General features: G+C 41.1%; 4 protein-coding genes and 1 long non-coding RNA gene across 7 annotated transcripts; 4 read left to right on the top strand and 1 right to left on the bottom strand.

Moving 5' to 3' along the window:
• Positions 1-3,498: 3,498 nt before the first annotated feature.
• On the top strand, positions 3,499-18,456 carry nt5dc3 (5'-nucleotidase domain containing 3). The gene is made up of 14 exons (XM_008411830.3): positions 3,499-3,899; positions 4,520-4,692; positions 5,258-5,332; positions 5,420-5,475; positions 6,389-6,479; positions 6,572-6,709; positions 8,314-8,374; positions 8,541-8,643; positions 11,593-11,694; positions 11,796-11,877; positions 12,550-12,636; positions 16,035-16,175; positions 16,271-16,335; positions 16,441-18,456. Exons 1-14 carry the CDS (start codon positions 3,617-3,619, stop codon positions 16,715-16,717), a joined length of 1,734 nt encoding a protein of 577 aa, XP_008410052.1. The 5' UTR covers positions 3,499-3,616; the 3' UTR covers positions 16,718-18,456.
• An 85-nt stretch (positions 18,457-18,541) lies between these two features.
• Positions 18,542-31,451, top strand: parietopsin. Its single transcript, XM_081607929.1, has 4 exons — positions 18,542-19,262; positions 19,583-19,909; positions 20,037-20,284; positions 29,554-31,451. The coding sequence occupies exons 1-4, from the start codon at positions 18,935-18,937 to the stop codon at positions 29,707-29,709; spliced, it is 1,059 nt and encodes a 352-aa protein (XP_081464055.1). The 5' UTR covers positions 18,542-18,934; the 3' UTR covers positions 29,710-31,451.
• LOC145551949 (uncharacterized) lies at positions 24,666-29,651 on the top strand. Its single transcript, XM_081607928.1, has one exon. The coding sequence runs from the start codon at positions 27,909-27,911 to the stop codon at positions 29,439-29,441; it is 1,533 nt and encodes a 510-aa protein (XP_081464054.1). The 5' UTR covers positions 24,666-27,908; the 3' UTR covers positions 29,442-29,651.
• A 745-nt stretch (positions 31,452-32,196) lies between the features above and the next one.
• On the bottom strand, positions 32,197-103,472 carry LOC103466333 (A-type voltage-gated potassium channel KCND2-like). Of its 2 annotated transcripts, XM_008411833.3 has the most exons (7): positions 103,061-103,472; positions 101,569-102,798; positions 42,524-42,686; positions 41,928-42,026; positions 39,301-39,399; positions 36,960-37,180; positions 32,197-33,513 (listed from the first exon to the last, which is right to left on the bottom strand). In XM_008411833.3, the coding sequence occupies exons 2-7, from the start codon at positions 102,678-102,680 to the stop codon at positions 33,339-33,341; spliced, it is 1,869 nt and encodes a 622-aa protein (XP_008410055.1). In that variant the 5' UTR covers positions 102,681-102,798; positions 103,061-103,472; the 3' UTR covers positions 32,197-33,338. The 2 variants fall into 2 exon arrangements, with proteins under 2 accessions (XP_008410055.1, XP_008410057.1); XM_008411835.3 differs by lacking the exon at positions 41,928-42,026 and having other exon boundaries at positions 103,061-103,469.
• On the top strand, positions 68,493-113,514 carry LOC145551948 (uncharacterized). 2 transcript variants are annotated; one of them, XR_014087843.1, is made up of 3 exons: positions 68,493-72,431; positions 111,952-112,029; positions 112,840-113,514. It is a non-coding gene; the product is annotated as an uncharacterized LOC145551948 (long non-coding RNA). The 2 variants fall into 2 exon arrangements; XR_014087844.1 differs by lacking the exon at positions 68,493-72,431 and adding an exon at positions 103,774-106,759.
• Positions 113,515-122,105: the final 8,591 nt, after the last annotated feature.

Here is a 122,105-nt window from a genome sequence, read left to right as displayed (position 1 = left end):
TGTGTGTGTGTGTGTGTGTGTGTGTGTGTGTGTGTGTGTGTGTGTGTGTGAATTATAATGCAACAATTAGGTGATAGCAGATATGCAAATATGAAAGATGACTTTGTCTTCTTTATAAAGATGGAAGCTTATGTGATCTGTACTAATGGGAATCTCCAAGGATTGCGTTGCTTGTTCTATAAAGTTTAGTGGTGCTCAGCGACTGACATAGAACTTATGCAGGATTTGGCTCTGGGCTCTACATTTTTGGTCTCAATGTTGGAGAATATACATGTAAATGCATGAATGAATCAGGATTTGTTTTAATTTAGGAGCATTACTTGCCTTATTCCACCAGATGGCAGTGTTTAGTTAGTAAGTAAATAATACGGTTGTCACCTCTAATGAAGAATGTTTATGATGAACAGATGTGCCAGATGTGTATATTGTCGTGTTTCATGCCCCAAGGGTGTATCTGATTATATGAGCATCACATTAGGCTGCACTTCTTAAAAAAACATATTTATCTGTGTGGCCTCTAAATGGATGTAATTAAAATACCAGATTTTATAATAAATCAGTATCATTTATAAATTGTCATTTCTGACTTAACACAATACTGATTTTCAGAACACGTGAAAATCTACTGAAAAGTGACTGTGTGTAATCATTTCAGAGCTTGACATTTTTCAGCAAATGCAAAACTCATTGCATTTGCTGCAATGAGTTTTGGATTTAAATGACCATGAAAGAAAATTATTCTGTCCTCTATTTCCATTTAAACATGTTCAGGATTGCACAGGAGAGTAATCTTTCCCAACAACACATACATTAAAAACTGCAGTGTTGGAAATACCATTCCATAAAATTGGTATACAGCTTTGTTAAAAAATAATTACCCCAGTTTGAGGTGTTCTTATCAGTCTAGGTGGGAATTAATTATGGACCAATCAAGCCCCAGATGATTTTAGACAGCAGGGTTGACATTGACATATCATGTTGATAAATGTATTCAAATGACATTATCAAATGTTAAAACTCTCAGATAGAAGGTGGAAAAGGAAAATAATAACCCATAATTGGATTTCTAAAAAATAATATTTGGGTGAAGATGAATGATTATTGTCTTTTTAGTTAATTTTCCGTACGTGAATAGGACACCTAACCCTGGGGTAATCCGAATCGAGGTAGGGTATGCCCTAAGTTGGTGGTCAGAAAATAAGCAGCTTTTGTTGGTCGGTCATGACAATTATCTGAAATCTATCGAAAAGGTAAAGCAGAAAGTAAAAGTTGCATATTTACACCTGCACAAAATTTATGTAGTTTATTAATATGACACTTTTGCCTTTGGATTGTTAGAAGAACCACCAGGACAAAACACAATGCACACTCCACAAAAAGGACATGTCTGCTCTTTGAAGCTATGTGCTTTCACTCAACATTGTAAGTCAGTCTATAACTAGCCACTTTAAAAAAAACTACAATAAAAAAAAAATCTTTGAGTTGTCAAAATCGTCACTGGAGATTTTGTCTTGTACTAGTTGAATAAAGCATTAAATGGTTTACTCATTGTTTTCACTATCCTGCTTTTATCAGCCTGTCCAGGGTCTTCCTAACTTCTTGACAATTAACTTTTGGAGATAGTTCCCTTCTCTCCACCAAACCCCCCCAAACATGCAAGGACTAAGCTAGTATAAAATACAGATGAATGACAGATGTAAGAATGTAAGGTGACAAAAGAACAAATTATATATTTAAACAAACTTTCAAAATACTTTAACTCAGGAGTAAATGTTTTGTGTAGTTTTAAGATGATTAAAATATAACTACCTATGTTTTCCATGCATATTTAGGCCCTTCATTAGGACTTTCACCTTACAGTAGGAAGATTGATGGTTGCAATCTGTGGGTTTCTGTTTTGATGTCACAGTACAGGACACAGAGTAAATTTGGGATCTTAAATTCCCAATAGTTATGTGTATTTATATAAACGTATCGTCAATTTACAATTAGCTAACTGATAATTGGCAAAAACCCATGAAATAATGATTTGAACTTCTCTGGACCAGGTCTCACCAGAGGCCTTCTTGCTGCTGAAGCAGTGCAAATAAACACACCATCATCCAGCCCACTTTTCTTTCTCATGAGTCTACACCTTTCACACCAAAGCAGTGATGTGTCAACTACAGATAAAAGTGGAAACAGTGATGTGCAGTGGGCTTTTTACGTTTTACTTATATGTTCAAATAGTGGTAGTAAAATAGTGTTCAAATAGTGGTAGTAAAGTACAGAAAAGTTCATGACATGAACACAGAAACTGTATTGTACACTACTGTATTAAACTACAATTCAAACAAAGCTTGTGTATTTTTCTATATCTGTATGTTTTCTAGGTTTCATTTTAGATTATCTCTTTTTAATTAATTCAGAGCGGGATTTGTTATATATATATATATATATATATATATATATATATATATATATATATATTTAAAAAAAAATTCCCTTCTCACCCTCCGCGGGTGGTCTGTTTCATCCTCTGAGCTCGGGTCCTCTACCAGAGGCCTGGGAGCTTGAGGGTTCTGCGCAGTATCTTGGCTGTGCCTAGAACTGCACATTTCTGGACTGAGATGTCTGATGTTGTTCCTGGGATCTGTTTGAGCCACTGCTCCAGTTTGGGGGTGACTGCCCCGAGGGCCCCGATGACCACAGGCACCACTGTGGTCTTCACCTTCCAGGTCTTTTCCAGTTCCTCCTGAGGCCCTGGTATTTCTCCAATTTCTCATGCTCCTTTTTCCTGATGTTGTAATCACTTGGTATTGCTACATCCACCACAACGGCTTTCCTCTGTTCTTTATCCACCACCACAATGTCCGGTTGGTTCGCCATTACCATCTTGTCTGTCTGGATCTGGAAGTCCCACAGGATCTTAGCTCGGTCATTCTCCACCACTTTTGGGGGTGTTCCCCACTTTGATCTCGGGGCTTCCAGTCCATATTCTGCACAGATGTTCCTGTACACTATGCCCGCCACTTGGTTATGTCGTTCCATGTACGCTTTCCCTGCCAGCATCTTGCACCCTGCTATTATGTGCTGGACTGTCTCAGGGGCCTCCTTGCACAACCTACACCTTGGGTCTTGTCTGGTGTGGTAGATCTGAGCCTCTATTGCTCTGGTGTTTAGGGCCTGTTCCTGGGCGGCCAGGATGAGAGCCTCATCAGTCCCATCCAACTATCGGCCAATATATATATATATATATATATATATATATATATATATATATATATATATATATATATATATATATATATATATATCTTACTTATATTGAACTTTTCCCAACCTAATATTTATTTTTACTTAATTGTCTAGAACGGTGCAACACTTTTGTAAGATTATCTAAAACATATCTGCGATTTTTTGCATCTAAAAATTATATATTTTTCTCTGTTTACCGAGCAGGCAGAATACCGGACGCATCGGCCTCTCATTGGCTGTGACCTTTAGAAACGCGGAAGTGACGTCAGAGTAACCACACAGGGACAGTTTCGGTATTTACAGAAGAGCCTGTCCCACATGCGGCCGACTGGGACTCCACGGCGCCCTCCGAACTGCTCGTCCCGCAGAGAACACCGCAATGGCGCCCCTGTCGCGGTCCCTTTCGTCTCTGGCGAAACACACGGAGTGTCTGCGGAGAGTCGGTGTCTTCCGTAGCTTCCTACCCAACCACCCGTTCCGGTGTGGCTGGTGGAAGAGGAATTTCAAGGCAGTTTCCTGCGGTGGAGCCGGTGTCCAGCCGCTGCTACAGCAGCCAGGAGCCAAAAACTGCGCAGCATCTGTGAGCAGCAGCTCCTCGGATGGTCAGGACGCCACAGAGAGGCTGTGGTCTGTTTACAGTGAGACTAAAAGACAGACAGAGGGTACGCTGCTCTAACATTAATATCTTAAATACAAAAATACTCTAGCTTTGTAACGCTGATCTAACCCTGGTGACAAATGTCTTACTATTATTATACAGCTGTTGTGAAAGTCTTTGTGAAGAGTATTTACATTACATCTGCTGTTATGAAGGCACATTATCACAAATATTAAGTGTTTGAGACAATGGCAAATTTTTTTGATAGTTTTTTTTATCTTCCATATATTTTTTAGGATTTGTAGACACTTTTTAATTGAGTTAAAATTTACGTAACATAATTTATTGGCCAATATTCGAAAAATAAAACATATCAACAAATAAAATTCAACGCACTAATGGGTGATGGATCATTTTTTGGCATTACCTTGCACTAAGGGCTGTCATACAATTCTTATAAATACATATTACTTATGATATTACAGTCAGAGGGCATAAATAAACTACTACACATTTCCTCCCATTCCAAAAAGAGGCATGTGGCCGTTTAGGAGCATTTTTGGATTTTGAACTAGAGAACAGATCATCCATTTTTACATTGTTGATGTCTGTTATAGTGCCTTGTCGTTCAATTTAATGAAATTAAAGGATTTTCCTTTTGACATCATTTATTTTCTCTCTTAGTAATATCCACCAGCGTCATTGATCCCGACACCATTTTTGCAAACAATGAGATGAGCCTACGAGACATCGAGATCTACGGCTTCGACTACGACTACACCCTGGCCTTCTACTCCAGCCACCTCCACACACTCATCTTTGACATAGCGCGGGACATTCTCATCAACAACCACCGGGTGAGGCGCCTTGTGGGGCTGACTGCAGAAAACAAAACTTTAAAGGAAATGTACAATAATCTACCACAGCCTGGAAAAGGATTTGATTAAAGTATTAAGACTCTGGAAACATTCTTCCCTATTGCATTCTCTAGATGACAAATATTTGAATTTCCTTTTTTTTGTCTTTTCAAAATATAAATAAAATCATAAAGTATAAATATTAAATTAACAGTAACCCTGTTTTGTGGGTTTTCTAAATTAATCTTGTTTTAAGGCTTAACCCAGGCTTCTCACTATCAGGAAAACATCTAATTGCCATTATTTTGCTAATTACAGTGATGTTGATTAAGAATAATCCATATTTTTTTAGCTCTTTTCTTTGTCATCCATGCAAAATTTGGAGCATAGCGTGTAATCAAATATTGCATCCAAGACGTTTTTTGTAATTGTGATGCTGCCACTGTGCTAATCAAATTGAAAGTATTGTGCAGCTCTAGTTTAGACCGGGCTGTCACCTCATCTGTTACCTGCATTAGCCTTGTGTTAACTACTGTTGTCACCTTGAATTTTGTATGATTATTAGTATCCAGAGGAATTGCGGAAGTATGAATATATTCCAGATTTCGCAGTAAGAGGGCTTCACTACGATGTCCAGAAGGTGAGAGGAAGTTCTCCTCTGTAAAACCGTAAGGATCGGCTAAGGATGGAGTTGCCGTGTTAAAATCATTGATCTGGTTTGCAACAGGCTCTCCTGATGAAGATAGATGCCTTTCATTACATCCAGTTGGGAACTGTTTACAGGTATTTTTCCTTCAGTGTAGAGGGAAATCTTAACATTTATTTGCTTAATGGTTTTAGGATAGGAAGTTTTTCTCATGTCACAAAGAGTCAAGGGTTAAGATTTTTAGCATATGCGTGTCTGTATAGGAAATAAAAATCTAAGCTATTACCTATCTTTTTTTTTTTTCCAGCAAAAGTTTTTGAATATAACGCTGAAACGATTAATCAGATTAATTGTGATGAATCGATGATTGAAATAATTGTCGACTAATTTAGCAATCGATTACTCCGGACTCAACAAAAAGGCCATTTGCTGAAAACACAACATTCTCAGAGCCATTAATTAAGCCCAAACTCAGCAAAAATATATATGTTTTGCGTCTAAGGTAAAATAAAACCCGTCTAAGCTAAAACTCCTCTAGTAGTTTTAACTTCATCCAGTTCAACATCCATACATCCATTGTCTTGCATGTTTCTCCCTAGTGGCGTCACGAGGCGTCTAGGTTCATATCTCTGATTAAACATTATGTAAAAAAAAAAAAATAAAATCCTAATAATACAATTATTAATATGTTCATCAACAGATTAGCCATACACTGTTAATGTTGCAGAAAGAGCTTAGCTTTTCACAAGTTGATGTTAGAAGCAATTTTTAGCTGCAGACGAATCCTTTGCTACAAATGATCAAGCGTACACTGAAAGAATGACACGGTATAGCATTTTAGGTAACAAAATGTTAATATAGTAAAAAAAAAGAGTTGAATTATTTGTTTATTTGCATATTTTATTGAATTTGAGATGTTGCATAGAAAGGCCAAAGTAGTTAAATGAAAAATCTACAGAATTTGCCTATTTCTTTATCTGATTAATCATCAAAATAATTGATAAAATAACAGATTACTAAAATTCTAATTTTTTTATTTTTTTTTTGCAGAGGTCTTCATCCAATGCCTGACGAGGAAGTCATTGCCATGTATGAAGGCTCCCATGTTCCTCTTGAGATTATGAGTGACTTTTATGGCAAGGTGAGGCTCATTTGCACACTTTCTAGCTCTCAGCTTAGCTGCCAAAGCCTCAAACGCACAGAGTGATGACGAACGCCTGTCCTGTCCTGCAGAGTACACACGGCCACACCATGAAGCAGTTCATGGACATATTCTCGCTGCCGGAGATGACACTCCTCTCTTGTGTCAACGACTTCTTCATGAGGCACAACATCGATTACGAGCCCGTCCATCTCTACAAAGACGTAAAGGTAAACGCGCCTCGTCTTTGTTGCATCGTTCTTCCTATCCGTGGTTAGGTTGCACCTGCTGGTGTCAGCTCGTAGTTAAAATCCTACTTTGCAGTTTCAAAACAATATCAGCATTTCTGTGTTTTTTTTTACTTTGCAGTGGTGTATTTTAGTGAAGTGAGATTAAAATGATTATGAACGTGGTTTCGTAATCATTTTATGGTTCTGTGCAGGGGTTGTGCACATGTTTATTCAGCCTTTATGAGGAAATTCTTTGATGGACCATCTTTCCATCAATTCCGGCTGCAAACGATGAGGGTTGTGCCTCCAGCTGCTTTGCACGCATTTCTTTATTTCGTCTTTGCAAAATAGCTAAATTCACTCAGCTGGGATGGATGGTATCTGTGAAAATAGATTTTCAAGTCTTGCCACCAACTCTGAGTTGGATCATAACATTTTTATCTCTAAAGTGAACATTGTGCTGCTTGTTTGGGGTTGTTGCCTGGCTTGAAGGTGAAAATCTTCAAGCCGGCTGCCTCTGACAGGCTTTCTTCCATTTTCTCTGAATTTATCTTTTCATCAAAGAAGGGAAAATCCGTCCGTCCGTTCATTTTCTGTACACCCTTGTCCCTGAGTGGGAAAATCTCATTGAATAATGCTGTCACTACCGTTTGCCTGTGTTGAGGTTGTGTTCGCTCAGTATCAGTTCTCCACCACAGATGGTGTTTGCATGTTGGTCAGTATTGGCTTACTGTGACACTCTTGCACATTTCTTTGACATTTATAAACATTATATGCTTTATCACACTATACTTTTGTGTTTGCCACAAATTCACAAAATGATTCTAAAACACATTTAGGTTTGTGATTGTAGTAAAAATATTTCTAAAGCTTTAGGGGTATAAATAGCTATCCCAGACTAATAGTGCTTGAGTGTTGCTGTGTTTACACTTTGCAGCTCTCTGCGACACTCCAGCCGTCCTGTGCCGTCTTAATTTTAGCACGGCTAAAAAGCAGCGTCTAATTTTAGACGAGCATTTTTGCCACCAGCCACACGGCTCTGCTACTTCACAGGAGGAACGGTGAGAAATCAGCGCCGTGTTTTCCCTCTGAGGCCTGCTGTCGTGCCGCTCCTGTCTGTTCTCAGTGACGCTAAAGCATTTTTTTGACAGATAGCTGTCATTAAAAGCTCCACAGACACACACACACACACACGCATGTGCTGCGTTTGAAGAATCCCTCTCATCTTTTCAAGGACGCCCTCCTTAATCTCTTTCTTCCCTGCCGCTTTATGATTCAGTTTTGACCTTTTGCGTTTTTGAAACTTTTTGCTCTTTTAAATTTTTTATTGCGTCAGCTAGTCTTTGAATGCGATGGAGGTTTTTTAGGTTTCCCCACAAGTGTATGTGTGGCTTTTACGGAGTCGTCAGTTCAAAAGTTTTCTCGCTGTGACAACAGAGCTCCGAAACTCCGGCTTTCTTCCCGTGTCATTCGTATTCAAGAAGGATTCTTCTCGCGCTTCAAGCCAACTGTTTATTTACAGAGCAAAGTTGCTGTCAGAGCTGAATGCTAATTGTGTGTCGCTGACTTTCTGGCTGAGTGCTGTTTGCTCTTCTTCCTCGCAGGAAGCTATCAGAGATGTCCATGTCAAGGGCATCATGTATCGAGCCGTGGAGGCGGATATCGGTAACATTCCTTAACACATTTCCTTTTGTCTGAGAAAATGATACTGCCTTATCTCAGAAGGCGCAAACACATCGTTTCAGCATTGAGAGGTCACGCTTTTTAAATAGAAAGCACAATAGATTGATAGTATTGACCCTCTTTTTTTCCATTTTTTTTTTTTTTCTAGGAAAATACATTTGCTACGGTGAGCAAAGCCATGCTGTGTTGAAGAAGCTGTCGGCGCATGGAAAGAAGATGTTTCTCATCACCAACAGCCCTTTTGATTTTGTGTGAGTAAAATTAAGCCATGTTTGTTCATGGCGAGTAATGTTTTGCAGTGTTCGTACATTGTTCCAAAAGCTACCCTGTTTTGGTGTGTTTTTGTATTTTATTGGGATTTTTTTGACTGGCGCTTAACTATGAAGTAGAATTGAATTAAAATCTGAAAAACTGTAACATTCACTTATTTTCCCGAGTTCCAATCTTCAATCTGATATTCCTGAAAAAAAAATTCAGTTAAATAAGTCACCTTCAAAAGTGACGTATTTAATCAATAGATGTGCATAATTTAATCCCAGTATAAAGGAGTTTGTTAGCAATCATTAATGAATAAATGACATCACAAAGAAGGAAAAACCGTCTGGAATAAAGACGTTTAAAGCTCAGTTAGGCCAATTTTTGTAGCATCTCACCGAACATTTTTCATTCCGCCATGCAGAAACGAAAAGAGAACGACACAACCGCAAGCCTTCCGATAAATACCCTTTCATTGATCAGACAGGCCAGGCGAGGAGAGCATTAATCAGAGAAGCAGCCAAGAGGGCCATGGTAACTCTGGAGGAGCTGCAGAGATCAAGAGCTCAGGTCAGAGAATCTGTGAAGAGGACAAATACTAGTTTTTTATTTTTCCCCTTGAAAATCTAGTATTTAAGGTGTGGCAAGAAGAAAGCCATAAAAATTCCCCTGAGCACCAGGTTACTAACTAGCCATGTAAAGGACACAAACATGTCGAAGAATGCGCTCTGGTCAGGTGAGACCAAAATGTAGGTTTTTTTTTTTGCTTGCATGCAAAATATAGAAAGCTAACACTTCACGTTACTCTTATGAAAAACGTCATCTCCATGCTGAGACATGGGGCATGACATCATCACAGAGCTGCGTCTCATCAGCAGGTAGAGGGAAGCTCAGAGTTGACAGATGAATGGATCTAAATACACATCAGTCTAGGAAGGAAAACTTGAACCGACAGCGCTCCAGACTCAAAAGGTCCAACGGGTTTGAATACTTTTGAGAGGCACTGTGTGCAGCGGGCCTCACACATCAGAGCGCCAACATTTACTATTCCGTACACTTTCGCATCGACCATGAAGTCCTTTGAAGTCAAAGCTGTTTGCACAAATTGAGCAGTTGGGAATTTGAGCTTCAAAAGATTATCTAAAGCCCAAAAGCAATGAAGCGATGTCCTTGTTTTAATATTAAGTCATCAAAGCAACAAGGAGGGCGACGAGTACACACACTGAAATTAGTTAATTCTTAAATATTTATTAATGGAGTGTTTTAAATTGCTATGTAAATGCAGGTTTTGATGAATGACGTTTAGAGCGCACGCCGAACACGTTTTCCACCGGGCGGTAGGGTCGGCGGTTCGCTCCAACATACGTCTCCAGGTGTCTTTGGAAAACGAGCTCAATCTGTAATTTGCCTCCGTCGCATCAACAATGTGGGAATTAGTTTGAAAAGCAGGGCACGTAAGTAAGAGGGAAAAACTGCTGCAGAGATGAGTGAAATGGGACTGCAAAGTGGCCAATTAGGACAAAAAAACCACACCAGAAAAGTGCAATGTAACTACAGTCATTTCTGTAAATGTATGTAGTTTGTGTCTAACTGCTGCATGTTCTCCAGGTTTTGTACAAACAGACGAAAACGCCCACACCGAGCCACAGAGAAGCAGCGTAGACGTCCGGTTGCTGATGTGCCACGGGGTAGAAATAGCTATCGATCAGGGAGGAAATATTGTCACCCCTCTATGCTCTGCTTTAAAGCTGGGCTGGCCCTAAATATTGATGTTTAAATTGATAAAAAATGTGCTCTTGTAAAAGCTGTGACACAGAGGTTCTGCCTTAGAAAATACTACGCTCTTCGTTCTCACGCCGCTGAATAAAATCTGTTTTGTCTTTGACTTTCTACCACGGCCATGCCAACTGTTTATGAAGGACTTTAGAAGCAGCATATACTTTACTAATACCCTACCGTATGGAAATAAGGTCAATGACCATCAGTGATATCTACCAGCAGCACAAAGTTATTTTATCCAGCGATGACTGAAATATTTCCAAATCTGAAGACTTAAAGCTTCAGTCTTCAAGTCTGTTTTAAAAAATTTGTCTTGTCTTTAGCTGTAGAAACCTCTTGTTGTATGTATAACAAAAACTGCATGTCTGGTATTGTGAACGCAGCTTGAAAGGTGAGTGGCAGCAGTGTTTGTGACGAGAAGCCAGCAGGAAGTGAAGGTCAGTTTTAGCCAGCAGCAAACTTCCTTCACAGAATAAATTTGTTCTCCTCCCTTCTGGTTTGAGGTAAAGACTGAATAGGGCAAAGTTCAGTAGGTATGGTGTCTTTTTGTTCTCAAGTGTAATAAATTAACTGAATCAACCAAACCCTCCTAGATTTATAGAGCAACAGTGAACACTGTTGTCTGATTTTATCGATTTCAAATAGATTTTTTTTGTTTCCCCTTTTTGTAGCTTAACTTGGTATTATTTTCTGGCAATATTTTTGTTAATTTGTCTTTTACTGACATATTTTTTCACTTCATGCCTTTTTATAGCAGATCCAGTTAGAAGTTGGGATCTCCACGTGCCTCAGTTATCTTTTGACTATCTCTGCATAATACCATCATGTCTCAGTCCATGGCTTTCAAAGAGATAAACTCAAACAGTCTTCTCTGTTTTTTCAGCCTTTCTTCTTCATGGTACCTTAAAATTACCCAACATTAAGGCACCAATAGAGAAGTAATAACAGTGTTGCAAAAGACGGCAGTGAACAAAACGTTGCTCCGGCACATCTAAGCAGCTATTTCCCGGTGTTTTGTTTTCATAGGTCGACGCGCCGTGATCGTGTATCTTTTAAAAAACTTACTGTTGCAACATTACCAGCACTGTGACCATGTACTGCTTCCTCCACCTCACATCTTGAGGCATCTATCGACTCTGAACCCAACCGATCCTTGTTCTCATCAGGGACCGTGGGATGAGCTTCATTGTGGGAAAAGACTGGAGAGACTTGTTTGACGTCGTTATTGTCCAGGCCGACAAACCGAGTTTCTTCAACGACAGGAGAAAGTACGTGTGTTTTCTCTGAGTGGCTTCTACTGTGTTCTCATAAATATGATTGTTCTGCTTGCTGTTGTTTAGACTATTGACAATCTGCACTTTTTCCACAGACCCTTCAGGCGAGTGACGGACAAAGGTGTGTTACTGTGGGACAGGATTCACAGGCTGGAGAAAGGGGAGATCTACAAGCAGGTACTGCATTTTATACAGTCTAAAAAAACTATTTTAGCTAACCGAGTGTTTGGTCAAATATGAACTGATACATAATTGTTTAACACTTTGTCAATAGACGAGTTCAACTGTTAAAATGGAGACTGTTGAAAAGAATAATTCTTATCCTGGGTTACTGTAAACTTAGATAGTTTCTAGTTTAATTTTGCATTAAAAATGTCTAATCTGATGAAACCTCGTTTTTAAACTCTTGGGAATCCACATCCATTTTTTTGTTTGCTACATGAACTATTCATATTTATTATTGAGTGAATGAAATAAACAACAAAATGTAAACATGGAAATGGAAATGCTAACAATTTGGCAGCTAGAAAGCAAATGTTTTCTTCTGTGAAAATAATCATTCTCTGCCCACTGACATTTGTATAAAGCACATCATAACTTTGCCATATTTCTATTCCATATTTGATATAGTGGTAGAGGTTCAGTGAAATCTGATGAGCTCGTTCTTTGGTTCTCACAGATCTCTGACCCAGTGTCTCGTTAAAACCGTCCAAATTCTCTCCCAAAAGCATTTGGGAAACAATCCAGCAGTTTTCTGTGTGAATTTCCTGCTGTGGCAATATTCAGGCAATATTCATTGATATAACAGTTTCACTGTTTTATTTGATTTTTTTTTTTTCTGCTCTGCAGGGAAACCTCTATGAGTTCCTCAGACTCACTGGCTGGAGGGGATCCAAAGTACTTTACTTTGGAGATCACATTTACAGTGACTTGGCAGTAAGCAGCATCCACACATATTTACTACCAATGGCTAATTTTATCTAGACACACTGTTGCTGTTTGGGATTTGAGCAAAAAGAGGAGTCTTGTTTTACCACAGAGAAGTGTGTAGTCCTCTAAGCTAAAAAGACAGATTCTGGCTGGCTAATCTTCCCAGTAGTCTACGGCCCATATTTACCATTTCAGTCAATTTCCCACAGTTCACAATAACATCCCTGCGGGAGTCTCGGCTTATCAGATGAGGTTCAGGAACGTTGCCGACACAAATGCAGGAGCAATCGGCTCGTTATCAGTGAAGACCAAAGAGGTTTATGAGGAGCAGCACAAGTTAACGTCGAATCTCAACCAAGCAGACCTGTTTAACCACAAGCTGGTAATTAGCTAACTACATGCACATGTTTGTGGTGTGCTGTTGTACACCACCACACCCAAAACACAATATAAACTTTTAACATCATCACCTGTTCAGGTACTTGGCTTGTGATCAGGGGGTTCAGGTCATCGGAGCGATGGAAATTCAGTCAGTAGACATTCGTCCTGCAACCAGTGGGTTGCCAGTTTGAATGGGTGAATGACTTTACTGTGCAACTAGGCCTGTCGCAATAAGTCAGTTACGTAATCGCATGATAGATTTAAAGAAACTCAATAATTTTCATTTGCTCGATTTATCGTTTTTCTCTTTTTAACAAAAACTGAATGATAAAAGTCTTCAGTCTGGTGTTTTGGTCTCAAAAACAACAGAAAGAAAGAAATTATCTTTTTTTTTAAATATAATTTTGTTTACAGAGACTTTATAATTTATTTTATTTGTTGTTTCTGTGGTTTTCTTTATTAATTCTAAATGTCTTCCAGTTGCATTGTTTAAAACGCTCATTAGAATTAAAATGTATTAATCTTTGAGAACGTGTTCTTGCATTTTTATGCAATTATTATTATTATTATTATTATTATTATATTACTTGAAGCGGCTCTCAAAACAACAATATTATCGTTTATCACAATAACGTCTGCGACAATTTATCGTCCAGCAACATGTGTTATCGCGACAGGCTTACAACTACGGGCCATTTGCTGTTTTTAAGACGTTTGATTTGGTTTGATGTCGGATGAAATTCCAGAAGGAATACCAAAAAACAAGAAAACCGCTAGTCCACACCGTGTTTTGGCATCCCACGTTACCCCTGGACTCTCTGATAGTGTTGGCGAAAAGAATGTTACTATGATAACATCACAGTAACAGATCACTGTACAAGATGGAAAATAAAATAGTAAAGCAAGAACACAAATAAAGGTTCAGTTCATGTGGGCGTTTTTTTTCTCGCTAGTTAGGTATTTTTGATGAATAATAGAGATAAAAAATAATCAGAGTGCTGAAATCTTTTGCAGAACCTAATTCCTGAGCCCTCTCAGAGTGCGTACACCAGCTTATTTTCAGGTCTAAAAGAGACGGAGTGCCTAGGTGGTTACTGATTTTCGGCAGAAGAAGAAGATAAGACTTGTCTGGGTCTTCCAAACATATTTGCAGCCCCTGGGAAAGAAAACAATGTGGACTCACTGCTGCAGCTGGTTAGGGTGTTTAATGTTTGTAGAGATATGAAACAAAGCTGTTTTGTTTGAGCTGAACATCGGGGCTTTGTAATGCTTTTCTAAAAAAAAAAACTGACATGACTGTGTTGTAGTTAATGACACATTTTTTCCAGATAATAAGAAAAATTGGAATCGTTTATCTTGTGGAAAAGGTAATGAAAACAAAACAGCACGACTTTTACTTGTAAGGCAATACCTTTTTCATCATTTCAAAACCTTTTCCCTCGTGTTGTTGGCCGTCGTGTTTTCCTTAAAGGAACTTTAAGTGAAGCACAGAAACGTTCCAACTTACAGTCGTGTTAAAACATCTTTTTTCAGCTGGTACAGAATTCGGGGTTCAGATGATGACAGTATGCATCGTTCACATAAACGTGCGAAATAAAAATGTCACGTTCCCATTTGCAAAGATAACCGCGTCCACTCCTGTCTTCCAAAATGTTTAACTGCATGTTTTGGAAATAAATATTAATTTTGACTAGAACTCCTTAGAAAAAGACATTCTGTATCTGACGTAATAAAGGTTTTATTATTATTTTATTACCAAAAGTACAAAGCTTTACTAACACTGGTCCTTATTCATTCTGCTCAAACTGAGACTCTAGCTCAGTGTTTGAAATGGATTAATGGGCACTAAAATGCATTATCTCCTGTTTATTTTATCTGCGCAAATTGTTAAATGTCAGAGCGCCAGTATCACTCCACTTTATTCAATTCTTATCTCTAAAAGCAGCTCGTTTGTCACTGCCAGGCCAACTTCTGCCAATATATTGTTTGGAATCGCAGAGTTTAAGTGCTTTGGAGATGTGTTTATAAATATGCATGATCAGCTGTGAAGAGTGATACTGAAAGAAGCAATTTACATCACTGGCATGAAGCCTGCTCAGTGGCCAGCAGCCATGAGTCAATTATGTTGTCGAGCTTGTTTAGAGCAATAGAAGTTGACATTTGTGGTTTATACTGACCACAGCTTACTGTCAGACCCCCCCTGGACGGAGGAGAAGGAGATAATGGCTGTAAACAGGCACGGTGGAGGAATGTCTTCAGGTTACGGCAGAGTTGATTCAATTACACAAATATGCTCTCCGACTCCATCTCGGGTATTTTTGAGTCACTCATCAGATCCCATACCAGCTGAAAATTGTCTATTGACATTTCTTTTAATGTTTACCTAAGCATTATGTCGCCACTTTACTGTTTTAACTACCGTATTTTCCGGACTGTAGAGCGCACCTCACTGTAAGCTGCACCTACAAAGTTAAAAAAAAGAAAGAAAAGGAAACATACATATATAAGCTGCACCGGGCTGTAAGTCGCTGGTATCTCCGCCCCTCTCGGTTTTCCACTGCGTCCTTAATAAATCTTCTATTGAGTACTCAGCCCTCCATCTCCAATGCCGAACCATGGATTCGTTCACGCCGAGTTTAGCGGCTGTGGATCTGTACTACCAGATCTTTAGCCCTCCACTTAAAAGCTGCATCATATGAGCTTCTTCGCCTGGTTTCCATGATGAGGGGGTATGAGTTTGAAAACATTTCTTCGTGGTGCCTGCCGCTAGCATGTGCTTGTTCTAAATGAAAAATCATGACTTTCTTCTTTGATTTCCAATGTTGACTTCCAATGATTCACTTCCTGATAAAGAGCCCCCTGGTGGTTGAAGAAAAATCCACAGAAAAGCCACACCGGGCTGTAAGCCGCATGGTTCAAAGTGTGGGCGGAAAGTAGCGGTTTATAGTCTGAAAAATACGGTAATTTCTTGCAATTAATTGGCATAGCTCACATGCTTTTGACTCAACTTTGATTTTCTTCAGGATTTAACTCTGAAACACGGCTGGAGGACAGGCGCCATCATCCCAGAGCTGCGGAAGGAGATAAAGATCATGAACACGCCGCAGTACGTCCACATGATGACCTGGTTGCAGGCTCTGACCGTACTGATCGAACAGATGCAGGTCAGACCGCCATTGCAAACATTCCATGTAATCTTCTTATGTCACTCCGTCTTAACTTCTTTCATTTTAATGTGCACGGGGTTTCGTCTGAACAGGCGCACCGGGATCCAGCGACCCAAGCTGTCGTCGAGGAGTGGATCAAAGAAAGAGAAAGCATGAAGTAATCCAAGATGGATTTGATCTGAAAAGATTTGGCTATAATCATCATTAACTCTGCTCCAGTAGAAGAGCCCATGTCTTGATTGTGTTTGTTTTTTCGTGGCAGGCCGCAGACGAAGGACATCTTCAACGCTCAGTTCGGCAGCCTCTTCCGCACCTACCACAATCCCACCTACTTCTCACGCCGACTCTCCCGCTTCGCCGACATCTACATGGCCTCTATCAGCTGCATGCTCAACTATGACCTCCAGCACACCTTTTTTCCTCGACGCACTCCTCTGCAGCACGAGGCGCCCTTTTGGCCGGAACAAAATTCTTCCGGGTTTGGGGTCTCTTCTTCTTCTCCTCCTCCTCTCACGCCACAGGACCGAAGCAGAGTCTGATCACACAGGGAAGTTTAAGAGTTAAAGACTGAACAGTCAGTCTCTTAACTTAATACTTTAAGAGGTGTATTTTAGTAGTAGTTTGTATTTTAAATGGGAATATATCTTTTTTTTTCTTTCTGTTTTTACCTCAACTGTGTTCCGGCTTATAGATCATGAGTTATCTTCATTTCCATGTCTAAGGCATCAGGCAAAATAATGCGAAAGAAGCAAAGCTTTTTATTAGCAAGCTTTGCAGCGATTGTACAAATCACACTTTTACATATAATCATTCCGTGTATTCAATTTTAACTGGCTGGATCAAATCAACTTTTTAAAGCTTTATATCATGTTATTCCCTCATGAAAAACAAAGCCGGAGGGTTGCTTTGACTCTTTCATGCATGTTTGGGAAATCTTTTAGTCTCCTGTGGCAGCCATTGTGGTACTCCCCCTCACATCTCCTCCAGACTAGCGGCAGCAGCAATTGGCAAACACCTGGTGGAACTCCTCATCTGCTGAGCTCATCAGACAAATTACTTCTCAGTGAAACGCTCAGAACGATGTCGAAGGCTTAATGGAGGTTTTTATGATGTCATGCTGAGGGTGGAGTGTGGGAAAGAGCAGGAGCTTAAAGAGACAGAGGCCCAATTCTAAAAGTTATTATAAGTCATGTTTGATAACTGCAGAATTCTAATAACAGCCGAAGGTAACATGGCTACTTGGTTGAGCTATAAAATTCCCCTATAGGTCTGGAGAATACATAATACTGTCATTCATGTCATCCTTTGAGATTAAAATAGTTTCCTAATCCTGGGGAGAAATTATGGGACAGTTTTGTTGGGTGAGGAGAAAATGTTCTTTTTCATCTATGTTTGCCAAGTTTTTTCTCTCCATTGTTTTTCTGTGTTGCTCATGATCAGCCACACTTCCATCTGCCTTCTGGCTACAGATGATGTGTGGAAGCAGGACTTTTTCAGAATATGTTATTTTAAATCAACTTATGATGGGAACTGAATCATTATTTAAGCTTTACGTTTTCAAGATTTTTCTTTTTTTTTTTTTTTGCTCTGAAATATATGTCCTTTAAAGTGTAACAGAAGTTCAAACTGTGGTTTGTTGTTTCTTTAAACGTGTTATTTATTTCAGTACTTTCAGATAATTGTCTTAAGAAGCACTGGATGTATTACTTTTTAAGCCAAGTGTGTGTGTGTGTGTGTGTGTGTGTGTGTGTGTGTGTGTGTGTGTGTGTGTGTGACTGAGAATGTGTTAGTATTTAATAGAATAGATGGATTTTACCTACCTTGAGCAATAGGGGGCAGTCACACATCGGCATTTGTGGTTTTGCCTTATTGTCTCTTACCTTCTCTGGTGAAATGGGAGTTTTTACGTTGACATTTTATTCTCCATTGCCTTAATCTGTTGCTCACATTACTACAGGACGTGTCGTTTTTGTATTAGGATGATATTATGCAGTATTTTTGGTTCATTTGATTTTGTGCACTTTGACAAATTAGGATCTTTTTTTATTATTATTGGTTTCGCCATTTTACACCAAATTCAGCCTGTGTGTTTCATTTTAGACGATTGGTAAATGATTATTGTTGTGGATGCTGCCGTTTCATAAAAGAATTAAAAAAAACAATCTGAGGTTATGACGATTTTACAAGCATAGGAAAAGTAAATCCTGACATAAAATCATGTCAAGCACTGATGCGTCATGTAAAAGGGATTCATGAAATAAACTTTTGGTGGCAATAACCTTTGCGTCGTAGTTTGTTGTGATTTGTTTGTAATTAATTTTATGTGTCATTCTATCATTAAAATGCTTCCTCTCCAAAGTTGGAGGGTTTTTTCTTTAAGCGTTTTAGTAATTACATTCAGCTTTGATTGTATGTGTTTGGCTCCACTCAAATATTTATATACTTTATATATTTGCTTATTTGTTTCTACAAATTAGAAGCTTTTAAGTTTTCAGGGGGGAAAAAAAGTGTTGAGGCCTGATTGCTGTTTATCAGACAGAACTTCCCAATTACAATTACAGCCCTGGGTTAAGGAGGTTTAATCCATGCAAATCGTGTTAGGAGTCAATTTCCCACATTGCTTTTTTTTTCCTTGGCTTTCTCAATCAGACAGGTGCACAATCTGAGATATCAGATGGAAACCAATAGGCAGCAGTAATCATAAACGATAAAACCTGCAGGATCACTTCAGAACCTCACAGGATCATTCGACCAGCATGGACCGGGACAGCAGCCCCCTCACAGCCACAGCCACAGTGACCGACGCTCCCGTCGTTTTCCCCAGGGTGGGCTACAGTATCCTCTCCTTCCTGATGTCCATCAACACGGTGTTTTCGGTTTTTAACAACGGCCTGGTGATAGCTGTGATGCTGAGGAACGCGTCTCTCCTGCAGCCCATGAACGTCTTGATCCTCAGCCTGGCGGTGTCCGACCTCATGATCGCCCTGTGCGGCTCGCTGGTCGCCACCGTCACAAACTACCAGGGCTCCTACTTTATCGGCCACGCCGCCTGCGTTTTCCAGGGATTTTCTGTGAATTACTTCTGTAAGGATGGGATTCTCAATGGGAAAAGGACAAAAAAACCATCTAAAATATCTGTGTGTGGATTTGGGGGGTAAACCTCCAGTTTATCACTTATTCAGTTCTTTATGAATTGCAAAATGAATCATTCTTTATTTCCCCCCCAACAGTTACATTTTGACATGCTACAACAATAAACATCAATGTATTGCATGGATTTGCTGAACATGAATTTTACTCCTGCCAATTAGCCTAGAAACTCTTCCATTGTCGTTTTGCATCCATGTTTCTCTCAATTTCGATTCTGAAATTTCGATTTTGTTTTTTTTTTCTTTTTTCCTTAGGCCTGGTGTCTCTCTGCACTCTGACCCTTCTCGCCTTCGAGCGCTACAACGTGGTTTGCCGCCCGAAAGCCGCTTTTAGGCTGAGCATGCGGCGAAGCGTACAGGGCCTGCTGTTCGTCTGGGTCTTCTGCTTGTTCTGGGCCGTCGCCCCGTTACTCGGCTGGAGCTCCTACAGTCCCGCAGGCGTCCAGACGTCCTGCTCTCTGGCGTGGGAGGAGAGGTCGTGGAGCAACTACAGCTACCTCATCCTGTACACGCTCCTCTGTTTCATCGTACCCGTCGCCATCATCGTCTACTGCTACTTCCACGTGCTAAAATCCCTGAGAAAGATGGACTTTTGTAGATTTCACACCACTTGGAATGCACTTTTAAATCACTGCTTGCTCCACTCAACTAAATTAAGACTTTAGGTGTTAAAACGGAGGCTTCAAATGTCGTTTTTTCCCCCCCCACCAGCTGAACAGGAGCCTGGAGCTACAAGGCGGCCGTAACAGGAAGAGTGAGAACGACCACGCCGTCACCATGGTCCTGGCGATGATAACGGCCTTCTTTGTTTGCTGGCTGCCCTACACGGCCTTGTCAGTGGTGGTAGTGGTGGATCCGGAGCTGCGCATCCCTCCGCTCATTGCCACTCTGCCCATGTACTTTGCAAAAACCAGCCCGGTGTACAACCCCATCATCTACTTCTTTTCCAACAAACAGGTAAACGGGTACAGTGTGCATCTGAGACGAGGGGGGGGGGGGGGGGGGGGAGGGAAAAAAATAGTTTTTTTTAAAAAATTGTCTACGCATTTTCCTGACAGCCCATCTCTCTCTCTCTCTGTGTGTGTGTGTGTGTGTGTGTGTGTGTTTACATCCACCAGTTCCGTGAGTGTGCTCTGGAGGTGTTGTCGTGCGGGCGTTATGTTCCCAGAGGGCCCGCCGGCGTCAGCAGCTTCCCTCTGAGCTCCTTGAACAGGGGGAGCTGTCTGTCTGTCTGTCTGTCTGTCTTCCAGGAGCAGGAGCGCCAGCACGCGCAGCAAGGTGTTGCCTCTGTGACTTCTCCGCAGCCAAAACAAACAAGGTGCCATTGTTGACAGCGATTGTTGGCGCCTCGTCAAGGACACGGAGTGGAGAACGGAGTGGTGGGGGGGAGGATGGGGGTTTGAAATTTACAGGGAAACTTTCCAAAATGTGCTAATGCAGCTGCAGCTCACTGAATAAAAGTGTTTTCTGAAAAGTTTGCTTATTCCGGGAATTCAGTCTGGAAAGTGAAACTCATACATGATTTTAAGTCTTATTTCTGGGAATGTTAAGGAATATGGTTCAAAGCTACAGTATGTAACTTTTACAAAAATGTTTTTTTTTTTTTTTTTTACACATATGCTCATGCTGTCACCATGTTGTGACAGTTGCAATATGAAATATAATCTGTGAAAATACTTGAGTTTCTCCAACTCCAGACTGAGCTGCTGTGACCATCCGCAAAAATGCACTGCTCCCGGTCAAAAACAACCAATCAGAGCCAAGGGAGAGAAACGACTTACCGTTCCAGGAAACTTGTTTATCCGCCATCATCGGTGATCATGCTAATTAGACTGAGCATTAGCAGCAGGCTCTGTTCTGGTGGGACAGTTGTGGCATAGCAGAGAGCAAGGGAGAGGGTGTTAGCATGATTGACAGCGCTAAAACCCTCCTCCTGGCTCTGATTGGTTGTTTATGAATCAGCAGTGTATTTGTCCACATGGCAGCAGGACCGTAAGGAGAAGACAGAGGAGCTCAATTTTTTCCCACACAGTATGTCAACTTTTTAAATAAAAGTTACTGCAGCTTTAAAGTGGTTGAAAACTCAAAATTCACTGTGTCAGAAAATGAAAATGAAAGGATATTCAGAGCAGAAATGTGTTCAGTACCATTTATGCATTCAGTACTTGGTTGGCGGAAACTGCTGACTTTACAGATGTTTCATGGCCTACGAGTTCAACAAAGCCACAAAACATCATTGCCAAATAGCCGTCTGTCCACAAAGTGCTGTGTCCAAGCAAATTAGCAAAAGCTTGAATGGAAGGAAAGAAAGGTGTGCCGTAGAAAGCCCGTTTCAGAGCCATCCCTCATGCAGGATGCATCTGATGCATTCATGTCATCTCATTCCTGAACCTGAGCAGCAATGACTTACACTGGATTAAGTGGAGAAAAAAAATCCCCCTTTTCAGATGAAAGTTGTTCATTTTTTTTCATTTGGACATTAAGCTTCTGCAGCAGGTGGGGATTTGAGGAACCACGTCGTCTGCTGATGTTGGTCCGAGGTTCTTCATCAAGACCAAAGTCAAGACATGTTAGAGCACTTCATGCCTCCCTCTCTCCGCTGCTGATTTCGTTCTCCAGGAGGACTCGGCACCTGCTTTAATGACAGAGGTATCATTGGGTTTGACTGGTCAGCAAACGCATCTGACGTAAACCTCAGCGATCAATGCAAACCAGATAAATGCCACCGCAGCAGAACTGACCCCTCCCCCCTCTCAATGCCACAAGGAATGGACGCAGCAATTCATGCAAAAAAGAGCAGTCAAGAAGTATTAATGGTGCAGTACAGTATTTTTTTTTTGTTATTCAAAATTTATTTTGTTGGCCTTACTAATTCAAATGTCTTAGAAAATGACTTCTATGTTTTAATCAGCTGTAAGGCACAAACCTAAACAAAAGCAAACGATTGAAATGCGCCCCTCTGCATGTAATCACTTTTAATTGTCAGTTTCACTTTTAAAGATACTGATTATGCACATATTTATCAAGGTTGCACATGCAACTGGAAACTGCTTTGCTTCATTTTTTTTTTGACTCTCTTTGTAGAACTACTCTTCCTTTGTCAGTTACATGAATCACATTACGCCACCGGGTGTTCTTGTTCTTCTTTGTCTATTTAATTCAACGACAGTCAGACTTCTCAGTGAAGACAATTTAATTTCTCCGATCTGTTTCAGATTTGTTTGGACACACGCTGCGTTGACAGGGGACACAAAAATGCTGAATCGAATGGTGGTGTGAGCAGTCGCTGTCTGTAATTTTCCATTTGTATGCATATTTAATGAGAGCAGACAAAGCAATCACGGCCAGACAGAGCAGACAAACGGGAATGAACCGAAACCTCCTTTGTCCCTAAAATGCAACGTACCTGGTTTCATTCCCTGTTTGAGGATGTCTCATTTAAAAATAAAAAAAATCACATTCTTAAGATTGTCCTGTGTGTAGCTCTGTCCAATAAACACACAAAGCCTCTGAAAGCCTCTCTTGATGATCTCAGAGCTATTAATGTAAGAATATATATATATAAACTAATAAAACAAAATGGATTAAAGTCAGCAGAAATCAGCCTCACCCTCTGATCAATACTTCCAGAAAGGTCCAGCACTGCATTTATGGTGATTAGAGGTATGGCTCAAATGTATACTAATACATGTGAGCCAAACAGCAGCAGCACAAAAACTTGCAGCCCTGCGTGTTGCTATAATTTCCATCGTAGGCAGTCGGTGTGCAAAAAAAAAAAAAAAAAAAAAAAGCAATTCACCTTTTCACTACAGATCATGTGAACAGAACTCAAACTTAGGGGGCGTTTACACGACAACGATCCAACAAAAACGGCACTTTTGTTCCGTTTTTGTTGGATCGTTTACACGATAACGTTCTGATTACGATCTGTGTTTACACAGTAACGGTGCACATCGAAAACGTGTAATGCTCTCGCTGCGCCTAGTTGGAGCTAGGTTCTTTGAAACTTTGAAAGTGCGCATGTGTTTAAAAAAAAGTTGTACTTGAAGGCATGTGGATTTCCGTGAGAGAACACGCATTGTGTGCGTCTGATTAGGGCGCATGCAGTTGGAAAAAGTGGGATAACTTTGCCGAAAAACCTTGTTTGAGCGTTCACGGTGTCTGTAGCGGCCCGGACTGGAAGCTGTTTATTGTTTTTACCTTGGAATGGCCAACAGTCTGTTATTCCTATATCAATTTGATAAAATAGGAGTTCCCGCACGTCCCATATCCGTGTCCTCTGTTACCTTTTTCAGCAGTTAAAACAGTTTTATCCGTCGCTAACAAGTCGTAACCTGTTTTTCCGAGCCGCCTTCAAACGCAACATGAACGCTGAGACGCTCGCGCTGGGTTTACACCTGTGAGGCAGCGAAGGAGACCTGCTGCTGCTGCGCAGGTGTGTGTGTGTGTGTGTGTGTGTGTTAGAATCATGGCAGCAAACCAGCAAAACGTAAATAACTTGGCACAGTTTTTCCCCCGAACTAACCGACTGAGTTGAGTAAAGCTGTTGGATGCAGGGGATGATAGCTAAAAGATGACTAGCTAATATCAATACAGCACGTTAAGCTTGTTAACAAGTAGCCTGTAGGCTACTGGTGTTGTTGTCTATGTTCAGCTACGTAGATTCATTTTGCCCCCCAAAATAAGTCGGTGCCCCTCCTGTTAAACTCGTCTGGAGCCGGGCTGGTCCTGGTCCGTAGTTCTCTAGATAAGAGCGCTGAACAAGCAGCCGTGTATTTTGCCACCTGGGCGGTGCGGAGCGGTGAAGAGACGCTGAGGGAACCGAATCTGATGGGGAAACAGTAACACCAGCATTGTGAGTAGTTTCTTCTTCTTCTGTGGATTGTAGGAAGCAGCTATGTTTTGCGTCATACTATGCATGAGCTGGTCTGGAACCCGTTTTCAATCTGTGCCGTTGTTAGAGAAAACATTCGGTGGTTTCGTGTAAACGCACACTACAAACGCAACAAAACTCTTCCGTTTTCCCCCGAAATCGTTGTCGTGTAAACGGGGCCTAAGGCCCCGTTTAATTAGAGTTAGAGTTAATTAGAGTTAGAGTTAGAGTTAGAGTTAATCAAGTCAAACACACGCCTCGCTTCGTCCAGGCGTCAGCAGTGTGAAGCGGCGGCGGAGTGACAGAGACGTCGTCTGTGGTGTTTCTGAGTCTGTTAATCAGTGATACTCTTTCGAATTTGTTGTGTTTTTAGACGGTTCAGAAACAAGGAGAAAGTCAGATTTCATTTGAAAGCCCAAAAATATCTAATTGTCTCAGACGTGGAATGACGAAACTGTCCGAAGATTAAACCGTCACCGAATAAGAAAGGAAAAAGTAGATCCTTGAGAAGTCTTAAAATAAGTCCTCTTTTATGGCATAATCCTAATCCAGGAATGCTTGGAAATCTCAATCTCTAATAGCTTTACGATTATTTCTTCTTCACTCTGTAATGATGATCAAGGCTAACAGTCCGTAACTTCTTAACTTGTGTTTCAGTGGCAAACTTTTCCAAAGGATAAAATAAGTCTAACAGAGGTTCATTTCTCCTAAACACTCTTGATAAAGACAAAGATGCAACATGATCAAGGCAGATATATATTTTCATAAATAATTAGCTTTTTTTTTTGCTATTAGAGTGATATTTAGACATTTTAAAACAGCTGGAGCTGTGATGAAAGAGGCTGGACAAACACAATAAGCAGGACTGTGGTATAAAATAAATAAAAAAATCTCTGAAGCAAAGCGGCATCTTGTTGTAACAGAGTCACCTCAACAATCGTGAGATGCTATCTACATGCAAAATCGATTCGGTGGGTAACCATGGTAACCTTTCAGAAGTGGCATCATTCATCTTTCCAAATAGGACATTTTTTTAAACAACGTGATCCGGCGACCTCCGTTAGAAGACTCAACACGGATCATTACCGGGCTTTTCAGCAGGATAACGATCCAAAACACGTGGCCAGAGCAACGCAGGCCCACTTCACCACACACAGGATCAGCTTAGCCTCTTAGAACTGAGAAACGCGGCAGCAGTTGTGGTGGGTGCTGCTTTTCATTGAGTTGGCGTAAGGAGATTTAGGTCAAACAGACTGACTATAACCTCTTTCAGTGTGAGAGAATTAGCTGCGCCGGATCTTCAGATCTCCAGAAACTTGAAGTGACTCTTTATTGGGAAGTGTTGGTTTAACGTTGTCAGTGTTGCTCCCCTCCTCCACTTCCTGCAGAAGGAGTTGGACTGAATTTATAATGAAGCTGCATCTTTTGACTCTCCACATATCATGTTTCGGTTTATGCTGTCGTGATGTTTCAGCGAGACGGAAACAAAATGAAAAGGCAATTTATTTTCCAAGAGTTTTGGTTTTTGTCCGCGGGTTCGTCAAGAGATTTCTCCCCGGCGTAACGTTCCGGATGGTCCGGACTGCATCTTATTGTGATAATCTAATCCCAGATTTATCACGGCCCATAAGCTTCCACATTTTGAAGCAAAGAGCATTTCACACCGCGTCTCCAAACAGGATTACAAAATATGCAACCGTAATCCTTGCTCCCACTCCTAACTCATCCATCTGGCATTGCCAGTGTCAGGCGTTCAACCTTCATTGGCTTCTGAATCAAATTAAACGGGCAGCCGATCATGTGCTCGTCACAGTGCTTCAGCAAAGGTTCTTACGCCCCTGGAACTTTTGGTAAACCTTTATTTGACGGGGTGTGCATAAGACTGACATGACGGTGCCATAAAAATGACACACCTGTAATCATGAAGGAGTCTTCATGAATGCTGACGACTGTTGTCATGAAGTGTCAGTTGTAAATAATGACACTTTCAATGCAAAGTGGTATTAAAAAAGTTGCATTAAAAGTCCATTAAAATGACCAACATTGGATAATTTGGTAAATAACATTTTTAATGCAAAGTTGTACTAAAGCTTGCATTAAAAGTGTCAAATTTGCACTGAAAGTTTCATTATTTATCGAATGGCACTTCATGACATTCACAAAGACTCCTTCATGTTCGCAGCAGGTGTTGCGTCATGTTTATGACAGTATTATGCACAACGTTACCAAACGTTTCCACATAACTTCCTCAAACTTAAGGCTGCTTTATTTGGATTGTATGAAATAGACTAAAACAAAAATAAAACCACATTTGTTTCTACTTTAGTAACATTGACTATCAATGTTAATAAATAAAGCATTAACATTGCTTTATGAATGTTAATAAAGCAATGTTATGGTAATACCTTGCATTATGGTGCCATAAGCCGTTGTTTTTAATTTTTCCACATGTAAAAAGCATGGTGGGCAGATGTTTTCAATTCTCTTTACTCTGACAATCAAAAATTAAATCCAGCCACGACCAATTGCTATTGGAGGTCACTCTGCTGCTAAATAGAGTCGCACTGTATGTAATTTTAGCTCAATATAAATCCAACTGTTCTGTGAAGTCCTCAGAGGTTTGTTAGAGAACATTAAAGAACAAACATCATGATAAATATTAGTCGAAATGTCCACAAATTGGGCCTCAACAGAATGTGGCAGGCAGAGACAATGGAGATTTCTGGGTGACACGCCAAATGTTTGGAGTGGCAGGAATCTAACACTGATCACCACCCTGAACGCCTCCTGGAGAAGCACGGTGGTGGAAGCATGATGTGGTGGGGAAGCTGTTATTTTCAGCGGGGACAGAGAAGCTGGCCAAAGTGGATGGGAAGATGGATGGAGCCAAACAGGGCAGCCCTGAAAGAAAACTTGGGTGGAGGTTGAAAAAGACTTGAGGGCAGGTTTACTTTCCAACTGGGCAACAACAAAGGACCAGGACTACAGTAAAATTATTTGGATCTAAGCAGAGGTGTTAGAATGAGCCAATCAAATTCCAGACATAAATTAAGTTAAAAAAAAGTCTTTGGTACTACTTATCACAGAAACTTTCCAGCTAACATCACTGAACTTCAGCTCCTCTGTAACGAAGAACAATTGTCACGCTCAGTCTACATGATAGAGAAATAAAGCTAAAGTTTTGCAATTACAGCAAGAAATGTGTCTATATGGCAATACCTCAAGTAGGCTGTATGAGAAAGCGTGGCGTATCCATCCCACCTCAACATTACTTTGTGTTGGTCTGTCACACATCGTCCCACGCAAATTCACTTGAGCATGTGATTTGTAATGTGGTAAACTTCAAGGGCTGTGAACCCTCTTCATACAAGGCCATGTATCCGCCTGATTGATTTTATGAAGTCATATATGTCAGGGATGAGACAATAGTGACATAACTGCTTTTCAATTAGCAGCCCGTCTCTTATTGCCCCCCGGTTGTCTCAGCTGTGAATACACTGCAGAGGTTTTAATGAATGTGAACAGCAAGGACTCCCAGGTGACCCACTGGTGCTGCGGAGTGATAATGAAAAGGGCGGGTACTTTGGAGGAACTCGTCCACGCCGCTGCTTCCCCCCCAGCAATTATTCATTCATCGGAGGTTTTGTGAAGCACGCTCGATGTTTGCTCAGTCAGCCAGCTGAGCATGTTGATTCTCTGAACTCGGAGATGAGAGGGGCGCCCACGTCTACAGGGGGCTCTGGGAACATCACCGTTTGGGAGGCCTACATTGACTTCGCCCTTGTGGTGACAAACAGTTTTGTTCTGCTAATCACCTCCGCTGTGGGAACAGCGGCGAACATCTTCGTGATCCTGGCGGTGTGTCGCCAGAAGTCGCTGCAAACGTCCGTCAACGCGCTGGTGGTGAACCTCGCTGTCGTGGACCTTCTGCGCTGCACCGTCGACTGCCCGGTTCTGCTGCACGTCATCGTGACCCTGCACCGCGGAGGGCATGTGGACCGTCTGATCTGTGACGCGCAAACGGCCTCCTTCTCCTTCAGCTGCTGCATCCAGCTGTCGACGCTGGGCTGCATAAGCGCGGAGAGGTACCAGGCGATTGCGAATCCCTTCAAAACAACTCAGCGAAAACGACGGATGATGGCACTGATTCCTCTTACGTGGCTCCTGGGAGTTTCACTGGCTGCCGTTTGTCAGGTGTTCTTGAAAGACTCACCTGTGTACGTAAGATGTAAAGAGGGCCAAAGAGGAACGTCCTCGACCTACGACACCGTTGGTCTCTACGTGCTGCTCCCTCTCTGGGTGTCCTGTTTCGGGGTGATCACTGGTTTCTACGCTCGCATTTTTGCTCTACTGAGATCACACAATCGCAAGATATTTGACGAAGGCACTTTGGTTCCTTCAAAAGTCTCAAAGGAAGACAAGCACACCCCTGCAGTGGAAAATGGGCAAGACAAATGTGAGAACAAGCAGATCCTGAGTACAAGCGTTGTTGAACCAAGTAGAGTTGGTAAAAATTCCCTCCTGACCTGTGAGGTCGCCCCACAAAGCGCCTCCATTAGTCCTGAGAGAAAAAACGGGTTTAAAATTACAGTAGAGATGAGTCACTTGGAGAAGGAGCAACTCCACCCTCTTGCAGCGCCAGGCGCACTGCAGACTGTGGAGAAAACGTTAAAAACGGAGCAAAGCAGAGCTGACAAAACAGAAGCAACAGCCTCAAATCAGGATATGCCTGCTCACAGAGAGACGCAGGAGAAGTCAAGAAGCCTTAACCGAGAGAATCAGACCGGAGAAAGCCCGAAACCTGAAAGTCCAGTCAAAGAGAACAGCCTCCTTATTGTACCATCTACTCAATTAGAGCTCCCTAAATCTACCTCTGTCTTATTGACTGGCCCGAAACAAGAAAACAGCACCGGAGGAGAAACACAGGCAGCGCCTACGCTAGATCAAGAGCCTCCACTGCCTCCTGTCCAAAGTAATGAAGCCGTAAACCAGGAGGTCCAGTTGGAGGGGGCTGTCTGCGTCATGCCTTCGAAGGCCAGCAAGGAGAGAGTGAGGAAACGAAAGGAAACTAAAATGGCCAAACGCGCCGGGTACATCATCATAACCTTCCTTTTGTTCTGGCTGCCGCTGATCACGACCATCTTGGTGAATTTTCTTGTCCACAAAAACAGAGAAATGCAGGTGAGTCCGTATGTGAGCTTCTTACAGGACGTTCAGAAGACATTACCGTGCAAAATATGAGAGCGAAAGGCACGCTTGAATCCTTCCATCAGAAGGAATATATGCATGCTCGAAACCCAGCAGAGCTCTCACACAAATGGTGCATCTGTTTGCTTTTCTTTTTTTCCCCCAGACGCCAGTCATTCAAGACATGGAGATTCTGTCGGTGTCCGTCTCCTGCATCACGTCCCTGAGCGACCCGATAATATACGCTGCAGTGAACCCGCAGTTTCGCTCAGAGTTTCACAAGCTAAGAAGCTGGGTTAAATCCAGATTCTATAGGAAGTGAGAGCATCTCTGACTTTTACACTCTGATAAAACTGGATGCACACATTTGGATTTATGGCGCCTTTAAAAGCGTGATTTAGTTCACATATGGTCAATTTACAGCAAAAAACACCAAAGTGTTTCATGAGGACGTTGGCTGATTGGCTAAACTGTGGAGTGAAAGAAGACATTAGATCATAAATGTGATTTATTTGCTAATTTTGGGATGAAAATACAAACGTGTGGACTATAATTACTGTTCAGGAGATTATGAAAGCTGCATTGGATTGTATTTAGGGGTATTGCATTAAAAGGAGACAAAATAAAAATTCACAACAGTTTTTATCCATCTTCTGAGAATTACTGCTTATGTTTCTTAACTTTACAAATAAACAACTCTGCGTTGGCTTGTCACAGAAAATCTAAATAAGACACATTGAAGTGTTATAGTTTCCAACTAGAGATGCATTCAGTGAATGAACCTGAGATCAGAGTCGTCAAATTTGTCCTTTCTGATAGAATTCATGGTTTTTGTCAGTAAGTGGTTAAACATAAAATAGATTTTATTTTGTCATATTCAATAATTGCACCGAAACTAATCACAATTTTCTGTAAGCACATCAGGAACTATTTTTTAAAAAGCCCAACTAGGGACAAGTGCTGCGAATTAGCTGTTGCTATTGCACCATGATGCAAACATGGGACTGCTGTTTTATTCAGTTTGTCTATGTCGATGTCTGTCCCTAGCAAATAAACTTTATAATAATTTTGGGTTTCATTAAAACCTGATGATGATGATGATACACTTTCGTCAAAAAAATCTCGTCATTCCTACGTTTACTCTTGAAAACATAGAACCTTCAAAGCAGTTTTTTTTTCCTTTCATGTTTAATATTCTCTAGAAAACAACATCTGCCAAATGAAAGAGCAGAAGGTCAGACCTTAAAGATCGGTATCGCCGAGTAGAAACGTCCAGTTGTAATATGACAAAATACGAAGAAGTTAGCGGTGGAGAAACAGTCTTTTAAAGGCAAAGTGTTACACATCTGATGTAATATAGTGACTGGTTAAAAAATAAAAACTACTCTAAGTCCCTTTTGTAAGGGGATTTATTTATTTATTTACACTAGGGTTATAGGAGGTCTTTTGTTTTACACGCCGCTGTGCTTTCTCCCATATTCCACCTGCTGGCTTCTCAGCGCTTGCTAAACGCTACAGAGTGGAGGCGTCGCATGCTGTGAGGAGCTGCTTAGACCGACATTCAGCTCAGCAGGGCGGCGCCACAGAGCTCCGCGTCAAACGATCACTGAGGTCAGGCTCATGTGTCTCCAGAGTCCCCGCTGCCAGAACCCACCGCTGGGCCAGCAGGTCCTCACATGTAGCAGCTCCTCCTCATGATCCACTCTTTGTAAAACACACACACGCGCGCACACACACCTGAAGTAAACACGGAGATGGTTAAATTATATTATAGTTTTTAGCCCTCTAGTGCAAAATGGATGATAAAATAGGAATTTCACAAATTATTGTGAAGGACAGATAAATACAGACATACATATTTGTGTTAAACAACAGTAGTAAAAATATTCCAGGATCCTTCAATGTAATGAAATGTTAGCTTAATGATATTTATCTATATATGCAACGTGTTAATGAACTGAGTTGCTTAAATGTATATTTTCAGTTTTTATTTGAATTGCTCCAGTCCCTCCTGCAGCAAAAAATAAAAATTATATATATATATCTTATATATATATATATATATATATATATATATATATAAAAAGAAAAAAAAGGTGCCGCTACTTTAGTAGTTCAAGCCCCTTTTCTCCTCCAAATATAACAATTGTCATTTATGTCCAGACACTTCAGTTTTTGTTTAATCAAACCTCCTATGTCTGCAAAAACTAAGGTCTGAGTGCATTTGCTAACTAATCTGAATTTAAATTTCTTTGTTAGAAGAAAATATGGAACAACTCTCTAGAAACCTCTCATTATTCTGGCATCATTTTGGACCTAAAACAGGAACGTTTGTGCTTTGTTTCATTGGAGTCAATGAGAAAAAATATGTGTCTCTTTAAACTGTGCAAATATTTCGTTTGTTACATCAACACCCTGATGCATACAGAAAATAACTGCTGTAGTCACCACCACTATTATGGGGTTAGGAAGAGTAAAAAAAAAGAAGAAAAAAGACATGGGTCATTTTATAGATGCTTCAGCAGAGCTGCACTGTTTATTCTATCCACTGCACCAAATGCACAATGTGTGATAAATTTGTCCCTTTTCGTTACCCTTACACACGCAGTCCATGACAAGATTTGTATTTCATTAAAAGCAGACTTTAAAATCCGGACACCCGCGCCGCTCCGTTGTGCTCCAGCCCATTAATCCGGCCGTCGCTGAAACAAACCTCCCAACAAGAAGCAGACACACTTTAATTAAAACATAATTCTGCAATGACAGCATGCAAATCATTAAATTCAACCAGGTAACAGACAGAAAGAGGTTTTTCTTTTTTTTTTGCCAACAACTGTTCAAACTAAACCTATAACTTAGAGGAGCCAACTTTCAGATGCATTTGATAAAGTCCTAACTGAGAAATATTTACAGTATGAAAAATATACAAAATGGTGCTTTGACACAATGGAGTCAACCGAGTCGCTGTGAGGAAGTCAGTCGATGTCCTTTCCTACGGTTTAGCAGGCCGGTGCTAGCATCTCGTACGTGTCCACATCAAGGTTAGTTAAGTGCTGCCGAAAACGTTCACTTATTCACTTGTGCCCTAGCTAATGTATACCCTGTATGGTTATCGATAACTGGTAACTACCGACAGGCGGCTTTCACGCTGACCCAGGATGGCTAATATGGAAGCTAACACAGATTTGGTCGTTCAACCTTCACTCGCACACGCGTCGGGATGAGTCGTGCGATTTCATTCGTCAGGCGACGACCCCGACCGGTTTCGTGAGTCAGTTCGTGAATATTCACAACGGCGATGCGTTCCAGTGGGTGTGCGTCGGTTTTTTTTGTGTGTTTTTTTTTTTGGACTTTACAACAGTGAACGGGGGAGGGGGAGGTAAGAAAGCGTTTTAATCGAAGAGGGCTTTTAAATGGAACAGCGTGGAGAGTGAGTCCATATTCACAAAGACGGCGAGGAATACGTGTGCTTTATTCGCCAGGAGGCCGTCGAGAACGATCTCGAGACTTTTCCCCGCCTTCGAATCAGAGACAACAAACACATCCACGTCACATTTTGAAAAATAAAGTTGTTGATTTTTTTTTTGTCCTCAGGCAACGATGACGGTCATTCCAAGCGCCTCCTCGCGTTGATGTGCTTAATGAAGCAAAGATCTGCTGGTTCAACATCAAACTCCGGTCCTCAACGTTTTTTACTGTTGTCTTTGTTCCGTTTTTTTAGTGTTTTTGTTTTCTTTTTTTTTTTTTAAACACCATGCAGAGTTTGACATCAGATGAAATCACAACTTCAAAATAAAAAATAAAAAATAAATAAATAAAAATCCCAACCGCTGTCAAACTTATAATCCCTCTGGGTTATGGCAGGTTGATGCTCGGTGGTCCCTCTCCTCAGCATCTATCTGGTGCTTCTCGAGACCAGTTTGGGCTGATCAGGTGAGGCAGGTGCGACATCTACAAGGCAGATACTCGGACAATGTTGCTCTGCGAGTACGTGGTGGTGGCGGTGGAGGCGTCGTCCGACGAGGTCGCCACCGGGGCGGACAGCCGGACCATGGACGGGGAGATGTAAGCCTCGTCGCACTTCAAGGGCACCGTCTCATCCAGTTTGGCGTTCAGGCTGGAGCGGCTGAGGAGGAAAACCGGCAAGAGTCAGTCGACCTTGAGAAGCATTTGAAGACGCAGTCGACTTTTGTAGAATATTTTACAGCTGTGGGAGTCGGTTTCCACGAAGAACACAAAAAAGCTTTTGTGACGGAAAGTTCTAAGAAATGTTTTTTTTTTTTTTTTTTTTGCTCAGAGAGCCCATAAAAAAAACAACATAAGAAACAGTTTACTGGACTGCAGCGTTTATGAAGCTTAAGGTTTAGTACATGCATTGCTCTCCAAAAAGCAAGCTGTCTCCATTTTATTTATGCTTTCATTTCAAGGAGGCGGACTTTTTTTCTCTCGATCTTTTAAAGTAGAACTTGATCAACATTTCTTCTGGCATTCTGGAGGTCTTTCAAAGTTTGTTTTTTTTAACACACAGATTTTCTGTGCAGCCTTTGTACCCGACGATAACAGAACACGCTGCAGTGTGCGCTTTAAAATTACCATCAGATGACTGGTATCGGTTTGCAAAAACCCAGAGCAGCGCCTGAATGACACACCTTGCTTACTTTTGATCGTCTTCTGGATGGCAAAACTATGGGAGTCATCTTGTTGGTGCTTAAGTCAGATTTTATTGTTATTTTTCTAAAACTCTGCCTGTTAAACGGGAACAGATTGCGTCTCTGTGAGAAGTTGCAGATCATCAAGTATCTCAAGATCAAATTTTGTGAACACTTTTTGTTATGTTTCAACTACAAACTTACAATTTGTTTGATTTGATCAAATCGACCAACGCAAAGTTTTGCACAATTGCTTTTTAATTTGTTTTTGCTTACTTTGACTGGGCCATTCTAACCATGCATTGATCTAAACCCCTGTATTGCGGCCGTGGCTGCATGTTAAGGGCTGTTGAACCCATTCTCCAGTATTTTGCAGGTTTTCTTTTTCTTTTTTTTTTTTTTTTTGATTTAGCAAAAACAAAAGCCTCACATCATTTTGATGTCACCGCCTTGCAGCACTGTGGTGAAGGTTTGTTCCAGTCGATGCGCAGTATGAGTTTTCTGCTACACTTAGCATTTCGTATGGATGCCAAAAATGTTCCGTTTCGGCCTGTCTGACCGAGGAAACTCTGACCGCACTCGGCCGCACTTTATTTTTTATTGAGGGGCGTCTTGGCCAAAAGAGCTCAGCGTTTACTTTCAGTGCAACATAAAACCTGTTTAAGTCTGTGACTGTAACATCGCATCAATGGGGATGACTTCTTTCCCAGAACACATGAAGCTGCCCGTTATATGAACACACAACACAGGTTCACATGCTGCAGTCTTTTGCTTTTCTTATTCTCCCCTGCTCAGAGTCGATGTTTAGCGTATGCTGCCATGAACACCGCTGTCAAAAAGTGCAGCATATCAAAAGTCATCACAGAAAACTTCATTTTTAATTCATGCTCGGTTCGACTTTGACACCATCAACGGTTCTCAAACTGGGACGGGAAGATGTTTACCCCTGTGTTACATCATCTCTTTTAGTTCTGTAACGATAACTGAAGGGATCAGTTGCTATAGTGTTTCTTAGTCTGTCATGACGGAGGATTTGGGCAGCTTAGCCAAATAGGACACTTTTCATACGCTATGTTACTTTTTTCCCCTTTTTATTGTTCAAAACAAAAAGTCCAATTTGCAGCAGGGTTTGTTTAAAGCGTTCCTTCGTACACGGCCCCGCTGCTACAACATGCGGTAGGGGGGATGAAAAGGATGACGTCTGAGCTGACGGCGCCACGTGTCGCTTCAGTTCCTGGAAAATGTGAAAACGTTTGTCAAGCTTTCTCATTTTAGAATCTGAATTTCATCTCTCAGCCTTTAGATGTGTCAGACCAGGCACTGATTTCCACTACAAAACCACCGCCTGGGGGCCAGAAGGTTCTCACTATGCAGCACTATTTCTTGTGTGGAGGCTATCTAGGTTTCTTGGGTGAGATTACGTGCTACACATTGCAACATCTTCAGTCAATCTCTCTATTTGTAGCAGGAAATGTTAATAGTGGTGTTTATTTAAATATTAACGGTGCCATTGATTAAAAAAAAAAAAAGCTGAGTTCTCTTACCTCATGTTTTTTTCCCCCCATGTTTTATCTTCCAACCCCCAAAACAAACTTCAATGCGTTTTTATTAGGTTTTAATGCGACAAACAAACACAAAGACTTACATACCTGTGAAGTAGAAATAAAAGATACACGTGGTTTTCAAGGGACGAAAAATTGGAGTAGTTTACCTTTCATTGGCATTCAGCTCCCCTCAGCCGCTGCCCTGTAGAAGCATTTTTGCTGCAATAGCCTTTGGAGATATGCTCTTCTAGCTTTGCACATGTAGAATTTTTTTTTTCCTTCCAAACAGCCAAAATTTAGTCAGATTGGAATTGAAAACGTATTTGAACACAAATCTCCGCTGGATCTTTGTTCTGAACTTTGTTTAGGCCATTCCAACACGTAAATTGGTTGCGAGTTAAACCCCTGGTCTCTCAAACAGCTGGAGACTCCCTTTACAAACCTACAGCTGTAATCATTATTCAAAACCAGATTTGAAAAATAATAATTTAAAATTAGGGTTTAGACATTAATTGAATACTTCAATTTTTGCTTTTTGTTTCTCCTCTTCTTCCCTTCAACTTTCCTACTTTGAAAAACACTGTTCTAACCTAGTCATTGCAGCCCCTGCTTCAAGTATGTTCCTGTGGAAACAAAAGCAAGCCCACAGCATGATATTACCACCACCATGCTTTATAGTGGAAAAGATTTGTTTGGTGTTATCTGCAGTATTTGTCTTCACTTAAGGTAGCAGAGCACCTTCTTCCAAATGTTTGCAGTTTCCTCTAGATGCCTTGAAGCAGTCCTTTAATGAGATTTCTTTTAATGAGCTGCCAGGCCTCATGGATACTTTCCGATTAACGCTCTCTTTGCCCAGCAAGGTGTCAGATCGAAATGATCTCTGCGAGTTGGTCAGAACTGATGTTAAACTCCTGCTTTAAACTTTATTCCCCGTGCTGCGTTCACTGGTTCGTCATGCAGTTTGTTTACCAATGTCCTCACAGGACCGTCTGAGCCTGTCACAGAACAGCTGCATTCATAATGCGATTAAATTACACACAGCTGGACTCCATTTACTAATTAGGCGACTTCTGAAGGTGGAGGGCTGCGGCGGATTTGCTGGAGGAGGATCACAGCAAACGGGCCGCACAAGAAATGCGCGGCGCGCGTTTTGATGTTTTAATTTGTAGAGAAGTGACAAAAAAATGGCGTGCGTCTTCTTCCACCTTTTGTTCGTCTATCATATAAAACTTGCTTTAAAGGTGCAAAAATTGGAAAACGCTCCAGAGATGCGGATACTTATGCGGAACCGCTCGCTCTATAATGGAGACATGTAATGATAACGAGGCAAAGCCTCACGTTCGGTTCCAAGCCACACGTTGGGGGTCATCATTTCCTACCTGTTGGACACGGGCCGCTCTCTGATCTGGATGGTGCTGAGCTCCTGGTTGTTGGTGCTCGGCAGGCTGAAGCTGCTCTTCTTCCTGTGGCGCCGCGAGCAGCAGGAGCTGAGGCCGTGCGGAGACGAGGACAGCGAGGAGGTGCGCGAGCCCGACTTGTTCACCACCGAGATCTCCATGCAGTTGGCCTGGAACGTCTGCTCGTCCACAAACTCGTGATTCTGGCCGAGGAGGAGGAGTAAACGGGGGGGAGGGGGGTTAAAATTCAGCGTTAATGGGCTGCTTTTCGACATCAGCGTTTGCATGTGCTAAATAACGAGCAAAGATGCTTCCGAGAAAAATAAAAAATAAAAACGCTCCGATAGATGAGGGGAAAAAATGAATTATCAAGGGAGTGGGACTATATCGGGCCAGATGTCCGTATTAAGTGCCATCTGTGTGAACACAACGGTTATCCCTGTGACAAATGAGCAGAACTTGAAGGTCAGTGTGGAGACGTGTTGCGGTTCCCGCCAGCAGGTGGCAGGGGGACACCGTGAAGGATCGGATGCCGTCCCCTGAATCACGCCTCCGCTCTCCTACTGCTTCTCATCTCTCCATTATCTATAATGCACGTCAAGAGGCCTAATGTAAACATTTGCGCAGCCATCTGAATGTTATATGTAACCTTTATGTGGCAGGAGAATCCCCCACTGAGTCACTGCTTCTGCGTCTGTCTGCTGCAGCGGCTAATGAAAAAAAAAAAAAAAAAAACACACAAAAAAAAAACAGTGCCACTGTTTGTCACCAACGTTAAAGAGGCTCTTTCATCTCTAAATTATAGATAACATAAAACAAAGCAGGCTGCTTTGTTTGGAGGAAAACAAGGTAACTGGCAGGCAGAGTCATGTTATCTTGAGCACGTTTCTAAAGAAAGAAAAAGCGACGACACGTTTCCCAATCCCATTTATGGCTATTTTTAACTGGCGCTGCATATAAAATAGATTCTACAGAACGAACATGGACGGAAACGTCACTTTGTTTCTATTTTTATCTGCCTGTAACAGGTTGGCGCTACTGAAAACGCAGCCCAGACTGCAGGAGTGATACGATTTTACATGAAAGTAAAACCCTTTCATCAACCAGTTTGATGAAAGGGTTTTTTAAATTTTTTTTTTGTTATTATTATTATTTTACAGATGGAAATGTGAGAAGTTTGTTACTCTAACAGGAAAATTGGAAGATGCTAAAGTTATTGCTTTCCGCTGGACACACGTTTTAAAGTTACTAATCTCTTTAGATATAATTTCAACATCAACATGGTATAGTCCATTAAAGTAAATTTAATCAAGATAAAGTTTATCAAGCTCTTTGTGTTCACATGCCTCCGGTGACATCACATAAAGCTCATGGCAACCGAGCAATGTTCTCGTCAGTACATCTGTTGTTTTTTTCTTTTTTTCCCTTCAAATATGTTATACTGTTTTCTATCCGACTGTTTCCTGCAGATCTGCTACATCGTCGTGAACATAATCGCCATGAAAAGACGTTTTAAAAAGCGGTATTATGCTAACGGATAGTCCTCCTGTACAAGCTCACACCATCGTTGTCATTATAGTTTATACCTCGGAGAGAGAAAGCGAGTTGAAGACTGAGCTAAAGTAAAATGAATTCAAGCTCATACTTATGACGGAAAACATCAAAGGAAAAATTATTCTGTAGAGGAAATCAATTTATGAAAGGTAAAATCCTCACCACCCCTTGAACAACCCGTTCCCTCCCTCGCCTGCGGAGGCGCCGCACCAAGAAACAACATGAAAACCTCTGAAGAAGACACCGAGCACAACTTCCTTCTCCATGAAATGTGCACAAAAACGGAGTGGCGGCAGATTTTAGAGCTTGTGGGATTTGTTTTGTCTTTGGTAAAAGACCGCAAGCCATTTCTCATTTTGCTGATAGCGCTAGACTCGCACGTTTGTTTTGATTGTATTTACCCAGAATGCTCTGCGCTGTAGTCCGGTTCCTGCTTCTGGTCCACTTGCAACTATACATTCAAACCACATTACAGTTCACTGCAACCGAACCAAAACCTAGGTTTTTGGGTGGACCAAAGTTACATATTTTGGGTCCACATCAGAGTTTGATTGCTCATTCACACCTCCACAAACGAACCAGAGTTTGATTAAAGCAGACTAAACATGACTAGAAGATGTATGTTTTTTTATTTTACAAAATCCTGCTGCAGAAATCCCATTTTAAATGTGCATTTACTTGTATTGCCAGTCAGCACCTGTTGTGCACATTAAAAACATCCAAACACGAACCTCTGGATAATATCTTTAACTAAGAAAACAATTCTTACCGTCGTCTTCTCCAAGCAGTGCAGCAAGTGATGATGTTGGCTCTCAAACGGAGGGCTGGCCGCCTTTCCAACCAGGGCTTGTCCTGCTTCCTTAGAGGCCTTGGAAAACACAAAGTTAAAACAGACAAAGACAAGAAGAAGAAGAAAAAGAAGCTGCAGTGTAGATGAGCAGGCTCAGACTATAAAATGAACAACCAGTTGCAGTGATGCGGTGGGGGAAAAAAAAAAAAGGCAAAGCACTGAAGTTAAAATGCTGATCTGTAGCTTGGCAGCCAGTCTACTGCATTAGATGCATGGAAACTTGGGCTGACTGCAGAGATGCACGGAGAGATCGGCCGGCGACCGGAGTTGGGTGATTTTCAGACAGATTGACTGACTGGTGACCTGGCAGGCAGAAACTCAAACACTTTATAGTTTTTTTTTTTTCTGAGCAATAATATTACATTTGGCCTGTTTGTGCTAAATCATTACTCTTTTCAGTGTGGAAATTGTTACTGAGTGTAAATGACACAAAGAGCTATTTCTAGCGTAAGTCCGGTCAGAAGGATAAAGATTCTTCCTCTGACTTGGGAGTTTTTTTCTTAAAGACGACTGAATTGATCCAAACAAGAGTTGGACTTCAAAATGTGTGGACGTTTTTGCTTCAATGTCATTTACAAATGTGACACACTCATTTGGTGACGTTGATAGTTATCAGCAATTCAAAGCACCAAAGTAAACCAAGGTTTTAAAAGTTTACTTTCCCAAAAAAGCAAAAGTCTTCTGTGATACAATTTCTGTGGTTAAAATAGTTTTTATTGAGATGCAACAAAAGGATTAAATAGCAGCGGTGCCTCTACTCCACCACTGCCCTTGCATTGCCACTCAGCTAGCTGAAAGACGACTAACCAAATTTTTCACACTTGCTGCTGCAAAAAATATTCACACTCCCAAAAAGTAAACATAAGGAACAGCAGCGTTTAGCTTGACAGCAACAATAAAATAAGGTTTTTATTTTTCTGCATCAACTTGAAATCGTGTCATGTTTACTTTTGATATTCCATCCAAAGTCTACATAAGTAACATAAGATGCTAACGGCAATTTATACAGTGTTAACCCTGGAAACATTTCGTCTTTACTTTGGAAAAATTAAATCCTGTTTAACACTCACTGCTCCCACACGTGTGTTGTTGCCTCTGCTCATTGTGTAATTAGCTGGTGATTATTGAGGTTGTGAAGGTTGAAAATATATTTTTAGGGCTGTTATTTAAGGAATTGGGCCCAAAATAATTCACACCCCTGCTAGATGTCAGGTTAAAGTAATTTTCTAATTGTATTTTTATTTATTTGTTAGTGTTTTGGAGTGGGTCGGGCAGATTTCCAACTTCAATCTGATAGAGAATTTATGAAGGGAGTTAAAAATTATTAGTGACGGCATGGAGGCCTTCCAACCAGACTCATTACCACAGACAAGTCATTAAAGTACCAACACAGCAATTAATTTGACTTTTATTATTTATAAGAAGAGTACAAGTATCTTTTGGCAAGCCATTTTTAATAAAATATAAATAAAACAGATCATTTTTGTTTAGAAAATTGATACAATTATTTTGTTTCGTTGCATTTTCAACGACACGAGTTGGACGGATTCAAGTTGGCTGAATGAGATAATTTGAAAATTAAACTAACAGAATGCAGAGTCTGCTAAAGTTGGTGCCAACAATTCAAAGCATTACGAAACCTCCCAAAACTGACCAAAAATCTCAGATCGTTGCATCTCTAGTTGAACTGTAGGATTGATTGATTGTTTATTTGTTTTTCGTACAAAATGGACGATGACAGTCGAATTCAAGCTAGGCTCATTTCAGAGCAACAGCAGTGGCGCACCTCGACACAGATCAAACACATTGTTCCAAACAAAGCACACATTTCAAACTAAAACACCACCACACACTGATTAAAAAAACACACACACACACACACACACACACACACACACACACACACACACACACACACACACACACACACACACACACACACACCCACACGTAGTTGATGAAGCTCTGCGCGGCTCTGGGATGGACAGCATGTTGCATTAGTCTACAACCTGGATGCTCAAGAAATCACACACACACACACACACAGATCAAACACAGAGTTTAGAGGAGATGCAGGCTGAGCACACAACTTCCACGGCCCGACGCACTCTCCGACAAGGCCCCCCTTTTTTTGGGTTCCCTCCTTCCCCTCCAAACCCTGTTGGACAAACATGCAGAGCTTGATTATGAGTCAGTGTGACTGTAATGGCTGCGTTCCACCGAAAGGACAGAGCCCTCCCCCCCATTCAAACCCTCTTGCTGTATGGGACAGAGAGATAGCGTTCATGTCAATGCTGCAGCCGAAAGGTTTGATGCAAGAGAGAGGACGATCACACTGAAGCACTGGAATGACATCGGCCCCTATGTCACTGCATGAGAAGCCCCGCCCTCCCAAACCTCCATGTTGCGTGTGTGTTTGGTGGCATGCCCCTCCCGCCCCGCCCCGGCCCAGCCCAAAGTCCCTCCTCGAGCAAAAAGCGGCATGCAAGCGTCAGCGAGGACCCCGGTCGGTCAGCCCCCATGCTGCTGCTGCTTGGCGCCGTTACCTCCTCCAGCGCGTCGATCAGGAGCCCGTTTTGTTTGTAGCGCATATAGGCGTTAGTGCCCCGAATCTTGGCAGCACGGATTCTAGCGAGGCGAGTTTTCTGTTTGAACAAACAGAACCTCTGTTTTAGCCCCTGACGGTCTGTCTGTCTGTCACACTAATTGGGTCTGTCTCTGCCTGACAGCAACAGAACTGGGCTGGGAGAAGTTCTGCTTAAATCTGCTATTAGGAAAAACTCTGCCTTGGCAAACACTTTAAGAGGGGAAAAAAAAAAGAATAATATATATTTTTTTAAAATAAAAAGCTGCTGACATGATAATCTGTAGATATACGATTTGTTTGGGCTTCGTCATTCCCTTCTGTTTTTTCTGACTCCCACTGAAATACACTCAAGCAAGTTGAGGCCGTCCCGATGCGAACATCCACACAAGCACAATAAAAGATTAATATTCTGGAAGATAGTGTTTGCCCTGTCATTCTGTTACAGGCGGATAAGACAGGGACAGAGGAAAAAATGGCAGAGAGAAGCAAAACAAACACTATAAAAAGACGGGAAGAGGAAGGAGAGGGTTTGGGGGGCTGGGGGTGGGTCAGTACCCTCTGGGCTCGTCGTTTCTCTGCCCGCTGGCTTTGGTGGTAAATACGGCTGAAGTTTGACACTATCACAGGGACAGGCAGTGCGATGACCAGCACCCCACTCAGAGAGCATATGGACCCAAACACCTTCCCCACAATCGTCTTTGGCACCATGTCACCGTACCTGAAAGACAGAAAAAAACCACACATCACTAAACAGACACAGGAGAGGCTATATATATCTTTATTATTACATTATCTAACTAAACCCATTTATAGATCCTTGCAAAAGCACTCCTGCCTTATGATATTTTTAAAACACAGTTGCTTAAACATAAAATTTCAATGTGTTTTATATGATGAAACAGCACAAAGTAGTGAATAACTGTGAAGTGGGGGAATAAAAGATGCATCAATTCAATGTTTTTCAGTTGTTTTTTTTTTTTAAACAAATCAAACACGTGGATCACTTTTGTTTGTCGGTTTATCGAACCGCCTTTCGTTGCAGATTAGAGCAGCAAGTCTTTCGGGGGGGATATGTCTCTTCTAGCTTTACACATCTACGCTGACATTTTACCCGGCAAATCGCTGGTCAGACTGGAAGGAGGTCATCAGTGCATGTTGATGACACTGGTGATCTCCACGTCGGTGTCATTTACATTTTGTCTTTACGCGAATGTTTGATTTGATTTAGATCTAAATTTTGACTGGGCCGTTACAACACATTAACACAATATTCAATTAGAAAACGTGTTCAGACGATGCCTTTTCGTCAGATTGAAAGTACCTTTTTGAAAATAACCTCTAAACCAGTGTGAAGCATACTTTTTATGCTTCTCATTTCTGTTTTTAAAAACAGCCTTTTTATTGTAATATTCTAATTTTAAATGCCATGTTTTTATTGCCTGTAAGTGGGAAATCATCATAATTAACAGAAATAAAGGCTTTTAAACATTCATCTGTGCCTAATTAATCTCTGAACTGTGTTTCACTTATTAATAAAGTTCCTGAAGTAAATGGAATATTAAGACACATTTTAATTATCGAAAGGTTCTGTATGCCTTGATTTTAACTAGGTTTGTCCAAAGTGCAACTACTTGTTTCCCTTTGCATAATTTAGTGCGACCCTAACCCCTAACCACAATTCAAGAATGGCACAAACATAGCCTGGCTGCACAGACGAACTTATTCTGTTGTCTGTTTGGACAAGGTTTTTTTTTTTAAAGAGTGCACATATATTGTTGTTGCTGAGAAAATAAAAATAAAAATTTTTAGACAAAAAAAAGTGAAAACAACACAAAACTTTTATTAATGTAAAAACACATTGTTACAATGTCTATAATATTCAAAAGATATTAGCTTGATAAAAATATGACATGTGTAGTTTATTGCTCAGGAGCTAAAACCCCCCCCCAAAAAAAAAACACAATTGTATGCCCAACTTTCTTACCACTGATTTCCTTTGGTAGTGTCAGAGTAATGGGGGATGAACACAAATGCAGGCCAATTTGGATTTTTATTTGCATATGACTTTAGAAACCATGCATGATTTCACACCTTGTCTGGTTTAAATCACAATAAAAAAAAATACTACGGAGTTTGTGGATGTCACCTCACAAAATGTAAAATTTGGGGTTGGGAACACTTTTGTCAGGTACTGTAGCTGCTGTGTGTTTTTCATGTTATTTTAGGAGTCCTGAAATAGTTACACTGACCTTGGATTATTTCACAACTTCAAATAAGAAGTCACACATCAGAAGCGGGCGAGGAATAAATAGGACTTCTCTGAAGACTACTCGTCTTGGCCTACTTTTCTTTCTGTGCCACCCTCCTTTAAAAACCCTTTTTCATATATAATTACACACCTGCTGGCAGCGGCTAATGCCTTCACGTCGTGACCAAATGCGCTACACATCCTCCGTGACCTCCGTTAGCCAAACAGCTTGTGAAAGATACGGGGAGCGGTTTCACATCGAGCGCAAGCGAAGAGGGGAGGGGCTGTGGGCTGAAACCTGGGGAGTTTTGTTTGAGACCGTGCTACTGTGGAGCTTTGTTCTTTATTGTCATATTAAGACAGATTGTGAAGTATGAAACACAGAAATGGAGGGATATCAAGTATATATATATATATATATATATATATATATATATAAAAAAAAACATCAGAAGCTCTTGTAAATTTTCAGTAACCTTGATCGGATTGTGTTTTGTAGCACAAACGAGCTCATGTGATGAGAACAGTTTAAGCATAATGCCAAATTTGTGTTGCTGTGCTATTAGAAAGTCAGACGTGATTGTGCTGAACATAAAACTCTAGTTTAATCCGACCTTTCTTTTTTTTTTTTTCCTGCATACCTTGGTTCAATCTCATCTTTTTCACCATTTACAGACTTCTACCGTTTTTGATTTATTGTCTCTCCTACAAATATGTTTCTAATCAAAGGGAAAATGGTTTTCCAAACCAAACTGACCCTATGTGAGAGAGTTGTCCACCTAAAACAAATAACTGGCTGTGCCACCCATGGCAGTAACAACCGCCATCAAGCATTTGTAGTAAAAAGGCAATATGTCTTTACAGCTCTGTGGAGAAATTTTGGTCCACTCTTGTTTTCAGAATTGCTTTGTTTGAGCCACATGGTGGGTTTTTGAGCATGAACGATCTGTTTATGGTTACGGTTACATCACTGGATTTGAGTCCAGGATGACTTGGCCACTCCAAAACCTTCATTGAGTTTGTTTTGAGGAGTGGTGGGGTCCTTTAGTCCGGAAATTAACATATCAGCTAATTACCCCTATTTCTTAATAACCATGTATATAAACTGTATCAAATGATGTGTGTTTACCAAAAAAAAGGGTGAAATTTTAAGCGTTTTTCTGTCCTCCCTTTCATGTTCATGCACAAAGGACAGACAAATTTTTTCGATAAAGCGTAAATTTCTCTAGTTTGACCACTTGACGAGTGATTGCTGCCTCACTCAAAGGAAAACAATGGAAGACATTAAATACGACATCACACTGGTTTTTGTAACAGGTAAATACTTCTGTGGGTGAAAGCACTTTACACAACTTCACACTCCTCATCCATCACAAAACAAATTGCTGACACCTCTAACTCTGACATTGCACCTGAATTCAGACAAAATGAAGGGCCAAGAGGATACTTGGAACCCAGAAAAAGGTGTAGGTGTGACGAAAAGAAATAGGATTCAGCCCCCGAGTGACAAGTGCAACCGGGAATAAAAGAAAAACATTTATCTGTAAAGGGAAGAACGTGTTCTCACCACATTGGCTGACGTAGTTATTTGAAGAAAATGAGCAAATCAGACTGAAACCAAGAAATCCTTTGCAGAGAGCATTCGGACGTGTGTTGCTTTTTTTTTTTTACCAGCGGCCCTCTGACGTGGTAGGCCACAGGCAACGCCGAGATTCACATCCAGTGCACATGAATGATTCAGGGAGTGTATGTTTTCCTTGTTTCCGAAGCCTTCCTCCAGACAACCAGCAGTTTGCGGGATTGCAGGTGGGTGAGATGAATGATCGGGACCCTAATGCGCAAATGACCTGAGAAGACCATTACCTCCAGTGAGGAAGATAAATGCAGGTAGGAAGGGACATCAGCACTGCTCAGTGTCTGTGACAGCGCCGCGTCTCTCAACTGAGGCGGCGTAATGTGAATGTATCGCTACACGGGAGGTTGACTATTTCATAAATGAAGTTGTCTAATGCCCACAGCCGTCTGCCTGAGTCATTAGGCTTTTGGGTTTCCATCACGTTGGACCCGGCGGCCTGGACTACGACGGGAAAAAAAAAAAAGATGTAAAAGTGGACATTTTAATATCACGCTCCACGAGGTTTCGTGTACAACGGTTTGCTTTCAGGTCGACCAATCTCACACAGATGTCATTAGTTTTACAGATCGTTACAAGTCAAATAATTTTCTTATGCAATCACAGACGCGGCCTGACAGCTGGTGTCAAATTAGCCGATTCTGGATGTTGTGTTTATATTTAGCTTTCTGTTACTCAAAAAACGCTAACTGGTGGCTAGGATTGGCCAGCATCAAAGCTGACCAAGCTTTTAACCCTTCGCAAGCTGGGCTCCTTGGAGCCAAGACTAAAAAATGATGGCAACTGTTTCTAATTAATTTTGATTTTCTGCGCTGTCCTCAAGAGTCACCAAAAATCTTAAACTGTTTCCATTCAGCACATGCAGTATAGTTGAGTGATAGTAGGTGTATAAAATACCTGTACTGAGTGGAAGCCAGTATATTGTAAAACTTTGAAAGGGTTTCAACTCCAGGGAAATCAAAGCAAAAACACAAATCAAGCACGTACAGCAGTGTATTAAAAAATGCACTTTGAATGGGTGTAATCCTGAAGTAATGCTAAAGGGACACCCTTTTAAACTCTCCAGCTAGTTTAAAAGGAACATGAAAGGGAGGAGAGAAAAAAAAAATACTTGGAAAAAATAAAATAAAATTCACCCAAAACATATAAAACCTGGCCAAACGTTAAGCCATATCAAAAGATAGGTAAAAAAAATGGAGGGTTAAAAAGTAACACTATGAAAATCATTACAAATCCCAATCATACTGTTATTAAGGTTTGGTGTTCTTTCAAAAAAGATGAAACAAGAAGTTTTGCTATCAGTGACGCTTTCTCCAAAGTTGCATCCCGGTTTTGACGTCACATTTAGTCTTTCTTAGAAAAAAAACAAAAGTTGGCTGTCGGGAAAGTCATAGTATGTAACCTGGACAATCCCCATCCTTAACTGTTATTACAGGACATACTGTCGGGATGCAAGACGTTATTGGTGAATTATTGTCATGGATATAGAGTGTTGGTCTCTGGTTGACTGTCAAACTCATCTCATACTGCATGCAGTTTTTATCATCTGTTGTTGAGGGTTTTTTGTGTTGCTGCACCCAATGATTCTCAATCATTGTCCTTGGGACCCATTATCCTGCATGCTTTAAATGAATAACTTAAAACAAACAGGTGGTTAACGGGTTTCTGCTGTATTCAGCTACATGCCGAGTGAAAATATGATCATTTCAATCACATGGGAACAGAGACGCATCTAAAACAGGCAGGTCAGTCTTCAGACAGGTTTCTATTTAATAGATTTCTGGATCATAAATGTAAGGTTGTAATGATTCCTGGGTGTGACTTGAGAAATCAGACTCAGTTTTCCAAGGATAGGGCTAAATTAGTTTGCGTTCCTTTTTTCCCCCCTCTGAGAAAAATCATCATTTAGGGACTGAATGCCATGTTTGCTGATCATAAATTTTTGCTTTCAATTTTTTGGGTAACATGAAGGTAATGTTGAACTTTTATTGAAGGCTGTCACACGGCTGTCATGCTGCTGGCCAAGCTAACTGCTTGTAGATGTTTCACTTTATTAAGTGGACAGGCAAGAAGAGACTACATCCAGTGTGGAATGCAATGTTTTCCTGCATCAACCTGTGATGACCAGGCATGGCGGTAAGCGGGGGAGGCAGAGGGAAGCAGGGAGGGGGGCAAGCGCACTCGCGAGAGAAGCACTAACAGTGATGGATTGTTCACAAGAGGGAGGCTGAGACACACCAAGCTGCTCCTCCTGCGTGAAGGCAGAGGCAGGAATTAACGGCGGCGACAGATTAAAGTAATGTTCCTGCTTTGTTCTTGTTTTCTCTGACTGCCAGGTATCCACGTTCACCACCGCCAGCTGACACGACTGAGACGCAAAGATGGATGGCCGGGTTTTTATCCTCACTGCAGCGGAGGAAGAGGAACGTCTGAATGACTGAGTATCAATTCCCCATTTCCACCCACCTGAAACGGTGTTGTGCTCATGCCATTGTGTGGTGGGGAAAAACCCCAAACGCAACGGTTTCTCTAACAATCGTCCTGCAGCGAGACGACAGCACTGCGGATGGAGGTCAGGCGCCGTGCAAACGGGTGGAAACTGCGGGTCTTTGAGGGAGAAATGTCAGACCAAAGGGAACATTTGAAGTCTGAAAGCGAACGGATGAATGTACCCCCGCCTAGGCGGTATAATAGACCAATCAAACATTCATGAGTCCCCTGTATCAACCTGGGTGGCAGCGTTTGTGTGCCTGACCTCCATCAGAGAGGCCCCGAGACAGATTTCTGTGCATGACCTCATCGCCTCACAGCGAGCGCCGCCGACACCTAAAAAACACGGACACGCCCAGGAACACACACAGGCAGTCACGAGAACATGCACCTGTTTCTCTCCCTGTGTGTGTATCGGAGTGTGTGTGTGAAAGGGCCCGTGATTTGACATCTAGTTAAACCAATCCCCCTTCCTAAAAAGCAATCTTGTTCCTTGATTGTCTTCCAGAACCCTGCGTCTGAAATCTGACTGCCATCTGGTTTGTGGGAAGTGCAGAAAAAAAAGAAAAATCTGGATGGTTTTACACTCGTGTTATTTGTTTATTCATTTTCTTCAAGGCGCTGTAGGTGCCCTCCGTCTAAAATTAAACTAAGCAAAAAATGGGGTAGTTTTAACTTCTGTCCTTCTCTATTATTTGGTGCTGATGGCTGAGTTTGCTGCACACAATCCAATGGTGATTGCAAAGAAAACAGTAAGTCCTGCCGACTCCTGGTTCCGATTAAAGCAGTGAGGGTTAAAGTAAGTCCTGCCATCCCACCAACTCACATTCCAGTTGTGATCATTGCGGCAGCTTAGCAATGCTGACAAAAGGATTGTGGCTGATCTTTCAGCTGAGAGGGTTTTGTCAGGAGCATTAAAATCCAATCATCCTCTGGCACCTCTGTCATACTTCCAGCTTCCACCTCCTGGATTTTCCTGTGTAACCCACTCACCTTCAGCAGAGGAGACTGCAAAGTGCATTAGTGCAGAGAGAAGGAAACGGCTCACATTCACAAGTGCAGAAGGGAAAATGAAAAACATTTCGAGCAACATAACCATAAAACTGTAAACGCGACAGATCAAAAGGCCTGAAGGAAATTTCGCGTTGTAATTGAACGGGAAGATGACTCTCCGGAAGGAAATCTATTTCAGTTGCAGTTCATGAAATGGGAGGCAAAGCGGTGAAGTTTAGATATCTGTACAATACGGCTGTAACTTTACATGTATTACAGCTAAAAATGTTCGGCACGAATGCGTTGTTTTATACCTGTATACATGCAGTGACATTTACGCTCGAAAGCATACACAGCCCTGTGAAAAGAATATGATAAATTATTTTCTGATTGTGCCATATATCCTGTTCGATTCGAAGGAAAAATAAACAAATTTGTTAGAGGAAAAAGTTTTTAAAATAAAGAAGCAAGAACAACCCAATTGCATAAGTGTGGACGCCCTAATCAAAATATTTCTTGGAGAAACGTTTTGATTTGATTTCAACATTTATTTTTATGGGTTCACGGTTGCAATACATTAAAGAGAAGCAAACTAACCAGAAATAAACTACATGTGGTAAAGTAGTTTTTCTGACATTTTCTCAATTTCATCCTTTAGCTAAAGTCAAAGTTTACAGTGAAGTGTCGATAAGAACAGGAGAACTTTCTCTTTCCTTGTTTTTGACTTGTGACTTATTTACTTTATACGTATATGTATCTTTATATATATTTATGTATGTTTGTATGTGTGTCAGAGTAAAGATAGTCGTCACTGAAAGAAATGGGACCACTGAGACGCTACAAAAATTGGAGGTTTCTCCAAAACCTGCTCGGCAACACTGCCAAGTTCACAGAAGCACCAAAGAGCCTGCGGAAATTTATGCGCGCGCAACCAGATAGTGTTACAGGCATGTCACAACAATTTACCGTACTCTCTGTATGTCTGTAGTGAATAGAGGAAGAATAAAACAAAAACATTTTTTCTTCCCCCCTCAAGAAGACATTTGAACCCGGCAAAAATCTGCTAAGCCCCTTGTCTTGGCGGATGTGGACAAATAGTGCAATTCTTGTAGATCAATGTCTTAAGAGTTATTAAGTACCAAGGATGCAATTTGTCTTTTACAAGAGAATACAATGAAGTGAGCAGAGCACCATTATATGATTGCTGTAAAAGTGTCTACCTCTTCCAGTCACACAGTGTCTTGTTTGTTTTCCTTCTTGTTGAAAATATGATTTCTATAATAGAGGCGATTGCCGGCAATTAACTCTTACAGATCACATAAGTGACAAACACATTCAGATGTTTAGCCATTCCAGGTGGTGGTTTTTGGTCAACTTTACTTTACAACATTATTACCTCAACAACAAATCATAACAAAAATTGTCCCTTGAAATGAAAGTTTCAATAAATTATGGCACACCTGATGATAAATCAGACCCGAGATCTTCGAACCTGCCCGGTGACGGACTGGCGACCTGTCGCCCAATGACTTCATAGCATGGACACCATTCTAACCCTTCGGGTTTTGGAGGGTTTAGTCACTGGACAGATGATGAATAGATAGATTTTCTTGTCTCCTACATTTTAAGTCATATTGCACAAGGCAGCTCTGTAGCACCTCAGGCCAGCCGTAGAAAAGTCTTCATCATATTTTGCTGCCAAGTGATGAAGGTCAAAGACTTCAAAAGAAAAAAAAAAAAAGCATATGAATCTATAAAATACTGCGATGAAGACACTGGAGCTGCCGGACTGTTTTATGAAATCTCTCGCGCTAAAGATATTGAATCTCTCCTTCATCAACCCACATTTTGATCTACACCACTTTGATATTTTAATGAGAAGCAATGGGATGAAACTAGTTTAATTATTACGTGAATTGTATCGATTAATCAGCCGATTAGAGTGAAGATGAATGAAGCCCGTCGTCATTTCCAGTGCACTGTCTACGCATGTTGTTTCATGACAGGAATTATGAAGGGGACTGCAATCATCTGAATAATCAGAATCTCACTCACGCTGATTTACCAGCTGTTCCAGTTCATTGGAAGTAGATAGAGGTATTTGGATTGAACATGTGGAGCTTGTTGTATTGTTTCAACCTGCTTTAAACTTCTCCACAACTTTATCCCCAGCTTGTTTTCTATGCTTCCTGGTCTTCATCATGCCATTTGGTCATTAACATTCTTCGACAAACGTCTGACACCTTCACAGAACAGACATATTGGTGGACTCTCTTTGCTGATTAGTTCAACTCTAAAGGCAATCGGAAGATCTGATTTAGGAGATCTGATTTAGGAGAATCGGAGTAAAAGGGGGTTTGACCACAGATGAATGACACACTTTTCATTAATCTGAAAAACACATAGCATATTTTGACGGCTACATACATAAAATCCACAAAAATACATTGAGGTCTCTAGTTGTCACGAAATCTAAAAATAAAAATCACAGGGTATGAATACTTTTGCAAGGCACTGTTCTCAACCCGTTTCCTTAGAGCAAAATTGCTAGCAAAGCCTGCTTTATCTTCCTCCGATTTCTGTGTTTTCAGGGTTATTTTCTGTGAAAATGGTTTATGTTGCACTGGTTAAGTCAAAGAGATATTTTAGTATTAAAAAACAAAAAAAATGTCACAAATGTCTAGGGCAACTACTTTCATACTCAGGATGCCTTTTTCATTCCCGAAAGTTGAGAGCTTTAAATTTCTCTCTGTATCAAGTGTCCTCAGTCTGTCATTGATATTTCCATGAATGCATAATTTTTTGTCTGACCTTCAGCAGCCATCTGATTGCACATGCCTCCCTATCGTGCTTCCTGAGGTAATTCTCTAGCCCAGTTTCACAGCTCAGTGGCTTCAGCACTACAGACGAGCTCTCCAAACCTGCGAGACCAAAACCTGTCAATTATTTGGACACCTTGATACTGTCACTGGTCGCTCCCAAAGTTGATAATGGCAGAGACGGGCTCTAAAAAGTGTGCGCGGATAACAAGATAGCAAAGAGGTGGTGAAGTATTACATACCGTACCCCCACGGTGACGCCATGTCGAGCTACTGCAGAAGATCAAAAGGTGCCAGAGAGGACATGCTCCCAACATTTTTTATTTTTTGCTACAGACTCCCATAGACATTAACCTGACCATACAGGAAAGGCTCCATGTGTCATGTCAAAGAGCAAATGGTGCATTGCTGCGCAACAGTCCCATTTTCGGTACCTTCTCGACAAAGCTGAAAGAGCACAATATTCATCCTCGCTGACAGTTAAATAATAGATGTAGAAAAAAATGTAATTTTCCCTTTGAACTCTATCGTGCCATGAAGTATGAATTTAGAGTTTGAGGGAAATAGATTATACTGGCGGCGTGCCACGGAGGCATACAAACATGACTGACAAGATGATATAAATTTTTTCTTCGGTTGTATTTGTGAGGACTGCAAGATTTATGGAGTGCTACTGGAGAGGTTGTGACGGTGGTTTTGTCATATTAAGAGCACTCATAAAATATTTACTTTGAGAAAAACACCCCCATCCCCCACGCCCCAAGAAAAACGCTCTATACCGGGAGGCGGTGAATCTGACCGTTGACTAAGAAAAGACAAATGTGCAGAGGCCTGGAAAAGTATTTGTCAAATGTTGTCATGTTACAAGCATAAGCGCCAATGTATTTCATTGGGATATTGTGCGACAAACCACTACAAAGAAGCACATGTTTGTGGACAAAAAGGTTTTTAAAATCTTTCACAAGACGTTTGTCATGCATTGCTGTTCAATCATGTTGATCTGATACCCTCAAAATAAAATGGTATCTATCCGAGTGTGGGCCTGTCACAATCGCAAATTTTGATGGACGATTAATTGTTCCAGAAGTCACAGCGATAAACAATAATATTGATGTTTTGAGACTTTTAAGTAATATGATGGTAATGGCAAAATAATAATGCAAGAGCACATTCTAAAAGATCAGTAAAATTTAAATCTAATGAACATTTGACACTGGAGCTGGAAGACATTTTAAATATTCAAAATAAATAAACAACAACTAAAATGAACTTTGAATTCTTTGTAAATAAAACTGTCCTTCTAAATAAGAGCTAGTTGACACCAAAGCGCCAAACTGAAGACTTTCATCATCCAGTTTTTGGTAGAAAGAGAGAGAAAAAAGAGAAACGATAAATCATATCAATGGAAATTATTGAGTTTGCTTTAATTTATCATGCAATTGATTTATTGATCATTGTGACAGACCTGCCTGAGTATAATTTAATCTTAATGTAAAACCAACATTATTGAACAAACGACATCATGAGGACCAAGGACCAAACCAGACAGGGCAGGGTGTAAAGTTGTAGGGATGTTAACAGCAGCACTAGTTTATAAAACAATATCCTATGTTTTGATTACTCAACATATTACTACATACCCTAAATATGGTGGTGGCAGAATCATGCTGATGGAGTTTTTAGGGACATTGGTTAAAGCTGATCAAAAGACGGATGAAACAAAATACAAGGCAATACTAGAAGAAAGGTTGCATCTTCCACCCCTTTTTATAAGACTTTAACCCCTCATCTGTCGTGACAACACACGTGTGTCATCATGATTAAGAACAGAGAATATGTGTTAGAATGGTCCAGTCAAAGTTCAGACATGATGCTATTGAGAATTGTTAACAAGATCTATTTTGCAAAGAAGGATCAGAGAGACTTGAAACTGTAACTGCTGGGAGAGTTGTTCCACCAGGCACACCTGCCACACTTTTCAGATTTCCCACTGTAAAACCCCCCCAAAAATGTATCATTTATTTCTACTTCATTACCATTTATTACCCTTTTTTAATCTTTTGCATATCAACACAAAATGATATGGAAAAACTTCCCAACAAATATGAATACTTTTGCTGAGCACTTTGCACAAATTGACTATTATTGCAGAAAACAACAGACAAAATAGCTTGTTGAATAAATTATCTGCATCGTATCTATTCTTTTGAATGAATGCGCTAAATCGATATTGTAACATCAGCAGCATGTTAAAATATTTAATAGATTCTGTGTTTACCATCTCCGCTGTGAGCTGACTGTCAAAGAGTGCAGTTGAATAAAAGTAATGATGAACAGACTGGCAGCATTGCTGGGAGAAAACAGCCTGCAAGAATTTGTCAGTGCAGCGCGGTAACGCTACAGCGTGTTGCACTGCGGTGCTGCGAGATACACCACAAGGTTTCCAGAATCTGAAACACAATAAACGATCACGATCTCCAGCGTGATCCCCGAAACACAATGCATCATCCCCGTTGCTCCGTGCTGCATCTCTGGCTGCAGGCCGGGTGCAGAACATCCGAAACGCCAGGCTCTCCTGGGTTTGGACACCAAAGACTGATGGGATTAGGAGTGTGTGGGCTGATAGGATGCTGCTCTGATGCTATCCTTCAGATATACATCATTATAGAGAGGGGAATCCCACAGGCACTGGGATTAGCCCGCTAGATTTTCACTGCAGGTGATAAGCGGGAGGAGGAGAGGCAGGGAGAGCAACACATCATAATGGGGAGATGGGAGACAAAAGATAGAGAGGGGAGCCAGAGGGCCATACTGCGTGCCGTACGGCATGCAGGAGGGAAAAACAGATTGCTCGAGTGTTACGAACTGTGAACAATAGCTGCAGAGATAGACAAACCTGAGACAGATAAGTGTCAGTGTTGTTCTGACTGGATTTTGAACTGCGGTAAAAAGAAGTGCGCAGCAGATATGAGAGATACAGCTAGGCAAATAATAAAAAAAATAAAAATAAGTGCTGAACATGTTTTTCCTCAGTAGAAATATACTTCTCCTGAAACAATGCAAAGGAAATCAGGAATAGTCCCTGTAACCCATATATACACAAAAAAGTCCAACAAATAAGTCCATAAATTAGGTCATGTGTAATAAAGTAGAGTTAATAAAGTTGAACACATGATGAAACTAAGCTAAAGAAACCAAGAGTATTGAAATCTGTAAGCATTTGGAAAGCAATTTTGCTTTGTATTGGTGTTAATCAATATTTAATGGTTTGTCTATTTCTAATTGATGGCCTGTAAAAAGGTTACTTAGGATCAAGGTGTTGCACAAGAAATGCCATAATGAGTAACAGCAACCCGCAGAAGACCTCCACAGTAAAATCCCAAAAATATAAAACATTATATCCTCACAAACTCATGATGATCAGGTATTTCTCACAAAAGTCAGAAGAATAATCAAAAGAGTCGTCCTCTTGCTGTTTGACCTGAAATTAGTAGGTACTTTGGTTTTCCTGTGAAAACAAAGTGATTTTAATTTCCAGGGCTACACAGACGTTCACAGCATGATACGCCATCGTTGAAGAAAAAGCATTATGTCCCAAATTTTCTGCAGAACATTCGGTCAAACCAATGAAATACTGGAAGGATGTAGCGACTGGTCAGTTGAGACTAAAATTCAACTCGGTCGATGTCGGCGAATACACAATGTTTGAAAAAAGGGGGGACAGTGTGGAAGTGGAAACTTGATGGTACTGTACAGTTTTTCAGCACGTTATGACTGTGCTGAAAACGTCGTATAAAGTAAAGATGAGTGAAGGAATTAAGACAGGCATTCTTGACGAGAACTTGAAAAGGCAACAAGAATAGATTTCTCAATGACAAGGATCCCAAATACACAGCCGAGGAAGCTTTCACTCGGGGAAACTTCCTTGGCTTTCACAAAGCAAAACCCTCTAGAACGTCTCAATCAATCACCAGACTTGAATTTAACTAAGGAGTCAATGAAAAATAATTAGACATCAGAGTGCATAAAAGAGGCCCTAAAAACCCTCAGGATTTGAAGGCAGTTCGTTTTGAAGAATGGAGTTTAAATCATAAAGGAGCAACACATGTAAATGAGTTTTTCCTTTCAAGGGAAGGCCGTTGCCATTCCCAAAAGACTTTTCAGGAACATAAATTAGTAAGCATGTTTGGTATCGATTTCCTGTGTAATCCCACTTTATTCCACATAACTTAATTTAATGAATACATTGTGTAAGATATGTTCACCACTTATGAAGCCCACAAAATTTTCTTTTCTTTTCTTAGGATGCATCTTCAGCAATCCAGTCAGTGCCTAGAGCTGCAGGTTAGCCCGCAAGAGCTTCAAAGACAGAGACACGAAGCACGCACCTTGCAATGGTAGTGCATTATAAATGAAAAGTAAATGACGACTTTATGGCGCAGTGCTGCCAATGAGGCTTTGATCTTCTAGCTTAACGTTCACTGCAGAGTCTTATGAGCCACACAGACTCAATAAAGACCAGCAAAATGACTCTCCTTTAGCCACGCAGACGCAGATAAACCCCGTAGAGTAATCCTCCACGTATAGTTTCTGCAAAGGCACCTCAGCTCTCGCTTACATATCAAACATGTATTCCCTCAACCCTTCCAAATCCCAGCTTAACCCTAACCATAAAAAAAAAACCTAGGCGGCTAGTTATCAACACGGCTTTGACATTAGCATGCGCACCCTCCCTCATTTGGGAGATCTTCTTAAGAGTCAGGAATGATAAAAAGCCTTTCCTCTCCGGCGCTCTTCCGATCCTGACTTTGACTCACCCTTCGTCTGCCCGGACCTGCCTGCCTGCCTGCCTCCCAACTATGAGCTGGAGATGAAACGCTTCATTCTCTTTTCCCCCTCCTTTTCTTCCCAATGTCTCTTTTTCTATTATCATGCAGCGCTAGCACAGCCCTGCTTTGACATTTTTCTTCTCTTCTTCTGCTCTCCGGTCTCTCAGGCTACACCCGCTGACTCTTGGGAAACAACTGCTGTCCTATGCAAAAATAATAATAAACCCCTCCCCCGAAAAAGCCTATTACCTTACTATTAAATGCCAAGTCACCTTTACTTCAGCTCCTTGTCGTCATAATTGCAAGCAATTCCTTGTGGCGCTTTATTTTAATTACAGGATGAATTGCTGCTCTGTGTTGTTACAAGTGCCTGCATGTTCCCATTAAAGTACATGTTACCTTGAGAACGTGCTAATGTGAGAGTAATTAGTTTGAAACGGAAAGTAAAAAGGAAAATGCTAAAAGAAACCAGGAAGTTGGCCCGTCTTTCTCACGTAGCGCCAGGGTCTGAAAATACGTTCCTACAACACAGTCATAGAGCTCTGATAATAAAATCGCTCTGGTTTGTGGCTGAATAGATTGAGTAAAGAAACATTAAAGAGTGGCTGGAGGCACGGCGAGGTGCCAAAGCTATGGATTAAAAAAATAAAGTGAGAATAAATTTAAATCATCGGAACGTTCAAGCGATTATGCTAATGAGCTCATTATGTATTCACTGTAGGTTAATCGGCATGCAGACGATGAGCGAACGGTGCCATTTAGTTGAACACAGAAAACTTTGAATTTGCAGTAACTTGTATGACGTTTAAAGCCTGCAGCGAGGTTAAAGGGGAAAGCTTTAATTCACAGAATTGATTAATTACAAGAAAATGTGTGATAACCTTTGCAGAGAAAGTAACCGCAGAATTACATGTAGAATTGTAATTTATACCACAGTTAATGAGACAGAGGTGGTGGGAGCAAAGGAGTCCCACATGGCGCTGCACTCTCACCATTGTTTTTCCACTCTGTACACTTTCAGCACGAGTCAGAGTCATGACATCTGCAGAAATACTCAGATGACTCTGCAGTTAAAGCATTCATTAATGCCGGATTTTAAAATTAGTTAACTGGAGTTGAAGCCATTATTTTGTGCCCATGTGGCTGGACATCACACGGCACGACGAACCCGATCGAACCGTTATACCTAGGATTTCTGTCGGCTAATGTGTCTCTCAGGTTTCGAAAATGGGCCGACAGTCAGCCGACAACTCGTGTAGTGTGCGCTGGACATTACACTAAGGAAATGAGGAAGGGAGGGTCAGTGGAGAGCACCGGAGCTGAGCCTTTTTTCATTCAGTGTCATCAAGAGAAAGAAAAAAGGCAGGAAGAGGCGATAAAGCTGATATTTAAAATGAGGTGCATAGGTTTAATTTATCGTGCGATTAATTGATTTATCGTTTATCGACAGGCCTAATCGCAACTTTAGTGTGAACATAACAAAGAAGATGATTCTTCGTTGACTTATGTTCTAACCATTCCAGAACCATCTTTGCATGGTGGCAGGGAGAACTATCCTGTTGAAAGAGGCAACGGTCTTCAGGGTTCAATGGTTCTATAAGTAGTCAGCAACAATGATTATGTTATCAACCACAAGAGTTAACATCGTTCACATCAATAATATGGTTTAATGGTCCTTTTAACTACTTAGGGACGTCAGCCAAGTTAAAAAGAAGTAACAGGAAATGCAAAAAAAAAAAAAAAAAAAGAAAAGAAAAAAAGCGGAGCTTATGCTTAGCTATTCTTGAGCAGATGGGTATTCAAGGTCAGACCTGCGACTGCTGTTGTCTGGAAAAAGAGGGGAAAAAAAGAAGCAGGAGAGGTCTTTGGGATTAGTGGCTCTGTGCTGGAAAGGGGAACTGGTCCAGGAGCCTCATCACACTGACAGCAGATTAGTGCTCTGCAGCGCCAGAGCAGACGGTGCAAGATTAACTTTGATGTGCGATTCCACACGGAGCGGCCGCTGGATATCAGCTTCCTCAACCAAATGGCCCCTTAACTCAGAGTTTGCAGTGTGTGCATTCGCGATTTGAAGTATCTGGAAATCAGCCTTTTTTTTTTTTTTTAGCAGCAGCAGGTTACAACCCGACCAGATTTAAAGCACACAGTTTGTGTAATATTTCACCTACCATAAAAACAAATTTACAAGGTTTTAAAACATGCCGTGGCCGTTGGTCATTTAGGCCTTGGTTTAATCATTGCTCTCACTCCACTGGCTTTATGGACGAGGAGAATTTTGCTCATGAAGCAAAGCACTTCCTTAAAGTAACCCGTAAAGACAGTTACACAATGTCTCCAGTGGATCTTGAGGAGCTTTTATAAAGTACAGCTCCAGATTATGTCACCGTGTTGTCATCCGGGTTATCTACGCTCAGGCTCGGAGACGTTAAACTTTTCAGATAAAGCCTGGGAATAAAAGTTTTAAAGCAGCGGGAATTTTCCAGTCAGTGAGGGATTAAGGAAAGAGGCTTTCAAGTTTTCGATTTATGTATATTTTTTTTTCTCTAGACTTGAGAATCAGAAAAGATTTGATCGTTTATTTTTCTTCCCGCCCAACCTGAGGCAAACAGGTTTAACAAGATGGATGATCAAACACTAAGCGCAATAACCCCTCCATTTATCAACTGTTCAAACAATTAAACCTAAATGTCAGAAAATAATTGAAAATGCCCATCACCATTTAGCACTTTTGAAGATGATGTCTTGACCTTCAAAGCTATACGATACCATAATTTCCTACTGCAGAAGACAAAGACAGAAAGTCTTCAGTTTTATCTCTTATATCAACTTTAAAAAAAAAGGGGGAAAAAAAAGACATAAAATAGTGAAGACAGTTCGTGAAACTGTCAAGCAATCTTTTCTTTTTTTTGACATGACAGTTATTATATTCCGGAGACAGTCTCACAGTATTTTGATGAAACTATATTCATAAGAGGAGAGTCGACTGAGAGTCTGAGATGCAGAAGTTTCTCTCATTTAGTGCAGTTATGTGGAGCGCAGGACTTTAAACTCCACATTGCTATTTTTTACTGCGTTTTGTTTCCGCCTGTTTTCTGATTTGGCCTTAGATACTAAATCGCTCAGTCAAGTTCAGTTGAAATACAGTAATAATTTGGTAACAGGGTACAACATCAAGGGCTCCTGAAGTAGCACCAGTTACTTTGAATATTAAAAACTGAAGAGTGTAGAAGAGCTGAAATGTCATTTTACAGTTAAGAGCAGACTCTTAACATATTACTATACACACCATATTAAACTATGTTGGGGTTTTTTGTCACTGTCTGGCATTAAATCAGACAAAACATGTTTTTCTTTCAGGCTTATCAGCATAACTCAGATTTATTTATTTTTATTACTTTCTTCAAATACAGAAGTTTACATCCACTAATATGATTTTTTTAACAGTTTGGGACAGGCTAGATAATAGGTGTAATGACATTGCAAACTTCTTAATTTGTAAAAATATTTGCATGGATATATTTTAAGGTAGTTCTGCAACACAATGCTTCCTTAAATGACAAGATATCAGAAAGAAGACTCAAGATTTCCTGCAACTCAGAGATCAATACATTTTTGTGCAAATCAACTCCTCAAGAAACTTTATGAAGATGCTGGTAAGATAGTGTCATTATACATTATCAAACAGTAAAGGCCTGATCTAGAAGGACTGCAAATAAGAAGCTTTTTTCCCTTCTGATTAAAATGATCATGTCGTAGAAGAAGTTGGGTAAAATCTCTAAATCTTTACAGAAGAAACTTTAGTTAATATTTCTTTAACTCCTTGAGAAGAACAATAAAAAAACAAAACATCACATTCCTTCTTGACACAGAAAACGAATGAGAACGGGCTCTTCCTAGTATCTTTAACATTCAAAGCCGTGTTATTTTCATAGGCCCTTTCAAACTGGGACTTGTACTGATAAATCTGAGGAAAGGTCATTGTGAGCAACGATTCACAAAGAGACAAAAGCATATTTTCACTCCAGTGGACTAAAATGACCAACGTGGGTAATGATGTGATATTTTCACTGCATTTACCAAGACAGCTAGAAGCCAAAGGCCAAAAAAAAATCCAAAGGAGTTTTTGTGATCCACGTTTGCAAGAGTTTCATCAAAGCCAAGAGCCGTCAGAACAAAGTCTATGAACCCATTCAGCTCGTCTTAGCAGTGTGTAAGTTTTTGTCCTCAGGATTCCATTTTCCCCAACGCTGCTTACGTCTTTATGCTTTTCATCATGGACAAGTATTTTGAGAGAAACATAAGATCGGGTCTTTGGTTTCCGATCACAAAGGTGAATCTGTCTGTTCTTGAAGAGAAGAAAAAAAGAAGAAAAAATCCTGAACGGTCTGAACGTGTTCCGGGTCAGAAAAAGAAGCACAATAAGGATTGTTATGCAAGAGAAACAACTGTTCATAATTGCTGCTTTTTACCAACTGCTGCCAATTTTCTAGTGAGTTGGAACGCCTAAACTATTATCCTGTCCTGAACTCAGCAATTTGCTTTCTGTTGCAAGTTCTTTTTTCTTTTTTAGAATCTGCCAAAAAATTCTGATTATTAAAGGAGAAGAAATTGGCTCCCGACAATATAAACTCCCAACTTCTTCTTCTTACTAAAGGTCAATTTGACACTAAGCTAACTTTTATGGCGCGCTCTGAATGGAAGAAAACCACAAACACTCTGAACACGCCAACCCCAATGTAAATGCTTTTTGTATTAGCAGGAACATGGAAGTTGAACTGGGGCAGCATTCACATGCTATAATGGCTAAATAGGATTCACAGGGTTGGACACAAATGCGTGCCACACTTTTCAAAATTTCATTTAAAAAGAAATCATGAAAATATATTTTTCTTGCAATTCACAATTATACTCTGCTTTTTTTCTTTTTTCGCAAAGCCACATAAAATAATAATTAGAAGAGATTTTATTTTGTGTCTGTAATGTGACAAAATGTGGGGGGAAAAAAACGTGAAGGGTTGTGAATACACACGCCAGTCAGACAATCACACCACCAGCTGCCCTTCCTTGAGCTCCACATAGCGCTTACGGAGCAAGCGTCAAACATTAAACCACAAAAACATCATTTTACACATATAAGATCCTCACAATAAAACTAGGGGAGAATATCAGCACTTGGAACGAGACAGAAGGAGTGGCAATGTGTAAAAATGTAATCAGCGCTCTCTCAGAGAGCGTGGACGGCAGCCAGAGAGGCAACAGAAGCGATCCCAGATGACAGCGAGCGTCGGGAGCCAGTGAGAATCTGAGAAGAGGTAATGGGAGCGAGCTGTATCTCCTTTAACAGCTGTTGACTGGCCCCAGGGGCAGCGCTGCAGCCAGGTCCGCAGCCACTCCACCTGCAGCACGCCGTGTATGGAGACATCGTTATTTTCCCCCCGCCCCCACTTTCTACTCCGCAACGCTTCCGCTGACAGACGTGGAAAAAAGTGACACGAAAAATAATAACTTGAGGCCAGAAAAACAACAACAAGAAGAAGGAAACCTAAAGGTCATTCTCCCAATGAAAATTGGTCTTACATGAACACAATCTATCAGCCATCAGAGGTATTATTACTGTCCGCTTTCACAGCAGAAGCTGAAGCCTGAATTAAAGTGACCCAGGGTCAATGTGCATAATGACAAAACTGCCATTATTTATAACTCCAACATCTTTGTCAGCGCTGAGGACAGGCCTCCCGATGAATAACGATGATGCAAGTTTGAGGACGAGCACACTCGAGGACCCCCCCCTCCCCCAATCACTGACCGCACATATGAATGTACCATCAAGAATCGTGACTGAATGAAGGTTATTCATTTTAATCACTCCACAGTGCAGCCTTCCTTCCACTATCCCACGGGGTTGCTATATTTAAGCACTTTTTCATTTCTTCTCCTCTTTTTGGGTCCTGGCTGATGGCGAGGCAATTGCTTTGTGGGACGTCTGCCCTTGAAGACTCAGACAACAGAAGGAAATATTTATACATAATGTAGATGTGGAGAGAGTGGAATTGATCAAATTTGGTGCTGTATTTTGTGGAGTACACAGCATTAAGAAATGACATCAGTTTGTTTTTCTTTTTTCTTTGTCATTTGGTTAAGCTTCCCTTTATTTTGTTCATGTACTCCAACATTGGCTGTGTGTCCTTAGGGAGGAACAAGGAGTTGGAACATTTGTCTCCCATCTTTCCAATTTCTAATTGGACCTCTCCATCTGTTGAGGTCCACAAATTGTCTTGTGGGGAAGATAGAACTAAATATCCAATCAAACACACAAATACATCAGGGACATTCGTACTGGAGCTGTACCAGAATAGTCTCTGCACGTGTCTGTCTGTGTGGACTCGGTTTGTTCCAGTGCTGTTGGGACTGTTTGCACAGTAATATTATGGGAATCCGTATTCCAGAGTGACTAGTTCCATGTGAAATCCACCCAATTTGCTATTTTGCCTCAAAGTACCAATCTAAATGTTGGTGTGTTCAATAAATTACAGACTGAACAGCTACTTTATTAGATAAACCTATTCAGCTGCTAAACACAAACAGAAAATCTGCCAATCAAGTGGCAGCAGCTCCAATGCATTAAGCCATCTAGATGTGATGAAGACAACTAGCTGATGATCAGAGTGAGCATCAGATTGGGGAGTAGGGGGATTAGGAGCATTTGAACATGACTTGGCAGTAGGTGGCTGATATAACTGTTCCAGGAACTGCTGATCTACTGAGATTTTTACTCTCAAACCATCTCTGGAGTCTACAGGGAGTGTTTGGAAAAAGAAAAGAACATCCAACATGAGGAAGTGAGGACAAAAATGCTTTGTTTCAGTCGGAGGTCAGGAGAATGATCTGGAAGGATTAAGATGATAAAAAGGCAACAGAAGCTCAAATAACCACTAGTTACAACCGCAGTGTGGAGAACACCAACTCATAGCCCACAATACATCAAATCAATCAATTAAATGCCACATTTGACCAGAGTGTTGTTTCTGACCATGCTTACTCGTTTATGCACATCGTACACATCTTCTGATTACTTCCAGAAGAATATTTAATTTTTTAACATGAGAGTTCTCTGAACTCCAGTAGTCTCCATCACAATTTCCTCATCCAGTAGAGTAGATTTTGTTTGTGTTTGCTTTGCAGATGACAGTATTGAGCTGAACTCAATCTGGGCTACAAAGAATTAATGCAGGTCTGAAGGCAAAACAATGGTCCAACAAGAAAGGTGTACCTGTGGTAGTGAAGTGAACTGTGAGTGTACCATAATACAATATAACACCTGGATTCCCTGATCAAGACTTTTTTGTTTGTGACACTAATCAGTTACTTAAGATAAAGTATTTGTCGATACCAAGTCCAATCTGATACTAAAGTCTTTCCTACCTGATTTTTGTCACACTTAAAGGTAATTTATTTAAGTTCCTTTTGGGCAGCCTTCATTTACTGCCCCCAAAAAGATTTAGCTAGATTCAGGAATCTACTAAAGCAGGGGTCCCCAAACTTTTCCCTTTGAGGGCCACGTAACTTTTCCCTCCTCTGGTGGGGGGCCGGAGTCAGTTTGTAACAGAAAAAGTGTGACGATTGCAGGAGTGCCTAAATGTAAAAATTCATTGTTTTCCAGAAAGCATAACCAAATAAACCTCTCTGGGTTCTTCACAGAAAAAACTCCAGGAAATAACACTATTTATGAAATAAGGGGAAAAAGAAGATTTTTCGGGGTTTTTTAATAATACTGGGATCATTATGAGAATTTGAGGTAGAGATATTAGGATCCAATAGATGGCAGTAGTGCAACAATAATGGATGCAAGCTGCCGTTGAAATCTAAAGAAGAAGAAGAAGAAGAAGGGGGCCCATTTTCATTTAGCACATGCTAGTAGCAACACAAAGGATCAGCACTTTTACTGTTACAGTTACCGTTCGGAAACTACCGCAATCAGTTCAGTTAAATCTAAACTTGGCAACCTTTTCTTTTTCAACCCTAATAAATGTAATATTCAATTGACCTGTTATGACTCGAACTTTGGGTGTCTGCACCCCTCTGCTGCTGCTGCATCGTTGTGGAAAACCTGGAGCGGCAGAAATATCTGCGACTTATAGTCCAGAAAATACGGTATTTATTTAATAAGTAGTGTTATTTCCTGGATTTTTTCTGTGAAGAACCCAGAGAGGGTTATTTGATTGTGCTTTCTGGAAAACAATAAATTTTTACATTTAGGCACTCCTGCAATCGTCACACTTTTTCTGTTACAAACCGACTCCGGCCCCCCACCAGAGGAGGGAAAAGTTATGTGGCCCTCACAGGAAAAAGTTTGGGAACCCCTGAGCAACATTCTCAAATTTCAATTCCCTATTAAAACCTAATTCTGTTTTAATGGGCGCTTTCTTCTTTTATTTCCAATTTTGATTTCCAATGATTCACTTCCTGCTAAAGAGTCCCCTGATGGTTGAAGAAAAATCCACATATAAGCCACATGGTTCAAAGCTTAGGAAAAAAGTAGCGGCTTATAGTCCGGAAAATACGGTAAATGAAAAAAAATCTGAATGCTCTCTGGTATTGTTCAGGGGGCCGGACCAAATGTGGAGGCGGGCCGGGCCGTAGTTTGGGGACCACTGTACTAAAGTGTTTGGCCAACACATCACCTAGAACCCACATCGGTTTATCGTTTATTTCTAGTGATATGTGACTGTAGTCTGCACTGATGGAGATGTTTGTATGACAGTTTGTAACATTTTAGTGAAGATCTAGATCATTGTATGCTGTCCTTTTAACCTAATATCTAATGACTACTCATGGAAAGCTGTCTGGGCACACTGCAAAGAGAAAGTCACATTAGACAGAAAGACAGGGATCCGAAGCAGCCAATACAGTCTCTCTGTCATTGCTAACATCATTTTATAGGGTAAAAACATTTATTAAACATGTATTTTATTAGATTAAAAACCCTAATGTGTGTTTTTGGGAATGGCATAGCAACAAATCTCATCAGGCTACCAGACATCTTTGTTTTAAGTAGCATTTTTAGTTTTTCTTTTAAATGTTACGACAGAGACCATACAGTCTTAGAAAAAAGACTTGAACATAATCAGAACACCGCCATGAGAACTGGGTGTGATACATGTGATCTTTCTATTAAAAATGGCATCACATCTACAGTGTTTACATTAACACTTCAATAGCACCTCATTAGATAGAATGACAAAAAAGATATCTCTGTATCTTTTTTTGTTTTTAGATTTATTTGTGGTTGGAAAATCAAGCAAACAAAAACTGGGTGTTAATTGATATGTTAAGAGCGAGAACTCTCATCAACTGCTGTTTTTGTGCTGGTCATTTTGTCCTGCTGGTATTTTATACCTTTACAGTTCTGGCTATTCTCTACTCTACTTTTTAGGGCTCAAAATAAACCTGTGTCCCACTTCCACTTGAAACACTGACAGTAATTCAATTCATTCCCAAATTGCTGTCATCCTCCCACCCCCCTGTTTGGGGAATGGATGATTTGTGCTCATTAATAAATAATATTAACAAGCATTAGATCACTCAGTTGCTTTGGTCATAATCTCTGTGCTAAATTTGTTAGCTTTGTCAATTAGTGTAAATGAAAACAGGGCACAGAAAAGTCTGTGGAAAATATTTTTAAAATGTTTTGTGAGATTTTACCTTTACTTTTACAGTATATAGCCACAAATGATCAAATTACCGAATTATGCCTTGGAAAATAAAACTTTGATTTGCTTACTTGGAAGAATGAGCTAATAATGAAGGTTTCTGAGCAAGTGTTTTTCTTATGGAACTGATAACAGAGGTTTCAGTGAAGATGTGTTTCTTCTTTGTCCAACTAAAACTCCTTTGAACCGGGTTTGATTTAGGGACAGAGGTACCAATTAACCAGAGATGGGAAAAACTGAGAGAAACTCAATACAGGAGAGAGACGGGTGGAAGGCACCGTGTACGTGACTGAAAGATATATAAAAAGAATTGTATGTTTTAAGTTTCACTTCTTCTCTCTTGCTTTTCTTTTCTCACACGTTGATCTCTGATACTCTGATTTTCTAAATAAAATATCTAAGGCAAATGCGCATTTCTCTGATTGATTCAGTGTTTCGCTCTCTCCCAAAACAGAAAAGGTTTTTCTTAAACAATTACGAGAAAAAAACTGGTATGCACCGAGATGTGTAAAAACTACACAACTGGGTTTGAAAAGGAGACGAAATTGCAAATGGTCAAATTGACCTGGAACTTTCTTTCTCTTAAGAATCAGGCCCAAGCGCAGCCACCTGGCTTTGTAGAACTAATGGAAAGCTAAGCACAGCGACATAAAAATCCATTTCCCATTGGCCAATCATTTATAAATGTCTTGCTCAGGATCTGATTAAGTATTCCCACCCTTCAAGAAACATATTAGACTTTAGGGGATTTGCCTTTCTAATCTGCATGCAGAAAGGCTTTCTGTAGTCATGTTTCTGGGTAATGCAGACAAACCAATCTGAGTGCAACACTATCAGGGGCTGTTTGCAAAAACTGCTTACAAAAAAACAATAGATTTCTTTTGGGCGGTGTGCATCTAAATTTCAAGAGTGGTGTTTTGTTTAAATCTCTCATCTACACTGTAATGAAGTCAATACACATTGATCCGTGTAACCTGAATCTGCCATGCTTGTTACTAGCCGTTCATAGCAAGACAGGTGGACAAGAATACATTAGAGGAAAACTCAATACAATTTCCCTCCAGAACTCAAAAAGAAAATGCTCCAGCATCACAGAACAATATCACTACCACCAGAGAGATGCCTAAGACGAAACCTGAGAAAACGTGCAGCTGAGTTAATGCAGAAGGCGTTCTGGAATCAGTTCCATTAAACAAAGCACCTTCGGCCCACCATGATATTTATGTGATCAAGACATAATTTAGCTCCACATTTAGCCCAGTACCCATCACGTAGGCTGCATAATTACCTTTAATCTCCATTCATGACAAATTAATTGCTAGCCAGCTAGCTACTGCACAGCTGCACTACTTAGGAATCGCTCTGGCTCAGTGCTAGAGTGGTCGTCATGCAGTCGGAGGAGTCTGTGCTTGAATGGGACGATAAGAGAAACAGAAAAGCTCCTTGCGGAACCAAGGTAAAGGTAGACAGACAGATAGATATACTGCGGCAAAGAGGCTGGAATAATTATATTTTTGTTCTTTAAGGAGGTGCAAGGTTTCCAAAGATGAATTTAATGCCGTCATAATTTCTTCTTTTTTTTCTTCAGGTTAAATTAAGCAACTGTGACGTATGTCAGAAGCAGGATTCACTGCTTGACTTTCAATTAAGGTTGGGTTACATTAGGTTACTTTTTTCCAATTTTGTCACATTGCAACCTCAAAATTGAATGTATTTTATTGGGATTTTATTTAAACAACCAACACAAGGTAGCACATACCTTGTGTTGGTATGAGCTACCTTCCTACACAAGGTAGCACATAAGTGCTACCTTGTGTAGGAAAATAAATGTTTTACAAATAACAATCTCAAAGGTGTTGGGTGTATATGACTTTAGCTTCTTTTAAGTCATTGCGCTTACAAGTCACTAGCTTAGAAAGATAAAGTTTAGTGATTAAATATGAGTATACATGCAGATGTTCTTTGAAGGACTCATAGGTTTGTTAGAGAAGATTGGTAAACACATCATCCACCAAAAGGAACACATCAGAAAGGTCAAACACAGTTGGGAAGAGGCCTAAAGTGTAGCTAGGCTCTAAAATTATATCCAACATAAGCAATAAATCAAATAATCGCATTATAAATTAAAAAGACTTTAATAATTTCCAGTTGCTTGATTGTTTGTTTTTGTCATATGTATCCCTCTTTCTACCAAAGAGACTGAATGACAAAAACATAATCATCCGATGCAGATTGGACAAAAATTAAAGAAAACAAAAACTAATGGGCGGTTTGCGTCTTGGTGGCAGTTCACAATCACTGAGGTGTTAAGTTAAGAAAATAAAAAAGGCCAGAGCCAAATAGTGCGCACAAAGACGGTTTACTAAATTGCTAAAGAGATACTGACCTTTAATCTCATTGAAAAAGCAGCATTTTGAAAAATGCTGCAAACGTTTGACACTTACTGCACACTAGTAGAGTTATACTTTTTTTTGTTTTCCACAAAAGTCCGAACTGGCAGTATTACCCGTTGCCTAATGATTAATGTATTTTGAAGGGCAAGCTTGTTGATAGAGACTTCATAATCCATTTTACTTGGTTTTGGTTGTTTTGTTTATTTATTCTGGATATTTAAAATGTCTCCTAGTTTTAGTGTTGATCTTTGAAAGGATGCAGAAGGAAAGAATATAACTTTAGCTGAAAAGAAAATAAGGTAAAACAAGTCTCGTTTGTATGTGGTCATGTAGACCACATAGCATAGCAAACACATGAAGGAAGGTGATCTGATCAGATAAAAATTGATCTCGTTGGCTTAGTTAATGTAACATTACATCAACTTCCCAATTCCATAATGAAACATAATGGTTCCTGCATTATGTTGTGGGGAAGTTTTTCTTCAATAGAGAGCTACAACTAAAGGGTGAGCTAAGAAAACTCATTTATGAAAAAGTCTAGGCCTAAACCTATTTGAGAATTTTTGGCAAGACTCAAAGAATAATGTTTATAGCCTTTCTCTCGACCAACCTTCAGCTGCAAATACAGCAGAAGTATTGCCTCAAACTTTTATTTTGTATTGGTTTGTCATAAAAAAAAAATAAAAAAAAGTCCAAGCAAAATAAAAAATGTCAAAAACGTTCAAATATTTAGGGTGTATGACTTTTGCAAGGCCCTGTGATTTACAGTTACAGGTCAGCGCAAAGCTGTGGAAGAAAACTCAGCTTAATGTCCTCTGACATGGTGGATACAGGACTCTGTGGGTGCACATGTGTGTGTTTCCACCTGTGTAATGTCTAATCAGAAGTCCAGCAGCAGCAGCGGCGTACAGCCTGGAGATAAGCAGACATACTGGATGCTGGGAGATGTGATTTGAAGCTGGTAGAATTGGCTGCTTGTGGAATGAATCCATCCACCACACAGCAGATCTGTCGTTAGACAGTGGGGTGCTTTAATAAGAATTATTTCACAGGGCGACAGCAATGAAGGGTGCCTGAAACACAGTGTTGCTCGAATTGATTGGTGTTGACTAATACACGTTTCTTCACTGCGGCCCCCAAACGTAAGACGTTTTTTTTTGTTTTCTTAAAAAATCTGCAAAACTTTTAGAATTTTCTTCAAATTCTTACTTCTCACTGTTAATGATATGGGAAACTGTGTTCCTCAGGCTTGTCACTCTTTACATCCCATTGACTAGGAGTTGAATACTCCGGAGCGAGCAGTGGGATGTATGACACAGTATTTGTGGTGATGATTACAGCCCATTAACTTTGATGGATGCCGTTTCTTGGGGAAGACGATGGGAGTTGGAACAACGGCTGCGTAGCTTGTTTTCTGTCACCGACATGTGTATACAGAGTTATGGGGAAATTTACTTTAATAAATTCCATGCAAGATTGATTTCTTTTAATGCACCACTGGCCTGATACTTTGAGGTAATTGAATGTCACATTAGAAGTTGGACGGACGCTGTAATAAATATCTAGAGATGATCCTGTGACCCTCCTCCCAGAGGACAGAAAAGATCACTATAGCGTCATGGGCAATAAGCAGATGCGTCAGGGATGGCCGTTGTTGAGTATTTCCATGGATTTAAAACTGAGTTTTCCAGTGAAAGTTAATGGCACCAAGCTTGGGCTGAAATTGATTGCGGTGTCTTGGTTTATTAATGCTACTCATCTGGACAGCTTTTTATCTGCCCAACTCACTCGTGTTTCTTCGCCTGCTGATCGAAGAAAAAAATGAGGCAGATTCCATTTTTCATTGTCCACTGTGTAAAGATTAGGCCAACTCCTAAACTCCTTCACAATTGGGATTACAGACAATTGGCTGATGGGGTAAAATACAAATAATAATCTACTGGTTACGGTTTTTCCGCAAATACCTCGGGAAGAAAGGAAAATACTCATGTGGACACGCATGAATGTCTTAAGCAGTCGAGTGACCCTTGATTAGGACACCAGGAGTGAGCCACACCAGAAAGAAATCCTCAAGATGAGAGCTAACATAGCTGGAAGGCTAATATATACATCTCTGATGCTGAGGATCTATTCTATTTGAAGTAACACCAAACAACATTTCGAACCAAACAAATCCAATCAACAGAATGCAAAGCATATTCTGCTTGTATTTCTGTTTGCTTTCAACTTTACACTCTTACCTAGAAAGGCCTTGTCGGTTGTGTACTTAAACAAAATGTATTAAGCTTATGACAAAGCAAAACAGAAACAGAGTGCTGCATAGCAGCATTCACTGTTACCTGCACTGATGGAACAAAATGTGTAAACAAGCTTTAAAATGTATTCATTTTTTATTGCAATGGCAGTGTATGATACAGACAGTGCCTGTTTAGCATCCAGTTTTCCTCATAGGTTGTCCCCTGTACAAAGTTTAAGAACTTCATTAAGGTATCGCTTGGTGTCTGATTTGTAGATTTCTAGGCAGAGCTAAATTAAACAGATATTTTCCTGGTTTGTAAATATCCAGAACGTGTTTTACCATTCCTACTTCAAAACCCAAGATGGCTAGATTATTGAAATTTAAAAGTGCTGTGGTACCGTTGTTCTGTGACACCGTTTCATACCGGACCACTTACACCACCGATGTTAACGCTATAAAATGAACGCTCTCTATCGTGGTATTACCCAGGGAGGGATTTCTTTATTTAAATTGGTTCATTTTTCAGAGGGATACACAGTCAGGGTATCATAATTTTAGCTACCAGTAGTAGGAGAACAGATCTGCGCCAAGAAGCTAACAGAAGCTAACAAACACTGAATAGAAGAAGAGCTGCCATCGATACAGTTGCAGCCAAGCATGGTTTAATGTTACACAATACAGTTTTACCAAGTTGCTCAAAGTCTAAACTGGCATTGTTGTGCATTTAAGGTGTAAAGTTTACCTTCGACTAAACGCCCCCCAAAGGCATCCCAGCGCCCCCCTTTTGTAAAAATGTCCGCCAGCGCCCCCTGCCGTCCTCTGAACGCCCCCTGGGGGGCGGTACCGCCCACGTTGAGAACCGCTATTCTAACAGGTGGTAGCTACCATGGCAAGCTAAGGCCAGCTACAGTTTTTATCCACAAACCGCCTAAACTCCGCCTCCAGCTAATGAGCGGAAGACGCTGGAACAAACATCAGACAGGCAGCGCTGGAAACTCTTTCACATGCTAGCAGAGCAACTGAATCTGAAACCCTGGCCAAGGACAGCTGTTACTGGACCGGACACAGAGCTACAGAACTACTTACCGAATCCCACAGGCCGACCAGAGGTACGAGTAATTCATCGTTTCATTTGTGAAGCTGAAGGCAGCAGCAGCAAAACATCACCTTCTTCCGCCAACTCTTTCCTCCTTTTCCTCCATTTGGTCCTCCTCATCTTCATTACTCCTTGTGATTTCTACATTCCCAGCAGTTCAAAGTGAAAAGGCGTCATGACGTTACTCGTTGCGGTTTTGGCTGGACGAAGTTAGTCAGTAAACCAAGCATACCGTACTCCATTTACCCAGAATGCATTGCAGCGTAAACAACATGGCGACGTCCGTGTGAACTATTAAAATGTATATGAACTGAACAGCCAACAGTATTATTAGTGTGTTCTATTTACATTTAAAATAAATATTTCACAAATTAAGTCTATTGTCTATCCACAAGTAATTGTGGATCCCATTAAGGGAATCAGGAATTTATAAGTAAAAGTTCATAAAAATTCTAATCAACTTAAAAAAAAAAAAAAACACTTTAAATGCTGATAAGTAATTTCTCTATGTAACCGGCGATAACAGAAATACTCAGGTACTATCAGAGCCTATTACACAAAATGGGAGTAAAAGTCTAATGCGAGGCTGACTGCTCAGATCCGAGGCTGTCCCCACCCTGACACCATGGGGAGAATCACATGCAACATTGCTGTCCTGTGGTGCAACTTAGATTAAAGTTTGAATAAATTTGAATGCATTCAGCTTACTTTCCAAGCTGAATGCATTACATTATCGATATATTTCCAGAAGTTTACACACATTCATTTTCAGGATGTCACATTCAAGACAATAAATTGAATTTTTTTTAAAAAACAGGAATTGGAAGTAGAATTGTGAATTTAATCTAGAGTTTTAAACTATGTATGTGAAAACTATGTATGCAGTTTTATTTATCAGTCCCCAGTTATCTCCCTCTCTCCTCCAGCCATCTTCTGCTCTTTCCCCTCACACCTGCAACCCGTTAACTAATCAACCCTGGTCTTTTGTTCCATCATTCACTCTCACAGTATATAAACTCGTCTCACGCTCTCACTCCTTGCTGCTTCCTCCTGTTACTTTCCTGTTTTCCCCTGCTTCCTTCGTGTACCCGGTTTCCTGTTATCCTTGTGGCTCAAGTGTTTTTGTAAGTTTTTGCTAGAATCTTTTCATTAAATATGTCGACTTCACCACCATACCATGACAAAATGCCTTTTGCAGGTTGTAAAGAAACCACACGAGTTTTAATAAGTTTATGTCAGTTAAAAGCACTGGAACTGACTGTTCGTAGCATTCTTCTTCTTGTGGATAAATGGCTCAATCTCCTTCTACTCTGACCATAAATGTTTCCACAGGAATCATTCAATTTATTTGTGTAAATAGCTGAACATTTCAGCTGAGCTCGAAAGTTTCAGTTTTGGTGTAGAGCTTCTTTCTTGGTCAGCCCTATCTCAGTCCATTTTGATTTTAAACACACTTAGCTGCAGACAGAGTTACGGTAACAAAACTGTACAGACACAAACTTTTATAAACAGTTGCAGCTTAAGCAGGTTCCCTAATGCGCTACTACAGCACCGCACCATGCTTGCAAACAGGTGCTATAATCAATGTCAACAAAAGACGGGTATTGGAAAATAGTATTTCTTTAGGATGATTCTGTGTGGTGATATTTGTTGCACTAAATGATGCGATTGGAAATCCATTGCCAGATGCAGCTCTGCATGAAAATATCCTTAGTTCCAAGTGAGAGATCCTGATTATCCTTGGAAATGGTTTGAAAGAAGACAGATGAGTATCCTTGCTGTATCTGATATAAAACCTTTTATGACCACATTCAGGGTGACAATTATTCTGCTTTCTGAAGATAAACCGTAATAAGCGGTTTGGGAGCTTTTAATCCCAGAATCAGTATTTGTCCTCGTCTGCAGCACAGCAGGTTTCCAATGTTTAACAAGGAATTCACAGGGTTAGATAATCAGATTTATGTCCACTGAAGGGGTAAACTTTACAACATATTAAAGTCATTCATCATTTTCCAAGCAAAGAGACACAATCAGAGCTTCGAGTCCACGATATGTCGTTTGACTTTGTTCTTTTTTTTTTTTCCTCCTTATATCATGTGATTGATGGAGCTTCGAATGAAAACATGCGCTTGTTCACTGCAGTCATGTCTGCTCACTTTAGGTGAAAATAATGGTCTGAGTTTGGCCACTCATCAGTCACACATCCCGTTGTTTACATACGACATGAAAACCCCGAGCAAATGTTTACTTGTTCATCTCACGAATTTGGACTCCAGAGTATGATCTTATGTCTGGGATTTTGTTTCATTTGGCTTGAATTGCTGTTTGTTAAAGATTTCATTATCGGCCAGTTTTCCCATGATCAGCTCTAATCCGTAACCGACTGATTGAAACGTTAACAATTCCTGTATTTGTTCCCCCTGATTCTTTAAATGAATAAAAACTGGCAACACCTACCATTTTACCATTTTCAGCGTATAATCAACGAGCAGCACAAGCACTGATGTGAAATAGAAATCTACTTTGATGCAGAAAGGGGATAATTTTGTAGTCCCTTTACTTTCTTTTACATTTAAAATTTTCCAACATATGTTTCTTCTCTTTAACATGTTATATTTAGAAACAAAATAGTCAAAGTTGGAATTTGACCTCGAAGAAAAATGGGCCGTATTTACAGTCCTTCTTAATGAAAGCACGTGATAAACAACAGCATGAATCAGACATTTTTTCAGTGTTTTTATTGGTATTTTATTAGGAGCCTTACAAGCCAAAACACTGTCCGTTTTTAGCCTTTTTTAATTCAACATTTGAGAAATTACTTTACGTAGTTAATGTTTGCTTGCTTGTTCTAAAAGTTTTAAAAGGCACATTTTAGACATTTAAACCTTTTGGCATCTTCTAATGTACGTCGTGCTCAGGAACGGAGATTAAAAACGTAAATTTAACAGAATAATGCATGCAGGGGATACTTTGCCGTAGTATGTAAAGGTCACTTTGACTGTTTAATTGGAATTTTGAAATTTGTCTGGGAGAAATGGGGTTGGTATACCGTAATTCACAGCAACACCATTGTTACCTCTGAAGCCCAGATTCCTGCTCACTTGGAAGCTAGTGTGCATTATTTAAAACCTGCAGCTATCCGCAAACATTTTAAACTCAAGATCAGTTTTTGGCAAGGCAACTTAAAGGTTGTCTGTATTTTTTTTCTTTTTTTCTTTTAGTTTCAGTTTTTTTCATTTTATATATTTATTTGATTATTTTTCAAACTTTCTTCTTAGATCGTTTCCTGAGTGACAGCTAATTTCGGGTGTCTAAAAAAAAAATGTAAATGAGATTAAATGTCTATAAAAGTAAAAATGATTTTCCAGCTGGACGTTATGTGCATGTACAGCACATGAGCTTCAGGTGTGGCGGTACGACACGCAGAGATGAAATTGGAAAGCCGACACTGATTTGCCTGTGAAACAACCTCAGAAACAAACCAGCAGTGCAATCAATTCAACCCGATGGCATCGCTACCTGCGTATGCTCGCGCAGGACATCGACGCACAACGAGGGATGAACGAGGCCCAACTTGAGAAAGGATGCGTTTGTCACGATTCTGGGCTTTTTTGGGCTTCATCTGTGTTTATAATTTGATTATTTCCTTGCTGTTTACGTAAGCTTGGATCTAGCATTATCAGCTCATCCATTTTGTATTTAGTTTTGTTCTGATTCTTTGTGCATTTCCGTTTTGATTAATGTTCAGCCTCCTCCATCCCCAGTAATTACCTCCAGCTGTCCCTCGTCTCCTGATTTCTCCACCTCTGTATGTATACACCTTCTGTTCCCAGTGTTGTCTGCTGGATTCCCTCCTCATTTACACCCTCGCTGTTTTCTGGTCGAGCCCAGATTTTATAAGTTGGCTACTTCACTTCCTCTTGCTTTCTGAAGATTTCTGAGCCTTGATCTTGATTTGCCTCAGAGGCGCCAACAGGGTTTGGGATTGATTTTCGCACTGCTACATTAAGAGGGCCTAAAGTTTGTTCTTTTCTAGCAGTTTGTGTTTTTCTAGCAGTATATTCTATTATTTAGAAAAAAGAAAAATATTCAGCGTGAGTTTTACCGCAAGATACTGCAGTTGCATAAAAACCCTAACGTCTATCACAAGACCTAGCTTTGCATTTCCACTGCAGGAATGTTTTTTCTGGAATTATTGTACTCTGCAAAAGCTTTAATTATAGAGAATATATATTACAAACTCCCTATAAAGTCATTTATAATTCAGTATTGTAGAGTAATCACAGGTTGCAATCATAACCGGATTTCTCCTCTTCCTCTTACAACGGAGGTGAGTGAACGGAACAAATTTAACATTTCTTCTAGCTATTGTGACATTTACACAAAGTTTGGAGGAACTTTAACTTTTAAACATTGACCGGTATGAAACAATCTGATAATCAAGTATCTGTTTTTTTTTCTGGTTGCTACTTTTTCACTCGGATTCCCAGCAGATCCCCTCTCATATTGTTTCGAGTTCTGCTGGAGACTCTCTCTTCTTTAGAGTCATTTCTTCCCACTGTTATCAGCTGCTTGATAAGGAGGCAGAATGGTTTCAAAGCAAAGGACCTATTTGACTGTATATAGGATTGGTTTAAAATATTTCTGTATTTCAATAGGACATGCTCGTTTTGTAAACTTCCTTGCGAAGCTGCGTAATAGAAAACGCTACAGGAAGGAATATGCTGGGGTTCAGGATTACGTTGTAATGCACGATCAATGGTTGCTGATTGCCCTCAGCTGTTTTTTTTTTTAAGCAATCCTTAATATCTTGCTGGAATCCTTATGAGGGAGTGGGACTACAAGAGCAAAAGATGAAATTCAAAGGTTAATGACAATGCAGAAAAACAATCCTCAACTGTAAACCACCAGTATATAAAATCAATCAAATATTTAAAGCTTTGGCAAATAGTGCATACAGTTTCTAAAGTTTTTCCAAGTCTTTTTCAAGTTGCTTTTACTGTTGATGCCGTTATGCGGCGTTTTAAGTCCTGGGTCAAACTGTTGGACTCAAAGACGAGAGCTTTACGATTCTCAAAGGCAAGTTAATAAAGCGACTTATAGTCTGCTGCTACATGTTTATTCAGCAATCCAGAGATGGACTCTATGATGTTTCTCATTGGTGTACTAAATTATGCTGAAATTCATACATCAGAGACTGATCTACTAGTCACGTTAATTTGCTCAATTTACTGTGTGTGGGCATAATAAAAATATCTTCACTATTTCCTTTTGTGATGATTTATTGCTCGGTTCTTGATACTGCAGAGTGCTTAATTATCTCTGCAGTGATATTAATACAGCACAGCCAGTTTTATGCTAATTTATTTGAATCTTACAAGAAATATACAAAAACATATAGAACAGAAATGTATTCCTGCTTTCAAATGTGCAAATGGCAAAAAATTGTGAGTTTTTAACTCCTCTCATATAGTTTTTAACATGAAGATTGATATTTGAAGTTTTTTTTTAATTATTTGTGATTATTTTGGCTTAAAGCTAACAAATCCAAATGAAATCCATCCACTGTTCACTTATCGAAAATCCGGTCCAGGAGGGAAACTCGGACGTCTTCCTCCTGGAGACACTCCCCAGTTCGCTCTGGGGATCCTAAGACATTTACAGCCCAGAAGGGGTCTATAGTCCCTCCAGCGTAACCTGCATCTACGCCAGGAGTCTCCTCTCTGTGGGACATGCCCAGGAGGCATCTAGACTATCGAAACGCCTCTACTCATTCCCTCAGGTGCAAAGGAGCAGCGGTTTTAGTCAAGAGCTCCTTCTGGCAGAGCCTCCTCATCCTGGTGCCGAGCCCAGCCGCCCCACGGAGGAAACTGGTACTGAATCCAAGGTTTGACAATCAGTTGGGGTTTTCTTTCCAACACTTTCAGAGTTGGCTCTTCCAAGGAGGCGGAAACAAACTTTTCTGTCCACTCCCTTAAAGCTGTAGTAATTCACTTTTGTGAACAATACTTTTTTTTCTCTTTTACATATTTGTTTAAAAAGCCACCGTGTCACAACGCTGTAAAATGTGACGGATAATGTGAAAAAATGTCTGCCTCCTGAGTCCTACTGCCACCTGCAGAAACGCATCTCTCCCGATCAGAAACAACCAATCAGGAGGAGGGTCTGTGAATAGTGCTTACTCTCACAGACCCAATCTGATCCTTCTACTGGCTCTGATTGGTTGTTTCTTGTCAAGGGGCATATTCCTGCAGGTGGCAGTATGACCACAGGGAGGAGACAGAGGAGCTTGTTTTATTAAATTTTTTTCACAGATTATGTCATAATGTGAAGACATAGCACCATTTTTGACAAATCTGTAAGGAACATTATTAAAGTTTCATACTGCAGCTTTAAAGGTTATAAAATTATATTATGCAAAACCAGTTAAACTATTTTTGAATGCAGCAATGTCGGCCTGATGTCAGAACATTATGTCAATTTACTGTCCTCCATATATACTCAGTACTTGGTTGTGGCTTCTTTTATTAGCTGTAAGCCATAATAAATTACATAAAAACTTGAAATATCTCTCTGTTCTTAATTAAACTATGAGTCTCACATTTTGAATTGTAATAGATGCTCTAATTTACTGGGATGTGTCTGCACTGTTAGAAGAATTACGCTTAAACTTGAGATGAAATAATTACTATTTTAAATTTTAACACTTAAAGTCTCTGTCTGAGGGAGACATCGGCGAGATCATTAGAGGACACAAAGTTAGACTCCTTCCGAAATATCAATACACAAGAAATCCGCTTGAGGTGAAAGAGAAAGAAACATCCCAGAGCAGATGTCCTGTTTAGTTTCAGTTTGACCAAATGGCCTACATTAGGTGATATATTTTGCTATTTATAGATGCGGGGCAAGGCAGGAAACAGCTGCCATGCGTCAGGGCGACAGGCTGACATCCCTCATCTCAGCAGGACCTCCCTGCCAGGCAGACATGAGGAAGCTCTTTATACCTAAACTGAAATGGGACACGGCCTCTTATCACTCACACCGCATACAGAAAACTAATGATATATGGAGCCTGTGGCAAAGACTCAACAATAAAACTGGGCTAACGGGCTTGTAGGGCGGCTCACTTCAGAGTCCAGACTTTCACACTTTTGGACGCCTGTCTAGTTTTTACGGACATATATATATATATATACAGTATATATATATATACGTAAGGGTAAGGTAATGACTAGAAGTGGCTTCTTAAAAGTTGCACGTGATTCCTCTGCTTCAACAATAAAAAAAAAAAAGAAAACTTTTGTTAGTGTTTAAATTACAAAATGACCGGATCAATATTTCTGAGTCTGCTCATGTTCAGGTAAAACGAATGGCTGTAAACAAAGTTTTAGCTAATGAAGCCGACACTGTTGCGCTCCGTGAAATTGATGACAAGCCCCGCGCTGCGTTCGCCTTGACGACATGAAAGTTGCATATCGATTCCAACACTCTCAGAAGATGCGAGACGGCAATTAAGTGAACGTTACAGAGTGGACTTCGTTTGCGAGCGACGATCTATTACCGCCAGGACGACGTGAGAGGAGCGCGTTTGCGAGAGCCTCTCGAAACTCGTTTTATTTGCATGTCTGCTTTGTTCACGCAGCAGACTGATGAATGCTGCTCGCTGTAATCTGCAAATCTCAGCTGATCACAGATGTTGCTGCGTTGGCTGAGGGCTGTTTTTGATAAAGAGACAAATGTCAAGGGAAGTGATATTCACACTACCAAAGCTGGCACTCTTTCAAGAGATTGTGTTTGCCATGCTGCCCCACGCGCCTGAGAGACGTAATCAGTGAACACAGCGGTGAGAGCAGAAAGGAGATAGAGAAACATTATGCGGCAGGGAAACTTCTAAACATTCGAATAAACGAAACGTGCCTTTTTAACAAAAAGCAAGGACATTTGTATTTCTCTTATTTCTGCTGTGTTGCGATAAAGTCTTTTGCCAATTAGGTCTGTCTCCTTAAAGGGTGCCAGATTTGTAAGAAAAATGCCGTTGTGAGTCGAGTTTGTAGGTTGAGCCTGTGAAAAACCTGCTAGCTCCTCTCTGCCAATGCAAAACAGCTTTTGGTGGAGGCGGTGTAATAGTGTGGGACAGCATCTTCCTGTCATCGCTGAAGGGAATCCTAATGAAGAAAGATTTCTGAGATTTGATTCTGCTGCCGGTGGCAATCCCGTATCTCCACATGTATCAACCAAACCTCTTCCGCCAAGATGCTAATGTTTGTTCCCGACAGCCAGGGGTTTATTTGGATGGAATTAGCTTCCACTACCTGAACAACACGTGGGTTCAGATTTGACGTGCTGTTTGTACCAGAGTGATAAGCACAGTCACATCGGCCGGCTGCAGACAAATGCTGGTTGGAGAATGGGATGCCGTCCCACAGCAGTGTGTGACCACGAGGAGGAGGAGGTCACAGGCTTGCTGCGAGTGTTTACAGTTTCTCCCACATGCTGCTGAGAAAGAGTTTTTCCATGGGTGAAAAACACATCCGCAACTCCAAAACTGCCTTCTCCCCATGTGTCACCACTTCAGGGGAAATAAACAGGCTGTCCAGTTAAGATTCGATGACCCTATGAGTCCTAAACATAGCGGCGACGATCCGGCCAAATTTGCGATTCCGCCACATGTTGAGCTGAAAGATTCTAGCGGTTTCTGAAAGGGGAGATGGTGCGCTTTCCAGCCAATCTCGGGTTATTACGGTAATTTCACCGAAGGATATTTTAAAAAACTGCAAAACTAAACCAGGCAGAGGTTTTAGATTTAGGATATAAAGAGTTTGAACAAAAAGAAATTCGTTCCCACAAAAAGAAACCGCTAAACACAAATTTCATTCGTTTTTGTGAAAAGTTTGCATAGATACCGCCCTCCACCCTCAATGTAAAGATGTCAAAAGTAGGAAAAAAAGTTTACTGCAGGCATAATCCCTCACCAAAAAAATCCAATATTTATTTTGACTACGTTAAAGAGGCAGTATTATGTAAAATCAACTTTTTTGAGGTTAACATATTATGTTAAAATGCTATTTCCTAATCAGAAACATGCATGGAGTGCTGCTTTGATTCTTTCATGCTTGTTGGAGAAATCCTTCAATCTCCCCTGGCAGCCTAAACGCTTGCTCTCACAATACGCCGCTTATTTACCTAAAGCTCCACCTTACAGTTTTAGTCACCTAGCCGACTTTCCGCACCACTGATCACTCCTCCCCCATACCTTCTCCACTGAGCTCCACCAGACTAGCGTCAGCAGAAATTAACAAACACCTGGTGGAAATGTCGCTCATCATGTAAACGACCTCTCGGTCCAACGCTTCTAAGAACGGTTGTAAACGTCATGCTGGAGGAACACTGTTGTGATGATGTGCTGAGGGTGGAGTAGCGTCAGAGCAGGAGCTTTTTAAAGAGACACACACCAAATTCAAGGCATCACATTGCAAAGTCGGTGTTCTTTTAAGCCATGTTTGTTATGTGGAAAATCTTTATAATAGTTGACTGTAATATAGTCAATTGATTGTGCTTTAAAATGGACCTGAGTGAAGTTGCCCTCCACCACCTTCTTCAAGTCAGTCAAAACTCCAACGTTTGTGTTATGAGCCTGGAAAATACGTAATACCTACCTTTAAATAGAAGCAAAAAAAAAGAAATCTAACCAGAAACTCTGAAAATCATCATGTCATTTAAAGGGCTTTTAAGCATCCTAAACTCTTAAATTGTTCGAGAGTAACCTCTTGCACATATATTTGTACTGCAAAGCTGCCCTTTGAAGTGCTAAAGCAGACAAGGGAGCTCGGAAAAGTGCAACTTAATGATCACTAGGTTCAGGGTAATGACACTCGCATCTAAAAATAAAAGAGCAACTGTTTCCCCGTCATCCAGCAGTCATTACGTACCATTGTGGGGGTAGTGTAGTGTTCGCCAGGGCATGGGCGAAATGCTACAGCTCGGCATGAAAATGAACCCAGCTTGAGCTCTGTGTGTTGATTAGCGTGAAACAAAAGCAACAAGTGCACGACCGCAGGAACTATATGGAGCTGCTAATTACGTCGCTGATGGTACAGTGAAACTCGGAGCATAATAGTTTAAACAAGTGAGTGGTAATGCCTATTTTTCTCCACAGAAACCTTCAGAGGCTGCGGCTATTACAAAAACGCCTTGTGAAAGTCACACAGTAAGGGGGGGGGAAAGAAAAAATAGGTCTTTAACAATAGAGTCTGAAATTAAGATGGCAGGATGGTGGATGGAGTTCTCACAACCACTTAGCATTAAGAGAACTACGTTTATTCTTAGAAATGCTTTTATTTCAAATGTGGTGCAGCAGACTGGTGGCAGAGGTTGGCTTTGGGACTGATCAGCACATCAAATCCAAGCACTAAATAGGGATAGTACATAACATTGAATCATTTTAGTTTTAAATCCTGCTATGATGTCGTTCCCTCATCAAAAACATACCTATGTTGCCACTTGGGGTTACTTAAGCTCTTGCTTATACAGAGTGTCGCCCATTTCCACAAAGCTTGAGCTGCAGTCTCCAGCCTCACAGCGCGCCCTTCCCCACTCAGCTCCTCCAGACTAGCAGCAGCAGCAATTACAAAATACCTGCTGAACTTAGCATACAAACTATTTCTCAAGAACAGCTGTTGAAGACATTGTTGTGGTGGCATGCGAGGAGTAGGAGCTTCTTAAAGACAGAGACTCAACATGAAGGTGTCAGTTTAAGTAAGTGTAATGTGAAATTTTATAATGTGCTCCTCGTCTCTCTTTATTTTGATGGTTAGCTGCTCTTTCGTGGACCTTTACAGAGTCATAAAACAGCAGGAATCTGTTTACTTTCCCAACCTAGAACATATCGGGACCTTCTCATCCAGACTTTTGTTAAGTTGTTTTTCTCACGACAGAAGTCGTTAAAAATTAAGTTGATACTTGCAGCATTATTTTTAGCAACTTAAGATAACATAGTTACTCGACTGTGCTAGAAAACGGCACTATGTGCCTGCAAATGTCATAATGTTGCCCCTTTAAATACTTCCTGTGCTCGTGATTCTACTACTCCACACAGTCCAGCTATCATCCTATGAAAAGAGGCAGCATATCAATCATAGCTGGAGGAAATTTTCATCATGACAATTTTATATGGTCATTATATACTTTACTAGATATATGGGTTGCGCCACCTTTTTGCTCAATTCCTCGTGGCGTACGTTTAACGACGAGCCGGAAACATTCCTCGGAGATTTCCAAATTTGCATGATAGAATCACAAAGTTGCTGCAGATTTCTCAAATGCACATTCCTGATGCAAATCTGCTCCACTTCCTCCCGGAGGAGCTCTATTGGATCTGGTAACTGTGGGGGGAATGAAGTACAATCAACTCACTGTCATGATCAGGAAATCATGTTTCAGCTAATTATTTAAGTACCAGGCATTCATCGCTCATCGCCAAAAGGGCAGATGCTGATCGGAAGCATTCGGGTTTTTTTTAGTAAACCCTTATTGATGAGAAGGAAAAAATAAGATTTTGGATTTTCCCATCTGCTGAATAGACCCACAAGGGTATTTATTTGCTACACAAATTCAAAGCAGAAAGAAATGAACACTTTTTATTTATTGTTTATTTATCCCAATGCTGCAAAAATCCTTATTATTCACCGGTATTATCGCGTTTTGCATGCTTTTCTAAAATCCTACAGCCCCAGTTCGTTGGCATTATTTATTAGTTACATAACCACATTTCTTATGACTGCGTCATGAGTTGAATGCAGGTAAATTTCCTTAAATCATCAGTTTTCCAAGTGGATACAAAATGTCCTGCTGGCAGGTGTGAAAGACGAGTTGTTGGAAAGGAACATCTTGGCCATGAACAAAACAAGAACCGATCAAAATAGTGAATGTGACCAGCATGCCATGGGGCTTCACATCCTACTTTTATATATATATATATATATATATATATATATATATATATATATATATATATATATACACAATAAAATCTTGATAAAGAACAGAAAACTAAACACTTTTTCAGAGGCATGTCAGGAAAAAAAGCTTTTTAAACAAAGCAATATTGGTAAAATATAAGCTTGAAGCAGTCAAGGAGGAAAACTGTTGGTGAGGAGAATATATTTTCACTTCTGCTTTTATGTAGGACTTCAGTTCACTTCCTTATTTTTAAGTTAATAAACTTCAAAAGCTGTTTTCAGTGAATTCTTTTAAAGAAAGATTTCTTTAGCTGACATTGGCAATAGACTTTTCTTTCATTCACCTGTTTAGCGGAGGCTTCATCTTGTTTTTCATGTCAGTGGCTTGAAGGTCTGCACTGGAGTAAGGTTAGGTTAGCAATTACTTTTTTTTAAAGAATCATCCTGTTGTGGTGTCACTGAATATGGGAAGGCATTTTTCGCTGATATATAAATGACCTTTATGTAAAAAAAAAAAAAGGCTTTATATACCGAGTGTAGTGTGGAAAATTCTCATTTTCTCCATATTCTCTTAATATTTAAAGAAAATAGTGCTCTCTAAATTATGAATACCTCAAACTCATTGTAGTTTTACTTTGAGACACATTATACTTTAAGTGTTAAATTATTTACATATTTTATTTTTATCCCTGAAAGCCTCTGTGATGCTCTACTTATCTTGTTAGCAACTTCGTTTGCAACTTCAGCTGGTTGGCGGCTGTTTTGTTTTTTAATAATGCAACTTTCCTCTAACGGTATTTTATTAATCTCTTCCGTGTAAAATCTGTGCTATTAAAGTAGCTGTTTGAAAATCGTCGTTTTCTGTTTTTGCACGTAGGAAGAACGAACCCCTTAAACCCACATGAGAAAGTGACGCGTTGCAGTTTAAGAGACGCCTGTCTGTCCGTCCTTTCCATCTTTCTGTTTTTCCTTTAGTTTTTTTCTGGTCTCATTCTTTTCTCTTTTTTTCCCCCTTTTGCCTATTTTTGCTTCGATCCTTGCGTGCTTGGGGTTTTTCGGGTACCGGCTGTTGCAGAGGAAGTACATCTCTTAGCCCATTATTGTTCTTTTCCCCTTTATTTGTAGTTTTCTTGAAGTCCTAGTTTGGCTCCATGGCGTTTATTATTCACCTTTCCTCAGCCTAACTGTCTGCTCCCTTTTACAGCTGTTCCCAATCACCTGATTTTATCACCAAATGTTGTTCTCCACTCATTCCTGAGTGTCTAAGGATCTATTTATTTTCTGACCTTGCTTTTTCTTTCCATCTGTTTTACCTTTTTTTTTTATGCCTTATTCTCCCCCTTAATTTTTTCTTTCTGTAATTTTAACTTCTTTCTTTGTTCCTCTGGGCTTATCAGGTGCTAATTATTTTTCTCTGAACCTTTGTATCCATATATAAAATGGTCCAACAGCAACAGCCTGGGAACTCGACTGACTTGAGTTTGGACATTAACTATGTGTTTTCTTTAATTCACACGCTTCGTTCCTGTGTTTGAGTTTCAAATAAACGGTGCCAACTTGCGGTGGGGTTTACAGAATTCACATTATATACAATAATCCACCTTTAAAAATGTATCGCACATGAATATGTATGCGTTTCGCGGCGAAGTGGAAAACGTTTCTAAACACTGCAAATGTATTCAGAAAGATATTTGGCTCATAAATCACGGTTCGCCGAGCGCACTGTGTTATGTTTACTCTTTAACGATCAACACGTTTGTAATAAAAGCTCTGAAATGAATAATCACGGCCCGCCGCTCTCATTGGGTGTCGGACCAAAACCCAAATTCATGATGCATAGTGCCCTGAGTGCATCTGTTGGACACTTAAACGTATCTTTGAAGAGCACACATTTATCGATCCTGACACGATAACTCGATTGAGTGCTAAGTAGACTCTAAACGCAAAGGGAATCCATTTAGAAACACTCTTGCACATTTGAACAAAGTGATGATGAGGCATTATGTGAGTCTGCATACCAATCTCTCCGTGACCAGACGAGCCATTTTCATCTGTATGTAAATGCTGAATATGTAAATAAGGCCAAGCCGCGCCGGAGGAGCCGATAGCTGTTGGGCTCGGATTTATCACTCGCAGCGTTTGATCCACTGATCTCGTGGCGCACACTTTGCATCGGATTTCTTTCCTTTTTTTTTTTTTTTTACAACACGTCGGCTCTGAAGACGGGACACAGTCGCATAATAGGCAATATTTCCCCTTTTCATTCATTCACTCAGAGCTGGGTCAGGGCTTCCAGCTTGCTAGATTGGATGAAAGTGGAGCCAGGGAGAGCAAATGCTTTCTAACAACAATGAAATCGAGGTGATGTGTTTTCTCACGTTTCTCCTCATTCCCTAATGCAGTGATGCCGCATTCATTTGTGGTAACTTTAATCTTGTTCTGGAAAATTCCATTAATCTTTAGCATTGCTTGCAATACAAAGAAGAAGATAAAAAAAAAAGAGAAAGGGGGAAAAAAATGCTGAGCGGTGGAAAAACCACTGATGCCATATTTTACATCCTCACACCAAGTGGCCCGTGTGCAGAACATGCATGTATTCCCCTGCATAATAACAAAGTCAATTAATTAAAAAAAAAGAAATCCTCCTGTGTGTATGTGTGTGTGTGTGTGTGTGTGTGTGAAGTGCGAGTTACCGGTGCTGCCTTTAAGACGGCTTGTCAAAGGAATCGAATCAAATGTGGGGACAGAAATGTTGTCCTTGCCGTATATAGATTATTTATCAATCTGACCGTACACGGTGATGCGCGGCTGCTTTTAGAGTCTGTTCACATACGCAGTAACCTCACATCAGCCCTACCAGCTGGCCATGGTCTGTTTTTCAGCTCAGAGGGTGACTGACCGCAAAAAAAACACATTGCAGCTGACATTACCTGTCAGTCTGAATTGCACGTATACCGTTAATGTTGAATATAGGGTGCAAAATGTAGTAAAAATAATGAGCCATGATTTGTTTGAGCCCTTCTGTATAGTATGGTATTACATATTTTATAAGTTAAGAGATTTTATGATTTAAAAACCTGCTTTATTCCTCTTGTGCTGAATTTGTGTGTGTGTGTGTGGGGGGAGGCCGCGTATGTGTTTGTGTGTTGCCTGCGCTACTGCTTTTGCTCTGCTGAACCGTAGCTGGTTTATTATTTATGCAAGATGATTGTTAAACACTGTGAAATGCAGGTGTGGCCTGTTTCAGACGGCGCTTTTGATTGGTTTTGTTGCATTTTTGAAGCAAATTTAGCCAGGAAAGCTTCGATAATCTTTTTTTTTTGTGAAGCGATGAAATGAAAGCACCAGATTACTGCCCAGGTTCTGAGCAATTCATGTATAATGTTTATTCCAGGTACATTTTATTGCCAGCGTACTTGCATATGTGCTAAGCGTGAGCCGAGCCAGAAGTTGAATTTATGATAATTCAAAGGGGGAGGGTGGATGTATTATGTAATTTTCAGGCAAATAATGCCACTTATAACACAGTCAAGTTAATATTTCACTTTTAGCTGTTGTGAAAATCCTATTTGAAAAATAACTTGAAAGAAAAATCTGACCTCACAATTTGATGCCTTGAAACTGGCCTCTGTGTCTTTAAGAAACTCCTGCCCTTTCCGACGGTCCTGCTTCGTTTACAAACATTCTTAGGAACGTTGGGCTGGATGTAGATGTGCAGTTCCACCAGCTGTTTGCTAACTGCTGCTGCCGCTAGTCTGCAGGAGTGGGGACGAGGGGCGTTCAGTGGGGCGAAAGCTCAAGTGGAGAGTGGAGCTCCACAGAGGAGCTTTGTGGAAATAGGCGGCGCTTCGTGAGAGTAAGCGTCTAGGCACAGATGGCTGCCACCAGGGATGGAAGGATTCCTCCTCCTTTGTGCACCACAATCTGGTTTGGAAATGCAAGTTGACAGAGTAAAATGAATCAGTTTTCTAATGCTGCATCTCTCCCACTCAGTGTAGATCAAGATTTCCACAGAATGCTCCTCGGCCTTATTGTGATTTAACTACAGGGGATTTGGTGTTGGCTTGCAGAGGTTTCTCCTCCATCGGCCAGATCAGGCATCGGTTTGCATTTCTTTTAAGTTAAAAGAAGTGTTAAAGGAAAGAGTAAATAAATTACCAAATGAACAATCTAAAACTTATGTAAATGTAATTGGAAAACTTGTATGGGCAATCTGGACATAAAAAAAATTAATTAAGGCCTTAGATTGATTTTTCTAGATGTATTTTCTGAGCCTGCAGAAACCTGTTTCAGCTGTTTGGAGCATTAGAAAGGCTACGGAAGACGTTGATTTCCACTGTGCTACATTTCAATTATTCCATCCAGATATTTTTGATGTTTTGGGCTCAAATCACAAAAATTGGTGTGAAACTAAAGTCTCAGTGCTTACAACTGGGGGCTGCAAGAGGCTAAACAGAGCTTATGCAGTCTCAAAAACAGGAAATGAAACTCGCTACCCATTTAAATAAAAGCAGGGTTTTCAAAATAAGAGCAACAATCGGAACATTCACAGCATGTTTAATATAGGCTGGTTGAGTGTCGGTTTAGGGTTGGATGTGACCTGTGGTCTGTACGATCCTAAGGTCTGATGTAAGGCACTGCATCGCTGCCCTGAGCATTTACCTCGGGTCCCTCCCTAAAACCCTCCCACCTTGACTCTCTCTTTCACGAAGACGGTGGCCTGGCATCTATAAAGATTCTGCATGAAAACATTTAAAGACGTATGTAATAAAGCTGTAACATATGACTCCATAACATGTTAATAATTCAGCTCACGCATCCATAACAGCCCTTTAAACCCCTGGCTGCTTGTGTGAAACTGTTAGTGCTAACAAAGGAGATTGAAGAAATGCAGGGACTCTCGCTTTTCTGTTTAGCAGGAAAAAAAAAGAAAGAAAAAAAAGCCCATAAGATCTGTGTCTTTTCGCTGATTCCGTCTCTAACAATGATCTTAATCTCCTTTGAGGACGTTCCCTATTTCCGCCCCTCGCTCTCGCTCCTCCATTTTGCAGTCATTTGCATGGGCAGAAAAGGAGTGTGTACAGAACACATTTCAGTGCCTGGTTCCTCTCATTAAGTCACCTGTCACTTCAGGACCATTACAGCAGCCTCGCATTAGCATTCCCTCTCTCCTCCCCAATAAAACACCTGGTTCCGAATTGAAAGGAGGGTGTGTGTATGTGCGTGTGAGTGTGGGGGGGGGAGAAGGGGGGGTGAAGGGGGAGTGTGTGAGCCTACAGGCGAATGGCAGCCTACACATCTCACATTAACCACTTGTGTTTTACACCGCGGTTCGTCGCATCTCTCATAATGGTTTGCTGATTTTCATAATGTGCACAGTACACACAATGCCAACTGGTGTAATGTATTCCTCTGAACATGAAAATAACACCCATCTCACTCCATAATCAAACGCACCAAATGTTCTCGCCGACTGTCGTGCTCTGCGCAAAAGAAAACAGAAAAAAAAAGAGAGTGAAAATCCTGCTTCGTCTGCCAGCGGCGTGCTAACTTACCCAATCACGAGAGGACTAAATCAAGAATGCATTTGTTATCTCTTGGGCACAGAAACAGTCAAAGGCCCTCCAGATTGTTCCTGTACATTTCAATTAGATTTGACATGTGCTGAAGAGTTTGGACTTCAAAAAGCTGCGCTGCGCGCCGAACCGCCACGTCAGGGCGCCGCGTCGTGTGCTTGCTTTGAATGCCGCGAGGTTGAGGTGTCAAAACTGGCAAGCATGATAATGGTTATACTTCTGGTGGTTTATGGGCCCTACAGTGACCCTTGTGTGTGTTAACCTTGCTTCCTTCTGCTTATAAATCCTATCCTGAGCGTTTTATTGGGCCCCACTCGTCAAGCCTTTCAAGTTGGATTCGGTGGGTGGGGCTGCAGCACTGACGACGCGGTGATAAATTCGCCTTTTGATGAGTGCAATGTGCAAGCGCGCTCGTCGCGACGCAGGATAGCGCGCTTGCTCGGTGCCACAACAAGTGATTGCTCCTTTTTTACATTATCGCTACGCTGGAAAAAAAGAAATTGCATGTTAATTAAAAGTGACATTGAAACTGCACTGTTTTATTGTCCCTTCATAAATAGTAATGTGTTGTGGGAGGTGTGATAAATATGATGCCAAGTACCTGAATTTAAAGTAAATAGAAGTGGAAACAAATCACGGGTTTCATTTTTTTAAGGTGTAGAAGAGAAAAGTGTGAGTTCAGAATTAAAACCAAATTAGAGCTTCTTTAGTTCCTTCAGTTTGATTGCTTTAATTGCTGTAGATTTTTAACATTACGTCTAGGACGAGGTTTAGTATCATGTTTTAAGGTATTAGGCTTTAAAGGATTGACAAAAACAAAAATAATTCTGTCACACTGTTCTTGCAGGATTGAGCTGTTTTCAAAGGCTTGTCAGAGACGGTGGTCAAATGTGTCTCATGGTCGAACAATTACCTTAAAGAAACTTTTCATTAATTTACAAGAGTGCTATCTGATTTGGATTTGTGTGTATCTGCATATATATGCAGCTTAAAGGGAGCCGCGATCAGTTGAAACAGCAGACTTTATTTGAGATGTCAAAACACAGTAAACATACCGTAGGTCATGTTGTTTACACTGCAATGCATTCTGGGTAGACAGTGTAAGCTCCGTCCAGCCAGAAGAGCAATAAGTAACTTTCACTTCTGTCAGTTTGGACCAGAGCACACTGAAGTAGAAGGAAACGCAGAAATGACGAGGGGAAATGAAAATGAGGAGGACAAAAAGGTTGGAGAGGAGAGATTCGGCCGAAAAAGCTAGCGTTTAGAAATGCTGATAGTATGCTGCTTAGAGCTCCGGTTTTTAAGTGAAGCTGTTTACAGTAAGCATCGAGACCAAGAGGTTTTCTCAAACTTGTTAGAATGGTGTGAAACGAAGACATAAAGACGCTTCACTGCCACTTTAAATTCGTTATTTTCCTATTCGATTTCATTTCGTGTTCGCTTTTGCTATTGGTGTTAGCTCCAGCTAATAGATTAGTTAGCCAATCACATTAGTTTGTTCAGCAGATGTCTGGTGTATGAAAACTTTGAGACAGTTTGTCTCGATCCAGACGTTTTGTGGGCTTTCTTCATCAGCCTTCATGACCTTGACTTCTTGCTCGACTTATAGGCTTGAGTCCTCTGTAACCTACCCATGTCGTCAGCCCAGCATGCATTGCATCGGTGAAAAAACAGCTCTCCGTAGGTGGAAAACCTAAGATATAAAATTTCTGAATTAAGTGTTTTTATGAATACAAACAACTTTTAAGGTAAATAGGAAAATGACAACATATTTAGGGCAACATGTTCAACTAGTTGTGGATCCCTTTAAAACACTTGAGTTGTTTCACCACTAGTACAGCGCCCCTTGAGTTTTCTCTATTTGTATCACAAATGTCAGTGTATTTTATTGTGCAGTCATCACACACCAACATAAAATAATCCATAGTAGTGAATTACAGTGAAAATAATGGATGTATTTTTTTTTTTTTTGCAAAAAAAACAACCATCAACTAAACTGAATGTTGCTCAGGGTATGTCTCCTTGCTTTATATATCTAGATAATTAATATTTTACCAATTTTTCTTTGAAAAATACTTCAAGTTCAGTCAGATTGGACAGATAAACAGTGATTTTATAGCCTAGACTCAGATTTCCATAACATAAATTATTTACAATTAAAATTTACGTGGTTCACGAAAGGCCCTCTAGTTTCCATAGCCTGTCAGATGGAAGAGTAATGCAGCATGAAAAGACATTATTAACCTGCCGTGACGCTTTACTTTCTTTTAAAAACCATATTATTGTTGTATCAGTTAGCTTATTGTAATGGTGTAAATGTAGCCCGTTTACCGTACTATCATGAGAAGAAGAAACATCAGAGCAGTGGATAATTAATGTATCAAAATTCTGCAAAGGAGTTCTTATGAGATGAAGTATATCTGCTTTGGACCATCTTAACTCTCCTGTGAGAAACTCAAGCTGATTCTGTGAACTGAGGCAGTTCATGCTGCTGTTTTCTGCCGATAAGACGCTGATTGTTAAAACTACTGCATGCAACCACATCTAAAAAAAATATCCCCTCAAAGACATCGTTCCATGAGAATCTCATACAAACATCTGCCTAATCTCATTTTATGGCAGTGTGCTGGTGTCATCTCTGCAGAGCTGGATCTGACTCCTGCCACAGAAGTTTACATGCATTAGTCATTAGCATGAACGTAACATTCATTTCTTAAAACATTGATAATTTATGTGAAGTGTTATTCTTTCAGTGAAATCATCATACAGCAAATATCTTCAATCAATTTAAAAGACAAATTCAGCATTTATCTGGCATTCTCTCACTTCCAGTTTGATATTTCCTCTCTCTTCTCATCAAAACCTCATTTAAAGTGGTTGATGTACTAGCACAAATCGGACTTATAAGTAGACCAAAACCTCTCCATGTGGTTGAGATTAAGACCACTACCTAAGCTGGAATACCCAGAGGTGTTTAAATTTCAACCGTCTAGTTCGGATTTGAGGTGAAGAGGAAGAAAAAAGCGGTCCTACTTCACTATTCCATTCATTTTCCACAAACCCCAACGCCAGCCTTGATGTGTGTTTGGTCTCCTTCTCCAGCTGTGTCCAGGCTGCAGTCATCTGTACCCCAAATGCCACCATCGGATTAAAGGAAATGGTGCAGATGCTTTTAAAAAAAGTAGTTTCTTTTTTGTTTGAGGAGACACAGATTTGTCCCCAGTGGCAGGAAAAAAGGTTTCAATGATTCAAGGCGATGCAATCAGACCTAAGAGTACTGTACTGACAGCCAAGCTATCAAGTTCAATCTAACAGATGGTTCAAAGTCGGGTACAATTGAAGGTTTCAGCAGGACTGCAGTCCAAATCTAATCAAAACTGGTTTTGGTATTGACAAATCAGGCAAGTATTCACCTTCTGCAATCACCTCTGAAACCTGGGAATAGTGATGGACTCTGACCTGAGCCTTCAGCCTTCTATCACCCGAAGAACATCTCTAGGATTAGAGGACTTATGTCTCAGCGAGATCTAGAGAAACTCATCCATGCGTTTATCTTTAGCCACATTGATTACTGCAACAGAGTCTTCACAGGTCTGACTAATAAATCAATCAAACAGCTGCAGCTGATCCAGAACGCTGCTGCTCGGGTTCTGACTAAAACCAGGAAGATAGAGCACATAACACCAGTTTTAAAGTCCCTACACTGACTCCCTGTAGCTCAGAGAATAGACTTTAAAATACTGATGTTAGTTTATAAATCACTGAATGGTTTAGCACCACAATACCTTAAAGATCTGTTATTACTGTACCAACCGTCTAGACCCCTCAGATCTTCTGGTTCTGGTCTGCTCTGCATCCCCAGAACCAGAACCAAACGAGGAGAAGCAGCATTCAGTTTCTATGCACCACAGATTTGGAACAAACTTCCAGAAAACTGTAAAACAGCTGAAACACTGGGTGCTTTTAAATCTCAACTTAAAACCCACCTGTTTAGAGTTGCTTATGGCTAAGTTAGGGTTAGAGTGCGGGTTTTGATGTCTTCCATGTTTTTATGTCTTTAATGTTTTTAATTTCTTTTAATTTCTTTTCTACGTTTTAATGATGTAAAGCCCCCCGGAAAACGTCCCAGTTAAACGACGTTTAACTAAAGTTCTACGGGGTTTAGAGTCCCAGTTGATGGAGTTTCAACTAAAACCTAGAGGTTGGAGTCCTTGTCAAACGATGTTTTTGACTAAAGTCCCTGAGGGTTAGAATCCCAAAGGGGTGCGGGTTTTAATGTTTTAATGTTTGTTTTTTAAAAAATCTCTTTCTCTTTCTCACTGTTTATTTAATGTCACATGCTGTTTTTATTTTAATTATGTAAAGCACTTTGAAATGCCTTGCTGCTGAAATGTGCTATACAAATAAAATTTGATTGATTGATTGACCTCAACCTCAAATCTGTAAAAAAAAAAGACTTCGCTTCAAACCAGCCAATAAGATCAACCAAATGCCAATTGGTTGCCAAGTGATCAAATATCTAATGGTGCAGCACGTTTCGAGCAATTTGAACAGTTTGGAGCATTTGACACGTCCGACGCTCCACATAGACTTTGAATGCAAATCAGACGCACCTGATGCTCAAAACGCGTTTGGTGGGAACAAAAGTATGTCGTAGACATCTGTCTTCTAGAGACATTTATCCAGGTCTTAGTGGTGGTGTGTGCATGGGTCAGAGAAAATCTACAAGAAATTTGAAATCTGACTCCCAAGATCTTGTTCTAAACATTCCTTGACGTAATTTGTTGTATCATCACCCCATAATGGAAGAAGAACTGTTCAAATGCATCACTGAAAGGTTAAAATTAACATCCCGTCTAATTTCATTATGAGAGGATGTGAACTTTTGGCAGACATTATAAACGTAGTGTGGTAGCAGTGTTTAACGATCGTTACGGGAAAGATTTCTAGACTCCATGTTCTACTTTTCCATAAACAGAAATAAACATTTGTTCACAGCGATCAACTGCAATTAAAGAAAAAAAAGCATAACACAAACTACATAAAAAAATTTTTTTTTAAATCAGGGCATTGTAAATCTCTGTTACTGAGATTTCCCCGTTTTCAGAGTAAGCAGATGTGAGACGGAGAGGGGTAGATAAACCGTGTCAGTGTCTCCGTGCGTGTGTGTGTTTGAAACAAATATGTTCTTGTCAGAAGCTGAGACCTCTTGTGTCTATCAGCGGCGATGTTTGTGTGGTTCCAGAGGAACGAGCGTGCCGATGTTCCAGAATAAACCCCGTCCTCCCAGTCCTCCTCCCCTGTGGGTTGCGCTTGACTTCCGCCGTTTTCACAGCTGCTCTCAGCAGTGCACTCCATTACACCTTAAATCACTTAAAAAGATCTGAAGCACCGAAAACTCCCTTTGCAGCTAATTCGCCCTGACCGCATGGATCATCCAGGGAAAATAAGAGCATGAAAACACCGCAACATCCGATTCCAGCCTAATAAGCTCCGATGTCTTTAGATTGGGATCCAAACAGCCGGTGTAAAACTACGTCACGACGATGACGACGACGCCGATGAAGCTTTAGCCTGGCTTTTTCAAAGGGCGCCGCAAAGCAAAACACCACAGATACAAATCTCCTATTCTGCACCCAGTCAAGCGTTTTGCTTGAAAATCGGCGCAGATCCGTTTCGACAGAGGCACATTCCTCTTTGTTGGGTATCCAAAAAGCGGCCGCGGAGATTAGGCTCGATAAATAGGGTAGGATAAGTGGGTCTTGTCCTGTGTTTGGTGGCATAGAGCAGAAGACACACAGAGGCATGACATGCAGCTGCACAGAGCTATTGATTCTCCACTGGTCTCCAGGCACCCTTCCCTTTTCATTCAGGCTGCCTGCCAAGTGCCTCAGAGCAGGAGCCCCCCGCTCTCCTCTCCCAATGTCTGCACGTCTGCTTAAGCACAATCAATGGGCCATCAGCGGGGGAGAGAATGCCCGCCACTGTCTTTGCTTCCATGGGGTGGGAGAAATGGGAAATTGAAAATATACATAGGGGGAAATGGATCACGATAACCGTGCTGGCACGAAACAGCCTTCGGAAAGGAAGAGAAGAAATCTAAACGCTTCGCCTTCGAGTGCAGGTTTCAGTCACTGGCGCCGCTGATAGTCTTTAGAAAGCTTACTCGCAGCTAAATGAAAAGACCAACTCATTCGTATCAGTCTAAATAGCTATTTGCTTGATGTTTTTCTGCATCCTGGACTCTGAAACAAAGCACCAAAACACCTCATTTCCTTTGCTTGCTGGAGGAGAGTGCAGCATATTCTCTCAATCTGTTTTTTTTATACAGACAATTAATTCAGCTCTACAGGTTGCATGGTTCAGGTGCATCTTAATAAATAAGAAAATCACTGAAAAGTCACCGCATTTCTGTCGTATGTTGCTAAAAATTGAAGTCGTACTATGCCCTGCCTACAAAACGTGTTGAACTACTTGGATGGTTTGCCCTTTTTATCGGTTTTTGCAAGTCAATTATGATCAACAAAATTTGGCGTTTTTGACAAAAAAAGATGCACAAAAAAAAATCTTTTAATGACAAACTGAAAACTGACACATAAAAATATGTAGCATAAAATAAGTGACGGCATAAATATCTCCTCCATTCAACGTCAGCATACAGTGCCTGGGTCTTTGAACGCAGTCACAGCCTGCAGTCTGTGTGGACAGTTTCAGGCAGACTGCAGTTTTCCTCCATTCTCCCTGCTAATCTGTTCAAGCTCTGTCAGGTTGAAGAAGCTGTTTGAAGTAAATGCACCAATTCTCTATGGGCTTTGACTAGACCACCAAAGAACATCCCCCTTGTTGTCTTGAAACCATGTCTGTGTAGCTTTAGCTGGTTACTTCGCGTCGTTGTCTTGCTGGAAAATAAATGTTAACTCCTTTCAGCACAGTCATTCCTGTACTCAGTCTGATCTAGTCAAATTTACTTTAATGGGTCATATTCCTCCCATTTTTTGGTGGATTTAGTTGAACTCCAGAATATATTTGAGGTTGTTTTTTGGGGGGAGCGGGATCCATCTCCTGACTTGTTCTTTTCTAAAACATTTTCTCTGATTTGCTTGGGATCTTCTTTAGTGTTCATGCTGCAATAGTAACCAGAAATACCGGTTGACCAAGGGAGAAGGGCACTACATGGCTTAGTGGTAGAGCAGATGTACTGTAGGAAAAGGCTGCAGTCCTCGATGCAGTTGTCCCCCGTTTGATTCCTAGGCTGTTTGCTCATTACCTTGCTTAATGACCATGCTATCACTGTGATTTACAGTCCAAACAGAATCTACGGCACATTGTCAAAGCAAAGAAAAAGAACAACAGCACCAGCAGCTGAAGGCTGCTAATAAAGCAACTTGGGCTTCCTTAAAACCTCAGCAGAGGCGCAGGCTGTTTTCCTCCATGCCACTCTGCATTGACGCAGTAATTCATGTAAAAGTAGCCTTGACTAGGAGCTGGAAGGGTACTTACAATACATATACATCATTTTCAGGAGGTTCATGTTTTTCATCGGTCTTATGTGCAAATTCTAATTAGACTTTTCTGATTAAAAAACAGATTTTTTCGTGTGTTTTTAATCTTTATTTATAAATCACAGTGTGCGTAATGAGTCTACATAGTACAACTTTGTGGCGGAAGTGATTAATTTGATTAATCGTGAACTAATTTAGAATTCGATTAATTGTTAACTGGAGTACACAGATTCAAAAAGAGGCCATTTGCTGAAAGAACGACCTATTCAGAGCAGCAATTAAAGCAAAACTGTACAACAAACATGCACGTGTTGATTTTAAGATTGGTTAATTGATAAATCAACAGATTATCCCCAGAGAGTGTTCATGTGGAGTCGAGTGGAAAGGGCTAAGCGTTTCACAAGTTTGTCTGACAAATTTTTGTTTTTTTTAAGCTGTAGGTACATTCTTCACTACAAATATGCAAGTGTTCACTACAGGAATGCTAATATGTTGCATTTTAAGCAATAAAATGTGTATTTTGTGTGTTTTTAGAGCATTTCTTTCAAGTGGTTCAATGAAAAAGCTGCAGAATCTGCCAACTTTTTATCCGATTAATCATCAGAATAATCGACAGATTAATCAATAACTAAAGCAATCATTAGTCGCAGCCCTAACGTGACTTTTGCTTTTTAAATCGAGTCACCGAAAAAGGATCCCGCTCGATTATGTTCCAATATACTGGAACGCGCCTGCATACGTTTCGTTTTACCGCTAACGCGCCTCAGAAAACGATCGCGCCAGAGAAGAGGCCCCACTTTGCTTTTCAAGCGACGCTCATTCAGGCTGCTCCAGCGGTGGTCCACTATGCAGCATTCTGCACCAACTGGAAAGCTCGAGTTCATGTTGCAGATCTGTCAGCCGGCTGTCGCAGCTCACAATGGAGTGACAGAGACGTCCCCATTACCAAGGACATCTCAGTTTTGTTCCGGCGCACAAAACATCTCTTTCAAATCCATCTCGAGCAGCACAAAGGAGGAGAGAACTCCGAGCCGAACCCCGGTGAATATCTTCGCTGCGCCCACCGTAAGATAAATAATGTAGCCCTCTTGCACAACTCGTCTTTCATCTGTGCTTTGAATCTAAATGGAGGGCATGTCCGGCACAACGCCGAGCCACAGACGGCGGACCGAGCATATTACTAATTATGTGCTCACTGGTCATTTAAGGAGGGTGAGTTGTAGTCTGACTGGTATTGAGTGAGAGCAGAGAGAAGATTTGTATGTGCCATTAAGAGGACAGTACGTCCACTAACTCAGTGTCACCCACATAATAGGAGCGCATAGGAGGAAGCCAGTGAGACAGAGAACACCTTGAATGATGGCAGTAATATTTAAAAACCACACAGGCTTCCTGCGGAACCGAGAGAGAGACGCGGAGCTGCGTCAATGCAGGTGTGAAGACGTGGGGTGGGTGAGGGGGGTGGGGAAATAAGAGAAGGTGCAGGGATTTTGGTATTCAGCCCTGAAAAACAAAACAAAAAAGCCAAAAACCTGTCACGTCCGGGATATTCCTGCCACGCGGACACTTGTTCACGCTCAGTGTTGAGCGCGGTGCGGGGATAAATGCACACAACTGCTGGGAATTTGTTTTGCATGTTTGATTTGTGATGTGGGGGGACTTTGAGATGAGCACGTTATTTCAACAGGACCTCGTTTCTGTGTCATCAGCAGCAGCAGGAGTGAGATGGAGTGGGTAGGGGGATGGAAGATGTGGAGGGGAGTGGAGAGTGGGGGGGTTGCGCTCAGTTCTGCAGCAGTGAGTGAAAAGGCAGCCGGTCGCCTGTACTTCCAACATCTGCAATTGTGATTTCTGGTCAACTTAGTGAAAAGAAAAAAAGCAACTGGTGATTTTTTTTTTTTTGTAGCATCTTGGGAAAGATATCTCACTCGTGCAGCGAATGGTAAGTATAATAGGCCAAAATGGCTGCGATATAATTAATATAATCTCAGGACCGAGGACCCGAGCACTTGAGTGCTCACATCAATACAAATTAATGTGATGTAATCGTCTTAACGGTGTTTAATTATTTTATGCTACATCAGCACACAGCAGCTGCTGACATTGTGCATGGGCATGAAATTAGCATTCAAATATTTACTGTACCTCGCTGAAAAGGAAAATGAGCTGAGAGAGGATGAATGAGAAGGCAGAGAGCAGAGGAGGAGGGGGGGAGAGGAGAGCGGCTTCCTCTGAGTGCACTTTGTCACCAACAAGTTTGCATTCGCTTTAATCCCTACTGCTCTTTAGATCTGGGAATTCAGGGAGTTTTTTTTTTTTTTTTTTTCTGTCTTTGTCAGCTGGGTTACGACAGTCTCCATTCTTGGTTTCACGAGATCTACTTTTTTATTATTAGTATTATCATTTTTCATGGGGACCCTGAACCGTTGCTGTGAGCTTTACAAGCGATCCGCAGAAGACCCTTGAAAAAAGCGGGCAGGGACGACGCTTGACCTTCAGCACGGTGATGGGTTCGGCCTCATTGACGGTGTGCGGCGGATCCGCCAGCAGCACCGTGATTGGCCGGGAACAGCTCAAGGACTTTTTAATATGTCCTAGCGCACACCTGCGGCAGCATAACCAATCAGTAAAGGTGCCTTCAGAAGGTTTTTCTTTTTGTTTGTTTTTGGTGGGCAGCTTAATGATCTCTAATAATCTTGTGGCGACGCCATTTTAGACTTGTAGAGGTTTTTACATGAAAACATTTCTTACTTTAATAAGAGACTATTTCACCAGGGGTTGAATACTTTCCTCTGAGTCATTGGTCCTGTTGTCCTCCAAACAGAAATGGAAAAAGAAGTCAAGTTCAGTTTGTGGCATCATCATACGGCTCTTGGTAAAATGCAGCGTTTCAGTTGTTGATGACTTTGTATTTTCTGATGTGAAGCACTTTAGAACATTTCAGCAACAAGGCGTTTCATACAAATAAACCTGATTGATTGATAATTATTAAATTAGCACTGGCAGGGCTTCAATATAGGTGATATGGCTCTCTGCCCGGGGAGTCACGGCCCAGAGGGGATTTTATTTTATGTTTTTCTGTTGCTTATTTTCACTCCCAGTCATTATTGAATCCGTCAGAGTATTAAAAATAATTCTGTACAACGAAGCTGTCTGGTAAAAATGGATAAAAAGTTAAAGCAAAATGCACAACATCACCATGTTGTGCATTACTTTCGTATACAACAGGAAAGTAACAAATATTTCAAATGATAGAATAACACAGCTGATCAGTACAACTGTACATATGCTCTCAGAATTTTTTTTTACATAAAAATATATTGTTTAACTTTTTTATGTACACTAAAGCAAAACCTTTTATAGTTGTGCTGAATATCGTACCTTTTTGTCACTTTCTGTAGAGAAACAAGAATAACAATCTGATTCTGGTCGTTTCACTGAGGCTGCCTGACAAACGTGCCTCTTGTAACATCTTGGAAGTTTTTAAAACGGTTCACTTTGTAATGCAATGTTTGTGTTTCACTTATTAAAATATCAGATTTATTGGTATTTTAAGTTGAACTGCAGCATCCTTCGTTTAGCCAGCTGGAGAGGCAGTGTGCAGCAACATGTTGTGAGTGGATTTTACTCAACGCTTCATAGAGATGGGCAAAGATCTTGTGTGGCATCCTCTTAATAACGCTTTAAACTGTAGAAACAGGACGGTTTGGAAAGCGAAAACTTTTAAATCCTTGGTGATAATCACAGTAAGGTCAAACTTAGGCTGGATTTCTTGCACACTGACTGGAAATGAAGACTGTGAAACCTCTGAAACCTCTTTATGGAAAAAAAAAAGATTCTCTCTATTCTCATAAACATTGTTAAAATAAACATCTATCTTTCAATGCGTACACACATAAATAGTTCATATCAGATCAATGTTTTTGGTTGTTAATGTTTCTAAAAAGTTTTTTGTTTTTTTTCCCCCTTAGGCTAGTCGCTTATCCTTTGAGTGGCATTCAGGCAAGAATCACCACTGCACATGTATGTAACAATATTTCACCTAAGCATCCTGCAAAGCTCTGAGGGGATGGGGGGGGGGAGCTTTCAGAAACTTGCGTGATATATCCACCTACCCCAGTGTTGTCATGGTGACGATGGTGTACCAAAAGGCTGCGGGGATGCTGGTGAACTTGGTTGCTGTGGAGCCTTTCTCTGCATAAAACATGACCGTGGCGAATATAATGATGGCCATGGTGAGGGAGAAGAGGAGGAAGCCCAGCTCGGAGGCGCAGCTCTTCAGGGTGTAGCCCAGGATGCGCAGCCCCGCGGAGTGCCGGGAAAACTTGAAAATCCGAAAGACGCGGAAGACCCTCAGCGTGACGAACGCCCCGCTCACCTGGTCGTTGTCGGTCATGACCAGGCCGATGTAGTACGGCATGATCGCCACCACGTCGATGACGCTCATCACGCTCTTCATGAACTTGCAGCGGCTGGGGGCGGCGATCAGGCGGAGCAGGTACTCGACCGTGAATATCATGACGCACGCCGTGTCCAAGCAGAAGAAGGCGAGCGCGTAGCGGTCCCCGCAGGACATCTCCTTGGACCTGTTGGGCAGAGTTCCGCACGGCACCGTCTCCACCACGTTGGCCATCACCGAGATGGCGATGAAGAAGCCCGTCACATAGTAGAACACCAGCGCCAGGGTGCTGGTGTGCGGGTTTTCAAAAGCCCGCCACAGATACTCCCGGAACGTCAGATTCACCGGCGCGACGTCGTTGTTCATGTCCATCTCCTCGTCGTCCTGGAGCCGCTCCGCGTTCTCGCGCCTCCGGTCCTTGTACTCCTCGTAGCAGCAGTCCCCGATGATCTCGGGGATGATGCCGAAGAAGGCGAGCTCCTCGTCGTACGCCGATATGCACTCCTGGCGCGGGTAGTGCAGCTTGCCCGTGCGGTAGAAATTGAGGATGTGCCTGAAGATGTCGGGGTCGCGGTCGAAAAAGTACTCGCTGGTCTCCTCGTGGAAGAAGAAGTCCCTCTCGGTGCTCCCCAGCAACGTGTCCGGGTACCTCTCCAGCGTGGTCCGCCACGTCTGGAACTTGGTGCCGCTCACGTTGAGGATGATGAGTCCGTCCTGGGCTTTCCTCTTGTCCTGGGGAGGAATGGGCATCGGGGTGCTCGCCACGGGCATCCACCCGATGGCCGCCGCTCTGGCGAAGGGAAGCCATGCCGCTACACCTGCTGCCATGCTGACCTGTAGTGGGATTTTTTTGGGGTGTGTGTGTGGTTTTTTTTTTTTTTTTTTTTTTTTTTAAACGACCCTTTTCCGCTTGTCACAGTGCTACGGGCTCAGAGATAGATTGCATCTGCAGGAGGAAGAGCAGATAGAGAGAAAAGCTCAGCGAAACAGAATATAAAAAAAAAGGGGGGGGGGGGAATAAAAAAACAATCACTTATTTTTATTCTACCGAACCTATTCGGTCTTTTCTAACTGTTGTGTTAAAGAAAGCCCACTCTTTGCGGCAGAATATCAATTAGATTCCCAAATCTTCATCCAACAATAACCGGGATTTTATTCCTCTCTCTGTCTCCCTTTGGAAATAAATCCAAGAAAAGTAAAAGACCCACCATAGAGAAGCTCCATCATTAATCTGCGTCCGCGGTGAAGTCAATAAAACACTAATCCTCGGAAGAGAATATTTGCAATCCCGCCAGCCATCTATTGCCCACTGCAGCCAGACGATTGAAGAGAAGAGGAGGGGGTAAAAAGAAGAAGAAGAAAAAAAAGGGAGAACTGCTGTAACGTTGCATCAACAAGTTAAACAATTGAAGCGGCGGACTCCGAGCAGAGAGTGGTCATTCGTCCCTTCTTTACCGATCCGCAGGGCTCCTGTGCAAAGGTTTTTTCCCCTCTCGCTGCAGATACTCCTCAGCAAACTCATGTTCCCTTTTTTCGCTCGTCGACTGCAAGACCACCTTCCTACCTACCCGTCCTCACCTCCCCCCTTTTCTCAGCACAGAGCAGTGGCGAGATGAGAGGAAAATCGGATGCAGAGAGAAAAAGAGAGAGGAGGGAGAGAGAAAGAGAGAGAGAGAGAGAGAGAGAGAGAGAGAGAGAGGGAGAGGGAGAGGAGCGGTCCTTTCTGCACCCTGAAATTCCTCTGCTTGCCTTGCTTCAGCGTGTGCATGGGGAGCTGTTCAATGCGTAACTCTGGTCCAAGTAGGCGGTGTATCTCCCTGAAGCTCGACTTTAGATTTGTGCTTGGAGTTTTTTTTTTTTTCTCTCCAGGACGGATCAACAGCGTCTGCAGTTTACCTGAGATATCATGAAGTCCAGGGGAATGGAACAAGAAGTTTTGCTGCATATTTTGTTTTTCTCCTCGTATTTAAATCTGACCCTGAGGAGATGTTGTTGCTTATTTATTTATTTATTTATTTATTTATTTATTTATTTATTTATTTATTTATAACGTGTTTCCCACATTATTCTTATGTAGGTTGGAAAAGCAGAATTTGATTTAAGTAAAAAAAAAAAATCCTGATTGAGATGAATATATAAAAAGGAAATATGAGTATGAACAACTTTAGGGATTTCTGCACGTTTTCAGTGTAATGCCACATCTCCCCACAAATCTCAGTCCATCCATCCATCCATCCATCCATCCATCCATCCATCCATCCATCCATCCATCCATCCATCCATCCATCCACAGTTTGCTGTGACATTGAGTGGGACAGGAGTAATTTTCACAAAATATAAAAATTTCAATAAAACCACTTTATAAAATGCTTGAATGAAGCTCAATTCAATAAAAACGCTGAAGTAAACCTGTCTGAAATGACCCCGATTTCATAAATGTTGCTATGCTTTGAAAACGTTAAGGTCGTGGTTTACAGGTTGTTCTCGTCTCCTGCGGATTCCTAATCCGCTTCCCGAGAAAAATAGCTTATGAGAAACACGTGAACTGCACAAGAGCTCTGTGAGTCCTGACGCATGTCGTGTTGTGTTATCAGTTGGATAACATTGACCATATTCTCACTTTATTAAAAAAAAAAAAGAAATGTGGGTAGGTCTGTGTTTAAGAAATAAAGACAGCTGTGAGAATTGTCAGAGAAGATGTGCTTATAATGTGGTTTAGATGTTTGCAATCAGCTGAATATTAAAAGAGGCAGAGCTGATCAAATTCCTTCGCTTATGGAAGGTCGGCTGAAGGTCAGACGAAGGACAGGCTACGCACCGTGAGGTCTTCGGAGGGGCGATCAGGGTAAAAAAAAAAAAGTCAGAATTATCATCCCATCCATCCGTTCATTTCCTCATCCATTCATCCGACCACTGACCATGAAAATCCATGGGACAAACTTTTGTATTTGCGCCTTACAAACGGTCTGAAAGGACGTGAGGGGAAAAACTCCCGACTCCGGAAAGGTGTGGAATGTTTTGACGTGAAAAATGTGCAGGAGCGCTCTTTTCATATCGGCGACAAACGATAATCAATATTGTCTCATGAACTGCGTTGTTCTGTTACGCTGCTGAATGGCTGTAAAGGTCAACATCATTGGGCTACACCAATCCGCTGACATTTTCCAAAATAACTATAATCAATGAAAAGCACACGCCCCCACCCCCCCCTCCTCCTCTCCTGTGCTGCGGCGGCAGGGCAGCCTCCCACAGGCCTGCAGACAGCTGTGGCCCCCGGGGAGCCGCCGTGTCTGGATTCGGCCTCGCATATCGGAGCGCTCACGCCGAGCGAACGAGCTTCAGGCACTTCTAAGTGCTTTCGGAGATGCTTCAGCACCACGGACAGCGCCGCCGCTTTCAACGGGTTTATCTGCTCTGATGAATCGGCTCGGGAGTCGTGCCAGTGAAGACCGGCGAAAATGGATGGCCCCTCCGGATGAGGTGTGGCACATCCACTGCAGCCGTTGCTCTTATTTAATTTGCGGGCAAACGAGCAGGACGCGGACCCCTGCTTTGCCCTGGGACAGTTTTGACAGGTGTAGCTGTCTGGCTGATGGACGTGTTAGATGCTGCAGCAGTCAGACCTTTGGCCTCCTGCTCTCCAGACCTTCAGCCGACTCACAACATTCACACCCCCAGCCTCTGGTCCCCTCTGGCACGGTGCAGCGTGTTGCTTTCTTTTTTTTATTTACTTATTTATTATTTTTTTTAGGGCTGAATGCACTGAGCTGTCAGAAGTCCCATTAGTGTATGCCGTGCATGTCAGCGCACACCCAGTGTTCAGTTTGAGCAGTCAGGCCCAGGGGCTATGTAATCATCAGAGCATTTAAATATTCCTGAGGTTGGCACCAAACAGAGGCAGGCCTGCTGAGCTTGATAGCTCAGGAGTTGATTTTTTATTTTTTCACACCACAGATAGGTACTGTTTTTGTTCTTTTCGTATTATCTGGTGTTAAGGTGTTTAAACGTTTTAAAAGGGTACAGTAGCAAACTGATGATGGATTTTTTTTTGTACCTATTCTTTGGTGAAAGTCATTTTAATGAGATGTTTAAAAAACGGGCTGAAGTGACCACTTTCACTGTTTGTAGCGTACAGTAACTCTTCATACTTAATGTGAAACAGCTTGAAAACTACAAGTGGCTAGCAACCATCGAGGCGGCTAGCGGGTTTAAATCGGATGCACGGATATGAACCGATCAAGTTTTTCCTGACGGATACCGGTGACATCAGTGTTGGATTTTCATAGAGGTCTGACATAATGTTTGTGATTTTCACCAAATCCCCCCTTTTTTATGTTAAGGACAATAATACATAAAAACGTGTGCTGCAGGTTCTTTCGAGGTGGTAGTTCACGATTTAACAGAAAAGAAAAGGAATTACAAAACTCAACATTTATGCATCAAACCACAAGAATCGAACCATGATCAAATTCTTCCTAAGCTCCCAAAAATATTCATCTGAAGCACGATGGCTGATGTGTATAGAAGAAAAATTATATCAGATCCCACCTGTGAAAGATATTACCAAACAAACAAACAAAAAAAACCCCAGCAGATTCTCAAATTTGGCCAATTTCTTGGTTATGTATTTTTCTGTCACAGTTTTGTGTTCACACAATCTAATTGCTGTATTATTAGTTTGCAATTTAAGCAAAGCAGTTTGCTAACCAAACAATAAAAAAATCAAGCTATCCGTGTTCTTGTTTTAGTTATTGTGGCTTTTCCGTCTCCAGACATCAACCGCAGCTCCAAACCCGCGTTCCTCCGTGAAACGAGCGGCCGCGCTGCTCCGCCATCTGATGAATGACACGGCGCCAGGCACCGACACACTCCGTGAAAAGCGCAGACTCCCAAGGTTGAGCTCCAAGGTGATTTTGGATGAATGGCGTCGACGCAGAGCAGCGCAGATTATTTCATTACTCCGTTTGTGTGTTTATGGATTAGGGTCGTGCATCAGGTAATTAGTGCACGCGTCCTCAAAAAGGTTGAACGCCTTCTGTTGCCATTTCTGCTGTGTGTTTGTGCCGAGGCGGTGTGGCGTTTAAGGCTCATGCAGTTGACGCTAGAATCTAAAACAACAACAACAAAAAAACGAAGAAGAAACAAGTCGCCGTGACCTGCAGAAAAAACTAAATTGCGTTCAAATCCTCGATCTGTCTGCCCAAATAATAATTGCTTGCATGTTAAACTTGACCAACTCTAAGGCTTTTGGGATTTGATGGGTTGTGTAACAGGATGAATTTTGTAAACAGGTTCTTAAGGGTATTCGTTGCTGGAACACAGAGGCAAGCACCCAAAACAAACCCAAACACACACACACGCACAAACACTGTCTGATGAGGTTTTAGACATTCGTGTGGGCTCTCACACACGCAGCCATATTTTCCTGCACTTGATGCTCTGACAGTAACAGATTGTCCGCTGTGTACACTAATGCAGCCCACACTGCTGCTTGTTTTCTGTTTTCTATATTTAGTCAGGCCCCGCTCAGTGATTGAGATGATTAAACAAATGAGTTCTCCTCCAGAGGAGATGAGCCGAGCCTTGTTAAGAAAAGAAGCAAAGGTGCGCAGCGGTCGATTTCATTCCGGTTTATTGAAGAAAAATTGCTGATTTTTATTTTTTTTTAAACTGATTGAGGTTATCGTGCGAGCTGAAGATGGAAATAATATTATTCTGACGAGTCTACGGTGCAAATACTTCTATGAAGGGGGGGAAATGCTATTAAAGTCAGCGCGGTGGCACGATGTGCAGAAATTTGTTTTAACCTCAAAGTAACCTCAATATGGGGCACTTCAAGAGGACGCGGGTTCACGACAGGCAATATGAGGGTATTAAATAAAGTACAGACAGGGTGAGAAGCGAGGATCGCACAACTGGAGGGAAATATTCCTGGAAGGAGAACAAAAGCGGGCCAATTCCAATTTATCCCCAGACTAAGACTCGGAAACACCCCCGGTGTGTTTCATGAAACGCCGCTAATGAAGTCATGAATCGTCCTCGTGACCTCACAATGACACGCCGGTATCTGCAGGTGAACGGGCACACAAGCCGAGCGGTACCGCCTCCCACCACGTCATCTCCCTCAGCTGCCTCTGCCTCCTCTTGGCTCTAATGAGTTATTGACCCCCTGCGGATGTGTAAAATAGAGTAGGTCCTCATGGTTCTTTATTGCGTATGGCAGCTGGTGCGGTGGCTTCTGCACGCGCGAGTGCGTGTGCACCGGAGTGCACGCTGCAGAGTACGGAGGTGTGTGCCTGTGCGCCGTGCTACGGGGAAGGGAGTCGGCTGGAGTGGCGGGTTGATCCAGAGGAACTTTGCGGATAATGTGTAATTTATCCACCGCTGGCAGCCGGATAACTGCAAGTTTGCAATATGGATATGAATGTCTCACAACACTTGTATAGTGCTCTCCATGTAATTTGTCATTACAAGCGTATTTGCTGTATCACAGGTCTCTGCTGGCACTAGACAAAAGGTCAGCAAGTCCAACCGTATGCATCCATCAGTATTAAACACTGATTTAGCAGCTAAATATTATTCATTTTATGAATTTAAGTCCTATAAAACACTGTCATTTAAAAGGAGTACTACATATTTCTCCTACGTCCCTAATTTTCTTACAATCCATTCCTGTCCCAGTGCTTTTGTGTTTAGCTGTGTCTCTTTCCTGGAGTGTCCTCTCTGATCTTTATTTCTTATTAAACGTAGTCAAAGCTCCGTGTTTCATCGTTTCGCCGTGTCTCTATTCTGGACAGAACTATCATTGTTGTTGTTCACTATTTCCCACTGCTCACCTGATGAATCTGCGTTTAAATCTGCATCTCTGTCTTGGATGGAAACATTGATGGAGCGACAGCTGGCACTAACTTTCTGTACTTCCGTCATTTATATTTACTAAAGTAAATGGCTCAAAGTTTTTGCTGTTCAAATGTAGCTTTGTTTGAATTTATTTCTCATAAAAAAGTCAGTCTGACTCATTTGACTTTGCATCTTTTTCTAATCTTTCCTCACCAGTTCCCCTGGCAAGGGATTTTTGAATCACCCAATTATTATGAAATTAGTTTGTTTTCTATCCAGCACCTTTCTGTATTTATAGGTAGATGTAGCCTTTCAAGAAATATTCATAGAAGGTAAAACCAGTGTTGTTTTTTTGTTTTTTTACTGCGATTTTTACTGCGATTTTGTTCCTTGCGATTTTGTTCCTTGCACTCACCATATATATATATATATATATATATATATATATATATATATATACTGCAGCATGTGGGGCTTTGAGACATCCTGAAAAATACAAACCGACTCCTACAACTGCACAAGGGCAGGCATGTCAGCTGGAGAAAAAAGAAAAGGAAAAAAATCTACAGCGTGGCTATTAAACCATACTGAACTTTTTCCCCCTCTTGTCTGTTTTATTTCCAACGGTCTTGCTGCAGTGCAGGGAAAGAAATACAGTATGTGGGGCTTGGTGCATAATGTGTAATTAAAAGCTAAAGGCCCCCACTTAGCAAACACTTGCTGCAATAGTAATTCTTTGCAAGGACATTGCATTGTTCGGATGTGTTGAACTCATTAGCGGCGGCGGAGCGGGGCGAACAGATGCCACGCGAGCATTTAAAACCAACGCTTTTAACGGGTTCAAAATGCCTCCATGTCCACAGTCTGAAATTGAAATAAAGCTCTTTTTTTTTCTTTTTTCTTCTCTTCGACGGTTTATTCCCTGCGTGGCAAGTGTTGGAACCTTTACGCTTCGGCTGCTTCTCTGCAGCAGAGTGATGGCTGAGATAAATGCAGAAATTAACCTCAGAGTTGTGCTCGGAATCGGATCCGGCATCAGCCTGCGTATTCAGGGTTCATTGTTCATCACCAGAGCACATCGCTTTATGAGACGTTCATGCCGGAGCACGAGGGAATGGTATCCAAGCTACAAGATATATATAAATATATATTAAAAATTTTTTATCTAATCTTCTTACCGTTGAAATAATGTTTGTTTGGCAGATGTGAGGCTCCATTTCACTGGATCGCGATCAGCGTTTTATTGCCATTTCAGCTGATTGATACTTAAATGTCACTGGATTTGCCGCTGCTGGCTTAGACGTCCGAGAGTTACTCAATCTGGATTGTGGACCTGATTTCGGTTGTCTTTAAGGGATAATCTGACTGTAGCGGACCATAAGTCTCATTCCTGCATCTTCCTGTTCATGCTATTTTTTTCGCTCATTTCCGGAGACTTTTGTCTTCAAGGCCCGGCAGTGTAAGCTTTAATTCCTAGATTACTGTCACTGTCATCGTTGCGAGCGACTGACAGTAAGGTAAAGGAAGGGTCAGCAAGGGATTGAAGCATGTGGCCGGGTTGTTTATTTGGGCGGTGAGAGTGTGGGCCTCTCCTGACGTCATTTGTCAGGACTCGGCATTGGCTGGCCCAACCGGTGACATTTGCTTTCCCACCATGTGGCCCCTGTACTTTGAGGCCAGATGGCAGATGACGCCTCCGAAGCAGAAGACACACACACACGCACACACACATACCAAAAAAAAAAAAAAAGAGAGAAAGAAAGAGAAAATACTCATGCACACTCACCATCAAGTTCCTCATTTCTCAGCAGCAGAGCTGGTTGGGGACTAAGCAGGCGAACAATTTATCACCCAAAATGATTTATAAAGTCCTGATTGAATGCCAGAAAGCAAACTTGGAGGGAGGGGGTAGGAGAAAAAAAAAGAGAGGGAGAAAAAAAAAGTAGTCGTATTATGATTGGTGCCGGCTAGATTGATGCTTCCTTCTCTCTGTGAGCCTCATCCTGTTTGTGCACGGTGAAATATCATCTTGAAGGCACAGTGCAGAGCTCTTACACCTCCTCCTTTTCTCGTGGACTGCAGAATTTCTTTCTTATTCACTCACTGTCTCTTTTCCGCCCCTTTTCCGGCTTGCCTCGGTATCTTTCGGCAGCATGAAGGGAGGATTTGTCACCTGTGAGAGGCAACAACCGGCGAGTAAGAGTTTGTCACTGGAGCGGGTGTGTTGTGATTAAACCAGGAGAAATTAATGTTGAAAGGCAAACTTCAAACGACGCAGTGGGACTGAGCGAGTTACTGCTCAGTCTGGAAACGTTTGGAATGTGACGGATGTTTTCTCAGCTCTAGATAAAAACTCTAGATAAGTTCGGAAAAACTCCACACAAAAAATATTCTTGTTTCTACTTTTTTTCTCTCATTGACTAAAGGCTGTATCATTCCTTCCTTTCCTTCCATTCTTCCTCCCTCCCTTCCTTTCTTTTCTTCTTTCCTTTTTTCTTTCATTGCTTCTTTTATTCCTTCCTTCTTTTCTCCCTTCCTTGCATCCCTCTTTCCTTTCCTTGTTCCTTTTTTTCCCTTACTCCCTTCTTTCCTTCCATCCTGAGTTCGTTCCTTTTTTCTTTCTTTCTTCCCTCCTTTCTTCCTGCCTTTCTTCATTCTTTCCTTCCTTAGTTCCTTCTTCCTTTCCTTCTTTCTTCCCTCCCTTCCTGTCCTCTTTATTTCCTTCTGTCCTATCCCCTTGATTATAAGCCATATCATTCCTTCCTTCCTTTCTTCCTGCCTTCCTTCTTCTATCCTTTTTTCCTTCTTCCTTCCTTAGTTCCTTCCTTTCTTCCTTCCCTCCTTTCTTCATTCTTTCCTTCCTTAGTTCCTTCTTCCCTTCTTTCCTTTCTTCCTTCCTTCCTTCTTTCTACCCTTAGTTCCTGTCCTATTTATTTCCTTCCTTCCTATCCCTTTGATTATAAGCCGTATCATTCCTTCCTTCCTTTCCTTACGGTTAAAATATCTGCCATAAATTTACACACAGTTCAGTGAACGCAGCAGTAGAAGCTGTGGAGGTATTCTGTATTGCAGACTTCTGCCCAGGTCCCTCTTGAAAATGAGATCTGGATCTCAACGGGGTTTACCTGGTAAAATAAAGGAAATAAAATAGAAAAGGTTTGGCGTCGGAAGCCTCGGCTCTCATTGTGACTGGAGGAAGCCGCCTCATCGTGAAGGAACGCGAAGAGTGACGAATCCTCCGGCTTTTTGTCTTTTGCAGATTTCATTACTTTGTCCCGCCGCTGCTTCCTGCGCGGTTCCCTGGACTGTAAGCTGAAGCATCGTCTTCCACGAGGAGGTGAGTCAAAATTTGACAAAATGGATCCAGCCGCATCGCTTATTGAGCTGACGTTTTCAGAAGGAGCAGTCTGATGGCGGAGGCAGGAAAATATACACATGGAGAAAATGATGAAACCGTGTGTAAATACAAATAGACTGCATTGAGTTAATTTAAGTTAAAGTAAATGCTGCTTGAGTTTTAGTTGAGAGTCGCCTCTCTTGGCGTCACCACTGATAAAGTCTCAGCTGTCTTAGAGCTGAGCTTTAAATAATTTTTAAAGTTTTAACTATTGAGTCATCCCTCATTTCTCTGCAATTCTTGTAATCCTTTAACGTGATCAATACTTCAGCAAAATCTTCTGAGTTTTATTTTTTTATTATTATTATTATTATTTTCATTGGGAACTCCACCATTAATTTTCGGTCCCAGTGTCTCGCCATTTTCGTAAAATGTTTCTGTTTGTTAAGCTGCTTAACTCCGTCCAATAAATGATTCAAACCTAAAAAGCCTCTCAACTGATGAACCCTTGTAGTGTCAGCCTGGCGAAAAAGGTATTTTTAACTTGGATCTTTAGGGCCTTTGTTCGCCGCAGGCTGTCACAAAGATGCGGGTTGTTCTCATTTCTTTTGCTGAGTCTGTTTAAAAAAATGTTTTTTAAAAAACTACCAGCTGTAGTACTGAACATGCACAAAATAGTCTTTAGCGCCACTAGAAGATATTAACAGATGGATGGTGCATTTCAGTTCCTGTGTCAGAATGAATTTTAGACACTGTGTGTATGACTCGGATAGTTGTTTTTAACACCTTTATATATTTTATTTCTTTCAGCAACTTGTCTACTCATCTAGACAAGTTGCAAGATCAACATAACTTCTTTTTCAACTGGACTTCTTCTCTTGTTTCTTGGAGATATTTTGCTGAAAACCTGAGACTAGATTAGTCCACAGATAATTCCTGAACATGAACTCAGCCGTGCAGATGCAGTGCAGCAAGGAATGTTCTGGAGAGAAAAAACAATACAAAACAAGACGATGGTGTAGAGAAGAGCCAAGTCATCGGGTCAAGAGTCAGCTTACATCTCAAGGACAAGAGACACTCTTTTGAGTACGGCAACGTGAACATTTTGAGCGAGGAAACACGTGTGGTTTGAGAAAATAGTAAACCGTCTACATTAAACATGAAAAACCGACACCGAACAGATTTCATCTTTCCAACGCCTACTCTGCAGCCCTATCGTCTCCGCAGGTGTTTCTTCAGCAAGTCCCACCTTGAGACATGTGACCAAAGCTAACGGCGTCGTCAGGGAAACATTTGGATTGTCATGGAAACAATAACCCAAACCTTGAGCTCAATTAGGGGTATAAACCCAGTGGCCTGAACGCTACATCAGTAACTCCGACGACCATATCAACGGGATTGTTCTCACGATCAGATCAATCTCACTTAAATGTGCAATGAATTAATTTTAATGTATTTTACATAAATTGCATTACTTCACATGTGTCAAGTTTTTAATTTTACTCACTAGTTTGTCACCACCTTCAGTTCTGTGCCAACTCCGTCATGCACTGTCAACTCTGTCAGATGGACTTTTTGTTGATTTTTGTTTTAAATAATATTTCTTTTGTTTCTTGAGAAGCATTTGTCTGTAAAACTGAGTAAAAATATCACTAATAGGTTATTTTAAAAATCATTTTATATTTATTTTTGTCAGATGTTGATGACAAAGTTCTGGGTCAGGTCAATTAAAAATGTAATTTTTAAAAAATGTTGCAACTGGGAGCCTGCACCTTAGCATCTTTACATTACCAAAACATTATTTGTCATTTTTGCATACATAAGGTTGAGAAATAATAAAAAAAGGGAAAATTAAAACCCATTTTGTCCCTATTCTCAAGAATCACTGACCCTATGAGGTTCTCACAGTTTGCCACAGTTCAGTGTGTTTAATGGTGGCAGACCGTCACAGTAGCATCAGTGTAAATCTGAATACTTTTCTGGAATTGCTTTCTTTAAATGAAAGAATGTATTTTTATTCTTAAGCGCTTAACTTCTGTTTTCACAACTTCTGCTTATTCTGTTCCAAAAAAACAAATATCTTTTAAATCATTGTATAGCATTTTTTTTGTTATAAAGCTAATATCAATTACTGTTCTGAGTTTAAATTTAACAAGGTGCTCAGTGAACAGGTGTGAGAACTGTATCGATCCTTTCGTTTACATCCGAGCCGATGCCAATCGTACATTCACCGTACATTTATCCTCAAAGATGTATCTTATTTTACCGTTGATATGTATGATCGTGATGCGAACAGATGTTTTCAGGGTAATAAATCCCCCGAGGGGGCCGAGTAATGAACGCTTTTTAGCGACGAAAATGTACACACAGCCCAAGTTTAAAACACAACTGGAGGCATGAGTCATTAACTCAATAGACTCCACGGAGGACGCAACTGCCTCAGCCGTTAAAGAAAATCTTTACGTGGAACAGCTTGAGACAAATATAATGACACATTTGAGTCTCGCACAAAGAGCAGCGCCGCAAATGAATGGCTGAGCGTCGGCAGCTAATGAGATAACCTGCCTGTTGAAGATAAAGCCGAGGTGTTTGGGGTCATCGGCGGCGGAGCGGCTCCACTTGGATGGCGTAAGAGAGAGGAGGAGGAGGAGAGGGGTGTTAGGGGGGGCTGCGCCGTCCTTTGAGGGCTTTTGTAATTAATCAAAGTCCCTCCTTTTAAACTCAACTATTTCGCATTTAACTTTATCTGCTCGTCTACCACATGCAAAGCCCCCGCGTGTGATGTGAGCCCGTATCTTAATTACTCTCAGATCACTGATACCCCCCGCACACACACGCGCGCGCTCTGGCAAAGCCTCCTGAAGAGACAGAAAATCATTTTTACAGCCAGGGAGATAAGTCCCTGCGCTCCGTTTTAACGCCCTCGCCGCCACCGGCAGCCCTTCACCCAAAAACCGTCGTCAAGACGGTAATGCGGTGACAGGCGGCCGGCGAAAGGCCTTACACTGATAATTCATCTGTTACACACGAGTAATGAGCGTCCCACACACACACACACACACACCCCCGTGATGGATTTCAAACTGAGTCCTTGCACAAACATTTCAGTTTCAGACTACTGTACATCATTATTAAGTTATTAATGATGGCGGTTGCTGCATGTGGTCTGCTCGCAGGAGATGTTTCTCAAGCTGAGCGAAAAGATCATTACCGCACGTGTGTGTGTGTGTGTGTGTTTGTTTAGCATCAGAATGCAGGAACGCTAGCTTTCACTGATGCATCTTAGTGATCGCTAACCTCTGGGGCCGCTAATCTCTAAACGATGTCCAGGGCGACGACATTAGTCACACACGGGCTTGCGCCAAAAGCCGGAGAGCCCGGTTCCTCTGCAGCTACTGTAAGGCTCTCAGCCTCGCCTTTAAATATCACACATCCTGGGAAGCCTGTTAAAAGTTTGTCGATAAATGTTTAATGTATGCTGTTACAGGCGATTAAGTATTTGTACACCCACAGGAGAGACGGCAGCTGCTGCAAAAGCTCCACTCATGAATATCCAAATGGGACAAGAGTCGAACAAAACACGTGATGAAATCGTACCAAAAGTTAGAAACAGCTGTGCGCTGTTCATTGGCTCGACCTGGTGCCAGGCTGGACGTGATCTCATGCAAAAGGTTCGCCATTCATTTGGAGCTTTTAATGATACATTTAAGACATTTGCTTTCCAGTCTGCAATGACAAACGACCTCAATGATTTTGCTTCCTATAGGTGAATGTTTGGGTAAAAATAAACATTGTTCTTTTATTTTATGATTTACTGACAACATGGTTGAGGTCAGACCGATGCCACAAGCTTCATGTCTAAGCCTGTCACAATGAACAATAATCAATTAATCGCGTGATAAATTAAAAGAAACTCAATCATTTTCATTTGCTTGATTTATCGTTTTTCTCTCTTCTTTCCATTTTTACAAAAACCCGAATGATGAAAATATTCAGTCTAGTGTTTTGGTCTCAGCTGGCACCTTTTAGAAAGATAATTTTGTTTACAAAGACTTCATAATTCATTTTATTTGCTGTTTCTGTTGTTTTCTTTAATTATTTTGGATATTTAAAATGTCTTCCAGTTCCAGTCTTTAAATGTTCGTCAGAATTTAAATGTTATTGATCCTTGAGAACGTGTTCTTGCGTTATTGTGCCATTATTACTATTATATTTCTTGAAAATGGTCTCAAAACAACAGCGATATTATAGTTTATCGCAATAAGTTCTGGGACAATTTATCCTCTAGCAAAATTTATCAAGACAGGCCTATTCATGTTACTCCTTAAATCTGTCCCAAACCCAGTTTCAGTGTGTTTGGTGTCGTTGACCTTTTTAAATACCCAGTGGGGTAAAAGTTTCAGTCATTCACCTGTTATTTAAAGTGATGCTGTAGAGTCAGAGTGAGTTATACTCTGCTTGTTCAGACGCTCAGCATCATCCTGCAGTCGTACGGCACCTACTGAGGTTCCGTTTTGTTGCCAGTGGTGCCACTGATGCAGGCGGACTGCACAAAGTGGGTGGAAAAATGAGCAGGGAGGACAACCTTGAAACTCTTTGGCATCAAAGCAAATCAAAAAACGACCATAGACGGAAATTCAACAGGATGCTTAAATAAAAACATTATTCTAAGCACATCGAAATGGGTTTCAAATTGGACAAATTACAGGAAGTCGACAAGTTCAAATGAGCTTTTCCATTCCTGACGATAGGAGTGGTCCAATATCCATGCAGAATGATGAAAAGGACCGCTCTGATGCATTCATTCATGTGTTCGCGTCAGCCTGTGCACGTTTTTGAGTGTGTATGTCTAATTTTCACCGTGTGTGAATTGGATAAGACGCCTATCTGAAATTCAGACTCGCACAGCATGTTCTGTGCCAATGCGAGTCAGAAGTGTATGTAAAATTCTGACTGCCGCTGTAAAATTGTTGCGGATGAAAGTGTAACATTTTGATATGCAAAGCCTCGTGGTTCTTTATCTGCAAACGGAGAGGAAAGTGCCAGAGGGCAATCCTCGGGCTTTGGAGAGTAGCTTGAGGGCTTTGCTGACAACACAAGCATGTGGTTAAATTAAATGTGAGGCTGAAATAAACACTAGTGAGCAACCTAAACCCAACTCGTGTTGCAGATTTCCACTTTCTGATCTGCCTGAGACAATATAATGTCGTAAAAGCTCCCCCGTTTTCTCCGAGCCGTCGTGCACGCTCGGTAGAAATTAAAAATGGCAAAAACGTTTTTTTTATTTTTTATTTTTTTTACAATTTAGGATTCTCATTAAGGCTGGCCTCACCACCATGAGAATAAACATCAGATGAACGTCAACTGTTACTGCTGAAAATGCAGCCCAAATATTCACCTGCTTGTTTCCCCGACTGGCGGATGAATCAGCCTGCAGTTGTCTAATCACCTCCTTTCACTCCTCCAGCTTGTTATGGGCTAATCACGCTCATTTGAATGGCTCACATGTGTAATTACTGCTGTCAAGCAGTCCGGGGTCTAACAGGTCAGCTTGCTCGGAGCGTCGGGTCCATTATAAAGACGCTAACTTATGATCATAGCTGTAGGCCGGCTGCAGCACTGCAGCCCAGGGGAGCAAATGTCAGGCCGTCTCATTGGGGGGAAATAAAGTGTTTGTTTAACACGGAACGAGGTTGGCGTTGCTCTTGATTAGAATAAATGGCCATAACTCATTTACGCCTCGTCAGTAGGCTGCTGTTTTGCAATCAGCGGGTGTTGCTCGAACCTCCGGCGGCTCTAATGAGGCGGGTGGTAGGGCAAACACACACCTCACCTCACACACCTCACCGATTCACCTACAAGAGCTCGCTCTGTCCAGATCCGTTTGGACGGCTCCACCAAATTCTGGATATCATTGGAAAAAGAAGAACGTAATTCCCAAAGTTGACGAGCTAATGTTACTAGCCTAGTCGCTACGGTCCTGTTTTGTTGACCTGGAAGATGCCAATTGACGTGAAAAGTTCTTCCAAGGATGAGATTATAGAGAATCCATTAATCACTACGTAGCCCTCACGTTGTTTCTGATTGGTTGACCGCTCCTTCGTGACTCTAACTGAACTCTTGAGTCCATCAAGGACCAGGCGTACCCGGACGGCGATGTTGTTTTTATGGTTTCTTATTCCACCCGTCTCATTTCGTCCAGACATACCTTATGCATTAAACATCAAATTTAAAATGAAGAGGCTTGTGACGGAGCTGGAAGGGTAAATTGCGTCAGAGAAAACGCAAACTCCAGTCATTGGTATGCAGTGAGCGTAAGGTAGGGCAGGCCGCCCTCCGTGTGCTATTTGCAAAAATTAAAAAAAAAGATGTTTTCAACCGGAAATCATGTTTGCTTCTTCTTTTTTTTTCAGATGCCTTATGAGAATTAAATAACTATCATGGAAGAACAGCAGTCATACATAGCAGAAATAACGGCACATCAGGTGGGCGGCTGGGGGCTGGAGTGAATGTTCAGTTCAGTTCAGTGTTTTTGCTGAACTGATCACAGCACAGACAGATTGAGCATGCCGCAGTCGGTTGATGTACAAGTAAAATGTCCCCACAAGGCCTAACACAAGGCACTGTCTTTTAACGTGGCTCGGACTCTTGCATTTCCTGCGTGACTTTACATTTAAGGAAAATACGGGCTCACTTGCAAGCTGAAAATCCATCGTGCGTCTAAAGTTACTTGCTGAAAAGCAGAAGGATGGACTTTATTTTCAAACTAGTAAAGATTCTCAGATTGTTCAGAGGGATTTCATTTGTATGGGTTTGTGTACACGAATGAAGAAATGTCTCCTGCACGGCTTTGCGCAGCGGTTTGAATTCCCTGGTCCTAACTGATACCAAGAGCATGAAAATGGCATCGGTGAGCACGGATTTCTTTTGAAACATTTATGTTGAGCCCCGCAGGCCAGCAAGAGTCCTTGTAGGGCAAAGTTCTCATCCATTCCTCGGTTTATACTTTATTCCATCTTCTTCTAAGATCGCGCTCTGGGATGTAGGTGGATGCCGAGTGGTGTTTGGGAACACGTTCCTTTATTATTCAGTTTTGACCACATACGGCAGCAAAGTTGTACGTGTGGGCAAGTTGACATTGATGTATGCTCGGATGTGAGCAAACCATAATGTCTTCAGCGCTCAGGCTTCAAAGAGTTATTCTCTATTAAGGTTTTTTTTTTTTATCTTTCATGACTCCACTTCACGTCTACCACTGTCAGTGTCGTTGCCATGTGCGATTGCAATGCAGGTTTTTCATGATGGAATCCTCACGGATATTGTGGATGCATATATATATATATATATATATATACAATTTGTATATGCAGTATACATATTTGTGTTTTTATACAACGTATATTACAGTAGAATGATCGTTCACTGGGCAACAAGGAGTCTTACGTCAGGTTGTTTTTTTAGGTTTAGAAGTCTGGTTTCTAAACATGAAAATAATTTCATGTAGCTAAACGTCACACAGGTAATGAAGTAGGAGTTTTGACTTACAACAAAGTCAAAGCTAAGGATTTTATTTTTTTTTTTGGCAATTTTCCGGGCAATGGGAGTGCATGAGGAGACGATGTATGTAAATAGGCTGTTTTTTACTTAGGCTGCAGAAAGTGACACCCAGAGGATGAGCTGCACTCTCAGGACACCTACTAGAATTTTTTTTATTTTTTTTATTTCACTTTACCTTTAACTCTCTGTTTCCTCCTCGCGCTTCTCTTTTACTCCATCACCATGCTCCCAAGAGGTGAAAAGAGCTGAGCTCTGAACTGCAAGGAGAGAAGAGGAGAAGGAGGAAGTGAGAACAGGGGAGAGCAGAAATTCACAAGTTGTTTGACTACGATGTGTGTGCATGTGTGTGTGTGTGTGTGTGTGAGAGAGAGCGAGAGAGAGTGAGATCACTGCATGTGTGTGGGGGGGAAATGTTTTACAGACAGACATCTGGGGATGCTCTGCAGCCAGGGGGGCTTTAAGCCGCCGTCGAGTTGAGAATCTAAGATGTGGTGCAGATCTGCAGCTGAACTGCACCAGCGTTACGGCTGGTTTATGGACTAAGCTCGTCCAATCAGAGCTCTAATTAAACCGGAGCTGCGAAAGAACGGTGAGAGAGTGTTGTTTACTGGAGCCAAAAGACTGCAGTGTGAACGTGTGCTGCAGTACCATGTTGACATGGCTGTTTTATTATGAGCAAATAGCTGGCTCTCTTTTTTTCCCCTTCTTCTTCTTCTTCGTCTTTCTTGCGTCTTCCCTGCTTAAAAGAATCTCGGTAAGGCAGACCCAGGAGGCTGCACATTCTATTTCATTTCCATTTGAAAAACGGCGCAGAGGAAATGACAAATGCGCCAGGCCTGCCGAGAAGCCTTCGGGGCGCTAATGTAAATAACAGAAATTAATCATCTTCTCCAAAGAGGGAGGAACACGCCTCACAGTCACAACAAAGGTCGCAAATCCGGCCCAAGCTTTAACGTCCTCCGAACGAGAAATGACAGACTTGTGACACTCGGCTAATGTGTGGTCTGTGGGCTTTAGCATGCGCACGTTTGCACACTGATTTCAACATAGTTGTAGCATCTCTAGTGTTTGAACTTTTTTTAAAATGTGTTATTTTATTGTAATATTTCCAAATATAATATTTGTTTTAAATTCAGTATCAGTTTACCAAATTAGTTCCTTCAGCGCGTTTTTGTTGTTGTTTTTGATTCTTTGTGATAGACCACAAGTGTCAAACTCAAGGCCCGTGGGCCAAATCTGGCCCGCCATAGCTTTTTATGTGGCCCTCTAGATTCCACATGTAACACTAAGTGTGCTTAGATATTACTTTATCGATCAAATCAATGCAGTTTTTATCCGTTTACTGCCAGATTATATCAGTCAGTCCCTCCAGTTTCTTGAGAATTATCGTGGAAATTCAGGCAAAATCAATAAATCCGCTCACTTTTTTGCGCTAATTGGTCAAAAACTTTCTTACTTGCACTAAACAGCTGCCTCAGCCTTAATGTGATCTATACAGCAGGTAATAAAAAGTTACTAATACTGTCCAAAATATGTGCAAATATCCCAAATATTTCCAAATTAATACCACAAACATTCTGATTTTAATTGTAAAAAAAAAAAATCACAAAAAGAATCCTGGAGGGAAGGAAAATATGTTCAATAGTATTATTTGATTTCAAGAATTCATTGATATTTTAGCAAGTTTACAACAAGGTTTTATCACTACGTTCTGGCACAACCGGCCCTTTAAGAGCATTCATAATCTTGATTTGGCCCAAAATGAAAATGAGTTTGACACCCCTGTGATAGACCGACACAGAATACAATTGTAATGTAAATGTATATAAATAAAAATCTGAAAAGTGTAGCACTCCTAAATGACATCAAATGCAACCAACAGTCTTCAGAAGTTATCAAAATCAGCAAAACTAATGTCCTAGTCGAAGTCCAGACCTAGACTTGATGAGTAAGACATTTGCCAAAATACTTACAGAGACAAAACACCTATTATCGCTTCGTTTTGTTGCCCTTTCAGATAAAAATCCAAATAAAACACAAAAAAATACACGGTTCCAACATGAGAAAATGGGGGAAAAAAAAAACATCCAGGAGGCATGAATACTTTATGTATCTGCAGATGTGCACGTTTACTTGTTTCCACATATCCCACAATCCCTGGCCGTTAAGCTCAAGTGTTTGTTTGGCCACAGAGCGGCTTCCTGCTTTGAAGCTGAACCGTTCACTTTTACCTGACAGCAAATAGTTGAGCAGAACCAATTTAATCTTGTTTTGCAGCCCAGGATGACACCGAGGTAAAGTGAGGCAGTGAGGCTTGTCCCAGCTCCTGGTGGAGGTAGTCACTAAAGGCGCCCATGCACTGAGCGAAAAAGAAAAAAAAAAAAAAGAAAAAGATGGTAATTGCAATGTGTTTATTTGAACTTTATAGTCATCATGGGAAGCTGTGGCAACACAGTGTGGAATTACCATACCCAGGGTGCAGACACGCCGCAGCTCTCTCCGACGTAGTCCAACAGCTT

This window comes from Poecilia reticulata, chromosome 6 (genome assembly GCF_904066995.2).
Source record: "Poecilia reticulata chromosome 6, P_reticulata-male-v2, whole genome shotgun sequence".
NCBI classification, from domain to species: domain Eukaryota; kingdom Metazoa; phylum Chordata; class Actinopteri; order Cyprinodontiformes; family Poeciliidae; genus Poecilia; species Poecilia reticulata.
Note: the sequence above shows the minus strand (reverse complement) of the source record. Positions and strands in the feature narration are given on the sequence as shown.

What these genes read in the sequence shown, in the direction of transcription:
- nt5dc3 (XM_008411830.3), top strand. Translation starts at nt 3,617, where the DNA reads ATGGCGCCCCTGTCGCGGTCCCTTTCGTCTCTGGCGAAACACACGGAG. An exon ending in ATCTCTACAAAGACGTAAAG is followed by an intron (nt 6,710 to 8,313) that starts GTAAACGCGCCT and finishes TCTTCCTCGCAG; the next exon opens with GAAGCTATCAGAGATGTCCA. An exon ending in AGCCGTGGAGGCGGATATCG is followed by an intron (nt 8,375 to 8,540) that starts GTAACATTCCTT and finishes TTTTTTTTCTAG; the next exon opens with GAAAATACATTTGCTACGGT.
- parietopsin (XM_081607929.1), top strand. Translation starts at nt 18,935, where the DNA reads ATGGACCGGGACAGCAGCCCCCTCACAGCCACAGCCACAGTGACCGAC. An exon ending in CGTGCTAAAATCCCTGAGAA is followed by an intron (nt 19,910 to 20,036) that starts AGATGGACTTTT and finishes TCCCCCCCCACC; the next exon opens with AGCTGAACAGGAGCCTGGAG. An exon ending in ACTTCTTTTCCAACAAACAG is followed by an intron (nt 20,285 to 29,553) that starts GTAAACGGGTAC and finishes TTTTTCCCCCAG; the next exon opens with ACGCCAGTCATTCAAGACAT.
- LOC145551949 (XM_081607928.1), top strand. Translation starts at nt 27,909, where the DNA reads ATGAGAGGGGCGCCCACGTCTACAGGGGGCTCTGGGAACATCACCGTT.
- LOC103466333 (XM_008411833.3), bottom strand. Translation starts at nt 102,680, where the DNA reads ATGGCAGCAGGTGTAGCGGCATGGCTTCCCTTCGCCAGAGCGGCGGCC. An exon ending in GTCACCATGACAACACTGGG is followed by an intron (nt 42,687 to 101,568) that starts GTAGGTGGATAT and finishes TCTGTCTTTCAG; the next exon opens with GTACGGTGACATGGTGCCAA. An exon ending in ACTGCTTGGAGAAGACGACG is followed by an intron (nt 37,181 to 39,300) that starts GTAAGAATTGTT and finishes CTCCTCGGCCAG; the next exon opens with AATCACGAGTTTGTGGACGA.